The sequence below is a fragment of the Manis javanica genome, chromosome X (assembly GCF_040802235.1).
Source record: "Manis javanica isolate MJ-LG chromosome X, MJ_LKY, whole genome shotgun sequence".
NCBI classification, from domain to species: Eukaryota; Metazoa; Chordata; class Mammalia; order Pholidota; family Manidae; genus Manis; species Manis javanica.
The window spans coordinates 97,244,581-97,388,759 of NC_133174.1; the positions used below are offsets into that span (position 1 = coordinate 97,244,581).

General features: G+C 37.4%; 1 pseudogene; it reads left to right on the forward strand.

The window, feature by feature from the left end:
• Window positions 1-9,143: 9,143 nt before the first annotated feature.
• Window positions 9,144-67,227, forward strand: LOC118970568 (kelch-like protein 4; annotated as a pseudogene).
• Window positions 67,228-144,179: the final 76,952 nt, after the last annotated feature.

Here is a 144,179-nt window from a genome sequence, read left to right on the forward strand (position 1 = left end):
TGCTGGGACAGTTTTGCCCACCTATTCCTTCTTCTGAGCAGTAAGCTCTTGTGTAATCCTTGTCCCTTAGCAGTCCTCTCACTGTTGGGAAGTCTCTCAAAGTGCCTGTCTTTCTTTTATCCAGAGCAGCTGGTTGTGGGAACCTGTTCTCCACTAGCAGCTGGAATCTCAGTCTCTCTGAGTATTCCTCCTGTCTTTGTTTTCCAACTCCTCTAATCTCCAGAGCACCATGCAATGTGGGTTTGTACTGCCACAGTAGATCTCCAGGTCTAAGTATTTAGCAGTCCTGGGCTTCTACTCTCTCCCAGTTCTGTTTCTCTTCCTATCACCAGTGAGCTGGGGGGAGGGCTCGGGTTCTTCTGGATTGCAGCTTTGTTACTTTACCCTTTCCCATGAGATTTCTTTTCCCAAATGGAGGCTGGCTGCTGCCATCTTCTTTCTGGTCACTCTTGTAGCGTTGGTTGTATTTGCTGTATTTTCATATTATATGTGTTTTTGGGAGGAGATGTTTGCCTCACTTCTCATGCTGCCAACTTTTCTCCTCTATGCTTAACTTTTATATAACTTTATTACTCTTTAATTTCTTCTCCATACTCAAAAAGTTAATTTAACTGAAATTTAGTGAAGTAAAGAAATTATGGCAAGTTTGAGGCATACAGAATACATCTGGAGGGGGTAGAGGAGTGTTTACTTAAGGCAACAGTATTCTCTTTTTTTCATAATTTGTTGTAATATATCTAGAAACAAAGGACTAGAGGAGACTGTGAACATTTCTTGAGAATCTGACCATATGACCTATAGAAGGTGATACTTATTTCATATATTATATGAATGATACACCAGCACAGTGCCTTGTATATAACAGGTTCTTAATAAATATTTGCTGGTTCAAATGAATCAGCATTTAGTATGTCACTTTCTATAAATGCTGCGTAAGTGTCATTTTCCCATCATTTGGTATTTGGTGTACAGGAATCATTCCATAGATCAGAACATTAACTTTATAATGTTTTTCCTGTGTGGAAAAGCCTGTTCATTCAAATTTGATTCCTTTTCCTTAAATAGTTTTAGATGATAGGATGTTATTATAGTAATGGGATTTGGATTCCTAATTAAGTGTTTAGGAAAAAAATAAAATCATGAAAATTCATATGGCCCAGTAAGAATATGAATTCAATGTCTAATCAAGAATTATTTATAATGAGTATATGTAAACTAAAGTGCTCTTCTCTGTGCAAACTAGGGTAAAATTTTTGGATTATAAATAAATTTTTCTAATATACTTTAAAATTGTATCTTCTATTTAATTGTTATTTACCTTTGTTTCTGATTTTCTTGCTAAATTCTTTTAAACAGTATAATTCTACCCTTTATTTAAAGTAGTACAAATTCTAAATTAGTGAAGTACAAATTAATGAAGTTTGATGGACAATTATAATAGTTAATGTGAATTAAAATATACTGATGTTTTGGCATTCCATTTAGTAAAAGAAAAAGTAATAGGTCCATGAATTAACAATGAATAGGTTAAGTAAGAAAAGCTAGCCAATAATTTAATGGAAAGAAGATAATAGTTTTCTCATCTACTTTTTCAAATGTCCCCTCCTTTGATTTTTGCAAAATAATTAGAGAGGGGATAATGTACCAATCCAGGGAAGAGATAAAAGTGAATAAAATCACTAAGCTTACTAGGAAAAAAAAGCATGTTATTTTGATAATTGTTTAAACTCTTAGCTTAGCTTTTAACCCAATCAGATGAGGGAGGACAAAATTAAAATTCCCACTGTTATAGGAATATTAAAAAAATATATGATCCTAACATAATAGGTTCTGATACTTTAAGTTTGATACTTTCTCCATCTGAAGACCAGTAAAATGCTAGATCCTTAATAGTTCCTTGTTGACCAGTAGTGGGTCCTGAAATACTTGATGCATGGTAAAAATGGAAAAGTAAAATTTCCAAGAGATCCATGTACAGTGAAATATTTTATAACTTTCTTTGGGAACTGGAAATAACAACCATCTTATCGCTAGACTATGGGAAGTAAGACACACATATTTTGTTGTTTTGTTCTAGATGCTTCATTTGCTCTATGGATTATTGAAATTAATGTAATTTTAAATATGAAATGAAATAATATATAATGGTTTTATTGTGACATTCTTCCTTTCCATTGGTTCCTCCTTAGTTCATGTTCAGGCTTATGACTCCATGCCTTGTTGTTTCATAAATCTCTTCCCACTTCCTCCTCATCTCTCTGCCTGTGTTGCTGGCTCTTTGCTTTCTGAGACTCATTTCATTTGCTCTTCTGAAGTTCCTACTGACTGACTGGATCCTGACACGTTGCCTTACCTAGATACCTAGGTGCCAAATTCATAAGGACTATGAAAGGGAAAAAAATTGCAGAAACATTCAATTCAGTCTAAAAAATATAGTTCTTTTAGATTCCAATTAATCCAGCTTTGAGAACTACAATAATCTACTATTATGTTGTTTCAAAAAGTTATATGCCATGTATGAATTAAATTTATCTTTCAATTCTTTCATATAATAACCTTCTGAAAAATACCACTTGTGATCCTATTCTGCAATCACAGGCTCTGAATATTTTAAACATCAGAAGTACACATGTAATCAGTTTCACTTGATGCTCTATAAATGGCTTACAAATGTGAAAAATGTAAGTAGCAAACAAAACAGTGATATTATGTTCAGAGAGTGCCAAACATGGGATTGTTATCACCTGTGCAACTTTGAACAGAGCATTCTCAGGTCACGTCACTGAGTGGGTGAAGTCACTTCAGTGTTTCTACTTCTGCCATTAGATCAGCAGCAGCTCTACTTTGGGTTTGGCGATTGCATAACTTTCTGAAAAAAGGACCAAGGACACTGCACATGGCTTCAGTATTCAAATAAAGCATATATACAAATAGCAATAAAGCCATCCAACTTAATTAGATTAAGAGGAAATGCATTATTCAGCTTTTGTTTCTTCTTGTATTTCCTGTTTTACTGCAAATCAATGATTTGGCACAGGAGTCCAAAAGATAGAAATCAAAATCAAAACACTTCATCATAAAGCTGAAAGTTGTGCTTCAAAGAAAAACGTCATTCCGTCCTTACATGCGTCTCCTCTGAGACCTGGTGGTGAAGAACATTGTTTTTTCTTTAAAAATATCTATAGGTGATATAATTATTTAGATAACAGTAAAGGGCATTGCCTCAAGAGTCCTCTCTTCCTGAAACAAGTTCTTTAGTAGAGGATCTAAAATGCTAAAATTAGTAGGTTAACCTAGGAAACTAATGCACTTCTCAAATGACTTCTAAGCCAAGCAATCCCTGAATACCCTGTCTTTCTTTCCTTAAAACATCTTGAGCTAAAAACATGATTTCCAGGTCAATAATTTGTAATCATTACATTTTACCACCACTATAAATGATCTATGAAGCTTTCAGAAGTTAATTTCTGATATTATACTTCATAAATTATAGAACTGCTTTCTCAAATTTATCTTTCCTAAGAATTTATTTAGAATAAATATATACTTTGTACCAGCCTAGATTACATCTGTTTAGAAGACAATACAAACATTCTAATATCCTACGAGTTAAATGTCAGATGCAGTATTAAGTTCTTAAGTGGTACTGTGGAATACTAGAAAGAAATCAGCCTTAGCATCAGACAGATCTTGGTTTGAAATCCAACTCTTCATTTACTAGCTATGTGATATTGGCAATTTTAAAATCTTTTTGGGTCTGTTTGCATATCTGAGAAATGGGGATATAAAAGCTCACAGACTATGCATATTAAATTGGTCAATATATATGAAAATATCAAATATATTGCCTGGCTCATAACTGACACATAATAAATAGTTTATTGTTATTCTTCACATTACTATATTAGTAATGTATGAGGATAAGTCTTTCTTTTCCTATAAGCGTAGATGAAAGGAAACACTTTCATTTGCATGGGAGCTTTCGCCATAGTTGACATTATGAAGTATATAGTTCATTATAAACTGAATTTAGATATACTGCTGTTCAAATAGTGTCTTCTAATACATAGCATCCTTGAAGAGAACTAGACTCAGAACAGGTACCCAACGAAACAAGTGTCAGTTCTTTCAGCCCCAACTCCACCCTCAGGAAGGAATTTTCATTTTGTTATTTTGACAAAAGCTCTTTAGGATGTAAAAAAGCTGTAAGTCCGGGGAAAGGAAATCCTGGGGCAAAATACCTCTAAAAACTGAAATCAGTCAAAGGGAAAAATAAAATTTAAAATCTGTTTATTCCTCACAAACTGCAGTCCAGTCCCCTCTCTCTTTCCTGCTCTACCAGAAGCAAAATCAGCCCTCCCCCTCACCTCTCAGGTATAGATAAGCCCTCCTTGTCCAAGTAATTACCCATTGATATGGAGAGTTACTTCTCTCTTCCCCTGAGGAATGATGCAGATGCACTAAAGCCATACTTCTTTCCACCACTGAACACCTATTGATACGCAGGTGAGATATTCTGGAAATGTTACAATTTTACCCACAGGCCACCCTTCCAGATATCTCACCTTGCAATTTACTCGTTCCCCCTCTTCTGACCTATCTAATAATGTACAATAAGAACAGCAATAACATTTTGATAATCCTCAAGCCAGAGGATTCAGCCTATGTAGATTGAGTAAATGTACTTTACAGCACAATCTCTCACTTAGCACTAAATATGTTTCTACACTTGTTTACTCATTCCTAACAACCATGCTAGATTGCTCACAAAACTTTTACCAAACAGTAGACATAGTCAGGCCTCTCTTTAAGCATTTTTTTCTTGACAAGAGCAACACAATCATGATAATTCTCAAGCCAGAGGATTCAGCTAGGTTCAAAGTCCCACGCAGATTAAGTCAAAGCTTGTCCATTCCAGCTATCACACAGCAACTGCAGCCAAGGAGAGCATCCAGGATACAAGGACTATAGAAGCAAATAACCGTGATTGTGGGGGGCCAATTTGCTCTTATTCCAGGAATATGAAGGAGGCCAGCTTCCAGAGCTTTTCCCCAAAGTGCCAGAAGAGCTAGCCATCACTGGTCCATGTGTTGAAATGTCCAAGGCCACATCCATTTTATTCCTAATTGCTGCACTCATCCTTGCAATGCATGTGCAATAAAGTGGGTGCCTTGATTGATCTCAATCAGCAGCGACCAGCCATAGGCTATAAAGAGAAGTTCTAGGACCCTCTTGGTGGTTTGCTCATCTGCACAATGTGCAGGGCACTCCTTTCAGGCTTGGCTGACTTCTTCAAAGGTCAATGGCAAGCCCCACCAACAGGCTACAGCCCACATTGTCTTTTGCTCCATGTGCAACAAACCCTGATGTAGCCATTGGGCCACATCAGAGGCAGGCTTTCCTTCTAGCCAGCATTCCTGGGCCAAAGTGTCCAGTTCATTATTCCCTGGGGTTGCCAAAGGCAAATGGCCAGTCACATGATATACTGTAGGTGTCTGTGCCATGCCACTCCACGGCCTTTGGGTCCAGTTGCTCATCCACCCCACAATGGGATAGATGGTTATTACCTTAGTTGGAGCTTTTCCAGGAGTGGGCTCTGTAGCTAGCAAGGTGTGGTACACAGCAGCCAGTTGCTTCTCTATCAAGGTGACCTGGACATCTCCTTTCCATAGTTGTGACCAGGCTCCAGCCAGCAGCAGAAGCAGCAGCAGTGGCAGAAGCAGTAGCCTTAGGCTCGGGCAACAGTCTGGGGTTGGTGCGGCCAGCAGTGGTGGTGGTGCCACACGAGTGTAGACACATGTCCCTCAGTGCGAGCGCCACTTCTCCCCATTATTTCTTGGGGTGGCCCACCCAAAGGTCAAACCCATTATAACAGATTTTGGTTTTAGAGAAATCCTCCCAACTATACCAGGTCTAAGTCTGGGAAGAGGAAATCCTGGGGTAAAATACCTATAAAAACCAAAATCAGTCAAAGGTAGAAATAAATTTTAAAATCCATTTATTGCTCACAAACTGTAGTCCAGGCCATTCTCTTTCCTGCTCTAGCAGAAGCAAAACTGGGCCTCCGCCTCACCTCTCAGGTACAGATAAGTCCTCCTTGCCCAGGTAGTTACCCATTGATATGGAGATGAACTTCTCTCCATCCCTGAGGAACAATGAAAATGCACTAAAGCCATACTTCTTTCCACCACTGAATGCATACTAATATGCAAATGTTCTAAAGCAAGGCGAGATATTCTGGAAATGTTACAACTTTACCCACAAAAGCATAATCTATTTTTATCAAGAAATTTCTTCACTTAGCTTGCAGGTATTTATTTTTGCTTAAAGAACGCATATTTGGAAGACGTTTGAACATTACCCACATTTAAGTTTATTAGCATGACACACAACCCGTTACTATTACAAATTGATCATAGTTCCTTTAGAAGTATAAAGTGGGTAGAAAATCTTTAACTGTATTTTACAATGCAGAGAGTACAGGCACAAGTACTACTTCAAAAGCAATTATTTAATAACTAACATTTTTGTGTAACAATTGTCAGTAAAATTCACTATCCATAGTTGTGCTTGCTTTGTACTGTGGCTCAGTCTCTTTCATTCTATTTTTATTTCAAAACTAAAAAGGGACAGTAAAACCAAAAACTATTTAGAATGCAGGGTACTCTAGGTAGCCACACTTCAGTTTCCAGATCTCTCCTGAGAAGAATTTAAAAAACATATTTGTAAGTCAGGGGAGAGGAAATCCTGGGGCAAAATACCCCTAAAAACCAAACTCAGTCAAAGGGAGAAATAAAGTTTAAAACCCGTTTATTGCTCACAAACTGCAGTGCCAGACCATCTTTCTTCTCTGCTCAAGCAGAACAACACCAACCATCCCCCTCACCTCTCAGGTACAGGTGTAAGCCCTCTGTTGCCAGGTAATTACCCATTGATATGGAGATGAACTCCTCCACCCCAGAGGAAAGATGCAAATTCACTAAAGCCATACTTCTTTCCACCTCTGAATGACTATTGATATGTAGATATACTAAAGCCAGGAGAGATATTCTGGAAATGTTTCAATTTTACCCACAATATTATTTTGTCTTTATTTGACGATATGTAAAGTTTAATTTTGTATCTCCCAATATATATATCATTTTTACAGTCTCTAATTTTCATTTGAGGCATAAATGAGAATGTGTGTTTTCCTTTCTAATCTTTAGATATACATCTAGGTCTCGGACTTGATCCTGATATTGACTTAAAATACAGGGTAGCATGCTTACACTAAGATGAGCAGAACCTCATCTTAGTTTTTTTTAATACAACATTAAGAATATACCAAGTAAGCTTGAGAAAGGGGGATGCTAATGAGTCATTTTACACATAACAAATAGACTTCTGTGATACCAAAAAGGAAAAAAAATGCATGCATTCCTGGGTGATTTACAAACATATTGGAAACAAGTATAGCTCTCTTCACATTTGAAACACTTCAATTGTAAAGGAGTGCAGAGAGCATTAAGAGTCAGGAAAAAGAACTAATAAAACTTAGCTAAACCTTAACAGCAGACCATTCGGAATAGTAAGAGATTCAATGTCTAAACTTAGAGAGAGGCCAGGTCAAAGGAAGATAGAGCGAGAGGCCAGCCAAGGGCTATTTGAATCCTAGTTTACTAAATCCCCATGGTTTACAACCCTGATATCCACCCTGGCAGGGCCCTTGCTTATTTTTATACTGCTTCTCACTTTAGGTCCCTGTATCTTAAACAGGCTAATAGCCTTTGTTAGGGAAAGAGTGAGTGCTGTTCAGGTGCTAATGCTGAGACCGCAGTATCATTCACTCACCCAGCAGGAAGAAACAAACATTCCATGATTGAAATGGTCAAAGGAAAGTGGGGAAATGTAAAATCTAAGCATTAGTAAGATTAGTAAATTAGCATAAGCATAGCCATCTTAGAAACCTAGAAACCATTTTCTGAGAGTGTGACTCAGAGAAAAAAAAAAAAAAAAAAAAAAAACCCTGGGCCTGGGTAAGGCCTTGAAAAACAAGTTAATCATGAGCACCGGGTGGTGGGCAGCTGTGACCCTTGGTCAGCTAACCTTGGTCAGTTAATCTTACATACCAAGCTTATTGTGCAGAACCTCCCTAACCATTGAGGAGTAGTCTTACCCTGCCCTTGCTTAACCCCAGGATATATGTCTTGCAAGAATAATGTATAGTTATAGAAAATTACTATGAGTTAAGTGCTTTGAAAATGCTATATAAACCCTTGGCTCTGAGTGCTCGGGGTCCTTGTTGAGACCCGCTGCGTTGGGCTGACTTGGACCCCAGCTAGCTGGCTGAATAAAGACTTTGCTTGAATTTACATCTCTATGCCTGTGTAGTTTGTTCTCTGGAGAAGCCTCGGAAGCCTGGACCCTAACACAATGTGTTTTATTTTAAGCCTTAATAACTTTTCTGCTTATGTTAAATGAAATACTTTACATCGCAGATTCGGTATATTATGGGAAACGTGGAAAGTGCACCTTAATCATGATAATCTGTCCTGAAGGAATCTTGTAGCGGCATGTACCAGTTCTCAAGGAGTGTTACTTTACCCACTGAAAACTGCAAAGCCTTAGCGGTCACTGCCTAATAACGTTTTCACCAGCTTCAAACCAACTTAGCATAATCAATCTTCACATCTTCCTGTCTCATTATTAAGTATTTATTAACCTCTTTTCAGATACTTTTTGCCTAGCATGATGTAACAAAAACAACAAAGCATGAGGTTCCCTTTAGTTAAATAACTTCCCCCAAATAAACACAACAAACAAAAAAGATCACCAAATTCTTTTGATCCTGCTTGTGTTCAAAATACAATTCCATATTTCTCTTTCTAGTCTTAACTGTATCTCACTAAATCTCACATGCGGTTGCTACTTGTTGCTTTCACTTTTGTTTCCTGTGTAATCTCTATATGCCAGTCAAGTTAGTCAAATACTGGTGCGGAACATGCTGTGCACTTTTCTGCTGCCAGGCCTCTGTCTCAGAATTGCCATTCTTTTACCCAGGCAAGACCTTCATAAGGGGCCACTCCGCAGCCAGATGCTAACTACTTTCGCTCTCCCTGTTTCTTTGTCAAGTCACTGTGAGCTATAATCTAGAACCGACCATGAAACTAACACATTACGAGCAACTTCTTCTTATTGACTCAGTTCCTGACACCAGATATCCTTTTTCTCGGTTTTCCTTGCATATATCAGATTTGGTAAATGGCCTTTGCTTTTCCTGGTGTTTAACCTCTGTTCATAGTCTACTTTTGGTTTGGCTCTTCCTGTGTTCCTTCTAACATCCGAGGGAAATCTAGCTGGGGCAAGTAACACCAGCTAAAACATTTATAAGCTTTTGTTCACCTTGTTCTCCATTCCTTAAATGTCTTTCTCACTGTTTTCTACTCATCCAGCTCATGTCTATACTTCAAGGTTAATAAGCTCGCCTATATTCATTCTGTATCCTTCTAAGGCTACCTTGGTTTTTGTTTTTTGCCCCTGTTGCTTTCACTGTGGCTACGACAGTGATGTTGACAGTGGTCGTGGGGTTGCTTCTGCTGGTGGTGATTAGGACATCTAATCTTTAATGAGTATTTCCTATTGCATTTAAAAATACCTGTTTGGATTTGGCACTATTTTACAGATGGAAAGAGTTAAGCAGTAGGGAAGTTTATTAAGTGACTGTCAAGAAATTAAGTGTTGTGAAAGAAACTGAGCATTGATCTGAGCAAAAAGCCTAAGTTCTTAATGACTACATCATGCTGACTCCTCTCAAATTTTATTTTTACAATACAATTAATATAATATGTAATGATACTTTTTAAACATCTGTTATAACTTTTCATTTATTATTATCAGTACATACAGTTTCTTTCAGCAAATTTTCATAATGTCATGCAAAAAATTATCTGACCTTAACATATATGATTTTATATATAGTTTGCATTAGTTTGCTAGGACTGCCACAATAAAATACCACAGACCTTGTGACTTAAAAAACATAAATTTATTTTCTAAGAATTCTGGAAGCTGTAAATCCAAGATCAAATACATTTTAGAGTCCTTAATATAGAATGTATAGTGTATAAATATATAATGTATAGAGTCCTAAAAGTATACTATCCTAAATATTAATAACAAATATGCCTTTGATGCTGGGGTTCTTGTTTGTGAAGTTGAAGAATGAACTTAGCAAACACCCAAGGTAGGAGAGCCAGGGTAGAGGCTTTTATTTAGAGATAAAGTAGATAAAGTGAGACGACATAACTCCTGGGTCACATCAGGAGGGGCCAAGAGAGTCCATGGTTGGCTCATTGTCTAGGGGTTTTATGCATGATTGAGGATTTTCAGGAATGGGGGTAAAGGGCTAGGGGTGCAGACTGGTCCCAGAATGCTCATCATTTTTGATGAGAAACAGAAGAAATTTACTGCTCTGATTCTTTCTCAGGATATCAGTTTTCCTCTGGGAGCATGTCAATTAAGACTGCCTGCCCTACACCAAAGGTGGGCTGGGTTTTTGCCTGTTTGCTAAAGTGTGTTAAGAATCTTACTTAACTTCTTGGGCTCTTTATAGTTGGGCTTGCTTACTAAATTCATGTTTTTACTAGGTTGCAGATTACTTGATTAGGATCAGAGAAGGAAATACAGCACATATACACAGATAAAATGAGCTAGGCCTTTTAGCAGGCTAAGGTAAATTTTACAGTGTCATGATCTAAATTGATACAGTGAAGTCACAGGGTATGCTGAGACATTTCTCTTTATCTGCAGAACACTCAAGCATTCCAGGCCAAGTTGCTCCTGGCCTTTTGTGCTTAAACTGATCCCACTGAAGATGTCTATATTTCTAGTCTGGTATCTTTACCCTAGAGAATGAGTGTGACTCTCGTCTTTGCATAATGCTTAACACACTTTCAATAGGGACTTCTTGGCATATTGTTACATTGTTCTGATTGTAACTGTCTTGCTCTGCTTTTTCTGTGGAGTCCCTCACCCTACTCTGCCTAAACCCATGGTCCCTATCTTACCTTCATAGATGGCCATAAGCTTTGGATTTAGTGGAATCCTTGTAGACTCTTGCTTTATATTATCCATATATAACATTTCTTTTCAAATAAGAATTTCAGTCATTTAAAACAGCATATCTTAAAATATGATAACCTGTGATTTATTAAAATATTTATTTTACACAAAATGAAAGATACCTCATTTCTTAAGAGAAAATTCTCTATCTACTGTAGATTTAGAATGTTGGCTTAATCTATGCCACCCAGAATCAAAATATCTGCATAATAGCAAACCTCTCAATATGTACCATAGTTATGTTAGCAAGAGAAAAATTAAGTTTCTGATTTGTTTCTTTGGTTCATTTTGTCCATTTCCATGACGACACATGTAGTAAAGTTCAAGCTGCAGTAGCATTAAAATGTACATAAATTAATACATTCATCAGTCATTTACTGGGTGCCTTCTATTTTCCAGGTAAAGCACATAGATAAAGCTTTAATAGCTCTCCAAGAAAGAGTCAGTACAAAAATTTTATTTAAGCAATAAGGTTGTCCCCTGGATTTCAGAAAGCAATGTTTCTGTGATGGTCAAGTATCACTAAGTATGAAAAACAAAACAGAAATTAATTTTTTGGGTGGAGCTTTGTATTCCCTCAGTAAGAACATCATCCTTTCTATAATGAGTTTTGAAAATGTATTATATTCTTCTAATGGAGCAACCTTAGAAGGCTGAGTTTCCATTTAACCTCCATGGCTCACTTGAGAAAAAACATAAACTTTTGACAAAAAAAATTAAAAAGGGTTATGAAGCTCTTAGAGAACAGAAATGCATAAATATTAAGTTATACACTGTTAGCACGACGTCGCTCTGTACTTTTACAACATTTATACTATGTAAAAGGCACACTCTCTAATATAATTGCATTCAGATATTCAGCTATGAACTCGGAGGCTTCTCTGAGGCTCCCCAAGAATTCTAACAGAATATGTATGTTTTAATTTTTTAAATTTATATTGCCGAGTATCCTTCTAAATAGGGTGCCAAAATTGACACTCACACTGATTTCTTGAAGATAAAGCCTTCCACTGTTTCTCAAAATAAAATAGTTACAAAATAGTTTTACAGCAAATGGAATCTCAAAGATTTATTTTTCAGATGTCTGTTTTAAAAAGTGCTACTCAGAAAAACACAGAAGCCTCAAATATTTTACAATTAAATAAAATCAGACAACCGAAGCTCCTGTTATGACAGCACAATGGTTGAATAAGGAGCTCCAAACTCTTCCTCCCCACTGGAAACATCAAGTAAATAATTACAGACTGATTGAAATAGCTTTATGGGAGCTCTGGAAACAAGGCAAAGATATGCAGCAACCAAACAAAAGCCCAATCAAGGAAAAGTCACTTTCAAGTCAGTAGGAAGTTTCATGGCCTTGATGCTTGCTCTTGTACCACCCCCTTCCCAGGGTGGCATGGCATAGTTGGAAGAATGCAACTTATTTTTTTAATTTCCCCCTCAGTATACAAGGACAAGAGTTGAACTTGTTTGAAATATTCTGGCCTGTCTCTAGGCTACCTAAGAAACTGATTTCAGAATTGCCTATATCATAACTCAGATGAGAATGGCAGCATAGTTTGGATCTGAGGTTGGAAAATACAGAAGAGAGTGACAAACACCATAGCACATGAAAACTGCAGGGGGACTGGAGACCTACAGACACCTGGGGGTAACAGATTATGAAGAAAGGAATAAATAGAATATCTAAGGCCTCAAGAAGCAGGGGTGAGACTTAGACAAATTAAGACATATATAAGCAGCCATGTTCATGAGAGATGGGGGTAAAAGAAACACGTGCAAGCCCACAAAAATTGCATACCCAGAAAAGGCCTGAAAAGTTCTTAAACCTTCATGTTGGGCTGATTAGTGAAAGACATCTCTCACACAAAGCCATTATGCAAAGATTAGGAAAGGTGCCTGTTTTCCAAATCCCAATTTTAACAAGACATCACCAGGGAGACAAAGAAATGTGGAAGCAGGACTCATTAAGAAGGAGCCAAATAAACATCCAAAAACTGACTCTAAAGAACCACAGGTTCCAGACTTCTTAGATGAAGAATTTAAACAACTTTCTTAAATATCCTCAAAGAGCTGAAGGAAGAAACATAGCAAAAGAACTAAAGGAAATCAAGGAAACAATATATAAACAAAATAAGAATATCAACAAAGAGATAGAAATTATAAAAAAGGGCAAAGAAGAATTCTGAAGCTGAAAAATATAATTCTGAATTGAAAAGTTCACTAGAGGGCTTCAACAACAGACTTGACCTAGCAAAAGAAAGAATCTGTGAACAAATTATATGAAATTATCAAATCTGAGACATGCAAAGAAAAAATAACGAAAAACAATGAATATTTCCTTAGAGACTTGTGGGGCATCATCAAACAGAACAATATATGCATAACTGAAATCCCAGATGGAGAAGAGAGAGTACAAGGATCAGAGAGTTTCTTTGAAGAAATAATGGCAGAGAATTACCCAAAGTTGAGGAAAGATATAGATTGAAAATACAAGTAGCTAAATGACTCCAAGTAAGATAAACCTAGAGTCTCAGATAAGACACATTGTAGTCAAACCATCAAAAGTAAAAGACAGAGCATCTTGAAAGCAACAAAAAAGAAGTAACTCATCAATACAAGGAATCATCAATCAGTTGTTCCCTCAGCAGAAACTTTGCAGGGCGGAAAGCACTGGGATGATAACATTTTTTCCTTTCAGCAGTTTAAATATATCAGCTAAACATTCTGTATATGGCAAAACTGTCCTTCAAAAGTGGGGGATAAATTAAGATATTTCCAGATAAACAAATACTGAGACACTTTATTACCACTAGATTTGTCCAATGAGAAATGTTAAATGGAGTCCTTCAAGTTGAAATGAAAGGATGCTGGACAGTAGCTCGAAGCCAAACAAAATTACAATGTCCTCAGATAAAGGAAGATGCATGACAAATATAAAAACCAGTATTATTGTAATATTGCTTCATAACTCTACCTTTTATTCTTCTACAGTATTTGAAAGTCAAAACCATAAACACAATTATAAATCTATGAGTATATGATATATTAAAATGTAATTTGTGGTGTCTGTAACAGAAAGAGAGGAGCACAACAGTTTCTCTGTGACTGAAGTTAAGATGATATCAGATTCCAAGATTGTTATGACTTTACAATGTCATATGTAATCTCCATGGTAACCACAAAGAAAACACCTATAAAATACCACAAATGGAAATGGGGAAAGAATCAAAACATTTTACTATAAAAAAATCAAATAAACAAGCAAGAAAGGCAGTGATGGAGTAAATGAGGAACAAAAGTTATTATAACACATATAGAAAACAAAACATAATGGCAATTTTAAGACCTCTATCTGTAATTACTATAAATATCAATGGATTAAGCTTCCCTATCAAAAGACATGGATTGGCAGAACAGATATTTTTAAAAGACTTTTCAATAGATTCTTTTATGCTATCTGAAAGAAATTCACTTCTGATTAAGAACAGTCAAGTATGCAATATGTATTTCATGTAAATAGCAACCAAAAAAGAGCAGGAGTAGCTACATTATATCAAACAAAATAGAATGTCAAAAACTATTACAAAAGGCAGAGGAGATTATACTCATAAAAGGGTTATTTATCAGTAAGATATAATAATTATAAAGATAGAAACAACAAACACCAGATCTCCTAAATAAATGAAACAAACACTGATGGAATTGAAGGGAGAATAAGATGGAGCTACAAAGATATTAGATGGAATTACAACAATATTGATACCCCAATATAAAAAATCCAAAGAACAATCAGATGTAACTTCAATAAGGAAACAGAGGACTTCAGCAGTACTATAGATTAATTGACCTATCAGACCTACAGAGAACAATCCACCAAATAATAGAAAAATATAGATTTTTCTCAAGTGCATGTGGGATGTTCTCAAGATTAGATCATACTTTGACTGCAAAATTTAATACATTAAAGACTTAAATGATGCAAAGTACCTTTTCTGATAACAATGGCATGAAAACAAAAGTTAATAGAAGGAAAATTAGAAAATCCCCAAATATGTGGAAATTACAAGACACGCTTAAACCATTAATAGGGCAAAGATGAAATTACAGGTGTAATTAGAAAATATCTTGAGTCAATGGAAATGAAGCCTCAGCATACTAAAACATACAGGATACAGCAAAAGCAGTGCTAAGAAGATAATTTGTAGTTATAAATGCTTACATTAAAAAAGAAAAAGAATGTCAAATAAAAATATAACTTCATTCCTTATGTAACAAGATTAAATTAAAGATAATTTTATATCCTTAACCAAATTAGGCTGCAGAACTTTCACAGAATAAAATTTTTCCTGGCCAGAACTTTCCAAAACTTAGCATGCAGACCCAGCTGTAGACGGCATAGTAAAAGGCAAGAAGAACTCCATCTTAAAGATAAGATTGCATTTTAACACCCAGGAAGTTCAAGAGGCAAGATTCTTTAGCAAGTAGACAATACCTCAGCCCACCTTGGGGGCTGGGCATGCAGCTTTTTGATATGCTCCCAGACCAAGGCGCCGGTGTCCCAGAGAGAAATCAAGGCAGGAAATTTCTTACAGTTAAGTCAATTTTTAATACTCAAGGACCACTTAACAAGTCCCCACCCCTAAGATTTTTCATGTTCTCGAAAAATCCTCAGCTACCTATAAAACCACCTAGACAACGCACCACCCAGGACTCTTGTCCCCTCCTGGCGTGAGCCCGGAGCTCTGTCCTTTCACTTTATCTCCAAATAAAAGCCTGTACCTTGCTCTCCTACCTTGACTGTTTGTGAAGCTCATGCACCTTTTCCTGTACCTACTGGATCATTTGCATGTCTTCTTTGGAAAATGTCCATTCAGGTCCTTTGTCCATTTTTTATTCAAATATTTTCTTTTCTGTTATTGAGTTGTATTAGTCCTTAATACATTTTGAATATTAACCAGTTATCAGATATATACTTTGGAAAATTTTCTCTCATTCTATAGGTCATCTTTTCAATTTATTTTTATTTCCTGTGGTGTTAAAAAGCTCTTTAGTTTAATGTTGTCTCACTTGTTTATTTTAGTTTTGGATGTCTGTATTTTGGTGGTTTATTCAAGAAATCATTCCAAGATTAAGGAGCTTTTTTTTTTTTTTTTTTTGCTGTTTAATTATAGGAGTTTTTGTGGTTTCATTCATTAAGCAATAATATTCTTAACAACCAGGCCAAGTTTCAATGTCTATAGCAGGTGGATCTTTAGATCTGAATCTAAGAATAGTTCATACTTCTATGAGTCTCATGAGATATGGGCAGAGCTCTCCCTTCAAAATCCAAGACAAGAAAGACACAGAAAAGTGTGCTTATGGACAGGATTTGTTTACAACATATTTTAGAGGTTGAACCAAATACAGATCAACTCGCAGTATGCATTACTCTTTTTTTATAGTTAGGTAACCATACAGAATCTATATGAAGGTATTTTAAGAGACAAACTTACAAAGGAAGAGTTTACAATTTATATAATCCAAATGAAATATCATACTTTATAACTTACCTATATTGCTTGGCCAAAACAAACAGGAATAAGACTTACCAAATAACATAACATTTGCAATAATTCATCAAAATTCTTGTTCCAAAAATAATACAGCATATCAATACACAGGAAATACCTTAAAAAGCTATTTATTATATAATTAAGTATGTGTTTATTGCAGCATATCAGTACACAGGAAATAGCTTACATAGCTCTCATCTCCTTTTTAAAGTTCTTTACAGATAGTCTTTACGTATATTATTAAACAGAAACCCTTTTCATACCTTCAAATGTAACCATATAAGCAATTGTTTATTGGTAGACTCTGGGCAAAGTTTTCTTTCTTTTGAGACAGTCCAGGTGTCAATTATGGGCAAAATATTTAGGAAATGTCTCCTTATCAGCTAATAAATGGAGACTTTAAAAAACGGACATATAACATCAATGCTCTTATTTACCAAGATGTTTTTCCACATGAATGACAGCTACCTCTTTGGCCAATTGTATGATCCTTATATAATATTATATAATGCTCCTTGAGTCATGATATAGAAATGTGTTTAAATAATGTGTAGTGCAGTTTTAAGATGGTAAAGAAATAACAATTTTCTCTTTGTAATGATAGTATTCACTGTTCATTTGTTACAGTTGTTTTTGATAATCTAGACTGGCTCCCTTTGTCCATCTTATTAATGTTTATACAGATTCCCTTGCACATGGTGGCTTAAAAAGTTATTTCCTGAGTGGTTGTTGTACATTACAAAAGACAGCACTGCTAATGAGAGAATTGAAAAATTTCTAGTTAGCATATTTGTGCCTTATTTCATAGGACACATAATCATTATTTTTTCAAAACATCTAGGTGTTCTGCAATTGAAAGAAGATACTAATGAAAATTTGCTAGGTGCAGCTTGTTTTCTGCAGCTGACTGAAGTCATTGAAGTCTGCTCCAATTTTCTTTTTTTTTTTTTTGAGAGGGCATCTCTCATATTTATTGATCAAATGGTTGTTAACAACAATAAAATTCCGTATAGGGGGGTCAATGCACAATGCACAATCACTACTCCATCTCAAGCCTAAATCTCGTCAGTCTCCAATCTTCTGATGCATAACGAACAAGTTCTTACATGGTGAACGAATTCTTACATAGTGAATAAGTTCTTACATGGTGAACAGTACAAGGGCATTCATCACAGAAACTTTCGGTTTTGATCACACATTATGAACTATAAACAATCAGGTCAAATATGAATACTCATTTGATTTTTATACTTGATTTATATGTGGATTCCACATTTCTCCCTTTATTATTATTATTATTTTTATTTTTAATAAAATGTTAAAGTGGTAGGTAGATGCAAGATAAAGGTAGAAAACATAGTTTAGTGTTGTAAGAGAGCAATTGTAGATGATCATGTGTGTGCTTGTAGACTATGTGCTAATCCGAGCTAGACAAGGGCAATAAAACATCCACGGATGCAGAAGCTTTCTCTTAAAACAGGAGGGGTGGTGGTGAGGTTCTAAGCTTCACCACTGTTGTTCCCCAATTTCTCACCTGATGGCCCCCCTGCGACTGTGCCTGTCTTAGGTTTCCTTACCTGTCTCTGGCTAACCAGTCATCTTCCGGGGCCATACAGGGAAATGTAAAGTTGGTAAGTGAGAGAGAAGCCATATTGTTTGAAAAGGTTAGCTTTTTACTTCTTTGCAGATTTATGCCCTGTGGCATCAATGCCCAGCACTTGTCTCGAGGTATCTTTACCACCTGGAGGAATTATGATACTCGGTAAATTCGATATAAGGCACGAATTCTATTTAAGGGTTGTAATTAGGAAGGAAGAAAAAAAGCTATAGAGGTAGCATTTGGAAGAAAATATGGGAGGATTGATTATTCTTTGACATATCTTCTTGTAGAGTACCTTAAGTATGTATAGGTATTAAACTACTAACTTGCGCACATATATTAACATAATAGGAATACGGTGACATAAACAAAGCAAATCTATAATTACCAGCCATCTCCAGTGAAGCCAAGAAAACCAGTTAGGCACCCTAGGCATTTGTGAGAATTTGTCTATGATATGGTGGATATTGTCCAACTGTACTTGAACAGTCTGAGAGAAATCAGACAAATTAAAGCAACCCATTTCTGGGGTCTGTTCACATTCCCATATGTTCTTGTAACCATAGATAGTCTATAGTCGTAAGATTTTGGAGCGCTACAACTTGCACCCCTCCCAACTCCTGGTTGAGTTCCAACAGTACAGATCTGGTCAAATTTGTTGTCTCACTGTATGCACATGCCAGCCTAGACATCTCTCTCCTCATTCCAATGGCAAATCCAGGAAACGGTGAGATGGACGCAGCCACAACCGCAGCATCGCCCAGATCCCTGTAGAGGCTTTTTGATGATCATCCCCCGGCACGAGTCCTCCAGAGAGTGCTGATGCCGGAAACTCCTCCTCATATCGTATCTTAGTTCATTTCCTGGGTAGCCAAGCTAGGCCTTGATCTTCTGCATAAAAACAAACAGACCCTTTGCCCACACTTTGACATGCCCTCTATACCACTGTGTAGAACTCACTGGAGGTCACCAGACAGGAACTGCTTTTTTGTTTATTTTATTTTATTTTATTTTTATTTTTCTTAAGAGAAAAGAATATTATCAGAAAAGAGTACCTCTATAGCTGATCATCTGACACCCTTTAAGTGATCAACATTAAGGATATTTAAAGCATGCATTAATCTTTGATTTACCAATAGTTTTATCCTATCAAGGTGTAATATCCCTTTTCTTTCTTTCTTCTTTTTTTTGTCTTTAATCTACACTTACATGAAGAATACTATGTTTACTATGCTCTCCCCTTTACCAAGTCCCCCCTAAAAACCACATTACAGTCACTGTCCATCAGCATAGCAAAATGTTGTTGAATCACTACTTGTCCTCTCTGTGATGTACAGCCCTCCCTCCCCTTTCTCCCTCCCCCCCATGCATGCTAATCTTAATACCCCCTTTATTCTTCCCCCCCCTTATCCCTCCCTGCCCACCCATCCTCCCCAGTTCCTTTCCCTTTGGTACCTGTTAGTCCATTTTTGGGTTCTGTAATTCTGCTGCTGTTTTGTTCCTTCAGTTTTTCCTTTGTTCTTATACTCCTCAGATGAGTGAAATCATTTGGTATTTCTCTTTCTCCACTTGGCTTATTTCACTGAGCATAATACTCTCCAGCTCCATCCATGTTGCTGCAAATGGTAGGACTTTTCCTCTTCTTATGGCTGAGTAGTATTCCATTGTGTATATGTACCACATCTTCTTTATCCATTCATCTACCGATGGACATGTAGGTTGCTTCCAATTCTTGGCTATTGTAAATAGCGCTGCGATAAACATAGGGGTGCATCTGTCTTTCTCAAACTTGATTGCTGCGTTCTTAGGGTAAATTCCTAGGAGTGGAATTCCTGCGTCAAATGATAAGTCTGTTTTCAGCATTTTGATGAACCTCTATACTGCTTTCCACAATGGTTGAACTAATTTATATTCCCACTAGCAGTGTAGGAGGGCTCCCCTTTCTCCACAGCCTCACTGACATTTGTTGTTGTTGTTCTTTTGGATGGCAGCCATCCTTACTGGTGTGAGGTGATACCTCATTGTAGTTTTAATTTGCATTTCTCTGATAATTAGCAATGTGGAGCATCTTTTCATGTGTCTGTTTGCCATCTGAATTTCTTTTTTGGAGAATAGTCTGTTCAGTTCCTCTGCCCATTTTTTAATTGGGTTATTTGTTTTTTGTTTGTTGAGGCGTGTGAGCTCTTTATATATTCTGGATGTCAAGCCTTTATCAGATCTGTCATTTTCAAATATATTCTCCCATACTGTAGGGTTCCTTTTTGTTCTATTGATGGTGTCTTTTGCTGTACAGAAGCTTTTCAGCTTAATATAGTCCCACTTGCTCATTTTTGCTATTGTTTTCCTTGCCTGGGGAGATATGTTCAAGAAGAGGTCACTCATGTTTATGTCTAAGAGGTTTTTGCCTATGTTTTTTTCCAAGAGTTTAATGGTTTCATGACTTACATTCAGGTCTTTGATCCATTTTGAGTTTACTTTTGTATATGGGGTTAGACAATGGTCCAGTTTCATTCTCCTACATGTAGCTGTCCAGTTTTGCCAGCACCATCTGTTGAAGAGACTGTCATTTCGCCATTGTATGTCCATGGCTCCTTTATCAAATATTAATTGACCATATACGTCTGGGTTAATGTCTGGATTCTCTAGTCTTTTCCATTTGTCTGTGGCTCTGTTTTTGTGCCAGTACCAAATTGTCTTGAATACTATGGCTTTGTAGTAGAGCTTGTAGTTGGGGAATGAGATCCCCCCTACTTTATTCTTCTTTCTCAGGATTGCTTTGGCTATTCGGGGTCTTTGGTGTTTCCATATGAATTTTTGAATTATTTGTACCAGTTCATTGAAGAATGTTGCTGGTAATTTGAGGGGGATTGCATCAAATCTGTATATTGCTTTGGGCACGATGGCCATTTTGACGATATTAATTCTTCCTAGCCACGAGCATGGCATGAGTTTCCATTTGTTAGTGTCCCCTTTAATTATTCTTAAGAGTGACTTGTAGTTTTCAGGATATAGGTCTTTCACTTCTTTGGTTAGGTTTCTTCCTAGGTATTTTATTATTTTTGATGCAATTGTGAATGGAATTGTTTTCCTGATTTCTCTTTCTATTGGTTCATTGTTAGTGTATAGGAAAGACACAGATTTCTGTACATTAATTTTGTATCCTGCAACTTTGCTGTATTCTGATATCAGTTCTAGTAGTTTTGGAGTGGAGTCTTTAGGGTTTTTATGTACAGTATCATATCATCTGCAAATAGTGACAGTTTAATTTCTTCTTTACCATTCTGTATACCTTGTATTTCTTTGTTTTGTCTGATTGCCGTGGCTAGGACCTCCAGTACTATGTTAAATAACAGTGGGGACAGTGGGCATCCCTGTCCCCAGAGGAAATGCTTTCAGCTTCTTGCTGTTCAGTATAATGTTGGCTGTGGGTTTATCATAAATGGACTTTATTATGTTGAGGTACTTGCCCTCTAGTCCCATTTTGCTAAGAGTTTTTATCATGAATAGATGTTGAATTTTGTCAAATGCTTCTCCAGCATCTATGGAGATGATCATGTGGTTTTTGTCTTTCTTTTTGTTGATGTGGTGGATGATTTTGATGGATTTTAGAATGTTGTACCATCCTTGCATCCCTGGGATGAACCCCACTTGGTCATGGTGTATGATCCTTTTGATATACTGTTGAATTCTGTTTGCTAATATTTTATTGAGTATTTTTGCATCTACATTCATCAGGGATATTGGTCTGTAATTTTCTTTTTTGGTGGGGTCTTTGCTTGGTTTTGGTATTATGGTGATGTTGGCTTCATAGAATGAGTTTGGGAGTATTACCCCCTCTTCTATTTTTTGGAACACTTCAAGGAGAATAGGTATTATGTCTTCTCTGTGTGTCTGATAAAATTCCGAGGTAAATCCATCTGGCCCTGGGGTTTTGTTCTTGGGTAGTTATTTGATTAACATTTCAATTTGTTTGCTCATAATTGGTTTGTTTAGCTTTTGTGTTTCTTCCTTGGTCAGTCTTTGGACGTTGTATTTTTCTAGGAAGTTGTCCATTTCTTCTAGGTTTTCCACTTTGTTGGCATATAGGTTGTTATAGTAGTCTTTAATAATTCTTTGTATTTCTATGGAGTCTGTCGTGATTATTCTGTTCTCATTTCTGATGCTGTTGATTTGTGTTGATTCTCTTTTTCTCTTAGTAAGTTTGGCTAGAGGCTTATCTATTTAACCTATTTTCTCAAAGAACCAGCTCTTGGTTTCGTTGATTTTTGCTATTGTTTTATTCTTCTCAATTTTGTTTATTTCTTCTCTGATCTTTATTATGTCCCTCTTTCTGCTGACTTTAGGCCTCATTTGTTATTCTTTTTCCAGTTTCGATAATTGTGATGTTAGACTATTCATTTGGGATTGTTCTTCCTTCTTCAAGTGTGCCTGGATCTCCATATACTTTCCTCTTAAGACTGCTTTCGCTGCGTCCCACAGAAATTGGGGCTTTGTGTTGTTGTTGTCATTTGTTTCTATATATTCCTTGATCTCTATTTTGATTTGTTCATTGATCCATTGATTATTTAGAAGCATGTTGTTAAGCCTCCATGTGTTTGTGAGCCTTTTGGTTTTCTTTGTAGGATTTATTTCTAGTTTTATACCTTTGTAGTCTGAAGACTTGGTTGGTAGAATTTCAATATTTCAGAATTTACTGAAGCTCTTTTTGTGAGCTAGTATGTGGTCTATTCTGGAGAATGTTCCATGTGCACTTGAGAAGAATGTATATCCTGCTGCTATTGGATGTAGAGTTCTATAGATGTCGATTAGGTCCATCTGTTCTAGTGTGTTATTCAGTGCCTGTGTGTCCTTACTTATTTTCTGCCCGGTGGGTCTGTCCTTTGGGGTGAGTGATGTGTTGAAGTCTCCTAAAATGAATGCATTGCAGTCTATTTCCCTCTTTAGTACTGTTAGTATTTGTTTCACAAATGCTGGTGCTCTTGTGTTGGGTGCATATATATTTAGAATCGTTATATCCTCTTGTTGGACTGAGACCTTTATCATTATGTAGTGTCCTTCTTTATCTCTTGTTACTCTCTTTGTTTTGAAGTCTATTTTGTCTGATATTAGTACTGCAACCCCTGCTTTCTTCTCACTGTTGGTTGCCTGAAATATGTTTTTCCAGCCCTTGACTTTTAGTGTGTGCATGTCTTTGGGTTTGAGGTGAGTTTCTTTTAGGCAGCATATAGATGGGTCTTGCTTTTTTATCCATTCTATTACTTTGTGTCTTTTGATTGGTGCATTAAATCCATTTACATTTAGGGTGACTATTGAGAGATATGTACTTATTTCCATTGCAGGCTTTACATTCGTGGTTACCATAGGTTCAAGGTTAGCTTCTTTAGTATCTTACTGCCTAACTTAGCTCGCTTATTGAGCTGTGATATACACTGTCTGGAGATTCTTTTCTTCTCTCCCTTCTTATTCCTCCTCCTCCATTCTTCATATGTTGTGTGTTTTGTTCTGTGCTCTTTTTAGGAGTGCTCCCATCTAGAGCAGTGCCTGTAAGATGCCCTGTAGAGGTAGTTTGTGGGAAGCAAATTCCCTCAGCTTTTGCTTGTCTGGAAATTGTTTAATCCTGCCATCATATTTAAATGATAGTCGTGCTGGATACAGTATCCTTGGTTCAAGGCCCCTCTGTTTCATTGCATTAAATATATCATGCCATTCTCTTCTGGCCTGTAGGGTTTCTGTTGAGAAGTCTGATGTTAGCCTGATGGGTTTTCCTTTATAGGTGACCTTTTTTTTCTCTCTAGCTGCCTTTAAAACTGTTTCTTTGTCCTTGATCCTTGCCATTTTAATTATTATGTGTCTTGTTGTTGTCCTCCTTGGATCCTTTCTGTTGGGGGTTCTGTGTATTTCCGTGGTCTGTGTGATTATTTCCTCCCCAGTTTCAGGAAGTTTTTAGCAATTATTTCTTCAAAGAGACTTTCTATCCCTTTTCCTCTTTCTTCTTCTTCTGGTACCCCTATAATACGAATATTATTCCTTTTGGATTGGTCACATAGTTCTCTTAGTGTTGTTTCATTCCTGGAGATCCTTTTATCTCTCTCTATGTCAGCTTCTATACGTTCCTGTTTTCTGGTTTCTATTCCTTCAATGGCCTCTTGCATCTTTTCCATTCTGCTTATAAATCCTTCCAGGGATTGTTTCACTTCTATGATCTCCTTCCTGACATCTGTGATCTCCCTCCGGACTTCATCCCATTGCTCTTGCATTTTTCTCTGCATCTCATCCCATTGCTCTTGCATTTTTCTCTGCATCTCTGTCAGCATGTTCATGATTTTTATTTTGAATTCTTTTTCAGTAGGACTGGTTAGGTCTGTATCCTTCTCAGGTGTTGTCTCTCTGATCTTTGTCTGCCTGTTGTTTTGCCTTTTCATGGTGATAGAGATAGTTTGCAGAGCTGGTATGAGTGACAGCTGGGAGAGCTTTCCTTCTTGTTGGTTTGTGGCCTTCCTCTCCTGGGAGAATAGCGACCTCTAGTGGCTTATGCTTGGAAGCTGTGCGCAGACAGGGCTTTAGCCACCTGTCTGGTTAGTTTGGAGTTCATCTCAGCTGTTGCTGTTGGCGTGGCCTGGCTGGGGTTGCTCCTCCAAAATTGTGGAGCCCCATTGGAGTGGGAGCCGTCGGGATGCTATTTATCTCCATAAGGGGCCTCTGTGCTCCCTGTTTCCCAGGGGGTTAGAATGCCCAGAGATCCCCAGATTCACTGCCTCTGGGCTATGTGTCCTGTCCTGCCCCTTTAAGACTTCCAAAAAGCACTCTCCAAACCAAAACAACAACAGCAACAATGAAAGAGAAAAAAAAAAAGAGAGAAAAACGTGCGATTTTCTTTGTCCTCAGGCGCTGATCTCAGTCACCCGCTCACCGGACTTGCTGCCCTGTTTCCCTAGTATTGGGGTCCCTGTCCCTTTAAGGCTTCCAAAATGCACTTGCCAAAAAAAAAAGGGAAAAACGCTTGATTTTCTTTGTCCTCAGGCACCAGTCTCAGGCACCCGCTCACCGGTCTTGCTGCCCTGTTCCCTAGTATTGGTGTCCCTGTCCCTTTACGGCTTCCAAAAAGCACTCACAAAAAAAAAAACCGCTCCAATTTCTTTCTTCTCCAGCATCAGCCTCAGGCACCTGCTCACCGGTCCTGCCACCCTGTTTCCCTAGTACCCAGGGCCCCACGCATGCACTGTATCTGTGCTCTGATCTGGAATCCTGGGGCTGGGTGTTCAACAGTCCTGGGCTCTCTTTCCCTCCCTGTTACCTCCACTCCACCCACCAGGGGCCGGGGGTAGGGGTGGTCGGTTCCCGCCGGGCCGGGGCTTGTTTCTTACCCCCTTTGTGAGGCGCTGGGTTCTCGCAGGTGTGGATGTGGTCTGGATGTTGTCCTGTGTCCTCTGGTCTCTTTTTTAGGAAGAGTTGTCTTTGTTGTATTTTCGTATATTTACATGGTTTTGGGAGGAAATTTCCGCTGCTCTACTCACGCTGCCATCCTGACTCCGCCTCCTCCAATTTTCTTATAAAGCAGCTCCATCCTTCAAACTGCTTAGGGATTCTGTCATTTGGAGATGCCCAGGGCTGCACAGAGCTCCTGAGATTGGCACATAAGTACACAATGGTAAAACTAACTGCTTCAAATTAATTTACATTAACACAATACCTAACTTATTGATTTGTTTACTGGTATACATATATGTGTGTATATATGTTCATATATTTATGTGTGTGTGTACTTGCACATCTATGAATATATATGTGTGTATATATAAAAGCTTTCCAAAGTAAAGATTATACTGTTGGGATAAAATAAAAAGCAGCATGAACATATAATTTGAAAATGACTTGCACCTAATGGATAGCATATAAAAGTATTTGTATGGCTGAGCTATACTCAAACAAGTTTCTCATTTTTGAAATTAAAAAGTTTTAATTAAATATCACAGCGTGGAGAAATGGAAATTCTGCCAAAAATTCTACCAAACAAGTACATATTTCAAATAGAATCCAGTGTTAGGAAAATAAAGTTTCCCTGATATTTTTACACTATTAGGACTTTAGTGTATAAAATCACCCAAATTATGATTTCTAATGAAAGTTAAATGTTCAATAAGGAAAAACAAATATTAATGGGCCAATATTAACTGGAAGACCTTGAGAACTTATCAACATTAGTAAACCAACCAATTCTTTTGAATGGACTTCTTATGTCCTAGTGAAAACATGTATTTTGGTTAAAAACAATTTTCAGTTCAAACGTTAAACTAACTTAAGATCTCTTTCAATTCTATTACTAGAATTGTAGTAAATGAACATGTTTGTATATGTTAATTCTTTGAAAGTTGTATGGAACAAGGCTACATTTATTCAGTCAGATGGAAGTGACATAAAATACAGATTTTTGTAGGGAGGCAAGAAAAAGTAGAAAGAAGATATTAAATTACCAGTAATGTTAACTCCCTGATTCAAAGAAGAAAATGAATGTTTTAACTTCTGAAGGAGGAAACAACACAAGACATGCATCTTTCTGTGAAATCCAGTCAAAAGATAAATATTTCAAGCTAAGAAAATTGCTAGTTATTTAAAATTCAAAAATAAAATGCAAGTATATAAAAGAAAACAATAGAAAATTACACATAAACAGAAATAAATAAAATTAACATTACAGGTTTAGGTTTGAGGTACATTTAAATAAAGAGTATTTTCTAGAGTTTTTATGAGACATTAAAATGTTTAAATTTCTAGTACTTGAGGTCTCAAAAAATTTCTTCTAAACTTTCTTCTTTCTTCTTCCCAGCCCTGGTTATTGTTCAGAATTTGAAGTTTCAAACATATTCCTGAAATGTGGAGAGCCATATTAGAGTGGATTGGAATTTTAAACATGTCTTTTAATTATGTTATTTATATTCCTATATCCTAAATACAGATGCCATATAATCTATAGGAACACCAATTATATAATTCAAAGGTTAATCCTACACAAAAACTGAACATGAAAACTTCCCTGTTAAATTACCTAAATTCTTGAACTAAGTATTAACAGTTTCGTGTCTGGTATTTTACTCTTGCAGACAAAATATATTCTGATAAACAGCCTGAATTATTTCTGTTGCTCAAAATGAACTTGTCTTCCTTTTCGTATTATGTGACTGAAACTGAGTGTTAGTGCAGGATGTGCATCAAAACACAATACTGTGGTCTCCTTAAATACTCCTTCTTCAGTTATTTTAGTAAAATAGTTAAAGTTCTTCCTGTAATAATGCTTTTGTAATATGCTATTGATGGTATAATATGCAAATAAGTTTAATGTCTTAGAATAATGTTAAACTCCAAGAATTATTTACAGTCCCTTGATTTGTAAAGTGAGTAAACATATTGCCCTCCCTAATGTGAGAGAGTTTCATCCAGAAACACCCTCACAGACACACTTAAAATAATACTTTGACAGGAGTCTGGCCAGTCCACAGCTCAAGGTGAGACATAAAATTAAGCATCATAATCATAAAACCAGTACCCGGCATCAGTGAAACCTTGAGCAAGTGTGCTATATTCATTTAATAAGTTTTACAACAGTGTCTAAGTGTGGACAAAAAAATGAATATGAAACAAAGGAACAAATGAAGACTCTTAGGGAGGTGCACAGAGGAGAGCGTTTCTATCAAAAAATGTAATTTCTGGTTATATCTTAATATGACGCTCATGTAAAGCATTTTAATCATTTGTTAGCTTTCTCTAATGCATGGCAACATCTGACAGACTGTACTACGGTCCATATTGGCCACCTCCCTTCCTTTCTCCTTCTCTCCCTACCTCCTGCCATCGCATGTATTTTCTCTTTTCCTTTTCTTTCATTCGAGAGTGGACAGAAAGTGAAAGGAGGTATGGAGTCTTCTGTAGTATTATTAACACTATACTATTCAGAGTGTACATATAGTACCAGTAATAGACAAGCACAAATTTTGGAGTGCTTTACCTTTTTCTTAACCCTTTTACAAAAATAATGTCACTTATGAAAAGCAGTTTCAGTATCAGACAAAATGAAGTAGACCTGAAGGCTTAGGTCTAAATCCATACTTGCCATTTATTGCACAAAAGATCAAACAGTTCACATAGCCTGTTTTCTCCTCAGAAAAATTCCACCTTCCTCAAGATCCCACTGCTGACGACAATGTTCATGACAGAAACCAGTAAAGTGTGAAATACTCTACACATGTGATGTACTATGAGTTGTAGGAACATTTCTAGTTCTACTCTTTTGCTATAGGTGAGAGGGTTTTCCTCTGGGGACATCTGCTACAGTAAGATCATCAGATCTTTCTCAGTCATTCGCTTCAGTCACAAAAGGGCTCTTGGTCTAAACAAGCAAGTTAACTCAGGTTTTATGGTATCAGTGCTTACTGACGCGTATATCAAACGATGTATTTTTCTATTTGGTTAACTCAGTTGCACATGACTAAACTCAGAGTGGAGCTGAGGGAGTATTTTGATTTATCCAGCTCCTCCAGATATTCAGAGGCTGTCTTTAGCTTCTTCCAGAATATCTATTTAGTGGGCAACACAAATTGCCAACTAGACATGTTTATCTCTACTTCAGAAGTATAGTTCATTGCATTGAAAAGGAGACCCTTACTGAGGAAAACATTGGAAATGATAATCATGTTGTCACAGAAAATGTATGGCCTTATAATCTCAGGAAAAAATAGGGTTGTGTTTTGAGAGGTAAAAAGTGAAACATAGTTGCCTGAAATTTGGACTTTACAAAATGCAAGATAATACCATAACAGAAGGAAGAATAGAGATATAATATATAAAAATGGAGAGGGTCCACTGTCCCCCAAAAATAATTCCACAGGAGTCCCTTTTAGATTATCCTGAATCTGGAGATTGTTGTCCATTATAAAAGAAATCTTTGCCTTAGTTAATAGGAGATCATATTTTGCCATAAGAGAAAAGAGTTTTTCATCAATTTCTTCCTCTCATCTCAGAGGAATTCAGCATGTTCTCCCCTCAAATGCACAGCCAGAGATACCCCTCCCAGCCCTTCAACATAGTACCCACCTTGAAATTTTTCAGCCTTTCTCTTACAGATTTTGACTACAGAACAACTCAACATCAGTTCTGGAGTCATAAGCTGTTGTCATCCACAACAGCTGGGAAAGAAAATCAACTCATCAACTCGGCTACTCCCTGCGTGGCCTGTGAAACAGTTAAGGTCTTTCCTTGTATAGTGTAAATATCACTAGTGGAAGCATTTGGCTCTTCAGCCTCACAAGCACCCCCCCGCCCATGCATCCTGTCCCAGGCAGTATAAATGCATATGTCTGTTTCTCGAGCTTTTTCTGAAATTTATCAAAGAGAAATGTTTTGATATTTTCATTGTGTTAAGAAGTTTCCAAAGTACGAGGTTTCAGTAGAAGACCTTTCTTTTCTAGGAACACTTCATCGAGGTAATAAAGAATGAAGAATTCCCCTGCTTCCAGCTAATGGGATTTCCAAGCTTCTAGGCAGTGATGACGTTAATGTGCCTGATGAAGAAACCATTTTCAATGCTGTCATGCAGTGGGTGGGTTACGATGTGCAGGCGAGGAAGCAAGACCTGCCAGTGCTGCTCTCTTACATCAGACTGCCCTTACTTCCACCACAGGTAGGGACATCTACCCAGGCAGAGCAAACTCTCCTTCTCAACAACCACTACGCATTAATCCATTCCCTAGCTGCCTAGTTTTATTTTATTCAGAGGATTTCTGATGATTGGAGTGTACAGGATTTTTGAAGGACATATGCAGCCTTCTATTAGTATATTTATGATGAACACAGAGAAAAGCAATTTTTTTGAAACCCTGCCGGTAATCCCTGAACGTCAGCTTACACATTAGTTTCCGTTTCCTCTCTCACCAAAGGGCGCTTGTAACAACCAGGGAAAATGACTACCTTAACTCTGTCTTTTTCTGCCACCTTCTAGGCAAGGCGATGATAATTGGTACAGTAGCATGTCAGAGGAGACTCTAGGAAGGAGTTAGATTCTGGATAATCACTACTGACATGGGTAATTAGCTGCTGTGGTTGAAAGCATACTATAATAGTCAGATGCACTAGGCCATCATTATAATAGCATATTCATCATGCCTGCTGAAGGATTATCCTAAAAATGATTCTAAAAACAAACACCCATCTAATATTGAATTTTAGTATGTGATTTTTAGAGAGGGCAGAATACAGTCCCACTACATAATTCTATCATTAGTGAAAACCACACTTTTTTCTCTGTAGCAAATTGATCAATAGTAAATATCCTTTACGTACCATATATATGACTATATTTCACAGTTCATATAGAGCCTCTAGCTAAAGTCCTGAAACATCATCCACATTGGGAGGAGGGACCTAGTGGATCAGTGGTGTCATAGACACTAAAAAATTCATTGATTTTCAACAAATTTACTAATTAAATGTTAATATTGAAAAACAGAATGCTAATTTGCTGATGATTTCTCTACATTATTAAAAATATTTTAGCTGTAAGATAAATTCCATGGAACTCTAGTAAGCTTGAGAATCTATTCATATGCAATGAAAAACATTGACCACTCTCCTTGGTTAGCCAAATTATAAAGGGCAAGGCAATAGTCACACCAAAAAAAGAAACATTAAAATATACATGCAATCTTAGACCCAAGGTTCAGCATTTACAGAAATTTTATGTTGATGTTATGTGTGTTACTCTCATGAGAGGGTCTATACAATGTAATAGATTTTCTAAAGCAGTGCTACTCAAAATGTCCCTGGACCAGCTGCATGCCATTTTCTGGAAGCTTCTCAGAAACTCAGTTTCTGATCCCCCCACATGCATAATGAAACAATTTCTGGGGACAGCGAGAAGGAATTTGTGTTTTAACAAGTTCTCCAGATGATTCTTAGGTATGTAAGCACTTGAGATGCACTGGTGTAAAGGATCAGACCCATTGGACTCTATACTGCTCTAAGTCAATATGACATTATTTCAGCAAAGTGCTTAGTTTGGACTTCTCTTATTTTATTAGAGGGTGGGTACATTTCCAGCCCATACAACCAGTGGTACCTTGGCCTCCCACCCCTGAGCCGGCCTTAGAGCCTGCAATGTGGACTCCTGTGGACTTTTGTTGATGATGGCAGTGGTGGGTAATGGCATACAGAATACAGACTTCCCAAAACAATTTTGAAAGTGAGCTTAAGCAAATATTCTAGAAATGAAACATATGAAGAAAATGGTACTAAACCTTTGAAGAATATTTTTGGAGGAAAAGCATTTCACAGCCCAATTTTCAAACCTATTTCAGCAGTGTATGCATTAGGAAATGCCTAGGGTCTCACCAGCCAAGTAAAAATAGTTATTCATCAAAAATTATAGGTAAAGTGAGATCAGAGGTGAGATTAACCAGTGCAGAACAGGAAACTTCAGGGAAGTTTTAGGAAGTGAAATAAGCACCTTCATTACAACAGCCTGATACTCTTCTCAAGGTCCTTGTGATACTGTGGACCCCAAACTCCAAGGACAGTCCAAGAATCTAAATGATGCTTGATAAATGCTGAAACAAACTTAATTTCTCAGTTCATCTCAGGAAAAATACTATACCTAATGTTTATCCCATTCAGTTAGGGTCTTATTGTCTGTCAGGCAGTAATGGTTTGGCCAGAAAGGACTGGCCATCTACTCTTGCTGAGGTGTTGCCTTCTTGCTAACACATGCACTTCAGTGATGTACACATGAACATGCATACAGATAAAAAGCACCTGCTTTCAGAATACCTTACAGAAGTGATTTGATGATAAAGATGTGACACCCTGCAGGCAATGCTGTTTTATTTTCACTGGGCATGTTTGTATTCCCTCCTCTAAATCCAGCATAAATGTGGCTGCTTGTCCAGCTACATGCAGTAGACTGGGAGGGAGATGCTTGCTTTGTGTACATACACACTGTCCTTTGCTTTGACTGCTTTAAGAAACACATTTCATGAGTGTTTTTCCACCTTCACCCCTTGAGAGTGAATGTGTATGTATTCCAAAGATGAATAATATGTCAAATCTGCAGAGATCTTTAGCTACTACATTGAGGCCTTTAGTCACTTCAAATCATCAGTGAACACAAAGTATGTCAGTAAGCAACTCAAAATATTAAATGACAGCATTCCTACATTTCAATTAGCTCGAGTTTTCTCCACAGTTCTCTAAATGAATCTGTTCTTTCTAATGGTGGGATCCTCATTTCATACACCATGAATTACTACTTTTCAGTTATTGGTGGATCTTGAAGAAAGCCCCGTGTTTAGTGCTGATCTACAGTGCCAGAAACTCCTGATAGAAGCTATGAAGTATCATCTCTTACCTGAGAGAAAACACATGCTGCAAAGCCCTCGGACCAAGCCTAGAAAATCGACTGTGGGGGTGCTTTATGCTTTGGGATGCAAGGACGCTATGAAAGGTAGCAGGAACAAGCTAATTAATTGAAAATATCATTTTAAAGAGAGGATATATTCTCAACACCCTCAGAATTATGAGGGTGGTATTAAAGCCGTATTTAAATAGTGGCATCTAAGGTTAATTTTAGGCTTATTTATATGTAATTTTGCGACTTTTTCCTTATCTTATGGGATAGAACCCTTTTCTTAGTGTTGGCTAAACTCGGAACAGGTACTTTTGTGGCAGCACTTTTTAAATACGAGCATTTTCCCTGCAGTATAATATTTCTTCAAAGAAAACTTATTTAAGGCTTATCATAAATGGAAGGGACAAGGTCCTCCAAATTTGCTTTTTGTCAGAAATAGAAGAGTGGCCTCTAACTCCTTGATGTCAGTTTCCTGTTAGGTACTCAAAGGCCAGGTACAAAGAATCTTGAAGTAAGGATAATAAGATCAACAGTTAAAACCTGGAATAAACTAATGATTTTACATAAGAATTTTATCAAAGAGAATAAGGAAATGTTTCTGAAGCCATCATCTTTACTTTGAACTCTTCTTAGAACCTATTTCTCTGTAGTTCTGCCCTTTTTACACATAAGTCAGTAGACCCATGTTTGCCAAAACAGTGGGATGAGGATTTTGTAATTAAGAGTTGACTGTTTAGGAAATAAAATCAAACTACTTAATACTTGCTAAGTCATATGTAGAAATTTCATTGTACACCTTGTAGAAAATGATACAAACTTCAAAGTTCTTTGCTACTAGAATCTGATCCTTTTTTTTTTGATATGTGTAGTTGCCATTTTAACATGGAAATTGAAAGTGATACAGGAAGTAATGCCGAGTAATCACAAATCTATAAAACAAGAGCTTGCAAATGTAATTATTTCCAAAGTAGTAGAGTAACCTCACAAAACTAGTATTCTTCAGAAAACAACAAATACAACGAAATCTTATAATTTATTTCAGGTCTGACAACTTGTTATTTTATTGCATTTTATTGAATAGAATGAATATTAACAGCATGTTGAAAGGTGTCTTGTTTGATATTTAAATTAAAGAGGTACTAAATACAAAATGCAAGTACAGTCATTCTTAGTTTCTTGTTTAAAAAAGGACCTAATTTGCAACGTGAGAAGTGGAAAATGTTGTATTTATTTTGTTTGGTTTTGTGTTTGTTTTCTTTTTTTATTGTTACAGAACATGGTATTAAGTATTTACAACTCATCAGTTTCTGAAAATGAGTCAAATGTGACCCTACAGTCCCTTGACTCTATTACCACAGTTTTATATGGGAGGAAGTAAGGCCATGATTCTGAGACTTTTTGTATACCTACAGCATGGAGACATAAAAGGCCCTGTGGGAAGTTGCAGCCAACTAAAATAGTAGTAAAGCTACTCTTTTTGAGTATCTGATCCTTGATTGGTGTTTTAAAAACGTCATTTCTAATCCTTACAATAAGGCTACAAGGTGTTTATTATCTAATTTGCAGATGAAGAAACTATAAGGTTCTGCAGTTTAGATAGCCAACCCAAGGACAAACACCTAGAAAGACTAGAAATGGAATTTTCACTCAAATTCTATGTTCCTTTTTGCTACATTGCCACTATTTAAAAGAGAGAGCAACAACAACAAAACTGATTCCCCTTTTTGAGGGTTTTAGAATCTGCTGAAGAACCAGCTTGAGCACTTAGGAACAAAAAGGAAAAAGGAAAAAGACCTAAGTATAGCAAAAATATTACCGAGGTAACATTTATTTACAGAAATCAGTATTACATTTTAGAATGTACCAATTTTCACTCCTTCATAAAACTTTAAAAAATAATTTCTGCAGATATGCCTGTGCTTAGTGTATTGTTTCAGTCACCTTTCTTTTTAAGATATTTTTTGAACTTACCCCTTTTGATGTTTAGGAAAAAGGCAGTGCCTCTTCAATCTTTAATTTCCTCTCTGACTCATGTAAGTAACTTGGAATTAGTTGCTAAATATAGATATCACATAAGTGGCTGGGGCTAACTATCACTCCTACCATTTAAAATAATCAGAAAACTGTTAGCATAATCACAGAGTAAAAATTTGTAAATGATCAAATGGTAAACTTTGGGCTTTTGTACATACAAAGTAATCAATAGTTTTCATTTATTAAAAACAATTAATCTCAGAGATGGTATGGCAAGGGACAAATTATTCATTTTTAGATCTTTTTAAAAATACAGGCTATCGCTAAGCTGTCTTAGGTAAACTTTATATTTGAATAATAATACTTACATTTTCCACCTTGGTTATTAGTCAGAAACATCTCTGTTGTACAAAACCAACTTTTAGTAAAATTTAGCAGCCATTGTGAATGAGTGGCAGAAAGTACTGCCTACAGAAGTGACAACTTATTATGAAGTAATGACAATTTTTATGGCAGTGGTCACAATATACTATGGTAGTAAACTTGGAATTTCAGTAATTGAATAGAAAATGAAATATTACCACATAAAGGAGGTAATAACTCAATGTCATATTTTAATACTAATGCTAATAATTAATTTTACTCTTAATTCTGATCCTTTGAGTGGCCATCTATGAATCAACACGAAAGACCCATTTAAAAGAAATTTTCATTCCTGCACCTTAAGTCATATGCATTTTAAATTAGCATACACACACCCCAAGCTGAATTTTAAAAGGGCACATATTAATACATTGAATGGTATAATTATACTATGATATATTGAATGAATAAGTAATTAAAACCATAGTGGATGTGTAAATAAGTCAGTGATAGATTCTAAGATAATTTTTTGTGTTTGCCACCTGTGTTAGTACTACCAGTATCATAGTGTAGCCAAAGAAGCCATTAGGAGTATGTAAGCCATATATGTGGAAATAAACTATTTCATTCTGAATCATATTTGGATCCAGGAGTGCTAAAATATTCTTCTTGTCTTGCCTGCCAGGTTGGAGAATCATCTGGTCTACTTACTTTATTTTGAGTTGCAATTACTGATTCTTTGCTATAAATTATCATACATAAATAAAATGTGAATGCTGCCAATTCAACATTTTTATCCATGTGTTTTTTAACTTTGCCCAATATCCCCTTTAACAGGTACCCATACAATTGAAAAATATGAACTCAGGACCAACAGCTGGCAACATAGTAGCACCATGAGTAGCCTTAGGCTTCAGTTTGGGGTTGCAGTTATTGATAATAAGCTCTATGTTCTCAGAGGAGTAGAGAATTTTAAAACTTTAAATACTGTGGAATGTTTTGGTCCAGCTAGCAAAATCTGGACTGTGATGCCTCCCATGTCAACACCGAGGCATGGCTTAAGTAAGAGCTTCATGTTACATAGTTTCTAAATAATGGGCAGTTGTTAATAGAGCTTTTTAAAAATTAGTTTCTAAAGAATGTATAGTTAGTAGGGATTTTTAAAAATTAAATTCAGCAGCACATAATTGGGATTTAGCCAAACCCTTAGTCAAAATGTCTCCAACGTGCTGAAAAGTAAAGCAAATGGTAAAACCCTGTCAAACTCTTCTCTTGTTTCAGATGTCAGACTTGTCAATTTTATCTCCCTTTTACTGGTATTTTAACAAGGCCTGCTTAAAAAGAGATAACTTTTGGAAGGAATACATTGTTGAGGAATATAAAACTCCACCAGGAATTTTTTTCTAAGCTCAGTTTAGAGGAAAGTGCACATGATGATGGAGAGACATTGCATTTCTAGATGGATGAATCATGACCCTTACCAGAACATCAAATTGGTATTTCAGCAAAAGCCTTAGGATGCAGATCCAAGCAGGGATATTTAGGAAATTCAGAGCAGTTCTAGGTTATACTTAAGCCAGAAGTTGCCAAGAAGTTGAAGAAAGATGTAGTAAAAACGACTGAATAGTGAGGAACGTTGATTCTCCTGAATATTGGCAGAGTACATCTTTTTGCATGCTAGACTCCTTTGTTTAAAAAGAATACTTACCTTAGTAAGGCAATTAAGAACTGACTTATATACAGCTAAGAAGTGGAGACAAGGTCTGGTATTGTTTACCCCAAATTATCTAATAGATAGTCTATGCCAAATGATAGACTATATAATTATGCAGCTCAGTTGTGTCAGTGTGATTCATTGACATAGCTTAGAAAACATAACTTGTGGAGACATCAGAGCAAGTTTAAAAAATCTCATTGATATCACTTGAGAGGTAAGAGAGGTGATGAGGGTATACCACTGAGAGACTGACTGAGATGGTGAAGAAGGTGGGGGAGAAAACCAATTATGTGAATTCCCAGAGCAGACAAGCAGCAGTTAGAAAGGGGTTATTCATAGTATCTAAAGGAACACACTTCTGACTAAACCTCAAAAAGCCTTGTTTATTTAGTTATCCCATTGGAATCTCTTTTTTTAAATCCTTGTAATATAATAGAGCAGGGTTTAAAAAGACCTACCACAGATAGCCTAAAATTCTAAAACTTAGATCGAAGATTTAGTATCATTTTTCATCTACCCTATACATTCAAAACCTAACCTTGAAATTATGCCAGAAAAAAATCAGCTTGCCTTTTCTATGATATCCCTACTAGAGTGGGTCTCACTACCTCCTTTGATTTTAGTGTTACAATAGTGATACCCTTTCATGATACAGTAACGACAGCCTGAAAGTTTCCTAGGATTAAAAAACCATATTTAGTTTCATATTAAGATAAGTAAATTATTCGTGTGTACACAAAACCATTTAAGAAACAAAAACTAATTTTTAGCCCATCAGTTGTTTGCAGAATGAAACAGTATCCCTTATCTGTGGTGTACCATGGTGAGCCCTCATGCTATTTTTATCCTTTGAGGTGTAGCAACACTTGAAGGACCAATGTATGCTGTTGGTGGTCATGATGGGTCGAATTATCTATATACTGTTGAAAGATGGGATCCTGAGGGATGTCAGTGGACTTATGTGGCCAGTATGTCAATTCCTAGAAGCTCAGCTGGCATTTCATTAAATGGCAAGTGAGTAAAACCAAACCTGTATGCGCTTTGCTCCCAGGTCATGTGATACAGCACTTCCTTGATGTGCTCCATCAGTGAGTAAGCATTCCCAGTGACCAGGACATCCTAGTTATCAGTCATAAAAGACCTGTGTTGGAACCCTCCCTTCACTATGACAGAAAACACTTCTCCAAATGAGCATTTAAATTAAATATTCTGTAGTCCCTTGCCACTCAAGTGTTGTTCTGGGACCAGCAGCATTACCATTACCTGAGATCTATTTAGATATGCTGGTTTAATATCTTGCTCTGGGTGATGGTTATGTGAGCGTATACACGTGTCAAAGTTCATCAAGCTATACACGAAGATTTGCGCATTTCATTGTATGTCCCTCTATAAAAATTCATGAAAAAAAAGAAATACTGAATCCTAGTCCCACCCTAAATACAACTCCTGAAACAGAATCAGTATTTTACCAATATCCTCAAGTGATTTGTGTGCGCAGTAAACTTGAAAAGCACTTTTGTAGGTAAACCAGTTTCAATTTTGCCCTCAAGAAGCTACCACTTTTTACATTATGACTTATTTTTTAGTATCAAAACTTTGGTCTCTGTAATATGGAAGTCTTTTTGTTCTTTACTACTCACTCTCTCCTGAGAGTCCAGGATTCCCAACTCTAGAATTACATCTAGTACCGTCTTTCTGAATCTTTCCCTCTTGTGATCATTTGCCTATAAGAGAAAGCTAATATATTAAAGTCCTATGGTATTAGAGGTTACAAAGAACCTGAATGGTTACTTCTTACAAGTAATTATGTGCTTTCTGACAAGGGACCTTTGGAAACAATGACTAGTTTATGGGAAGCACTTGAATGATAAGAATTTCAGACACCACGATATATCAGTGGCATTAGATAGTCTTCTGTGTCCATATTTACTATGTATAAAGCCAATACTTTGTCATATAACTGATCTCAGTAGAAATTTCAACACAGATGTTTTTTAGCACATGTGTATGAAGTAAGAAATGTCTATAGTTAAGAGAAAACCCAGGCTTACCATGTCTTCGAGGTTAATAGACTCCTAACTGTCATTATCTCTGGCCTGACCTGAGTGATATCAGGGGACTCAGTGGCCATCTCCTAACTCTTGCAGAATATGCTGAAAGCATTAAATTTCACTAATTTAAGTTTGTTTTGCTGTCTCACAAAACAAATGGGCTCATAACTAAGCATGAAGTGTAGTTACGGATGTATGGCTTAGTAAATGTTTATCTTCTTTGTTGATGCAGGATTCAATTTAAGTTATATTTAAAATGCTGGTCATCAAAATCATTGGCACTGTAAAGTTTATTAGCGAACTGTCATTGACAATGTATCTCCCTAGGATTAATTCCAGTTTCTTGGTTCTATTCTATTTCCTTAGTTGTTTGTTACTCTTTTGTTAGTGACAATTTTTTTATATTAAATAAAGCAGTTCATAAAGACAATAGGGGCATTAAATATTGCGCTGTGAGAGGTGGGACAGAGGCTTCCTCCTAAAACTGCATATAATAGGAAAGTATAATTAAGACAACTAATCCTGAAAGTGCAACAGGAAAGAAGTCTGAGCTAGACTGCATACACCTGGAGAAAGAACAGATATCACAGAACAGGGTAAAGATCCAAATCCATTACCTGGCAGGACCCAAGCCCTTCCCCAACTCCAGCTCACTGGCACATGGAAGAGAAATGAGATGGGGAGGAAGTGGAGGCATGGGACTGCTGAACACCTAGTTCTGAGATCTGTTCTGGAAGCACAAACCTACACTGCATGGTGCACTGGTGATTAGGGGGATTGGAAAGCTAAGACAGGCAGAATACCCGGAGAGATGGAGATTTCAGCTGCTTGTGAAAAATGGATATATATCCAGCTGCTCAGGGACAAAAACAAGGAGAGACAGCCTAATGGTGAGAAGGCTGCTAAAGGGGCAATGATTGCACAGAGATTACTCCTCAGGAGAAAGGATAGGTAGACAGAATTGTCCAGGCGCAGTCTGCCTAGCACAGAGGGAACTTCCACGATCTTCAGGTGCTCCAGCCCCCTGTCTGGATATGCAGCTCCAAGGCCCCCTCCATGACACAAAGCCTCCTGCACCTTCCTCTGGCCAGCCCTCACCTGGCTCACAAACCGACAAACCCTGCCCTAGCATCAGGTGAGCCAGAGGGAAGCCTTGCCTACAACAGGTACAAACGCAAAGCACAGAGGCTTATACCTGTGTGCTCAGCCCACTGGTTCTGGCAGTGGAGACAGTAATAGTAGCTCGGAAGCAAGAAGCCACTCTTTCCACCCACCAGGCACTAACACTGCTCCCCTGTGACTCCTGATGTTATTTCAGGGACTGAGCAGCTCCACAGAAAAGAGCACTAGAGAGAGCAACATACAAATATGAAATGCCAAAGGAACCTGGTTCACAGCAAAATCCTACATACACCAGAGAAACAGTCAAATGAAACTGATCTCATCAATATTCCTGAAAGAGATTTCAAAATAAAAATCAGAAACATGCTGATGGAGATACAGAAAAGTATTCACGAACTCAGGAATGAATTCTGGTCAGAGATCCAATCATTACCAAACACAGTATCATAAATGAAACATACAGTGGAAGGTTTTAAAAGCAGATTAGATATGGTGAGGAGACAATAAATGAAATTGAAATTAGAGAAGATGAATACAGAGAAGCTGAGGCACAGGAAGGAAAAAGGATCTCTAAGAATGAAAGAATATTGAGACAACTGTGTGACCAATCCAAGTGGAACAGTATTCGTATTATAGTGGTACTAGAAGAAGAAGAAGAGAGAGAAAGTGATAGAAAGTGTCTTTGAGGAGGTAATTGCTGAAAACTTGCACCATCTGGGGAAGGAGATACTCTCAAGTCATGGAGGTGCACAGATCTCCAAACACAAGGGACCCAAGAAAGACAACAACAAGAAATATAATTTAAAAAATTACAAAGATCAAGGATAAGGACAGACTATTAAAAGCAGCCAGAGAGAGAAATAATATAAGATCCCATATAAGGGAAAGCCCATCAAGCTATCATCAGACTTCTCAGCAGAAAATATACAGTCCAGAAGGGAGTGGCATGATATATTTAATGCAATGAAGGAGAAGGACCTCATGCCAAGAATACATTATCTGGCAAGATTATCATTTAAATTTTTTTTGTAGATAATTATTTTTTATTGAGGGGTGTTGACACACAGTATTACATTAGTTTCAGGTGTACAACACAGTGATTCAACATTTATATACATGATAATTCTAGCTACCAGCTATCACCATACAAAGTTGTTACAATATTTTGACTGTATTCCTTATGCTATACATTACATCCCAGTTACTTATTTATTTTACAATTGGAAGTCTATACTTTTTTTTTTGAGAGGGCATCTCTCATATTTATTGATGAAATGGTTGTTAACAACAATAAAATTCTGTATAGGGGAGTCAATGGTCAATGAACAATCATTAATCCACCCCAAGCCTAATTTCCATCAGTCTCCAATCTTCTAAAGCATAACGAACAAGTTCTTACATGGAGAACAAATTCTTACATAGTGAATAAGTTACATGGTGAACAGTACAAGGGCAGTCATCACAGAAACTTTCAGTTTTGATCACACATTATGAACTATAAATGATCAGTTCAAATATGAATATTTGTTTGATTTTATACTTGATTTACATGTGGATACCACATTTCTCTCTTTATTATTATTATTTTTAATAAAATGCCGCAGTGGTAGGTAGATGCAAGATAAAGGTAGAAAACATAGTTTAGTGTTGAAAGAGAGCAAATGTAGATGATCAGGTGTGTGCCTGTAGACTATGTGTTAATCCAAGCTAGACAAGGGCATTAAAACATCCACGGATGCAGAAGATTTCTCTCAGAACGGGGGGGGGGGGTGAGGTTCTAAGCCTCACCTCTGTTGATCCCCAATTTCTCACCTGATGGCCCCCCTGTGACTGTGCCTGTCTTAGGTTGTTCCTCCCTTGAGGAATCTTACCCATCTCTGTCTAACCAGTCATCTTCTGGGGCCAAACAGGGAAATGTAAAGTTGGTAAGTGAGAGAGAAGCAATATTGTTTGAAAAGGTTAGCTTTTTACTTCATCGCAGATTTATGCCCTGTGGCTTCTATGCCCAGCATTTGTCTTGAGGTATCTTTACCACTTGGAAGAATTATGATACTCAGTAAATTCAATATGAGGCACGAATTCTATTTAAGGGTTGTAATTAGGAAGGAAGAAGAAAAGCTATAGAAGTAGCAGGTGGAAGAAAACATGGGAAGATTGTTTATTTCTTTGACATATCTTCTTGTAGAGTAACTTCAGCATGTATAGGTTTTAACCTACTAATTAAATTGTGCACACACATCAACATAATAGGAGTACAGTTACATAACCAAAGTAGACCTATAATTACCAGCCATCTCCAGTGAAACCAAGAAAACCAGTTAAGCACCTTAGGCATTTGTGAAAACTTATCTATGATATGGTGGATATTGTCCAACTGAACTTGAACAGTCTAAGAGAAACCAGACAAATTAAAACAACCCATTCCTGGGGACTGTTCACATCCCATATGTTCTTTTAACAGTAGATAGTCTGTAGTTGTAAGATTTTGGAGTGCTACAACTTGCACTTCTCCTAATTCATGGTTGAGTTCCAACAGTATAGATCCAGTCAAATTTGTTGTTTTACTGTATGCACAGGCCGGCTTAGATATCTCCTTCTTCATTCCCATGGCAAGGCCAGGAACCAGTGGGATGAATTCAGCTATAGCTGTAGCAGTGCCTGGATCTTTGTTGAGGCTTTTTGATGATCATCCTCTGGTATGAGTCTTCCAGAGAGTGCTGATGTTGGAAGTTCTTCTTCATATCATATCTTAGTTCATTTTCTGGTTGGCCAAATTGGGCTTTGATCCTCTGTATAAACACAAACAGACCCTTTGCCTACACTTTGATATGACCTTTATACCATTCTGTAGAACTCATTGGAGGTCACCACACAGGAAATGCTTTTTTTTTTTAGGAGAAACGAGTATTTTCAGAAAAATGTACCTCCATAGCCGATCATCTGACACCCTTTAAGTGATCAAAATTAAGGATATTTAAAGCATGCATTAATCGTTGATTTACAGTTAGTTTTATCCTATCAGGGAGTAATCCCCCTTTCTTTCTTTCTTTTTTTTTTGTTATCATTAATCTACACGTACATGACGAATATTATGTTTACTAGGCTCTCCCCTATACCAGGTCCCCCCTATAAACCCCTTTACAGTCACTGTCCATCAGCACAGCAAAATGTCGTAGAATCACTACTTGTCCTGACTGTGTTGTACAGCCTTCCCCTTTCTCCCATCCCCCAATGCATGCTAATCTTAATACCTCCCTTCTTCTCCCCCCACCTTATCCCTCCCTACCCACTCATCCACCCCAGTCCCTTTCCCTTTGGTACCTGTTAGTCCATTCTTGGGTTCTGTAATTCTGCTGCTGTTTTGTTCCTTCAGTTTTTCCTTTGTTCTTATACTCCTCAGATGAGTGAAATCATTTGGTATTTCTCTTTCTCCGCTTGGCTGATTTCACTGAGCATAATATCCTCCAGGTCCATCCATGTTGCTGCAGATGGTAGTATTTGCCCTCTTCTTATGGCTGAGTAATATTCCATTGTGTATATGTACCACATCTTCTTTATCCACTCATCTACCAATGGACATTTAGGTTGCTTCCAATTCTTGGCTATTGTAAATAGTGCTGCAATAAACATAGGGGTGCATCTGTCTTTCTCAAACATGATTGCTACTTTCTTAGGGTAAATTCCTAGGAGTGGAATTCCTGGGTCAAATGGTAAGTCTGTTTTGAGCATTTTGATGAACCTCCATACTGCTTTCCACAATGGTTGAACTAATTTACATTCCCACCAGCAGCATAGGAGGGTTCCCCTTTCTCCACAGCCTCACTGACATTTGTTGTTGTTTGTCTTTTGGATGGCAGCCATCCTTACTGGTGTGAGGTGATACCTCATTGTAGTTTTAATTTGCATTTCTCTGATAATTAACGATGTGGAGCATGTTTTCATGTGTCTGTTGGCCATCTGAATTTCTTTTTTGGAGTACAGTCTGTTCAGTTCCTCTGCCCATTTTTTAATTGGGTTATTTGTTTTTTGTTTGTTGAGGCATGTGTGCTCTTTATATATTCTGGACGTCAAGCCTTTATCAGATCTGTCATTTTCAAATATATTCTCCCATACTGTAGGGTTCCTTTTTGTTCTATTGATGGTGTCTTTTGCTGTACAGAAGCTTTTCAGCTTAATATAGTCCCACTTGCTCATTTTTGCTATTGTTTTCCTTGCCTGGGGAGATATGTTCAAAAAGAGGTCACTCATGTTTATGTCTAAGAGGTTTTTGCCTATGTTTTTTTCCAAGAGTTTAATGGTTTCATGACTTACATTCAGGTCTTTGATCCATTTTGAGTTTACCTTTGTATATGGGGTTAGACAATGGTCCAGTTTCATTCTCTTACATGTAGCTGTTCAGTTTTGCCAGCACCATCTGTTGAAGAGACTGTCATTTTGCCATTGTATGTCCATGGCTCCTTTATCAAATATTAATTGACCATATACGTCTGGGTTAATGTCTGGATTCTCTAGTCTTTTCCATTTGTCTGTGGCTCTGTTTTTGTGCCAGTACCAAATTGTCTTGAATACTATGGCTTTGTAGTAGAGCTTCAAGTTGGGGAGTGAGATCCCCCCTACTTTATTCTTCTTTCTCAGGATTGCTTTGGCTATTAGGGGTCTTTGGTGTTTCCATATTAATTTGTGAATTATTTGTTCCAGTTCATAGAGGAATGTTGATGGTAGTTCCATAGGGATTGCATCACATCTGCATATTGCTTTGGGCAGGATGGCCATTTTGATGATATTAATTCTTCCTAGCCACGAGCACGGGATGAGTTTCCATTTGCTAGTGTCCCCTTTAATTTCTCTTAAGAGTGACTTGTAGTTTTCAGAGTATAAGTCTTTCACTTCTTTGGTTAGGTTTATTCCTAGGTATTTTATTCTTTTTGATGCAATTGTGAATGGAGTTGTTTTCCTGATTTCTCTTTCTGTTGGTTCATTGTTAACGTATAGGAAAGCCACAGATTTCTTTGTGTTAATTTTGTATCCTGCAACTTTGCTGTATTCCAATATCAGTTCTAGTAGTTTTGGGGTGGAGTCTTAAGGGTTTTTTATGTACAGTATCATGTCATCTGCAAATAGTGACAGTTTAACGTCTTCTTTACCAATCTGGATTCCTTATATTTTTTTGTTTTGTGTGATTGCCATGGCTAGGACTTCCAGTACTATGTTAAATCACAGTGGGGAGAGTGGGCATCCTTGTCTAGTTCCCGATCTCAGAGGAAAAGCTTTCAGCTTCTTGCTGTTCAATATAATGTTGGCTGCGGGTTTATCATAAATGGCCTTTATTATGTTGAGGTACTTGCCCTCTATTTCCATTTTGCTGAGAGTTTTTATCATGAATGGATGTTGAACTTTGTCAAATGCTTTTTCAGCATCTATGGAGATGATCATGTGGATTTTGTCTTTCTTTTTGTTGATGTGGTGGATGACATTGATGGACTTTCGAATGTTATACCATCCTTGCATTCCTGGGATGAATCCCACTTGGTCATGGTGTGCGATCCTTTTGATGTATTTTTGAATTCGGTTTGCTAATATTTTGTTGAGTATTTTTGCATCTATGTTCATCAGGCATATTGGTCTGTAGTTTTCTTTTTTGGTAGGGTCTTTGCCTGGTTTTGGTATGAGGGTGATGTTGGCTTCATAGAATGAGTTTGGGAGTATCCTCTCCTCATCTATTTTTTGGAAAACTTTAAGGAGAATGGATATTATGTCTTCCCTGTATGTCTGATAAAATTCCGAGGTGAATCCATCTAGCCTGGGGGTTTTGTTCTTTGGTAGTTTTTTGATTACCGCTTCAATTTTGTTGCTAGTAGTTGGTCTGTTTAGATTTTCTGTTTCATTCTGGGTCAGTCTTGGAAGGTTGTATTTTTCTAGGAAGTTGTCCATTTCTCCTAGTTTTCCCAGCTTGTTTGCATATAGATTTTCATAGTACTCTCTAATAATTCTTTGTATTTCTGTGGAGTCCGTCATGATTTTTCCTTTCTCGTTTCTGATTCTGTTGATTTGTGTTGACTCTCTTTTTCTCTTAATAAATCTGGCTAGAGGCCTATCTATTTTGTTTATTTTCTCGACGAACCAATTCTTGGTTTCATTTATTTTTTCTATTGTTTTATTCTTCTCAATTTTGTTTATTTCTTCTCTGATCTTTATTATGTCCCTCCTTCTGCTGACCTTAGGCTTCAATTGTTCTTCTTTTTCCAATTTCGATAATTGTGACATTAGACCATTCATTTGGGATTGTTCTTCCTTTTTAAATATGCCTGGATTGCTATATAGTTTCCTCTTAAGACTGCTGTTGCTGTATCCTACAGTAGTTGGGGCTTTGTGTTGTTGTTGTTGTTTGTTTCCATATATTGCTGTATCTCCATTTTGATTTGGTCATTGATCCATTGATTATTTAGGAGTGTGTTGTTAAGCCTCCATGTGTTTGTGAGCACTCGCTTTTCTTTGTCACAGGGGCATCAACTTCAAAACCCGCTCAGAGGTCTTGCTGCCCTGTTTCCCTAGTTTCCAGCCCTCCATGCATGCACTGTATCTGCACTCTGGTGCGGGTGGCTGGGGCTGGGTGTTTAGCAGTCCTGGGCTCCCTCTCCCTCTTTGCTCTGACACCTCTCCTCCTGCCGGGAGGTGGGGGTAGGGGTGCTCAGGTCCCGCCGGGCCGGGGGTTGTATCTTACCCCCTTCACCAGGCGCTGGGCTCTTGCACATGTAGATGTAGTCTGGCTTTTGTCCTGTGTCTTCTGGTCTGTCTTTTAGGATCAGTTGTATTTGTTGTATTTTCAAAAATATATATGTTTTTGGGTGGAGATTCCCACTGTCCTACTCACGCCGCCATGTTGGCTCTGCTTCCAATTATCATTTAAATTTAAAGGAGGGATTAAACAATTTCCATGGAAGCAAAAGCTGAGAGAATTTACCTCCCACAAACCACCTATACAGTGTATTTTGGAGGGTCTTCTATAGATGGAAGTGTTCCTAAGGTTTAATAGCTGTCACCAGAGGTAATAAAACCACAGTAAAGAAAGAAGAACTGTTAATTACTAAGCAAATGGAAAATTAAATCAACTACTCCCAAAGTCAGTCAAGGAGTAGACAAAGAGTACAGAATATGATACCTAACATATAAAGAATGTAGGAGGAATAAAAAGGAGGAGAAAGAAAAGAACCTTTAGGTTGTGTTGTAATACCATACTAATTGAGTTACGTTAGACTCATAGATAGTGAGAAAGTTAACCTTGAACCTTTGGTTACCACGAATTTAAAGTCTGCAATAGCAATAAGAACATACCTATCAATAATCACCCTAAATATCAAAGGTCTGAATGCATCAATCAAAAGACATAGAGTCACTGAATGGATAAAAATACATGACCCATGTATATGCTGCCTACAAGAGACTTACTTTAAACCCAAAGACATACACAGACTAAAAGTGAAGGGATGGAAAAAGATACTTCATGCCACTAATAGGGAGAAAAAGGAAGGAGTTGCAGTACTTGTATCAGAGAAAATAGACTTCAAAACAAAGAAAGTCACAAGAGACAAAGAATGACATTACAAATTGATAAAGGGGTCAATCCAACAAGAAGATATAACCATTATAAATATCTATACAACCAACACAGAAGCACCTACATATGCGAAACTAATACTAACAGAATTAAAAGGGGAAGTAGAATGCAATGCATTCATTCTAGGAGGCTTCAACACTCCACTCACTCCAAAGGAAAGATCAACCAGACAGAAAATAAGTAAGGACACAGAGGCACTGAACAACACATTAGAACAGATGGACCTAATAGACATCTAGAACTCTGCACCCAAAAGCAGCAGAATACACATTATTCCCATATCCACAGGGAATATTTTCAAGAATACATCATATATTAGGCCACAAAAAGAGCCTTGGTAAATTCAGAAAGACTGAAATTGTACAACCCAGTTTCTCAGACCACACACATAAACAGAATCAAAAATGAGAAAGGAAAAATCACTATGGATACCACAAAAGTATAAATAATCATTAGAGATTACTATGAAAAATTATATGCAAATAAATAGAATATCCTAGAAGAAATGGCCAAATTTCTAGAAAAACACAAGCTTCCAAGGCTGACCCAGGAAGAAACAGTAAATCTAAACAGACCAGCAATGAAATTGAATTGGCAAGCAAAAAATTACCTAAGAACAAAACTTGTAGACAAGATGGCTTCACCACTGAGCTTTATCAAACATTTAGTGAAGACCTAATATACATCCTCTTTAATGTTTTCCATAAAGTAGAACAAGATGGAATACTTTCAAGCTCATTCTATGAGGCCAGCATCACTCTAATACCTAAACCAGGCAAAGACACCACAAAAAAAGAAAATGACAGACCAATATCCCTGATGAACATAGATGCAAAAATACTCAACAAAATATTAGCAAACTGAATTCAAAAATACATCAAAAAGATCATCCACCATTACCAACTAGGATTTATTTCAGGGATGCAAGGATGGTACAATATAAGAAAATCCACCAACATCATCCACCACATCAACAAAAACAAGGACAAAAACCACATGATCATCTCCATAGATGCCAAAGAAGCATTTGACAAAATTAAAAATCGATTCATGATAAAAACTCTCAACAAAATGGGTATAGAGGGCAAGTACATCAACATAATAAAGGCCATACATGAGAAAGCCACAGCCAACATCATACTTAATAATGAGAATCTGAATCCTTTCCTTTATGATCGGGAAAAAGACAAAGATGTTCACTCTGTCCACTTTTATTCAACATAATTTTGGAGGTCTTTAAGACAGCAATTAGACAACACAAAGAAATAAGGGCATCCAGATTGGAAAGGAAGACGTTAAACTGTCATTGTTTGCAGATGAATTGCACATAGAAACCCTAAAGAATCCAGTCCAAAACTATCAGATCTAATATTTGAATTCAGCAAAGCAGCAGGACACAAAATTAATACACAGACATCTGTGACATTCCTATACACTAATGATGAACTAGCAGAGAGAGAAATTGGGAAAACAATTTTATTCACAATTGCATCAAAAAGAATAAAATACCTGGGAATAAACCTAACCAAGGAAGTGAAAGACTTATACTCTTAATACTACAAGACACTCATAAGAGAAATTAAAGAAGATACCAATAAATTTAAACACTTCCCGTGCTCATGGATAGGAAGAATTAATATTGTTAAAATGGACATCCTGCCTGAAGCCATCTACAGATTCAATGTAATTCCTGTCAAAATTCTAACAGCATTCTTCAAGGAACTAGAGCAGATCATTCTAAAATAAATATCAAACCACTAAAGACTCCAAATAGCCAAAGCAATTCTGAGAAGGAAGAATAAATTGGTAGAGATTATGCTTCCCAACTTCAAACTCTCCTACGAAGCCAAAGTAAGCAAGACAATTTGGTACTGGCACAAGAACAGAAGAATAGACCAATGGAACAGACTAGAGAGCCCAGATATAAACGTAAGCATATATAGTCAATTCATGTATCATAAAGGAGCTATGGACATACAATGGGGAAATGACAGCCTCTTTAACAACTGGTGTTAGTAAAACTGGACAGCTACATGTAAGAGAATGAAACTGGATTATTGTTTAACCCCATACATAAAAATAAACTCAAAATTGATCAAAGACCTGAATGTAAGTCATGAAACCATAAAACTCTTAGAAGGCAACATAGGCAAAAATTTCCTGAATATAAACATTAGCAACTTTTTCCTGAATGCATCTCCTCGAGCAAGGGAAACAAGCAAAAATGAACATATGGGACTACATCAAACTAAAAGGCTGTGGTACGGCAAAGGAAACCATCAACAGAACAAAAAGGCATCCTCCAGTATGGGAGAATATATTTGTAAATGACATATCCAACAAGGGGTTAACATTCAAACTATATAAAGAACTTACATGCCTCAACAACCAAAAAACAAATAACCCATTAAAAAATGGGCAGAGGATATGAGGAGACAATTTTCCAAAGAAGAAATTCAGATGGCCAACACACACATGAAAAGATGCCCCACATCACTAATCACCAGGGAAATACAAATTAAAACCACAGTGAGATATCTCCTCACACCAGTAAGGATGGCCAGTATCGAAAAAACTAAGAACAAGAAATGCTGGCAAAGATGCAGAGAAAGGGCAACCCTCCTACACTGCTGGTGGGAATGTAAGCTAGTTCAACCATTATGGAAAGCAATATGTATCCTCAAAAAACTAAAAATAGAAATACCATTTGACCCGGGAATCCCACTCCTTGGAATTTACCCAAAGAATATAAGTTCTCAGGCCAAAAAGCATATGCAACCCTATGTGTATCACAGCACTATTAACAATAGCTAAGATATGGAAGCAACTTTAGTGTCCATCAGTAGATGAATGGAAAAAGAAGATGTAGTACATATACACAAGGAATCCTATTCAGCCATAAGAAAGAAACAAACCCTACCATTTGCAACAACATGTAAGGAGCTGGAAGATATTATGCTCAGTGAAATAAGCCAGGTGGAGAAAGACAAGTACCAAGTGATTTCCCTCATTTATGGAGTATAACAATGAAGTAAAACTGAAAGAACAAAACAGCAGCAGACTTCCAGACTCCCAGAAGGACTAGGGGTTACCAATGGGGAGGGGTGTGGGAGGGTGGGCGGGGAGGGAGGGAAAAGGGGACTGAGGGGTATTATGTTTAGTACATTTGGTGTGGGGGGTTTCATGGAGAAGACAGTGTAGCACAGAGAAGGCAAATAATGAATCTGTGATATCTTACTACACTGATGGACAATGACTGCAATGGTGTATGGGTGGACACTTGATAATACGGGTGAATGTACTAACCACACTGTTTTCCATGTGAAACATTCATAAGAGTGTATATCAATAATACCTTAATAACAAAAAAATTTAAATACGACGATAGGGATTCCAGTGCGAGGCAGTTGAATCTAGCTAAAATTATAAGGTTGCTAGAGTTGGTCTTTGGCAAGAGTTAACTTTTTAAAATTTATAGCTTTATTAAACTGTAATTGACAAACGCTGCCAATGCTTTTGCTTATCTACCTTCTTTCTCTGTATTTCATTTCCCATGGAATCCTTTAATCTACCAAGTCAAAGTAAATTTCACAAAAACTTTAAAGGAGAGAGGCTTGGATTAAGGTCAACCTTAGCATGTGCCTTCAAATAAGTATCCATTCACAGAGTCAGTCCATCTGCTACAAAATACTATCAGAGAAGAATATATATTCAGAAAGTTTAAATGCTTTGTGCAAGGTTCTTTCACTTTCATTCTATGCACAAATTGGAAATACAATCTCTCTCCCTCTCTGTATGTGTATACACATACAGACACTTGTGTCTTTTTTCTAGGATATACGCTATTGGTGGACGTGATGGACGTTTCTGCCTTAAATCAATGAAATACTTTGACCCACACACAACAAATGGAGTCTGTGTGCTTCAATGTCTAAAAGGCATTGACATGTGGGAGCTGCAACATATAATGGATTCTTATATGTTGTTGGGGGTCATGATTCTTCTGCTTCTAGCCAATGCACCAGCTTTTCTAACCGTGTGGAACTGTAAAATCTTTTTATTTACTTCTGCACGTATTTATTTGTTGTTTTTCTTTTTTTCAGAAATGATAAAGATTTTCAGGCTACCAGAAAGATTTTTAGGCTTCCAAATAAGTGATAATCCTCTCAGGGGACTAAACCTTTATAAAATTGCACACTTACTCTTAGACTCAAAATATTTTGAAGAAATCCTCCTTAAGCCTTTCAGATCCATCATTAAGAAATATATTAAAAGAATATACTGTTTTGTTTGACAGTCAACTTTCAAAATAATAAGACAGAAGGGATGTAGTAATAAAGAAATTTTACACCCAGCTGTATCACTCAAATCATTCACCAGCTCAATTAAAAATAACTTTATTGTTTCAAAAATCAAATCAATCTTCAAAAGATAAAAACTTACCACCACAAAATATACAGAAAGTATTCCCAAAGAGAGGTATTATGTTTTGAACTATGACTCTATTGTGTTAAGTATTTCATTTTCCAAGGGTAACTTTTTTGAATGGGAAACACATATTTGTGTGACATGTTTAAAGTAAGTCAATTCTATGATTTTGCAGTTATACCATTCATACTCCGTTTCAAGATAGAAAAAATAATGCAAATATAATAGTTAATTAATATTAACTAAGACCAAATGAGAAATTTACAGTCACTAAGGTTGTCAAACTCAGAAGACAGAGATCACTGAGGGATGGTGTCCTCAAGGGAAATTCATGCAAGAGGTAAAATTTGTAATTTGTATGTATGCAAACAAACGGAGGGAATTTCAGGGAGAGGAAAAAGCACAATCAAAACTGTGGAAATAAAGGGGAAAGCTTTGTAGATAAGATCAGAGATTTTAGGTTGAAATGTCGTTTGGAACTTCAAGTAGGACAAACCTAGAGAGACACACACAGAGACAGTGTAAACAAACTGTTGAACATCAAAAACAAAGACACAGCCTTGAAAACAGCATGAGAAAAACAATTTGTGACTTTGAAGAAAGGGTTGGTGCAGTATGAAGAAAACCAACTGATAGAGCCTGGAGAAAAGCCAGTTCTTAAGAACACTAAGAGATTATTATTTTCAAATAATGAATTGCACCAATCAAGGGAAGTCTAAGTTCCAATCCTAGGACTTCTATTTACAAGTTATGTGAACTTGATCCTGTTACTTTATATCTCTAAACATCAGTTTCTTCAATGTGAAAAATGGGAATGATTGTAATATCAACCTCCTTGGGAACAAGATAATCAATGTTAGGGTACAAGATAATCAATGTTACTGTACTTAGTACATTTCCTGGCACCCATAAAGTACTCAGTAGAATTCAGTTCATGATAGTGTTTCTGTTTGTATTATTTTTGTGAACAATATTGTTGTTACTACTATCATTATCCCCTTATTAGCATTTTCCTTCAAGAAACCTTGAGAAAACGGCTAGTGCTAATGTATAATTTTCAGAAAGTTGTGACTTTCATACAAATATATAATTTATTTGTGTCAAGGATTTTATGTGATTAATTAATGAAGCAAGCCCATAAGATGCTAAAACCAGTTCAGTCTTTGAAGAAAAGGTATATAGATAATTTAGGAATGTTGAAAAAATTGTTAATAGAAGCCAATATAGTTAATATCCTACAGGGAATAAAATGTAATCTTTGGGCATCATCATTTCTACATGGTGGACATTAATTCTGTGTCAGGCAAAATTCATTTGTATTGTTATGGAGAAGAATCACAAGAAAACTCAGTTTTCTGCAAGTTAACCTCCACCTCTACAGAGTTGTAAAATACCTTTGTCAATAGAAAGTCAATCAAAGGTGCATATTCTGTGGAATCAGATAATCCTCACTTCTATGTCTTAGAGTATTTTTCTTTTCTTTTCATTTTTTTAAAATTAAGGTAGCATAGATAAACAATCTTCTTAAGGTTTCACATGAGCAACATCGTGGTTTCAACGTTCACCCATATTATCAAGTCCTCCACACACCCCACTACAATAGCTGTTAGATGATTTTTCTGAGATTATTTTTTACTAAAAAATTGCTGGCCTACCGAGTACCTTGGGAGTCTCATCCAATTATTTAAGATAATCATATAAATTAAATGTTTCTAAATCTATCACATAAACTTAGGTTCGTTGGCTCAGGGATTACTATTTCCGTAATGTTGATGAGAAAATTGAGGCAAAGAGGTCTAGCAAATTATCCCTAGTTATTCTTCCAAGTGGAAGAAAATGTCCAGGACTGATTCCCTTTGTGGCGGCCTCCATTTTCTTTCCACTAGAATACAGATATTTTTATCCAAAGTAAGGAGAGACAGAGAGGCAAAAAAGAAACAAAAAGGGAGAGGCGTAATGATATTTTAATTTGAAAGTGACATAGTGGCTAATTATTATTATTATTATTTTTTTGAGAGGGCATCTCTCATATTTATTGATCAAATGGTTGTTAACAACAATAAAATTTAGTATAGGGGGGTCAATGCTCAATGTACAATCATTAATCCATCTCAAGTCTAATTCTCGTCACTCTCCAATCTTCTGAAGCATAACGAACAAGTTCTTACATGGTGAACGAATTCTTACATAGTGAATAAATTCTTACATGGTGAACAGTACAAGGGCATTCAGCACAGAAACTTTCGGTTTTGATCACGCACTATGAACTATAAACAATCAGGTGAAATATGAATATTCGTTTGATTTTTATACTAGATTTATATATGGATCCCACATTTCTCCGTTTATTATTATTATTATTTTTATTTTTAATAAAATGCTGAAGTGGTAGGTAGATGCAAGATAAAGGTAGAAAACATAGTTTAGTGCTGTAAGAGGGCAAATGTAGATGATCAGATGATCAGGTGTGTGCCTATGGACTAAGTATTAATCCAAGCTAGACAAGGGCAGCAAAACATCCACGGATGCAGAAGATTTCTCTCAAAGCAGGGGGGGTGAGTTTCTGAGCCTCACCTCTGTTGATCCCCAAATTCTCACCTGATGGCCCCCTGCGACTGTGCCTGTCGTAGGTTGTTCCTCCCTTGAGGAATCTTACCTGTCTCTGGGACATGTAAAGTTGGTAAGTGAGAGAGAAGCCATATTGTTTGCAAAGGTTAGCTTTTTACTTCTTTGCAGATTTATGCCCTGTGGCTTCTATGCCCAGCACTTGTCTCGAGGTATCTTTACCACCTGGAGGAATTATGATACTCGGTAAATTCGATATGAGGCACGAATTCTATTTAAGGGTTATAATTAGGAAGAAAGAAGAAAAGCTACAGATGTAGCATATGGAAGGAAGCATGGGAGGATTGATTATTTCTTTGACATATCTTCTTGTTGAGTACCTTAAGTATGTATAGGTTTTAAACTACTAACTAATTTGCACACACATATTAACATAATAGGAATACGGTGACATAAACAAAGCAAATCTATAATTACCATCCATCTCCAGTGAAGCCAAGAAAACCATTTAGGCACCCTAGGCATTTGTGAAAATTTGTCTATGATATGATGGATATTGTTCAACTGTACTTGAACAGTCTGAGAGAAATCAGACAAATTAAAGCAACCCATTTCTGGGATCTGTTCACATCCCATATGTTCTTTTAACCGTAGATAGTCTATAGTCATAAGATTTTGGAGTGCTACACCTTGCACGCCTCCCAACTCCTGGTTGAGTTCCAACAGTACAGATCCGGTCAAATTCGTTGTCTCACTGTATGCACATGCCAGCCTAGACATCTCCCTCCTCATTCCAATGGCAAGTCCAGGAAACAGTGGGGTGGATGCAGCCACAACCGCAGCATCGCCCAGATCCCTGTGGAGGCTTTTTGATGATCATCCCCCGGCACAAGTCCCCCAGAGAGTGCTGATGCTGGAAGCTCCTCCTCATATCGTATCTTAGTTCATTTTCTGGGTATACAAGCTAGGCCTTGATCTTCTGCATAGAAACAAACAGACCCTTTGCCCACACTTTGACATGCCCTCTATACCATTGTGCAGAACTCATTGGAGGTCAGCACACAGTAACTGCTTTTTTTTTTTTTTATTAAGAGAAAGGAATATTATCAGAAAAGAGTACCTCCATAGCTGATAATCTGACACCCTTTAAGTGATCAACATTAAGGATATTTAAAGCATGCGTTGATCTTTGATTTACCAATAGTTTTATCCTATCAAGGAGTAATCCCCCTTTTCTTTCATTCTTTCTTTTTTTTTTTAATTTTTAATCTATACTTACATGAAGAATACTATGTTTACTATGCTCTCCCCTATATCAGGTTCCCCCTAACAACCACATTACGGTTACTGTCCATCAGGTTAGCAAAATGTTGTAGAGTCACTACTTGTCCTCTCTGTGTTGTGCAGCCCACCCTCCCCTTTCTCCCTTCCCCCCATGCATGCTATTCTTAATACCCCCTTCTTCTTCCCCACCCTTATCCCTCCCTGCCCACCAATCCTCCCCAGTTCCTTTCCCTTTGGTACCTGTTAGTCCATTTTTGGGTTCTGTAATTCCGCTGCTGTTTTGTTCCTTCAGTTTTTCCTTTGTTCCTATACTCCTCAGATGAGTGAAATCATTTGGTATTTCTCTTTCTCCGCTTGGCTTATTTCACTGAGCATAATACTCTCCAGCTCCATCCATGTTGCTGCAAATGGTTGGATTTTTCCACTGCTTATGGCTGAGTAGTATTCCATTGTGTATATGTACCACATCTTCTTTATCCACTCATCTACCGATGGACATTTAGGTTGCTTCCAATTCTTGGCTATATACTGCTGCGATAAACATAGGGGTGCATCTGTCTTTCTCAAACTTGATCGCTGAGTTCCTAGGGTAAATTCCTAGGAGTGGAATTCCTGGGTCAAATGGTAGGTCTGTTTTGAGCATTTTGATGAACCTTCATACTGCTTTCCACAATGGTTGAACTAATTTACATTCCCACCAGCAGTGTAGGAGGGTTCCCCTTTCTCCACAGCCTCGCCAACATTTCTTGTTGTTTGTCTTTTGGATGGCAGCTATCCTTACTGGTGTGAGGTGATACCTCATTGTAGTATTAATTTGCATTTCTCTGATAATTAGCGATGTGGAGCATCTTTTCATGTGTCTCTTGGCCATCTGTATTTCTTTTTTAGAGAACTGTCTGTTCAGTTCCTCTGCCCATTTTTTAATTGGGTTATTTGTTTTTGTTTGTTGAGGCGTGTGAGCTCTTTATATATTCTGGATGTCAAGGCTTTATCGGATGTGTCATTTTCAAATACATTCTCCATACTGTAGGGTTCCTTTTTGTTCTATTGATGGTGTCTTTCTCTGTACAGAAGCTTTTCAGCTTAATGTAGTCCCACTTGCTCACTTTTGCTGTTGTTTTCCTTGCCCGGGGAGATATGTTCTAGAAGAGGTCACTCATGTTTATGTCTAAGAGGTTTTTCCCTATGTTTTTTCCAAGAGTTTAATGGTTTCATGACTTACATTCAGGTCTTTGATCCATTTTGAGTTTACCTTTGTATATGGGGTTAGACAATGGTCCAGTTTCATTCTCCTACATGTAGCTGTCCAGTTTTGCCAGCACCATCTGTTGAAGAGACTGTCATTTTGCCATTGTATGTCCATGGCTCCTTTATCAAATATTAATTGACCATATATGTTTGGGTTAATTTCTGGGGTCTCTAATCTGTTCCACTGGTCTGTGGCTCTGTTCTTGTGCCACTACCAAATTGTCTTGATTACTATGGCTTTGTAGTAGAGCTTGAACTTGGGGAGTGAGATCCCCCTTACTTTATACTTCTTTTTCAGGATTGCTTTGGCTATTCGGGGTCTTTGGTGTTTCCATATGAATTTTTGAATTATTTGATCCAATTCATTGAAGAATGTTGCTGGTAATTTGAGGGGGATTGCATCAAATCTGTATATTGCTTTGGGCAGGATGGCCATTTTGACGATATTAATTCTTCCTAGCCATGAGCATGGGATGAGTTTCCATTTATTAGTGTCCCCTTTAATTTCTCTTAAGAGTGACTTGTAGTTTTCAGAGTATAAGTCTTTCACTTCTTTGGTTAGGTTTATTCCTAGGTATTTTATTCTTTTTGATGCAATCGTGAATGGAATTGTTTTCCTGATTTCTCTTTCTATTGATTCATTCTTAGTGTATAGGAAAGCTACAGATTTCTGTGTGTTAATTTTGTATCCTGCAACTTTGCTGTATTTCGATATCAGTTCTAGTAGTTTTGGAGCGGAGTCTTTAGGGTTTTTTATGTACAGTATCATATCATCTGCAAATAGTGACAGTTTAACTTCTTCTTTACCAATCTGGATTCCTTGTATTTCTTTGTTTTGTGTGATTGCCGTGGCTAGGACCGCCAGTACTATGTTAAATAACAGTGGGGAGAGTGGGTATCCCTGTCTGGTTCTCGATCTCAGAGGAAATGCTTTCAGCTTCTCGCTCTTCAGTATAATGCTGGCTGTGGGTTTATCATATATGGCCTTTATTATGTTGAGGTACGTGCCCTCTATTCCCATTTTGCTGAGAGTTTTTATCATGAATGGATGTTGAATTTTGTCTAATGCTTTTTCAGCATCTATGGAGATGATCATGTGGTTTTTGTCTTTCTTTTTGTTGATGCGGTGGATGATGTTGATGGATTTTCGAATGTCGTACCATCCTTGCATCCCTGGGATGAATCCCACTTGGTCATGGTGTATGATCCTTTTGATATACTGTTGAATTCTGTTTGCTAATATTTTATTGAGTATTTTTGCATCTACATTCATCAGGGATATTGGTCTGTACTTTTATTTTTGGTGGGGTCTTTGCCTGGTTTTGGTATTAGGGTGATGTTGGCTTCATAGAATGAGTTTGGGAGTATTCCTTCTTCTTCTATTTTTTGGAACACTTTAAGGAGAATGGGTATTATGTCTTCTCTGTGTGTCTGATAAAATTCCGAGGTAAATCCGTCCGGCCCCGGGGTTTTGTTCTTGGGTAGTTTTTTGATTACCGTTTCAATTTCTTTACTTGTAATTGGTTTGTTTAACTTTAGTGTTTCTTCCTTGGTCAGTCTTGGGAGGTTGTATTTTTCTAGGAAGTTGTCCATTTCTTCTAGGTTTTCCAGCTTGTTGGCATATAGGTTTTCATAGTAGTCTTTAATAATTCTTTGTATTTCTGTGCAGTCTGTCGTGATTTTTCCATTCTCATTTCCGATTCTGTTGATTTGTGTTGTTTCTCTTTTTCTCTTAATAAGTTGGGCTAGAGGCTTATCTATTTTGTTTATTCTCTCAAAGAACCAGCTCTTGGTTTCGTTGATTTTTGCTATTGTTTTATTCTTCTCAATTTTGTTTATTTCTTCTCTGATCTTTATTATGTCCCTCCTTCTGCTGACTTTAGGCCTCATTTGTTCTTCTTTTTCCAGTTTTGATAATTGTGATGTTAGAATATTCATTTGGGATTGTTCTTCCTTCTTCAAGTGTGCCTGGATCTCCATATACTTTCCTCTTAAGACTGCTTTCGCTGCGTCCCACAGAAATTGGGGCTTTGTGTTGTTGTTGTCATTTGTTTCTATATATTCCTTGATCTCTATTTTGATTTGTTCATTGATCCATTGATTATTTAGTAGCATGTTGTTAAGCCTCCATGTGTTTGTGAGCCTTTTTGTTTTCTTTGTAGAATTTATTTCTACTTTTATACCTTTGTGGTCTGAAAAATTGGTTTTTAGAATTTCAATATTTTGGAGTTTATTGAGGCTCTTTTTCGGAGCTAGTATGTGGTCTATTCTGGAGAATGTTCCATGTGCACTTGAGAAGAAAGTATATCCTGTTGCTTTTGGATGTAGAGTTCTATTCATGTCTATTAGGTCCATCTGTTCTAGTGTATTGTTCAGTGCCTCTGTGTCCTTACTTATTTTCTGCCTGGTGGATCTATCCTTCGGGGTGAGTGGTGTGTTGAAGTCTCCTAAAATGAATGCATTGCAGTCTATTTCCCTCTTTAGTTCTGTTAGTATTTGCTTCATATATGCTTGTACTCCTGTATTGGGTGCATATATATTTAGACTGGTTATATCCTCTTGTTGGACTGAGCCCTTTATCATTATGTAGTGTCCTTCTTTATCTCTTTTTACTTTCCTTGTTTTGAAGTCTATTTTGTCTGATATTAGTACTGCAACCCCTGCTTTCTTCTCACTGTTGTTTGCCTGAAATATGTTTTTCCATCCCTTGACTTTTAGTCTATGCTTATCTTTGGGTTTAAGGTGAGTTTCTTGTAAGCAGCATATAGATGGGTCTTGCTTTTTTATCCATTCTATTTCTCTGTGTCTTTTGATTGGTGCATTAAGTCCATTTACATTTAGGGTGACTATTGAGAGATATGTACTTATTGCCATTGCAGGCTTTAGATTCGTGGTTACCAAAGGTTCAAAGTTAGCTTCTTTAGTATCTTACTGCCTAACTTAGCTCACTTATTGAGCTGTTATATACACTGTCTGGAGATTCTTTTCTTCTCTCCCTTCTTATTCCTCCTCCTCCATTCTTCATATGTTGTGTGTTTTGTTCTGTGCTCTTTTTAGGGGTGCTCCCATTTAGAGCAGTCCCTGTAGGATGCCCTGTAGAGGTGGTTTGTGGGAAGCAAATTTCCTCAGCTTTTGCTTGTCTGGGAATTGTTTAATCCCGCCATCATATTTAAATGATAGTCGTGCTGGATACAGTATCCTTGGTTCAAGGCCCTTCTGGTTCATTGCATTAAGTATATCATGCCATTCTCTCTGTCGAGAAGTCTGATGTTAGCCTGATGGGTTTTCCTTTATAGGTGACCTTTTTCTCTCTAGCTGCCTTTAAAACTCTTTCCTTGTCCTTGATCCTTGCCATTTTAATTACTATGTGTCTTGGTGTTTTTCTCCTTGGATCCTTTCTGTTGGGGGTTCTGTGTAATTCCATGGTCTGTTCGATTATTTCCTCCCCCAGTTTGGGGACGTTTTCAGCAATTATTTCTTCAAAGAGACTTTCTATCCCTTTTCCTCTTTCTTCTTCTTCTGGTACCCCTATAATACGAATATTATTCCTTTTGGATTGGTCACATAGTTCTCTTAGTGTTGTTTCATTCCTGGAGATCCTTTTATCTCTCTCTATGTCAGCTTCTATACGTTCCTGTTTTCTGGTTTCTATTCCTTCAATGGCCTCTTGCATCTTTTCCATTCTGCTTATAAATCCTTCCAGGGATTGTTTCACTTCTATGATCTCCTTCCTGACATCTGTGATCTCCCTCCGGACTTCATCCCATTGCTCTTGCATTTTTCTCTGCATCTCATCCCATTACTCTTGCATTTTTCTCTGCATCTCTGTCAGCATGTTCATGATTTTTATTTTGAATTCTTTTTCAGGAGGACTGGTTAGGTCTGTCTCCTTCTCAGGTGTTGTCTCTGTGATCTTTGTCTGCCTGTAGTTTTGTCTTTTCATGGTGATAGAGATAGTGTGCAGAGCTGGTACAAGTGACCGCTGGAAGAGCTTCCCTTCTTGTTGGTTTGTGGCTTTCCTCACCTGGGACAATAGCGACCTCTAGTGGCTTGTGCTGGGCTGCTGTGTGCAGACAGGGCTTCTGCTTCCTGCCCGGTTGCTATGGGGTTTATCTCCGCTGTTGCTGTGGGCGTGGCCTGGCTGGGGCTGCTCCTCCAAAATGGTGGAGCCCCGTTGGAGGGGGAGTGGCTGCGATGCTATTTATCTCCGTAAGGGGCCTCTGTGCTCCCTGCTGCCCAGGGGGTTAGAGTGCCCAGAGATCCCCAGATTCCCTGCCTCTGGTCTAAGTGACCTGTCCTGCCCCTTTAAGACTTCCAAAAAGCACTCTCCAAACCAAAACAACAACAGCAACAATGAGAGAGGGAACAGAAAAAAAAAAAAAAAGAAAAGGAAAAAACACGTGATTTTTTTTTTGTCCTCAGGCGCCGGTCCCAGGCTCCCACTCACTGGTCCTGCTGCCCTGCCTCCCTAGCACCAGGGTCCCTTTCCCTTCAAGGCTTCCAAAAAGTACCCGCCCACTGGTCCCGCAGGGAAAAACACACGATATTCTTTGTCCTCAGGTGCCGGTCCCAGGCACCCGCTCACCAGTCCCGCCGCCCTGCCTCCCTAGCACCAGGGTCCCTGTCCCTTTAAGGTTTCCAAAAAGCACTTTCCAAAAAGAGAAAAAAAAGGGGAAAAACGCACGATTTCCTCCGTCCTCAGGTGCTGGTCTCAGGCACTCGCCCACTGGTCCCGCAGGGAAAAACGCGGGATATTCTTTGTCCTCAGGCACCAGTCCCAGGCACCCACTCACCAGTCCCGCCGCCCTGCCTCCCTAGCACCGGGGTCCCTGTCCCTTTAAGGCTTCCAAAAAGCACTCGCCAAAAAGAGGAAAAAAAAGGGGAAAAATGCGCAATTTCCTCTGTCCTCACGTGCCGGTCCCAGGCACCCGCTCACCTGTCCCGCCACCCTGCCTCCGTAGCAATGGGGTCCCTGTCCCTTTAAGGCTTCCAAAAAGCACTCGCCAAAAAAAAAAAAAAACCGCTCCAGTTTCTTTCCACCCGCCGGGAGCCGGGGGGAGGGGCGCTCGGGTCCTGCTGGGCCGGGGCTTGTATCTTACCCCCTTCGCAAGGCGCTGGGTTCTTGCAGGTGTGGATGTGGTCTGGATGTTGTCCTGTGTCCTGTGGTCTCTATTTTAGGAAGATTTTTCTTTGTTATATTTTCATAGCTCTATGTGTTTTTGGGAGGAGATTTCCACTGCTCTACTCACGCCGCCATCTTGGCTTCTGCTAATTATTTTTATATAACTGCTTCTGTGTGTCTTTACAGATGGTAACCATATTGCCAGTTCTTTCCCCAAAAGATTCAACATTCCCCAAAACACTTTTGTTAACCAAACACTGTCCAGATAGTATTAAGAGCCAGATGTTTTTAGCATTATTATGCACATGTAGAAAAGTCTTGGGTTTGGGCACCAGTCTTTAAGGAAATCCTGTGGTCCCTGGTTCACCATTCATATATGTGTGTACTGTGTTAGCTGAGTGGAGCATCAATTAATAGCAATTGTGCTGAACATTCAGCTTACTAAAGTATGCAGCTATGAGATTTTCCGTTTCTGGGTTTTATTGTAATATCAGAACTCCAGGTGATATGCTTTGTGACACTAAGAAGTATCTACTGGATATTGAGGTCATGTTAATTATTGCTGATTTTCAGATATTATTAAAAATATTCCTGGATGTGTGCAGCCAAGTTCAAATGGAAAGCTAGGATCAGATAATTTATAATATGATTAAAGTGATAATAATAGAAATAAGAGAGGTATTATAATTATAAGGAAATTTAGTAGAAGGTAATACACGAAAATCTCTTTCGTAAAATAAATCTTTTTCATTGGGTTTTCAAATAGGCCAAGAAAAAATAGGAGAGCATTTCCATGTATAATTATATGAGTTTTCTTTTAGTCACTTCTTTTAGATTTTAGAATTGCATATTTTGTGAATAGACTTCAAATTTTAGGAAATAATTCCTGGAGGAGATTTTAATTAATATCACTAACCAAACTGCCTTTTATTTGCTTACAGAAGAGGCTTGGGGATAAGGCGTTAACTTCAGGTAAAAATAAATGGAAAATAATCCTAGGCTCCTGTAAAGATAAATAGGAACTCCCAGAGGGGAAAAGACAGGATAAGACTATAATCATTCTAATGACAAATAGTATGAAAACCAGGATACTATATTATATATAGCAAAAAGGCCATTATATTCAGAATTACTTAAAATGTGAGCTCTTGTATATATAGGATTGTGTATAACTTTTGTAAATAATGAATAAGGTAATAGAAAAACAAAAGCTCTCCAATCAGTACACTAAGTGAGAGAAGGGGCATTTTTCATAGAATGTTAAGATGCTAATATGTGAGATTTGCTCACAGAGAATCTGAGTACAGATCAAAGAAATGCATAGTATTTTGCAAAGGAAATACATTTTTGATATGCTTCGCGTGAACTCTGGTGGCAGAAGAGAATTTCATCATGTATTGATCCTTAACATTTAGTAGACTACATTTGATATTTATAAGGTATTTTTAACTCCTTAGACAAAGACACATTTTATTAATGTCTATATTTAAAATTTTAACACTATGGGACTTTTCTCTGTTGTCTTCCTAAACCTCTTAAGGTATGATCCAAAAACTGATTCGTGATCAACTGTGGCACCTCTGGGTGTTCCTCGAGTTGCTGGTGTTGTATGACCCCTTGGAGACAGGCTCTATGTGGTTGGAGGATATGATGGACATACTTATTTGAATGCTGTTGAGTCATATGATGCCCAGAAAGATGAATGGAGGGAGGTACTCATTGAAAGTAATAAGATTGGTATGTTTCAGATTTTAATAAAAGATTATAAAACATATGTTTGGAATTAACTGGATTACCTTCTCTAGGGGTTATCCAGATTATCTTAGAAGATTTTGTAGTGCATGCTCTATGTGTGCCACAGAAAATTACTAATAGATCTAGTTGATCATTAGCAGGATACAAACGTGCTTATATGGAAGAGGGCAGAACATTCCTTTGACTTCATGGACTCATTCTCTTCAGAAGAAAGTGAATATATTCAATAATTTAAGAGCTTTACTCTCTGGCTGACTTTCTATGTATATATTATGATCTGTGAGTCAAAGAGCAATGTTCTCATCCACAAATGTCTGCTCCTAGTTTTGGCTTGTGCCCAAAAGTAAACAACAAAATGAAGGATGAGTATTATTAGCTGTAATTTCTCAAAGGAGAAAATTATCAGAGAGGTGAAACTTCTTCAATATCACCTGCTCCTCAAATTCAGGTCTGCATCACTCCAAAGATATGTACATTCTTTCCACCATCCTGGACTGTGATCTGGCCTGTATTTCCCCTTACTTTTATGCAAGATGAAGGATGGACCAGAAGAGCTAAGGACTTTTTCAGCATACCATATTATGTTAAAGACAGAGTTCTTTCAAACTGCATTTCTTTCCCTGTTTTTATTTTCTGTGTTAGGAAGCTCTTGTCAACATTGGAAGAGCGGGTGCATGTGTGGTGGTGATAAAGCTACCATAAAGCCATCTTTATCAAAGGGAAAGAAAATGGATACTTTCAGGAAATGGAGTAGGAAGAAGAGAAGAATGTTCTTTCCTTCAGATAGTAATCAATGATGAAAATTCTAGAGTCATTTTAATATGTAGTTATAATTGCTCTCATTTGTGAAGTCAGAACAAGTTTTCAAGAATAAATTACATATAGCTGTTAAGTGTGTTAAGTGTATATGTTGTCACACCTCATACTATAAATGGAAATCCAAGAGTCCAGGCTTAGCCTCATTACTTTAACATGTTAAAAGGTTTAAGGGAAACTGATAGTACCCAATGGATGAAATGTCATAAAATCATTGGTAATTTTTAAGTCAAGAGTCAGAAGTTAAAAAACATTTTCTATTTTAAGAAAAAAGGTCCTCTAATATCTGGAAAATAACAAATATAAAAGAGAACATCTAAAGCTGAAAATAGAAAGTCTCATTTTCAGTAAAATATCATTGTCTTACTCAAATATCATCCCAAATAGCTATATAATTCCTCACATTTAGCAAAAGGAAAGCCTTCACTGTGTTGAGGCTAAAAAACAAAAACAAAAAATAGCTCACTGACGAATTTGTTACGCCGATCACAGTATGCTAAAATGTTCAAACCAACTCTTGTACAGGACCATCTTCCAAAGGACACAGAGATTTGTTATTCCTTAACATTTTGTCTTGTCAGATGTTACTAGTAAAATATTATTGTAATTTCATATATACAATCTATACAAAAAAGAGCAAATATTTTTCACATTGATATAAACTGTGACCTCACCTTTAAGAGTGTCAGGGCCTCACTTGTATAGAAAGTAATATTCTCCTCGAACATTTCTGTGAACTCCGTGAACACCTACAATAAAGTTAAACAAGTTTTCAAAACCAGTTTTTAACGTACAGTAACATTGGCAAGATGTTCTGTAATATTAACACATGGAAACACCAAATGTCCAATATCCACACTTGGTTTTTATTTTTATGATTTTATAATTATATTTTATGTACCAATACATTCTTCCCTGTTTTTGTAGTTATACATAAGAAAACATTAATGATGTGTGCACTACAAAAAAGCTTTTTAAATTGAAAACAACATAAAAGGATAGTTGGTTAGCACTTTACCTTTAAATTTATGCTATTATAAAAATATTTAAAATGAAATGTTGAAAATACTTCAAGAAGTAACTTTTCAAATGTACTATTATTTTAGAATCTATGCAACATGTTCTTTTAAACAAGCTTTGTATTCTCATATGTGAAACCAGCAAATAAAATCCAGAGATGCTTATAAAATGTCCTGCTGACTTTTAAGTTTTAAAAAAGAACTACATAAATTGTGCAAAGATATGTACTTTGACAAATTGAATTTAAATAAAATCTATTTCTTATGGTTATAAAGAGTGTGGCTTTAAATTATATGAATTGATGCTTGTATTGATTTTTTCATATATATTTTCCTAACAGCTAAGATATTTATTTCCAAAAATAACTTCCCCCCTGTTTGCTTCTTATCCCTGCCATTATCTTTAAATAGAGGGCTACAGACATCTTCAGTCCTATGGGTAAAGATGGAGAAATAATGGCTGTAAAAAGATAAAAACAACACGTACACAGAACTCTGTTGGATCTTTAAATGCATACCATATCCGAATTAGTACAGAAGCAGAGTCATGTAAACCTTTACCCCAGAGCTCAGCTTGGCCACTCAAGTTGAACTGGAGTGTAAGCCAGTGGGAAAAAGAAAAAAAATCAAAGGATTTCTCATTCCCTGCTTGCCAATGCCCCAGTCACAACTGGATGATTCCACAGGAAGATTGTGTCCAGAGTTATGCCTAGTTAGGCAAGCAGAGATTGAATACTGTCTTCTTAATGGTCCAGTTGGGCTTGCTTCATTTTGATCAGGTCATGACTAGTAGGAGAGAGATGCTGCCCAGAGTTACTGCTGCACAGATGTACTTTAAAATCATGCTCGGACCTCTATGGCCTAGCTGAGTTTCCAAAATCTGAGCAAATCTGAGGGGTCAGAATGGACAGCTGCAGAGACTCAAGGCACTAAAACAAACCTGTGCTTGCCTCAGTCAAGCCTCATTGGGAAAAGAAGTTACAGAGGCAGGCACCTTGCTACCTTGGCATAGTGCAGATGAGCTATCAGGCAGGTTTTAACTAACAAGGATAAGAGAGTTATTAATTTCTTCCTTCAAAAAGTGGCACATTTAGACACTATGCTCTGATTGGAAAGAAAATGTTATTTCTTGATTTTTCTGTAATCACTATGACCTTGCTCAGGATCCCCCACTCTGCAGCCCTCAGTTTGTATCATGACTCTCCAGACAACATCATCAGCTACTTTCCCTGTATTTCCACAGGTCGTGCAGAGACTTGTAAATACCTTCTACACAACACTGAGCTGAAGAAGACTGTGGGGCACTACACTTGGGTCCTCTCTCTGCCTGACTATGCCACCCATCAATGTGACTCGGCTGTGGTTGCTGACAGACCTGTTTTGATATGGAGGGAACACTGAAAGAAAGTCTCCTCCAGGAGACCCAAATGGGGTACAGAACAAATACTTCTCTGATTTCAGATTTTCCCGTAAGCTCTCTAATAAGGCTCCTACCCTGAGATCTTAGCCCAGGAAAAGAGAAAAGATCATAAAACATGTTTCCTCAGCTGTCATCATTCTTTGCTCCTTCTCCAATCACAGTCATCTGAGACAGAGGCACAGGCATTCCAGTCACCTTTGCTCTTTGTAATGGAATTCCTTTAAATCATATTCCCCTTCCTGGGAACACTAAGCCCCAACCTGAATGATGGGAGGGGTATCTCCTCTCTAGTCTATGCAATATACCACATGAAATTCCTATTTCACCAACCTGGCTCTCCATATGTCAAAGAAAACTTGAAAAGTTTTTATGGCTCTTTTTTCTTGACAATATTTTCTTTTCAAGATTATTGCCTGTTATAGACCAGGAAAAAATCTTATTCCACATGCTGAAAATTTAATACTGACATCCTCTTCTTTTTTGTATTGCTGTTATAATTCTAATCCCCTTGCTTACGCACACACACAGCATACACAATAAGGAAAATAGGCACATCTAGAAAATTAGACTCTCCTACATGAATAAATGTTAAAAGGTTAAAAGGTAAATGTACATTAATAGTCTTCAAAAGTGTAGTATACCTGTATCATATACATTTATGAGGGATCTTCTATGTCTTAGGCCCTAATGATAAACACAAAAACAAGGGCTAAATTTATTAAATCTACCAAATCCACGTGTATGCATTTAGATTATATTCTAAGCGATGGAGAATCAATTTGATGTCCTCTCCTCTACAAAGGCCACCTGAATTTTCCAAGTTCACATTCCATCTAAGGTCATGTAGACCCTCATACAAAAAGCCCAGTTACATATGTATGCTCAATTTGGTATCTGAGTGGTTAAATAATCCTGTATGGATATAACTAATTAGACCTTACCTGAATTGGTACACACAGAAGTACTGGCAATCAGAGCACAACCAGTCTTATTTAAAAATAGGCCTGAAAATACGAAATCAGGAGATCTTTAAGGAAAGAGATGGCAGCAAAATGGCAGCATAGGAGTTTCTATCACCCCAACCTCCATCAAATTGAACAACTATCCATGCATGAAAACACCCTCCTAAAAGCAGATTGCAGGTGATGGATGACAGCACCTGGGTGAAGCACAGAAGTAAGAAGGGAGGGAGAAAAGATCGGTTCACACTTACTGTCCCCGCAAGCCCATGCAGTCCAGTGTGGGGAGACACCTTCCTGCTGAGGCAAGGAGAATATAGTGAGCACCCAGTGATACCTATACAGAGGACCCAGCCCTGCACCAGGCTGACTCCGGCTGACTCCTGTGGCTCTAGATGGATCCCTATGTGATCCTGTGAACCCAGGCCTCTCACCCAGCACTTGGGGGCTCCAAAACCACAAGCAGCTCAGCAGCCCCAAATGGCATTCTTAGCACCAGGTGCCCAGTGAGTTACTATAAGCCTAGACCCTGGTTTACCCTAGCGCCTGCCTACTCAGTGGCCTCAGGCAGCTCACAAAGCTCCGAGAAGCTTACAAGGAAGCACTTCTGGTGGCTGATCACAAACCAATGTCCTGTTCACTTTCTCCCGTTGTCAATCCCAGCAGCCTCAGGTGGATCCCATGGAACCAGGATCCTGAGGGCTCCCAGGGACCCAAGAATACACATCATCCCATTGTCTACTGGCAACAATGGCCCAAAGTGGTGTCCCTGGCACAAAGTTCCAAGTGGCCTCCTGTGAACCCAGTCCCAGGCTCATTCTGATGTCTGCCTACTCCAGTGTCCCACACAGCTTCCAGGACAGGGCTCCCAGAAAACTACCACAAACCCAGGCCACGTGCTCCCTCTGGTACCTGCCTACTCCAGTGGCCCTGGACACCTCTCATAGTTCTACGTGGCTTCAACCACAGGGATCCCAGGCCTCTGACAGCTCTGTAGTCCCTGGTGGCACCAGGATCCCAGCTGGCTCCCAGGAACCCAACCATTCCCCCTCATCCTGGCACCTTCCAGCTCCAGTGATCCCAAGGTGGCTCCTGCTGCAACAGATGACTTCTCTGGCACCAGGCTCCCAGTAAGTGTGACTCCAGGCCCCCAGCTCATCACAGCACTTGCTGGCTCCAGTGGTCACAGGCAGCTCCCATGGACCCAGGCAGCTTCTGTAGCCCTAGACTTCCAGCAGGTCCATCCCACACTGGTGCCTGCTAGCCCCAGAAGCCTTAGGAAGGTCCTGCGGTTCCAGGCAACTGCCTCAAGTTCAGGTTCTCAGAGGGCCCCTGAAAACTCAGGCTTCCCACCCACCAGGGATTGGCCAGCTCCAGCAACCCCACATGGCTAGTGGCCACAGGTGATTTCACAGCTCTGGGAAGCTTCCTCAGTTCCAGGCTCTTAGAACACTTATGTGAACTGAGGTCCCCAGGCCACTGTGCTAGCTGCAAGCTCCCATAGTCCCAGGCTGCTATACTCACCCCTGGACCCAGCCCACCATGGCACCAGCTGACTTCCCTGGCACCATGTTCGTGACAGGCTCCCATGAATGCAGACTCCCAGCTCACCCCAGCACCCACCAGCTCCTTCTGTCCCAGAAGCTCCTGTGGCCTCAGGTCCCCAGACGATGCCTGTAATCCAGGCTCCAGCAAGGCACCTGTGAACACAGGCACCCAGAAGGACCCAGTCTCAGGCATTCAACCGACCCCAGCATGAGGGCACTCAAGGACTCCAGCAAGGAGGAGAGAACACCTGTTAATTAATCATATGAGGCCAGCATTACCCTGAATCCAAAGCCATAAAAGAACACTAAAGAAAAGAAAAATACAGGCCAACATGCCTGGTAAATATAGATGCAGAAAACATCAGAGGTCTAAAATGTTAGGCAAACATTGACAGGATTCAAGGGAGAAATACGCAAATCTATCAAAATAGTAGGTGACTTCAATACTTCCCTTTCATTAATGAATAGAACAACCAGACAGAAGATCAAAAAGTACGTAGAGGGTTTGTACAACATTACAGACCAATTGGACTTAACAGATATGTACAGAACATTCCATCAACAAAAACAGAAAACACATTTTTCTCAAGTGCTCATGGAATATTCTACAGAATAGACCAAATGTTAGACTATAAGACAAGTATTAATACATTTAATAAAGCTTAACATCATACAAAATATCTTTACCTAGCACAAGGAAATGAAATTAAAAATCAATGATTTAAAGAAAAGTGGAAGTTTCACAAATACATGGAAATTAAACAATATACTGTCAACTATTGATTGGTCAAAGAAGAAATCAAAAAGGGAATTAGAAAACATATTGGAATAAATGAAAACAAAAGCACAACATACCAAAACTTATAGGATGGAGAGAAAGTAGTGCTAAGAGAAAATCAATATGCCAATACTTTCATTAAGAGAGGGAAAGATCTCAAATAAACAACCCAAATTTATGCTAGGAAAAGAAGAACAAACTGAACCCAAAGCCAGCAAGAAGAAGGAAATGATACAGGTTCAAACAGAGATGTACAAAATAGAGCATTGTAAAACAATACAGAATATCAAGTAAACCAGGAATTCATTTCTCACAAAGATCAACAAAATCAATAAAGCTTTAGCAAGATTGATTAAGAAAAGAGAGAGATTCAAATTATTAAAATCAGAAATGAAAATTGAAAAATTACTACTGGTTTTAGAGAAAGAAAAAGGATTATAAGAAAATACTATGAATAATTATATACAACAAATTGTATCAACTAGATAAAATGAACAAATTACTGTAAATACACAACCTATAAATACTGAGCCATGAAAAAATAGAAACTATGTACAGGCCTATATTTAGCAAGGAGATTAAAAATCTACCAACAAGAAAAATCCAAGATCTGGTAGCTGAATTGGTACATTCTTCCAAACATTTAAAGAAAAACTACCATTTATCTTGAAACTTTTCCAAAAAATTAAAAAGCAAGTAACATTTTCAAACTTATAAGTTCAGAAATAAGACAAGGGTGTCCACTTCCCCATATATATTCAGCAATAAATTTCAGCTTTTAGAAAGCTCTACACAGAGCAATTACACATGAGAAAGTAACAAAAGAAAACCAAATTTCAGAGGAAGAGGTATAATGTTCTCTATTCACAGAGGATATAACATTATATGCAGAAAACCATAAAGATCACACACACAAATGCTAGAACTAATAAATTTAGCAAAGTTGCATAATACAAAATCAATGTACTTAATTCAGTTAGGTTGATATACACTATCAATTAATAATCCAAATTGGATGCTTTAACCCCATTTACAATAACATAATAAAATACTTGGGAATAATCAACAAAGGGGACAAAAATTAAACATTTAAAACTATAAAATGTTTGTGGAAATAAGGAAGTCATAAACAAATTGAAAGGCATCCCATATCCATGGGTTGCGAGATTTAGTATTGTGAAGAAACAATACTATGTAATGAATTATACAGATTCAATGAAATTCTCATCAAAATCACAATGACATTTTTTGCAGAAATAGAAAAACCCATCATGAAATTCATATGGAATCTCAACGGACCCAGAATATATAAAACAATTCAGCAATTCCATTTCAGGGTATTTATCCAAAGAAAATGAAAACTCCAATTCAAAGAGAAATATGCCACCCTATGTTCACTGCAACATTATTTAGAACAGGGAAGATATAGGAGCATCTTAAATCATCATCAATATATGAAGGGATAAAGAATTGGTTGCAGGGAGGGAGAAAAAGATGGTGGAGTAGAAAGGTAAGGTGGAAACCTCCTCCCAAATACACATAAAGGAAGAAAATACAGCAAATACAGTTAAACCTGAAAATGACCTGAGGACTGTAGAACAAACTACACCCGGGGAAGGAGACAAGACCACACAGAAAAGGGTATAGTGGCAGAGCCATGACTGAGCTGGACACAAGCCCTATCCCCAACCTATCCCACAGGCAAAAGGAAGAGGAACAGAGCAGGAAGGGGATAGGGACTCAGAAATGCTGCATACCTGGTCCTGGAGATCTGCCCTGGGAACATGAGTACACATTAGTTTGGGTTCTGGTGATTAGCAGGGCTGGACACCAGGGACAGCAAAAACACTCTGGGAGGCTGAGACTCCAGCCATTTGTGGAGGACAGGCACTCTCTGCAGGTCCTGAGACCCAAAGCAGAGGCAGCTGTTTGAAAGACTTGTCAACAGTGGGCATGGTGCCAGAGGGGTGAGGGTTGGATGGAATGCTCTCATCAGGAGAAAGGGCATATGGACAATACCTCCCCAGCCCTCCCTCTGACCAATAGGTAAGGAACTCTTGGGAGGCCAAGACACTCCATCCCCCTCACTGGCAACATGGCCCTGAGGTTCCTCCCAGAATGAACTATCAGTGATCCAACCCACTCAGCCCAGCAGCAGCACCAGAATTTACTGCCTGGCAGGCAGAGAGAGACTGTACCAGCTTCCTTTTCCCATTTCAGCCCAAACAGGGAGTTGCCCCAAGAGCTCCTTCCTCTGTGCAGGTGTCCCAGCCTGATGCTCCATGTCCTGCTCTTCCCCAGAGGCTCACATTGGCCTGACAACACCATTAACACTGAAGCTCTGCCATGGTGTCTGGGCAGGAAGAGGCCACACAACCCACAGCAATCCCAGTAGAGGCTTCTGCTTGGATCACAAAGGCAGCTGAGGAAAACTGCCAGTGCTCCAGAAAGAAAGGCACCTCCACCCACTGTGCACCAATATCAGTTGGGGCTCCAACAAAATAGAACCAGGCACTGGAGAGTAAAGAGTCTTGAGCCTCTGGGCACCATAGGATACCTCCTTCATAAAGCTATTACTCTATAGGCCAAGAAGCATAGAAGATCCATCTAATACAAAGGAAGAAACACAGAAACTCTGACTCAATGAGGAGGCAGAGGAATATGTTCCAAACAAAACTACAGGATAAGACACTCAAAAGAGGGCTAAGTGAAATGGAAATCACTACTCTTCTTGGTGAACATTTTAAAGTGAAATTCATAAACATTCTCACTGATTCACAAAAAAAATACAAGATCTCAGGGAGGACTTCTGCAAAGAGATAGAAGAGCTGAAGAAGAGCTACTCAGAGCTGAAGAATACAGTAACTGAAATGAAACATACAGTGGAGGGATTTAAGAGTAGATTACTACAAGCAGAGGAGACAATCAGTGAGAATGAAATTAGAGAACAGGAACACAACCAAACTGAGGAACAGAGAGGAGAAATTATCCCTAGGAATGAAAGAATAATACGAGATGTGTAACCAATGCAAATGAAACAATAGTCAGAAAATAAGGATATCAGAAGAAGAGAAAGACAAAGGAATAGGAAGTCTCTTTGAGGAAATAATTTTTGAAAAATTCCCCAATCTAGGGAAAGAAAAAGACAATCATATTATGGAAGTACAAAGAGTCCCTAACAAAAGGAATGTCAGCAAGACAACACCAAGACATATAATCATTAAAATGGCAAGACCAAGACTAAGAGGGAGAGTACTGAAAGCAGCCAGAGAGAGAGAAAAAGATTATTTACAAAGGAAACCCCAGGAGGCTATCGGCAGACTTGTCAACAAAAACTCTACATGCCAGAAGGGAGTGACATGAAATATTTAATGTACTGAAACAGAATAAGAGAGGAGCTATAAAAATGACCAGAAAACAATAAAGTGGCAAAAATAGATACTTATCAATAATTACCTTACATGTAAATGAACTGAATGTACCAATCAAAAGAAAGAGAGGCAGAATGGATAAAGAAACAAGACCCATCTATATGCTGCCAATAAGATGCTCATTTCAGACCCAAAGACTTACACTGACTACAAGTGAAGCGATAGAAAAGATACTCTACACAAATAAGATGTGTAAAAAAGGAGGAGTGGCAGTACTTAGAGAAAATAGATTTCAAAGAAAAAAAGTAACAAGAGACAAAGAGGACATTACATAATGATAAAGGTGTTAGTCCAATGTGAGGCTATAACTATCATAAAAATCTATGCAACCAGCATAGGAGCTCCTAAACATGTAAAACAAAACAGAATTAAATGGGGAAATAGACTGCAACACACTCATTTTAGGAGACTTTAACACACCACTCACATAAGTAGACAGATCAACCAGAGAGAAAATAAACAAGGGAACAGAGGCACTGAACAATAAACTGAATCAGATGGAATTAATGTGTATCTAAAAAAACACTCCACCCAAGAGCAGCAGGATACACATTTTTCTCAAGTGTACATGCAATGTTCTGCAGAATAAATCACATACTAGGCCACAAAAGAGTCTCCATAAACTCAAGAAGATTGAAGTAGTATCAAGCAGTTTCTAAAACAACAGTGGTGTGAAACAAGAAATAAATTACACAGTAAATAAAAAATCCTACAAACACATGGAGCTAAACAACATACCTCTAAATAATCACTGGATCAATGAACAGATTAAAAGAGAAATCAAGCAATACATGGAGATAAATGAAAACAAAGATTCAACAGGACTGAAATGTGTGGGATGCTGTGAAGGCAGTTCTAAGAAGGAAGTACAGAGCAATACAGGCTTACCTCCATAAACAAGAAAATTCCCAAATAAAGAGTCTAAACACACAATTAAAGGAACTAGAAAAAGAAGAACAAATGAAACCTACAGTTAGCAGAAGGGACAAAATAAGGTTAGGAGCAGAAATAAATAAAATAGAGAAGAATAAAACAATAGAAAAATTCACTGAAGGCTATATCAAACTAAAAACTTTCTGAACAGCAAAGAACAACATCAGTCAGACAAAAACGCATCCTACAGTATGGGAGAATATATTCATAAATGACATATCCAATAAGGGAATGACATCCATAATATATAAAGAGCACACATGCCTCAACAAACAAAAAGCAAGTAATCCAATTAACAAATGGGCAGAGGATCTAAACAGACACTTGTCCAAAGAAGAAATTCAGATGACCAAAAGTCACATGAAAAGATACTCCAGGAGAGAGAGGAGCCAAGATGGTGGTGTGAGTAGGGCAGCAGAAATCTCCTTGCAAAACCGTATATATTTTTGAATATACAACAAATACAACTATTCTTAAAAGAGAGACCAGAGGATACAGTACAAAAGCCAGGCTACATCTACATATGCAAGGGCTCAGCATCTCACGAGGGGGGTAAGATACAAGCTGTGGCCTGGCGGGACCTGAGCACTCCACCCACCCCAGCTCCCTCATGGGAAGAAAGGAGTAAGAGAAGGGAGGGAGTGGAAGCACAGGACTGCTAAATAACCAGCTCTAGTAGTCCGCACCAGGAGAGCAGACACACATTGCATGGTGTGCTGCATATTAGGGAAATGGAAAAGTAAAATCTGCAAGCAGGTCCCCGCAGCCAGCTCCCCGAAGCTGGCTTCCAGGACAAAAGAAAAGTGAGTGCTTTTTGAAAGTCTTGAAGGGACAGTGGCCTCACAGCTGGATGTAAGTGTCCTGGCACACTCAGCCCAGCAGCTGGGAATCCTGGAGAACTTCGGGTACACCAGCCCCCTGGGAGATAATGCAGCCTTGAGGCCCCTCACAGTGATAAACAGCCTGCCAATTGTTCAGCCTCTGGCACAGCCCAACTGCAGTGGCTGAGGAGCCAGAGAGGAGCCCCGCACTTGCACACAGAGGCGGAGAAGCAGCCGGGGAGAGGCTGTGCCCACAGCAACTGACCAGAATCTCCTCCCAGCATGCAGCCAACTAGGCCAGATCCAGAGGCCACCACTGATGCGCAACTGTCCAACACAGGCAGAGGTAACTGAGGCAAGGCGCAAAGGGGCGCTATTCTCACAGGAGAGCACACACAGCACACCTGCTGCTCCATGCAGGGCTCTGGGCTACATGACGGTGGCTCCGCCCATGGCAGCCAAGGGGATTAAACCTGAGGCTGTGCCAGGTGTGCAGGTAACAGACACAGGCACCGGAGAAGGGCAAGGCGACCAGCAAACAGGAAAGGACTTTGATCTCCCAGCTGACACATGCGCCACCTCCCTACAACTACCTCTATGGCCATGAAAAGGCAGAAGAATTTGATCCAGTCCAAAATTACCCAGACAACCTCCAAGAGAGGGCCTGGGGAGATAGATATAACCAATTTTCCTGAAAAAGAATTCAAAATAAAAGTCATAACCATGCTGATGGGCCTGCTGAGATATATGCAAGAGCTAAAGGATAAAGTTGGGAGGGATAAGAGAGAAATAAAACAATTTCTGGAAGGACATAAAAGCAGACTAGATGAGCTGTAAGAGGCCATTAATGTACTACAAATCAGAGAACAGGAACACAGACAAGCCGAGGCAGAGAGAGAGAACAGGATCTCCAGGAATGAAAGAGCATTAAGAGAATTGTGTGACCAATCCAAATGGAACAATATTTGCATTATAAGAGTACAAGAGAAGAGGGGGTGGAGCCAAGATGGCAGTGTGAGTAGAGCAGCGGAAATCTCCCAAAACCACATGTATTTATGAAAATATAACAAAGACAACTCTTCCTATAAGAGAGACCAGAAGACACAAGACAACATCCAGACCACATCCACACCTGTGAGAACCCAGCACCTCATGAAGGGGGGAAGATACAAACCCCAGCCAGGCAGGACCTGAGCACCCCTCGCCCCAGCTCTGGGCAGGAAGAGGACAGTAAGAGTGGGGAGGGAGAGGGAGCTCAGGACTGCTGAAAACCCAGCCCCAGCCATCCGTACCAGAGCGCAGACACAGTGCATGTGTGGGGTGCTGAAAACTAGGGAAACAGGACAGTAAGAACTGTGAGTGGGTTCCTGAAGCCGGTGCCCTGGAGACAAAGAAAAGCGAGTGCTTTTTAGAAGTCTAAAAGGGACAGGCACCCCACGGCCGGATGGAAGCATCCTGGGACACAGTCTAGCAGCAGGGAACCTGGGGAACTCTGGGCACTCTAAACCCCTGGGCATCAGGGAGCATGGAGGCACCTCACGGAGATAAATAGCCTCCAGGGCGCTTCCCCTCCAACGCAGCTCCACCATATCAGAGCAGAAGCCCAAGGCAGGCTATGCCCACAGCAACAGCTGAGATAAACACCATGGCAGCCAGGCAGGAAGCAGAAGCCCTGTCTGCACGCAGCTGCCCAGCACAAGCCACTAGAGGTTGCTGTTCTCCCAGGAGAGGAAGGCCACAAACCCACATGAAGGAAAGTTCTTCCAGCTGTCACTCATGCCAGCTCTGAAAACTATCTCTATAGCCATGAAAAGGAAAATTTCAGGCAGACCAAGATAACAGACTCAACACCTGAGAAGGAGAAAGACCTAACCAGTCTTCCTGAAAAAGAATTCAAAATAAAAGTCATAAACATGCTGATGGAGATGCAAAGAAATATACAAAAGCTAAGGGATGAAGTCGGAAGGGAGATTACAGATACCTAGAGGGAGATTACAGACATCTGGAAGGAGATTACAGAAGTGAAACAAACTCTGGAAGGATATATAAACAGCATGGATAAGATGCAAGAGGCCATTGAAGGAATAGAAACCAGAGAACAGGAACGCATAGAAGCTGACACAGAGAGAAATAAAAGGATCTCCAGGAATGAAACAATATTAAGAGAACTGTGTGACCAATCCAAAAGGAACAATATCTGTATTACAGGGGTACCAGAAGAAGAAGATGAGACAGAAAAAGGGACAGAAAGTGTCTTTGAAGAAATAATTGCTGAAAACTTCCCCAAAATGGGGGAGGAAATAATCGAACAGACCACGGAAATACACAGAACTCCCAACAGAAAGGACCCAAGGAGGACAACACCAAGACACATAATAATTAAAATGGCAAAGATCAAGGACAAGGAAAGAGTTTTAAAAGGCAGCTGGAGAGAAAAAGGTCACCTATAAAGGAAAACCCATCAGGCTATCATCAGACTTCTCAACAGAAAACTTACAGGCCAGAAGAGAATGGCATGATATATTTAATGCAATGAAACAGAAGGGCTTTGACCCAAGGATACTGTATCCAGCACGACTATCATTTAAATATGAAGGAGGGATTGAACAATTCCCAGATAAGCAAAAGTTGAGGGAATTTGCCACCCACAAACCACCTCTATAGGGAATTTTAGAGGGACTATTCTAGACGGGAGCACTCCTAAGAATAAACAGATGTCACCAGAGAAAATAAAATCACAGCAAAGAAAGCAGACCAACCAAATACTAACTAAAGGCAAAAAATAATATCAACTACCCACTAAAAGCAGTTAAAGGAAACACGAAAGAGCACAGAATAGAACAATCAATATACAAAGAATGGAGGAGGAGGAATAAGAAGGGAGAGAAAAAAAGAATTTCCAGACAGTGTATATAACAGCTCAATAAGTGAGATGTTAGGCAGTAAGATACTAAAGAGGCTAACCTTGAACCTTTGGTAACCACGAATCTAAAGCCTGCAATGGCAATAAGTACATATCTCTCAATAGTCACCCTAAATGTAAATGGACTGAATGCAACAATCAAAAGACAGAGTAATGGAATGGATAAAAAAGCAAGACCCATCTCTATTTGCTGCTTAAAAGAAACTCACCTCAAACACAAAGACATGCACAGACTAAAAGTCAAGGGATGGAAAAACATATTTAAGGCAAAGAACAGAGAGAAGAAAGCAGGGGTTGCAGTACTAATATCAGACAAAATAGACTTCAAAACAAAGAAAGTAACAAGAGATAAAGAAGGACATTACATAATGATAAAGGGCTCAGTTCAACAAGAAGATATAACCATTCTAAATATATATGCACCCAACACAGGAGCACCAGCATATGTGAAACAAATACTAACAGAACTAAAAGGGGAAATAGAATGCGATGCATTCGTTTTAGGAGACTTCAACAGGCCACTCACCCAAAGGATAGATCCACTGGGCAGAAAATAAGTAAGGACATGGAGGCACTGAACAACACACTAGAGCAGATGGACCTAATAGATATCTATAGAACTCTACATCCAAAAGCAACAGGATATACATTCTTCTCAAGTGCACATGGAACATTCTCCAGAATAGACCACATACTAGCTCACAAAAAGAGCCTCTATAAATTCCAAAAGGTTGAAATTCTACCAACCAACTCTTCAGACCACAAAGGTATAAAACTAGAAATAAATCGTACAAAGAAAACCAAAAGGCTCACAAACACATGGAGGCTTAACAACATGCTCCTAAATAATCAATGGATCAACGAACAAATTAAAATAGAGATCAAGGAATATATGGAAACAAATGACAACAACAACACAAAGCCCCAACTTCTGTGGGATGCAGCGAAAGCAGTCTTCAGAGGAAAGTATATAGTGATCCAGGCACACTTGAAGAAGGAAGAACAATCCCAAATGTATAGTTTAATATCACAATTATCAAAACTGGAAAAAGAAGAACAAATGAGGCCTAAAGTCAGCAGAATGAGGGACATAATAAAGATCAGAGAAGAAATAAACAAAACTGAGAAGAATAAAACAATAGAAACATCAATGAAACCAAGAGCTGGTTCTTTGAAAAAATAAACAAAATAGATAAGCCTCTACCCAAACTTATTAAGAGAAAAAGAGAATCAACACACATCAACAGAATCAGAAATGAGAAAGGAAACATCACGACGGACCCCACAGAAATACAAAGATTTATTAGAGACTACTATGAAAACCTGTATGCTAACAAGCTGGAACACCTAGAAGAAATGGACAACTTCCTAGAAAAATACAACCTTCCAAGACTGACCAAGGAAGAAACACAAAAGTTAAACAAACCAATTACGAGCAAAGAAATTGAAACGGTAATCAAAAACTACCCAGAACAAAACGCCTGGGCCAGACGGATTTACCTCGGAATTTTATGAGACACACAGAGAAGACATAATACCAATTCTTTTTAAAGTTTTACAAAAAATAGAAGAGGACGGAATACTCCCAAACTCATTGTATGAAGCCAACATCACCCTAATACCAAAACCAGGCAAAGACCCCATCAAAAAGGAAAATTACAGACCAATATCCCTGATGAATGTAGATGCAAAAATACTCAATAAAATGTTAGCAAACTGAATTGAAAAATATATCAAAGGGATCATAAACCATGACCAAGTGGGATTCATCCAAGGGATGCAAGGAAGGTACAACATTCGAAAATCCATCAACATCATCCACCACATCAACAAAAAGAAGGACAAAAACCACATGATCATCTCCATAGATGCTGGAAAAGCATTTGACAAAATTCAACATCCATTCATGATAAAAACTCTCAGCAAAATGGGTATAGAGGGCAAGTACCTCAACATAATAAAGGCCATATACGATAAACCCACAGCCAACATCATAATGAACAGCGAGAAGCTGAAAAATTTTCCTCTGAGATTGGAAACAAGACAGGGATGCCCACTCTTCCCACTGTTATTTAACATAGTACTGGAGGTCCTAGCCATGGAAATCAGACAAAACAAAGAAATACAAGGAATCCAGATTGGTAAAGAAGAAGCCAAACTGTCACTATTTGCAGATGACATGATATTGTACATAAAAAACCCTAAAGACTCCACTCCAAAACTACTAGAACTGGTATCAGAATACAGCAAAGTTGCAGGACTCAAAATTACCACAAAGAAATCTGTGGCTTTCCTATATACTAACAATGAACCAATAGAAAGAGAAATCAGGAAAACAATTCCATTCACAATTGCATCAAAAACCATAAAATACCTAGGAATAAACCTAACCAAAGAAATGAAAGACCTATACCCTGAAAACTACAAGTCATTCTTAAGAGAAATTAAAGGGGACACTAACAAATGAAAACTCATCCCATGCTCGTGGCTAGGAAGAATTAATATCGTCAAAATGGCCATCCTGCCCAAAGCAATATACAGATTTGATGCAATCCCTATGGAACTACCAGCAAGATTCTACAATGAACTGGAACAAATAGTTCAAAAATTCATGCAGAAACACCAAAGACCCTGAATAGCCAAAGCAATCCTGAGAAAGAAGAATAAAGTGGGGGGGGGGATCTAACTCCCCAACTTCAAGCTCTACTACAAAGCCATAGTAATCAAGACAATTTGATACTGGCACAAGAACAGAGCCACAGACCAGTGGAACAGATTGGAGACTCCAGACATTAACCCAAACATATATGGTCAATTAATATTTGATAAGGGAGCCATGAACATACAATGGGGAAATGACAGTCTCTTCAACAGATGGTGCTGGCAAAACTGGACAGCTACATGTAGGCGAATGAAACTGGATCACTGTCTAACCCCATACACAAAAGCAAATTCAAAATGGATCAAAGACCTGAATGGAAGTCATGAAACCATAAATCTATTAGAAAAAATCATAGGCAAAAATCTCTTAGACATAAACATGAGTGACCTCTTCTTGAACATATCTTCCAGGCAAGGATAACAATAGCAAAAATGAACAAGTGGGACTATATTAAGCTGAAAAGCTTCTCTACAGCAAAAGACACCATCAATTGAACAAAAAGGTACCCTGCAGTATGGGAGAATATATTTGTAAATGACAGATCTGATAAAGGCTTGACGTCCAAAATATATAAAGAGTTCACCCACCTCAACAAACAAAAAACAAATAATCCAATTAAAAAAGGGGCAGAGGAACTGAACAGACAGTTCTCCATAACAGAAATTCAGATCGCCAACAGACACATGAAAAGATGATCCACATCGCTAAATATCAGAGAAATGCAAACTAAAACCACAATGAGGTATCACCTCACACCAGTAATGATGGCTATGATCCAATAGACAAACAACAACAAATATTGGCGAGGTTTTGGAGAAAGGGGAAGCATCCTACACTGCTGGTCGGAATGTCAATTAGTTCAACCATTGTGGAAAGCAGTATGGAGGTTCCTCAAAATGCCCAAAATAGACTTACCATTTGACCCAGGGATTCCACTCCTAGGAATTTACCCTAAGAATGCAGCACTAAAGTTTGAAAAAGACAGATGCACCCCTATGTTTGTCACAGCACTGTTTACAATAGCCACGAATTGGAAGCAACCTACGTGTCCATCAGTAGATGAATGGATAGAGAAGATGGGTACATATACACAACGGAATATTATTCAGCCATAAGAAGTAAATAAATCCTACCATTTGCAACAACATGGTTGGAGCTAGAGGGTACTATGCTCATTGAAATAAGCCAAGCGGAGAAAGAGAAATACCAAATGATTTTGCTCATCTGTGGAGTATAAGAACAAAGGAAAAACTGAAGGAACAAAACAGCAGCAGAATCTAAACTAAACAGAATCTAAACTAGAACCCAAGAATGGACTAACAGTTCCTGTGTGGTGATCTCAAATTAGTTCTTCACAATGGTATAAATGTCACATCAAAGTGTGTGCAAAGGGTTTGTTTGTGTTTATACAGAGAATCAAAGCCTAATTTGGCTACCCAGAAAATTAATTAAGATATGATATGAAGAAGAACTTCCAACATCAACATCCTCTGGAATAGTCATTCCACAAGATGATCATCGAAAAACGTCAACAAAGATCCTGGCGCTGTTGCAGTTGTAGCTGCATTCATCCCACTGGTTCCTGGACTTGCCATTGGAATGAAGAAGGAGATATCTAAGCTGGCCTGTGCAGACAGTAAAACAACAAATTTGACTGGATCTATGCTGTTGGAACTCAACCATGAATTAGGAGAAGTGCAAGTTGCAGGGCTCCAAAATCATACAACTATAGACTCTCTACTGTTAAAAGAACATATGGGATGTGAACAGTTCCCAGGAGTGTGTTGTTTTAATTTGTCTGCTTTTTCTCAAACTATTCAAGTTCAGTTGGACAGTATCCATCATATCATTGATAAGTTTTCACAAATGCCTAAGGTGCCTAACTGGTTTACTTGGTTTCACTGGATAGGGCTGGTAATTGTAGGTCTGCTTTTGTTATGTAGCTGTATTCCTATTATGTTAATGTATGCGCACAATTTAATTAGTAGTTTAAAACCTATACATGCTTATGTTACTCTACAAGAAGATATGTCAAAGAAATAGTCTTCCCATGTTTTCTTCCATCTGCTACTTCTATATCTTTTCTTCTTCCTTCCTAATTACAACCCTTAAGTAGAATTCGTGCCTCATATCGAAATTACCGAGTATCACAATTCTTCCAAGTGGTAAAGATACCTCAAGACAAGTGCTGGGCATAGAAGCCACTGGGCATAAATATGCAAAGAAGTAAAAAGCTAACCTTTTCAAACAATATTGCTTCTCTCTCTCTTACCAACTTTACATTTCCCTGTATGGCCCCAGAAGATGACTGATTAGCCAGAGACGGGTAAGATTCCTCAAGGGAGGAACAATCTAAGACAGGCACAGCCACAGGGGGGCCATCAGGTGAGAAATTGGGGATCAACAGAGGTGAGGCTTAGAACCACACACCCCCTGTTCTGAGAGAAATCTTTTGCATCCATGAATGTTTTGTTGCCCTTGTCTAGCTTGAATTAATACTTAGTCTATAGGGACACACCTGATCATCTATATTTGCCCTCTTACAGCACTAAATTATGTTTTCTACCTTTATCTTGCATCTACCTACCATTTCAGCATTTTATTTCAAAAAATAATAATAATAACATTAAGGGGTATATGCGGGATTTACATATAAATCAAGTATAAAAATCAAAAGAATAATCATATTTGTCCTGATTGTTTATAGTTGATGATGCATGATCAAAACCGAAAGTTTCTGTGATATGACTGCCTTTGCACTGTTCACCATGTAAGAACTTATTCACTATGTAAGAACTTGTTCACCATGTAAGAACTTGTTCGTTATGCTTCGGAAGATTGGAGACTGTTGAGAATTAGGCTTGGGGTTGATTAATGATTGTGCATTGAGTCTGGTATACAGAATTTTATTATTGTTAACAACCATTTGATCAATAAGTATGAGAGATGCCCTCTCAAAAAAAAAAAATAAAAGTAAAAATAGAATTGCCATTGGACCAAGGAATCCCACTCCTTCGAATTTTCCCAAAGAATACAACTTTTCAGATTCAGAAAGATACATGCACCCTTATGTTTCTCGCAGAACTTTTTGCAATAGCCAGAATATGAAAACAACCTAAGTGTCCATCAGTAGATGAATGGATAAAGAAGATGTGGTACATATACACAATGGAATACTATTAGGACATAAGAAAGAAAAAAGTTCTATCATTTGTAACAACATGGATGGAGCTGGAGGACAAATATGCTCAGTGAAATAAGCCAGGTGGAGAAAGACAAATGCCAAATGATTTCCCTCATTTGTGGAGTATAACAATGACGCAAAACTGAAGGAACAAAATCGCAGCAGACTCATCTAAAAGCAACAGGATACACATTCTTCTCAAGTGCACATGGAACATTCTCCAGAACAGACAACATACTAAGCCATAAAAAGCCTCAGTAAATTCAAAAGATTGAAATTCTACCAACCAACTTTTCAGACAACAAAGGTTTTAAACTAGAAATAAATTGTACAAAGAAAGCAAAAAGGCTCACAAACACATGCAGGCTTAACAACACACTCCTAAATAGTCAATGGATCAACGACCAAATTAAAATGGAGATCCAGCAATATGTGGAAATAAATGACAACAACAACACAAAACTCCAACTTCTGTGGGACGCAGTGAAAGCAGTCTTAAGAGGAAAGCATATAGCAATCCAGGCATATTTAAAGAAGGAAGAACAAACACAAATGAATAGTCTAATGTCACAGTTATCAATATTGGAAAACAAAGAACAAATGAGGCCTAAAGTTAGAAGAAGGATGGACATAATAAAGATCAGAGAAGAAATAAACAAAATTGAGAAGAATAAAACAATAGAAAAAATAAATGAAACCAAGAGCTGGTTCTTTGAGAAAATAAAATAGATAAGCCTCTAGCCAGACTTATTAAGAGAAAAAGAGAATCAACACACATCAACAGAATCAGAAATGAGAAAGGAAACATCACGACGGACCCAACAGAAATACAAAGATTTATTAGAGACTACTATGAAAACCTATATGCTAAGAAGCTGGAAAACCTAGAAGAAATGGACAACTTCCTAGAAAAATACAAACTTCCAAGACTAACCAAGGAAGAAACACAAAAGTTAAATAAACCAATTACCAGGAAAGAAATTGAAGCAGAAATCATAAAATGACCCAAGAACAAAACCCCTGGGCCAGATTGATTTACCTCAGAATTTTATCAGACATACAGAGAAGATATAATACCCATTATCCTTAAAGTTTTCCAAAAAATAGAAGAGGAGGGAACACTCCCAAACTCATTCTATGAAGCCAACATCACCCTAATACCAAAACCAGGCAAAGACCCCATCAAAAAGGAAAATTACAGACCAAAATCCCTGATGAAGGTAGATGCAAAAATACTCAATAAAATATTAGCAAACCGAATTCAAAAATATATCAAAAGGATCATACACCACAACCAAGTGGGACTCATCCCAGGGATGCAAGGATGGTACAACATTCGAAAATCCATCAACATCATCCACCACATCAACAAAAAGGACAAAAACCACATGATCATCTCCATAGATGCTGGAAAAGCATTTGACAAAATTCAACATCCATTCATGATAAAAACTCTCAGCAAAATGGGTATAGAGGGCAAGTACCTCAACATAATAAAGCCCATATACGATAAACCCACAGCCAACATCATAATGAACAGCGAGAAGGTGAAAAATTTTCCTCTGAGATTGGAAACAAGACAGGGATGCCCACTCTCCCCACTGTTATTTAACATAGTACTGGAGGTCCTAGCCATGGAAATCAGACAAAACAAAGAAATACAAGGAATCCAGATTGGTAAAGAAGCCAAACTGTCACTATTTGCAGATGACATGATATTGTACATAAAAAACCCTAAAGACTCCACTCCAAAACTACTAGAACTGGTATCAGAATACAGCAAAGTTGCAGGATTCAAAATTACCACAAAGAAATCTGTGGCTTTCCTATATACTAACAATGAGCCAATAGAAAGAGAAATCAGGAAAACAATACCATTCACAACTGCATCAAAAAGAATAAAATACCTAGGAATAAACCTAACCAAAGAAGTGAAAGACCTATACCCTGAAAACTATAAGACACTCTTAAGAGAAGTTAAAGAGGACACTAACAAATGGAAACCCATCCAATGTTCTCTGTTAGGAAGAATTAATATCATCAAAATGGCCATCCTACCCAAAGCAATATACAGATTTGATGCAATCCCTATCAAATTACCAACAGCTTTCTTCAATGAACTGGAACAAATAGTTCAAAAATTCATATGGGAACACCAAAGACCCCGAATAGCTAAACTAATCCTGAGAAGGAAGAATAAAGTGGGGGGGGATCTCACTCCCCAACATCAAGCTCTACTACAAAGCCACAGTAATCAAGACAATTTGGTACTGGCACTGGAACAGAGCCACAGACCAATGGAACAGAATACAGACTCCAAACATTAACCCAAACACATATGGTCAACTAATATTCGATAAAGGGGCCATGGACATACAATGGGGAAATGACAGTCTCTTCAACAGATGGTGCTGACAAAACTGGACAGCTGCATGTAAGAGAATGAAACTGGATCACTGTCTAACCCCATACACAAAAGTAAATTTGAAATGGATCAAAGACCTTAATGTAAGTCATGAAACCTTAAAACTCTTAGAAAAAAACATAGGCAAAAATCTCTTAGACATAAACATGAGTGACTCTTCTTGAACATATCTCCCCAGGCAAGGGAAACAAAAGCAAAAATGAACAAATGGGACTATATCAAGCTGAAAAGCTTCTGTACAGTAAAGGACACCATCAATGGAATAAAAAGGTATCCTATAGTATGGGAGAATATATTCATAAATGACAGATCCGACAAAGGGTTGACATCCAAAATATATAAAGAACTCACACACCTCAACAAACAAAAAGCAAATAATCCAATTAAAAAATGTTCAGAGTAGCTGAATAGACAGTTCTCTAAAGAAGATATTCAGATGGCCAACAGACACATGAAAAGGTGCTCCACATCACTTGTCATCAGAGAAATGCAAATTAAAACCACAATGAGATATCATCTCACACCAGTAAGGATGGCTACCATCCACAAGACAAACAATAACAAATGTTGGCGAGGTTGTGGAGAAAGGGGAACCCTTCTACGCTGCTGGTGGGAATGTAAATTAGTTCAACCATTGTGGAAAGCAGTATGGAGGTTCCTCAGAATGCTTAAAATAGAAATACCAGTTGACCCAGGAATTCCACTTCTAGAAATTTATCCTAAGAATGCAGCACTCCAGTTTGAAAAAGACAGGTGAACCCCTATGTTTATCGCTGTACTATTTACAATAGCCAAGATATGGAAGCAACCTAAATGTCCATGAGTAGATGAATGGATGAAGAAGATGTGGTACATATACACAATGGAATATTACTCAGCTATAAGAAAAAAACAGATCCTACCATTTGCAACAACATGGATGGGTTGCAAATACATAGAGGGTATTATGCTCAGTGAAATAAGCCAGGTGGAGAAAGACAAGTACCAAATGATCTCACTCATATGTGGAGTATAAGAACAAAAGAAAACTGAAGGTACAAAACAGCAGCAGAAACACAGAACCCAAGAATGGACTAACAGTTACCAAAGGGATAGGGACTGGGGAGGATGGGTGGGAAGGGAGGGATAAGGGCGGGAATAAAGAAAGGGGGCATTATGATTAATATGTATAGTGTGCTGGGGGGCATGGGGAGGGCTGTGCAACACAGAGAAGACAAGTAGTGATTTTACAGCATCTTACTATGTTGATGGACAGTTACTGTGAATGGGTATGTGGGTGGGACTTGGTGAGGGGGGGAGCCTAGTGAACATAATGTCCTTCATGAAATTGTAGATTAATGATACAAAAATAAAATTTAAAAGAAATAGTAAAACCCTGTCAAACTCTTCTCTTGTTTCAGATGTCAGACTTGTCAAACCTATCTCCCTTCTACTGGTATATTAAGGTATGCTTTAAGAGAGATAAAAACTTTGGAAGGAATACATTGTTGAGGAATATAAAACTCCACCAGGAAATTTTTTTCTAAGCTTAGTTTAGAGGAAAGGGCACATGATGATGGAGAGACATTGCGTTTCTAGATGCATCAATCATGACACTTCCCAGAACATCAAATTGGTAATTCAGCAAAAGCCTTAGGTTGCAGATCCAAGGCAGGGATATTTAGGAAATTGCAGAGCAGCTCTAGGTTATACTGAAGCCAAAATTTGCCAAGAAGTTGAAGAAAGATGTAGTAAAAACCTCTGGAATAGTGAGGAACTTTGATTCTCCTGAATATTGGCAGAGTACATCTTTCTGCATGCTAGACTCCTTTGTTTAAAAAGAAGAATACTTACCTAAGTAAGTCAATTAAGAACTGACTTATACACAGCTAAAAAGTTGCAGATCAAGGTCTGGTATTGTTTACCCCAAATTCTCTAATACATAGTCTATGCCAAATGATAGACTTTATAATTATGCAGCTCAGTTGTGTCAGTGTGATTCATTGACATAGCTTAGAAAACATATCTTGTGGAGAAGTCAGAGCAAGTTTAAAATATCTCATTGATATCACTTGAGAAATAAGAGAGGTGATGAGGATACATCACTGAGAGACTGACTAAGATGAAGAAGGTGGTGAAGAAAACCAATTATGTGAATTCCCAGAGCAGACAAGCAGCAGTTAGAAAGGGGTTATTCATAGTATCTAAAGGAACACACTTCTGACTAAACCTCAAAAAGCCCTGTTTATTTAGTCATCCCATGGGAATCTCTTTTTTTAAATCCCTATAATAAAGAGCAGGGTTTAAAAAGACCTACCACAGATAGCCTAAACTTCTAAAACTTAGATAGAAGATTTAGTATCATTTCTCATCTACCCTATACATTCAAAACCTAGCCTTGAAATTATGCCAGAAAAAATCAGCTTGCCTTTTCTATGATATCCCTATTAGAGTGGGTCTCACTACCTCCTTTGATTTCAGTGTTACAATAGTGATACCCTTTCACTATACAGTAACTATAGCCTGAAAGTTTCTTAGGATTAGTAGACCATATTTAGTTTCATATTAAGATCAGTAAATTATTCATGTGTACACAAAACCATTTAAGAAACAAAAAACTAATTTTTAGCCCATCAGTTGTTTGCAGAATGAAACGGTATCCCCTTATCTGTGGTGTATCATGCTATTTTTATCCTTTAAGGTGTAGCCACACTTGAAGGACTAATGTATGCTGTTGGTGGTCATGATGGGTCGAATTATCTAAATACTGTTGAAAGATGGGACTCTGAGGGATGTCAGTGGACTTATGTGGCCAGTATGTCAACTCCTAGAAGCTCAGCTGGCGTTGTTGCATTAAATGGCAAGTGAGTAAAACCAAACCTGAATGGGCTTTGCTCCCAGGTCATGTGATACAGCACTTCCTTGATGTGCTCCATCAGTGAGTAAGCATTCCCAGTGACCAGGATTATCAGTCACAAAAGGTCTTTGTTGCAACCCTCCCTTCACTATGACAGAAAACACCTTTCTAAAATGAACATTTAAATTAAATATTCTGTAGTCCCTTGTCACTTAAGTGTGGTCCTGGGACCAGCCACATTAGCATTACCTGAGATCTATTTAGATATGCTGGTTTGATATCTTATTCTGGGTGATGCTTACATGAGTGTATATACAGGTCAAAATTCACCAAGCTGTACACTAAGATTTGTGCATTTCAGTGTACCTCAATAAAAATTCATGACAAAAAAGAAATGCTGAATCCTATCCCCACCCTACGTAAACCTCCTGAATCAGAATCAGTATTTGAACATCCTCAAGTGACTTGTGTGCGCAGTAAACTTTGAAAAGCACTTTTGTAGGCAAACTTGCTCCAATTATGCCCTCTAGAAATGACCACTTTTTACATTATGACTTATTTTTTACTTATCAGTACTTCGGTCTCTGTAATAGGGAAGTCTTTTTGTTCTTTACTACTTACTCTCTCCTGAGAGTCCAGGATTCCAACTCTAGAATGATATCTAGTACCATCTTTCTGAATCTTTCCCTCTTGTGATCACTTGCCTATAAGAGAAAGCTAATATATTAAAGTCCTGTGGTGTTAGAGGTTGTGAAGAGCCTGAATGGTTACTTCTTCCAAGTCATTATGTGCTTTCTGACAAGGCACCTTTGGAGACAATGACTAGCATATAAGAAGCACTTGAATGATAAGAATTTCAGACACAACCATATATCAGTGGCAGGAGATAGTCTTCTGTGTCCATATTTTCTATGTATAAAGCCAGGTCTTTGTCATGTAAATAGTCTCCGTAGAAATTTCAACATGGATGTTTTTTAGCACCTGTGTATGAAGTAGGAAATGTCTATAGTTAAGAGAAAACCCAGGCTTACCATGTCTTAGAGCTTTAAAAACTCAACTGTTATTATCTCTGCCCTGACCTGAATGATATCAGAAGACTCAGTGACCATCTCCTAACTCTTGCAGAATAGGCTGAAAGCAATAAATTTGACTAATTTAATTTTGTTTTGCCAACTCACAAAACAAATTGGCTCATAACTGAGCATGAAGTGTAGTTATAGACATATGGTTTAGTAAATGCAGGATTCAATTAAAGTTAGATTTAAAATGCTGCTCATCAAAATAATTGGCATTGTAAAGTTTATCAGAGAAATGTCATTGACAATGTATCTTCCTAGAAAAAATTCCAGTTTCTTGGTTCTACCCTATTTCCTTAGGTGTTTAAGTTACTATTTTGTCAGTGACATTTTTTTATATTAAGTAAAGCGATTCATAAAGAGGATAGGGATTCCAGTGCTAGGCAGTTGAATCTAGCTAAAATTATAAGTTTACTAGAGTTTGTCTTTGCCAACACCTACCTCTTTTTTTTAATTTCCAGCTTTATTAAACCATAGTTGAAAAATATTGCCATTGCTTTTGATATCTCCCTTCTTTCTCTGTATTTCATTTCCCATGAAATCCTTTAATCTACTACGTCAAAGTAACTTTCACAAAAATGATAAAAGTGAGAGGCTTGGATTAAGGTCGACCTTACCAAGTGCCTTCAAATAAGTTTCCATTCACAGTCAGACCATCTGCTACAAAATACTACAAGAGAAGAATATATATTCATAAACTTTAAATGCTTTGTGCAAGGTTTTCACTTTCATTCTATGCACAAATTGGAAATATAATCTCTCTCCCTCTCTGTATGTGTATACACATACACACACTTGTGTCTTTTTTTCTAGGCTATATGCTATTGGTGGATGTGATGGACATTCCTGCTTCAAATCAATGGAATACTTTGACCCACATACTGACAAATGGAGTATATGCGCTTCAATGTCTAAAAGACGTGGATGTGTGGGAGCTGCAACATACAATGGATTCTTATATGTTGTTGGGGGTCACAATGCCCCTGCTTCTAACCAATGCACCAGGCTTCCTAACCTTGTGGAATAGTAAAATGTTTCTATTTACTTTTGCATGTATTTATTTGTTGTTTTTCTTTTTTTCAGAAATGAGAAAAATTTTTAGATTTCCAGATAAGTGATAATCCTTTCGAGGGACTAAACCTTTATAAAATTCCACACGTACTCCTGGGCTCAAAATATTTTGAGGAAATCCTCCTTAAGTGTTTCAGATCCATCATTAAGAAATATATTAAAAGAATATGCTGTTTTGCAGAATCACAGAACTCAAGAATGGACTAATAGTTACCAAAGGGAAAGGGACTGGGGAGGATGGGAGGGAATGGAGGGATAAGGGTGGGGAAAAAGAAAGAGGGCATTACGATTAGCATGTATAGTGCGGGGGCGGGTACGGTGAGGGCTGTGCAACACAGAGAAGACAACTAGTGATTTTACAGCATCTTACTATGCAGATGGACATTGACTGGGAAGGGGTATGTGGGGGGGACTTGGTGAAAGGGGGAGCCTAGTAACCATAATGTTCTTCATGTAATTGTAGATGAATGATACCAAAAAAAAAAAGAATATGCTGCTTTGTTTGATAGTCAACTTTTACAATAATAAGACAGAAGGTAATAATGAAGAAATTTTATGGCCAGCTGTATCACTCAACCCATTCACCAGCTCAATTAAAAATACCTTTATTGTTTCAAAAATCAAATCGATCTTCAAAAGAAGAAGACTTACCACCACAAAATATACAGAAAGAATTCCCAAAGAGAGGCATTATGTTCTGAACAATGACTTTATTGTGTTAAGTATTTCATTTTCCATGGGTAACATTTTTGAATGGGGAACACTTATTTGTATGAATAAAGTGTGACATGTTTAAATTAAGTCAATCCAATGACTTTGCAGTTATACCATTCATACTCCTTTTCAAGATAGAAAAATATGCAAATATAATAATTAAATAATATTAACTAAGAACAAATGAGAAATTTACAGTCAGTAAGGTTGTCAAAATTCAAAAGACAGAGATCAGTGTGGGATGGTGTCCTCAAGGGAAATTCATGCAAGAGGTGAAATTTGTAATTTGTATGCACACAAACAAATGGAGGGAATTTCAGGGAGAGGAAAAAGCACAGTCAAAACTGTGGAAATAAAGGAGAAAGCTTTGTAGATAAGAGCAGAGCTTTTAGGTTGAAACGTCGCTTGGAAATTCAAGTAGGATAAACCTAGAGAGACCCACACTGAGACAGTGTAAGCAAACTGTGAACATCAAAACCAAAGAGACAGTCTTGAAAACAGCATGAGAAAAACAATTTGTGACTTAGAAGAAGGGGTTGGTGCAGTATGAAGAAAACCAACTGATAGAGCCTGGAGAAAAGCCAATTCTTAAGAACACTAAGAGATTATTCTTTTCAAATAATGAATTGCACCAATCAAGGGAAGTCTAAGTTCCAATCCCAAGACTACTATTTACAAGTTATGTGAACTTGATCCTGTTACTTTATATCTCTAAACATCAGTTTCTTTATGTGAAAAATGGGAATGATTGTAATATCAACCTCCTTGGGAACAAGATAATCAATGTTACTGTACTTAGTACATTTCCTGGCACCCATAAAGTACTCAGTAGAAGTTAGTTCATGATAGTGTTTCTGTTTGTATTATTTTTGTGAACAATATTGTTGTTACTACTATCATTATCCCCTTATTAGCATTTTCCTTCAAGAAACCTTGAGAAAATGGCTAGTGCTAAAGTTAATTTTCAGAAAGTTAGGACTTTCATACAAATATAAAATTTACACGTGTCAAGGATTTTATGTGATTATTAATGAAGCAAGCCCATAAGATGCTAAAACCAATTCAAAGAGTCTTTGAAGAAAAGGTATATAGATAATTTAGGAATGCTGAAAAAACTTGTTAATAGATGCAAATACAGTTAGTATCCTATAGGGAGTAAAATGTAGTCTTTGAGCATCATCATTTCTACATGGTGGAAATTAATTCTGTGTCAGGCAAAATTCATTTGTATTGTTACATACAAGAATCACAAGAAAATGCAGTTTTCTACACATCAACCTCTACATCTACAGAGTTGTAAAATACCTTTGTCCGTAGAAAGTCAATCAATGGTGCATCTTCTGTGGAATCAGATAATCCTCATTTCCATGTCTTAGAAAATTTTTATTTTCTTTTTCATTTTTTAAATTAAGGTATCTTTGATACACAATCTTCTGAAGGTTTCACATTAGCAACATTGTGGTTTCAACATTCACCTATATTATCAAGTCCCCCACACTCCCCATTGCAATTACTGTTAGACAATATTTCTAAGACCATTTTTAACTAAAAAATTGTTGGCCTCCTGAGTACCTTCAGAGTCTCATCCAATTATTTAAGATAATCATATAAATTAAAGGTTTCTAAATCTATCACATAAATTTATGTTGCTTGGCTCAAGATTCCTATTTCTATAATGTTGCTGAGAAAATTGAGGCAAATAAGTCTAGCAGATTATCCCTAATTATTTTTCTAAGTGAAAGAAAAAGTACAGGACTATTTCCCTTTGCTACAGCCTCCATTTTATTTCCACTAGAATTCAGATACTTTTATCCAAAGTAAGGAGAGACCGAAAGGCAAAAAAGAAACAAAAAGGGAGAGGCTTAATGCTATTTTAATTTGAAAGTGATATACTGGCTAATTTTTTTTAATAATTTATTTATTTATTTTTATTTTTTTGAAGAACATTATGTTTACTAGGCTCTCCCCTACCCCAAGTCTTCCCCACAAACCCCATTACAGTCACTGTCCATCAGCATAGTAAAATGTTGTAGAATCACTACTTGTCTTCTCTGTGTTGCAAAGCCCTCCCCTTTCTCCCACCCCCCATATTATACATGCTAATCATAATACCCCCTTTCTTCTTTCCCACCCTTATCCCTCCCTACCCTCCCATTCTCCCCAGTCTCTTTACCTTTGGTAACTGTTAGTCTATTCTTGGGTTCTGTGATTCTGCTGCTTTTTGTTCCTTCAGTTTTTCTTTTGTTCTTATACTCCACAGATGAGTGAAATCATTTGGTATTTGTTTTTCTCTGCTTGGCTTATTTCACTGAGCATAATACCCTCTAGCTCCTCAATTCATCATACAGTGAACAAACTAAAAGCTCAGCTCACAGTTTTTATCTGAGGAGGAAAGAAGTAAACTACACACACATCGCTCCAACTTTTCTGGGAGCTACCCAGAGGACTGGTTTAAATTTAGCCTGTATCACAGTGCTGAAGTGGTCCAGCATAACCCAGCTGACTGGGGGTTAATAAGAATGGAGAAAACAGTTTAACCAAGCACTCAATAAGTCACCATGGCCACTCTCTCAGCTAAGTGCAGAGCAAGCAGGCAAAAAACCCATAACCCAGCTTCTAGAAAAGGAAAAAGTTGGACAAAACACCCAACAATCCAACATTTCTGGGAGATGTCTGTGGAACTTCCTTTAGTCTCACTTGTCATGGAGTACTGATGGGATCTGGCATACTCCAGATGTCTGGAGGCTGCTAAGAACAAAGAGAGCAAGCTAATTGGTAAGGGTTCTCTCCTGTATGGGGCCAGTTCATGTAGAGTATGAAAGTTGGCTGTTTTGTCTAATGTGCAGGCAACAACAAACTCGAGGAAGATGAAGAAACAGGGAAATATGTTCCAAACAAAGGAACAAGACAAATCCTCAATCCCCATAGGCTTAACCTAATTAAATGAAGACATCTGATTTATCTGACAGGGTATTGAAAATAATAGTAAAAAAATGCTCACTAAAGTTAGAAGAACAATGCATGAACAGAGCAAGAATTTTAGCAAACAGACAGAAAAATTTTAAAGTGCCAAACAAATCACGAAGCTGAAGAATACAATAACTGTATTGAAAAATTCATTAGAGGGGTTCAACAACACAGTAGATAAAGCAGAAGAAAGGATGAGTGAATTGTTAGACAAGTAATTGGAAGTTACACAGAAGAGCAAAAAAAAAAAAAAGAATGAAAGAGTGAGGGAAGCTAAACAAATCAATAGGACTAATATAAACATTATGGCTATCTCAGAAAGAGAAAAGACAGAAAAAGGACTAGAAATAACATTCAAAGAAATAATGACAAGTGAGATTTATATGTTATTATGTTTGGCTGGATCAACATTTAAAAATCAGTGTAATCCAGTATATCAACAGAGTAAAAAAGAGAAATGACATGATTACATCAATAGATGTAGAAAAAGCATTTGACAAAATCTACCAACAATTCATGATAAAAATACTCAGTAAACTAAGTATATAGAGTGACTTCTTCAACTTCATAAAGAGTATCTACAGAATACCTACAGTTGGCATAATACTTACTGGTGAGAAACTTGAAGATTTTCTTCTAAGATCAGGAACAAGGCAGTATGACTCCTCACACTATTGTTTTCAACATCGCACAGGAAGATCTTGTCAATCAATAGGGAAAAAAAGGAAATAAAAATTATACATATTTGGAATGAAGAAATAAATCTTTGTTGGCAGGTGACTTGATAGTCTATCTAGAAAATTTTACAGAATTGTAAAAATGCACTGAAAATAATAAGTGATTACACCAAGAGTGCAGGAAACAAGATTAATATACAAAACATGTGTCTTGCCAATGGGTTTCAGCCCCGGGTAAGTTCACTATGGATTCAGTGTGACCAAAGAAATGACAGTAAAATGTTCTTGGGGTGAAAAGGTTATACCCAACTTTATTTCCACACTGGCAGGTCAATCACTAAAATCCTGTTTACTCAGAGCGAGTCTGCATGCAGCAAGCCAGTCTCTGCCTCTGGGCCTCTCTACCCACACAGCTGTCCTCTGGGCCTCTGTCTTCAGTGCTGCCACCACTCTAGCCTCTGCTCTTCTGCAGCCTTGCAGTCAAGCCACTGTGTCACCCAGACCACTGGGCGGAGCTCTTTGTATAGAGTCAATGGCAACATATTGTTCACACTTGTGTAGTGAGCTAGCCAACTAGGGCCAGATGAGAATCCTGGCTGCAGGAACTTTCATTTTATCCACAACATACAAGAACTATTGTGTTCAGAGGTTCACTAGGGAAGATTGCCCACTGGGGTGTCACTGGCTCTTTAGCACAATTCTAGTTTCACTTTTGTGAAAAGAAAGTACTTCTGGGAAAAGACATCTGTGGGTGACTAATCTCAACAATATACTTATATAACAGCAATTTTACAAGTAGAATTTGAAATTAAAACAAAAAAACATTTACATTAACACCCTTCAAAAATAATAGGTGTAAATCTAACAAAGCATGTACCAGACCTATACAAGGAGAGCTACAAATCTGAGGTAAGAGATCAAAGAAGTAACTAATTAACTCACCAAACAAATAAGATCCAATGGTATACTGTTTATAAGAGACCCACTTTATATTTAAGGACACACATAAGCTGAAGGTGAAGGAATAGAAAAGATATTCCACTCAAATGGAAAGTAAATGAGAATAAATGTGTATATATATATATATATATATATATATATATATATATATATATATATATATATAAGCAGAGACACATAAGCATAAATCATCAAAAAATCCAGTGCCTATATGTTTTGCTGATAGATTTCAGCCCCAGGCAAGTTCGCTATGGATTCAGTGTGACCAAAGAAATCAACAGCAAAACGTTCTTGGGGTGAAAGGGTTTATTACCTGGCTTGTTCTGTAAGAATAGAAATCAGTTAGCATAAGAGTAGCCATCTTAGGGTCTAGAAGCCATTTTATTTAGGAAGAAAAAAAACTGGGACTGGGTAAGGCTTTGAAAAACAAGCTAATCATGAACACCGGGTGGTGGGCAGCTGTGACCCTTGGTCAGCTAAATCATACATACCAAGCTTACCGTGCGGAACCGCCCTAACAATGGAGGAGTAGAGGAGTGGTCTTATCTTGCCCTTGCTTAACCCCAGGATGTATGTCTTGTAAGAATAACGTGTAGCTGTGGAAAATTACTATGAGTTAAGTGTTTTGAAAATGCTATATAAACCCTTGGCTTTGAGTGCTCGGGGTCCTTGTTGAAACCCGCTGTGTCAGGCAGACACTTGGACCCCAGCTAGCTGGAACAATAAACCTCTTGCTTGTTGCATCCATCTGCCATGGCCTTTGTCTCCTCACTGGGGGGGAAGCGCAGACTGGAATAAGGCCAGTAGGTCTTACAGTTTCAGGAAGAGAGGACTATTGAAGCAATGCCATTTACAGTTGTCTAAAGAAAGATCTAATCTATGAATATTTTTAAAGAGAAAACAATGTTCTTCACTAGAATATCTCAAAGGAGACGCATATAAGGTGGGAATGATGTTTCTCTTTGAAACACTACCTTTAGCTTTACAATGAGGTGTTTTGATTTTGATCTCTATCTTTTCGACTCCTGTTTCAAATCTTTGACTTGCAGTAAAACAGGAAATACAATAAACAAAAGCTGAATAATTAGTTTCCTATTAATCTAATTAAGTTGGATGGCTTTATTGCTATTTGTATATATGCTGTATGTGAATACTGAAGCCATACACAGTGTTCTGGGTCCTTTTTTCAGAAAGTGATGTTGTTACCAAACCCAACGTAGAGCTGCTGATGAGGTAATGGCAGAAGTAGAAACACTGAAGTGACTGCACCCACCAGTGACCTCAGAATGCTCTGTTTAAAGTTGCACATGTGTTAACAATCCTCTAGGCCCATGTTTGGCACTCTCTGAGCATAATGTCACTGTTTTGCTTGCTACTTATATTTTTCATATTTCTAAGTCATTTATATAGAATCACATGAATCTGATTACATGTTTACTTCAGATGTTTAAAATATTCAGGGCCTATCATTGTAGAATAGGAACACAAGCAGTGTTTTTCTGAAGGTTACTATATGAAAGAATTGAAAGATAAATTTAATTCATACATGGCATATAACATAATAATAGATTATTTTAGTTCTCAAAGCTGGATTAATTGGAACCTAAAAGAACAAACTATATTTTTTAGACTGAATTGAATGTTTCTGCGATTTTTTTTCCCTTTCATAGTCCTTATGAATTTGACACCTAGATATCTAGGTAAGGCAACGTGTCAGGATCCAGTCAGTCAGTAGGAACTTCAGAAGAGCAAATGAAATGAGCCTCAGAAAGCAAAGAGCCAGCAACACAGGCAGAGGGATGAGGAGGAAGCAGGAAGAGATTTATGAAACAACAAGGCATGGAGTCAAATGTCTGAACATGTACTGAGGAGGAACCAATGGAAAAGAATGTCACAATAAAACCATTATATATTATTTCATTTCATATTAAAAATTACATTAATTCCAATAACCCATAGAGCAAATGAAGCACCTAGAACACAGCAAAAAAACATGTGTGTCCTACTTCCCATAGTCTAGTGATAAGATGGTTATTGTTTCCAGTTCCCAAAGAAAGTTATAAAATATCTCACTGTACATGTATTTTTTGGAAATTTTACTTTTCCATTTTTTACCATGCATCAAATATTTCAGGACCCACAACTGGACAACAGGGAACTACGAAGGAGCTAGCATTTTACTGGTCTTCAGATGGGGAAAGTATCAAAATTAAAGTATCACTATCTATTATGTTAGGATCATATAGTTTTTTAATATTCCCATAAAAGTGGGAATTTTAATTTCATCCTCCCTCATTTGACTGGGTTAAAAGCTAAGAGTTTAAATAATTATCAAAATAACATGTATTTTTTTTCTAATAAGCTTAGTGATTTTATTCACTTCTATCTCTCCCCTGGATTGGTACATTATCCCCTTTCCAATTATTTTGCAAAAATCAAATGAGCTGACATTTAAAGAAGTAGACAAGAAAACTTTTATCTTCTTTCCATTAAATTATTGGCAAGCTTTACTTAATTAACCTATTCATTGTTAATTCATGGACCTATTACTATTTGTTTTTACTAAATGGAATGCCAAAATATCAGTATATTTTAATTCATATTAACTATTATAATTTTCCTGTCAAACTTCATTAATTTGTACTTTGCTAATTCAGAATTTGTAATACTTCAAACAGATAGTATACTGATACTGTTTAAAACAATTTAGCAAGCCAATCAATCAAAAACAAAGGTTAATACCAATTAAAGAGAAGATACAGTTTTAAAGTATACTAGAAACAGTCATCTGTAATCCAAAAGTATTACCCTAGTAAGCACAGAGAAGAACAGTTCAGTTTTCATATAATCATTATAAATAATTCTTGACTAGACATTGAATTTATATTCTTACTAGGCCATATACATTTTAAATGATTTTATTTTACTCCTAATCACTTAGGGAAAGAATCCAAATCCCATTACTATAATGTCCTATCATCTAAGACTAATTAGGGAAAAGAAATCAAATTTGAATGAACAAGCTTTTCTAATACAGGAAAAGCATTATGAAGTTAATGTTCTAATCTATGGAATGATTTCTGTACACCAAACACCAAATGATGGGAAGATGGCACATACTCAATATTTGTAGAAACTGATATACTAAATGCTGATTCATTTGAATCAGCAAATATTTATTAAGACCTTGTTATACACAAGGCATTGTGCTGGTATATCATGCACCATAACATGTGTATGACCTATCACCTTCTATAGGTCACATAGTCAGATTCTCAAGAAATGTTCTCAGTCTCTTCTTGTCCTTTGTTTCTACATATACCAAAACAAATTATGAACCAAAAGAGAACACTATGGCCTCAAGTAACCACTACCTTACTCCTCTACACATGTATTCTGTATGCCTCAAACTTGCCATAATTCGTTTTCATCACTGAATTTCACTTAAATTAACTTTTGAATATGGAGAAGAAATTCAAGAGGAATAAGATTATATAAATTTAAGCACAGAGGGAAAAAAGATGGTGGCATGAGAAGTGAGGCAGAAATCACCTCCCAAAACCACATATAATACAAAACTACAGCAAATACAACTAATCCTAAAAGTGTGACCAGAAAGAAGATGGCAGCAGCCAGCATCCACCTGGGAAAAGAGATGATCTCATGGAAAAAGGTAAAGTAACAAAGCCCGGATCTGGCGTAACCTGTGCCCATTCCCCACCCCAGCTCACTGGCGGGAGAAAAAGAAACAGAACAGGCAGAGAGTAGAAGCCCAGGACTGCTAAATACTCAGCCCTGGAGATCTACTCCATGATCAAAAACCCACATTGAATGGTACTCTGGAGATTAGAGGAGTTGGAAAGCAAAGACAGGAGGAATACTCAGAGAGACTGAAATTCCAGCTGCTAGTGGAGAACCATTTCCCATAACTGGCTGCTCTGGGATAAAAGAAAGGCAAGCACACTGACAGACTTTGCAACAGCAAGAGGGCTGCTAAGGAGCAAGAATTACACAAGAGCTTGCTGTTCAGAAGAAGGAGCAGGTGGACAATATTGTCCCAGCACACTCAGCCCAGCAGGTTAGGAACTTTTAGGAGCTTCAGGCGCTCCATTCCCCTGGCTGGCAACACAGCCCTGAGGCTCCCCATCATGATACACAGCCTGCCACTCCTTCTTCCCAGCCTGGCACCTGTGCACAAACCTGTTGCCTCTGCCATTGTGCCAGGCCATCCAGACGGTAGCCCCATCTATGGCAGTCACAGGCGTGTATCCCAGAGGCTGCTCCATGCACATGAGGCTCACTGGTGGTGACAGTAAAGACAGGCACTATGGTGGAGAAGCAGGAAAGAGCTCTCTCCTCCCAGGAGACATGGGTACCGATAGCCTGCAACCCACCCCATCACTCCAGGTTCTGGGCAGCTCCAAAGAATAAAGGTTTTGGGCACTAGAGGGTGTCACCTACATAAACCTAATATTCTGCATTATCCAGCAGAGTTATGAAAAGGCAGAAGAACCTTGTTCAATCCAAAATCCCTCAAACACCAGAAAGAGGACTCAGTGAAACTGAAATCACCAATCTTCCTCATAAAGATTTCAACATAAAAATTATCAACATGCTAATGGAGCTGCAGAAAAATATTCAAGATTTCAGGGTCAAATTCAAGAAAAAGAAACTTTGAAAAATATCATATCTGAAATGAAACATACAATGGAGGGATTAAAAAGCAGACTAGAAGAGGTAGAGGAGACAGTAAATGGAACAGAAATTAATGAACAGGAATACAAAAAAGCTGAGGCAGAGAGAGAAAAAAGGATTTCTAGGAATGAAAGAATAGTAAGATAACTCTGTGAACAATCCAAATGGAGCAATAATCATATTATAGGGGTACCAGAAGAAGTAGAGAGACAGAAAAGGATAGAAAGTGTTTTGAGGAAATAATTGGTGAAAACTTCCCCAATCTGCAGAAGGAAATAGTGTCTCAGGCCATCGAAGTGCACAGATCTCCCAACACAAGGGACCTAAGGAGGAAGACAACAACAAGGCATATGATAATTAAAATGGCAAAGATCAAGGACAATGACAGAGTATTAAAAGCATCCAGAGAGATAAAAAAGATTACCTAGAAAGGAAAGACCCATCCAGCTATGATCAGACTTCTCAGAAGAAACCTTATAGGCCAGAAGGGAGTGGCATGATATATTTAATGCAATGAAACAGAAGGACCTTGAACCAAGTATGTTCTCTAGCAAGATTATTATTGAAATTTGAAGGAGGGATTAAACAATTTCCAGATAAGCAAAAGTTGAGAGAATTTACCTCCAGCAAACCGTATCTCCAGTGTATTTTAAAGGGACTTCTGTAGATGGAACTGCTCCTAAGGCTAAATAGCTGTCACTGGAAACAATAAAATCACAGTAAAGAAAGTAGACCAATTCATTACTAACCAAATGCAAAATTAAATCAGCTACCCACAAAGTCAATCAAGGGGTACACAAAGAGTACAGAATATGACACCTAACATATAAGGAGTGGAGGAGAAAGAAAAAGAAGGGAGTAAAAAAGAGTCTTTAGATTGTGTTTATTATAACGTAAAAAGCAAGTTAAGTTAGACTGTTAGATAGGAAAGAAGCTGCCCTTGAACTTTTGGTAACCATGAATCCAAATCCTGCAATGTCATTAAGTAATATCTACTGATAATCACCCAAAATGTAAATGGATTGACTGCACTAATCAAAAGACACAGAGTTACAGAATGGATAAAAACAAGACCCATCTATATGCTGTCTACTAGAGACTCACTTCAAACCCAAAAACATACACAGACTTAAAGTGAAGGGATGGAAAAAGATATTTCATGCAAACAGTAGGGCAAAAAAATCAGGAGTTGCAGACTTTGAAACACAGAAAGTAATGATAAAAAGATGGAATTCATATAATGATAAAGGGGTCAGTCCAAAAAAGAGGATATAACCATTATAAATATCTATGCACCCAACATAGGAGCACCCAAATATGTGCAACCATTACTAACAGAATTAAAGGGGGACATAGAATGCAATCTTTTTAGGAGAATTCAACACACCACTCACTCCAAAGGACAGACCAACCAGTCAAAAGAAAAGTAAGGAGACAGAGGAACTGAAGAAAACATTAGAACACATGGACCTAACAGACATCTACAGAGCAGTCCACTGAAAAGGAAAAGGGTACACATTCTTCTCAAGTGCACATGGAACATATTTTAGAATAGATCACATACTATGCCACAAAAAGAGCCTCTGTAAATTAAAAGAGATTGAAATTGTACTAAACAATTTATCAGACCACAAAGGTATGAAACTAGAAATAAATTGTGTGAGGAAAACAAAAAGGCCGAGAAACATGGAGGCTTAACAACATGCTCCTAAATAATCAATGGATCAATGACCAAATAAAAACAGAGATCAAGCAATATATGGAGAAAAATGCAAACAAGTCAATGTCCCAACTTCTGTGGAACACAGTAAAGGCAGTTCTAAGAGTAAAATATATAGCAATAGAGGTCTATCTCAAGAAAGAAGAACAATCTTAAATGACCAGTCTATACTCACAATTAGTGGAACTAGAAAAAGAAGAACAAATGTGGTCCTAAGTCAATAGAAGGAGGGACATAATAAAGATCAGAGAAGAAATAAATAAAAATGAGAAGAATAAAACAATAGAATGAATTAATGAAACCAAGAGCTCATTCTTTGAGAAAATAAACAAAATAGATAGACCCCTATCCAGACATATCAACAAAAAAAGAGTCTACCTACACACATAAACAGAATCAGAAATGAGAATGGAAAAATCACTACAGACACCAAAGAAATACAAAGAATTATGAGACAATACTGTGAAAAATTATATGCTAACAAACTGGATGATGTAGAAGAAATGGACACCTTTCTAGAAAAATATAACCTTCCCAGACTGAACCAGAAGCAACAGAATATCTGCACAAACCAATTACCAGCAATTAAATTGAATTGGTAATCAAAAAACTAGCCAAGAACGAAAACCCCAGGCTAGATGGATTCACCGCTGAATTTTATCAGACATTTAGTGAAGACCTAATACCAATCTTCCTTAAAGTTTTCTAAAAAGTAGAAGAGGAGGGAATACTACTAGACTCATTCTATGAAGTCAGCATCACTCTAATAACCAAAACAAGGCAAACACACCACAAAATAAGAAAATTACAGACCAATATACTTGATCAACATAGATGCAAAAATGCTCAACAAAATATTAGTAATCCGAATTCAAAAATACATTAAAACCATCATCCATTATGATCAAATAGGATTTATTCCAGGTTTGCAAGGATGGTACAACATTCGAAAATCCACATCAACAAAAAGGACAAAAATCACGTGATCATCACCATAGATGCTGAAAAAGCATTTGACAAAATTCAACATTCATTCATGATAAAAATTCTCAACAAAATTGGTATAGAGGGCAACAACCTCAACATAATAAAGGCCATATATGACAAACCCACAGCCAACATCGAGGCTGTAGGGTATATGCTCCCTGACTTTAAGCTCTATTACAGAGCCACAGTAATCAAGACAATTGGTACTGACACAAGAATACCCGTAGATCAAAGGAATAGAAGAGAGAGTCCAGATATAATCCCACATATATATGGCCAATTAATATACGATAAAGTAGCCATGGATATACAATGGAGAAATGATAGCCTCTTCAACAACTGGTGTTGGCCAAACTGGACAGCTACATGTACGAGAATGAAACTGGAATACTGTCTAACTCCATACACAAAAGTAAACTCAAAATGGATAAAACACCTGAATGTAAGTCATGAAACCATAAAACTCTTAGAAGGAAACATAGGCAAAAATCTCCTGCATATAAACACAAGTAACTTTTTCATGAACACATCTCCTTGGGCAAAGGAAACAAAAGCAAAAATGAACAAGTGGAACTGTATCAAACTAAAAAGCTTCTTTACAGCAAAAGACACCATCAGCAGAACAAAAAGGCATCCTACAGTATGGGTGAACATATTCATAAATGACATATGCAATAAGGGGTTAACATCCAAAATATATAAAGAGCTCACACACCTCAACACCCAAAAAGCAAATAATCAGATTAAAAAATGGGCAGAGGATCTGAACAGACACTTCTCCAAAGAAGAAATAACGATGGCCAACAGGTACATAAAAAGATGCTCAACATCACTAATCATCTTGTAAATGTAGATTAAAATCAAAATGAGATATCCCCTCACACCAGTTAAGATGGACAACATCCAAAGGTAAGCAACAACAAATGCTGGTGAGGATGTGGGGAAAAAGGAACCTTCCTACACTGTTGGTGGGAAATTAAATTAGTTCAACCATTGTGGAAAGCAGTATGGAGGTTCCTCAAAAAACTAAAAATAGAAATATCATTTGACCCAGGAATTCCACTCCTAGGCATTTACCCTAAGAACGCAGCAGCACAGTTTGAAAAAGACATATGCACCCCTATGTTTATCGCAGCAGTATTTACATAGGCAAGAAATGGAAGCAACCTAAGTGTCCCTCAGTAGATGAATGAATAAAGAAGATGTGGTGCATATACATAATGGAATATTATTCAGCCATAGGAGGAAAACAAATCCTACCATTTGAAACAACATGTATGGAGCAAGAAGGTATTTTGCTCAGTGAAATAATCCAGGCAGAGAAAGACAAGCACCAAATGATATCACTCTTTGTGGCGTATAACAAAGCAAAAACTGAAGGAACAAAACAGCAGCATATTCACAGAACCTAAGAATGGACTACTGGTTATCAAAGGGAAAGGTAATGGGGAGCTAGAAGGGGATTATGGGGTATTACTATTAGCACATGTAATATTGGGGGGGCCACTGGGAAGGCAGTATAGCACATAGAAGACAAGTAGTGACTCTATAGCATCTTACTATGCTGATGGACAGTGACTGTAATGGGGTATGTGGTGGGGACTTGAAAATAGGGGTGAGTGTAGTAATCACAATGTTGCTCATGTGAAACCTTCATAACATTGCATATCAATGATACCTTAATTAAAAAAAAGATAAAAAAGACAATAAAACAAAAAAAAGTTAAGCCCAAAATTGTTATGGCAACCTTGAAGAGGTTTTATACCAGAAAGGTCTGTGTTAACACCAGTGCTACTTAGAAATATAATACACAGACTTGAGCAAATCTTGATTACATTATTGGACCTATTAATAGGTGAAAAGCAGGTATAGAATTTCAATTCCTTATGTTAAGACAAACTTTATGTTCTGGAATGAATTCTAGCTATCAATGAATTCAGCATCAATTATAATTATAGTTAACACTGAATCATCACTTATTTTGTGACAGGTACTTTTCAAAGTAGTCTAGGTACAGTAACTCATTTAATCCTCTCAAGAATTCTATTCTTATACTAATTTAATTAGTAAGGAAACAGGCTGTGCAGAGTTGTTAAGTAAACTGCTGATCATAAAAGCTGCTAAACAACACAATGAAAATTTGAATCCAGGCAGTCTTCCTCTAGAGAGGCAGAGTCTTAACCATTAAACGAAACGAAACCATTTCTCTTTCTAGAGTATCCAGTCTCATTTGTCACTTTCCTGATTAATTTTGGAGATTAAATGCAGACTAATAGTGACAACAATTACATTAAATTTTCTCAGGATCCGGATAACTATAACAGCTGGTATATGTCAAATTGTTTAGGCATCCCAGAAGTTGGAAGATTGCCCAAGAGACACTATGTGATTTAAATTTTCTTACATATAAATTGAAAGTGATAACTGCAGAAACCTAGAGGGAAGCAAATCTTCCAAAGTCCCAGTGGGCTCTGCTCTGCCTCCCCACAGCCACATTTTAACTCATACTCTGTGAAGGAACTGGTTGTATTTGTACTGAATTTGGAGGTAACTACTCCCTTAACTCTTGCATAATTTAATTTCTAAACATCTTTGAGACACATTAAAATAATTTCTTTATGGGAGGCTATTTAGTTTCTTGCTAACAACAATCTTCTATAAAGAGTATAGGAATTCATTCATCAATTTAACAAATATTTATTGAATGCCTACTCAAAAAGGAAGGAATACACAGTGGGTCTTCCCCCATCCATGCTTTCATTAAATGAATTGTCCTGTGTAACTAAAATGAGAAAATAAAGCAAAATCCATAATTTTATTACTAACCAGCAATTTTAGTTTCACCACATTACAGTTTATATAGCAATATTTTAAAAAGAAAACACTTTATATTTAATATAATAAGTTTGTATTATTATATTTCAATTAGGTATTATTCCCCAGCAATCTGATTGGTTATTATTTCCATCACTTTTTCTCATTTCCAATATAGCAAAAACAGAAGTGAGTATAAAATGACACTATATTAGCCAGTGCCACTCATTTTTCATTTGCAAATTATTACTCATATGCCCAAGACATGTAAGGGCTGAAGAATATGTCTGATCCACCCTCATGAAAAATGGAATATTCCTCTCCTGCAGTAAGTACCATCTAATGAGGAGGCCAAAGAGAGGAGATGAGGAAGGAAAATGAGTGATAGAATTTTACTGGCCCCCTAGAACAGAGACAGATCTAAAATGATGACAATGGGAGGTTAGTTCTCCTCTATTCCTCCTGAAGTATATGTGGTACATGTTTATGGTTAAAGAATAAAGGGCCAATATTGGGTTTAATTTCTGTACTGAAGATTGAGAGACTGATTTTATTCTTGTTTGGTGTAAGAACAATCACAATCTGTATGTAAATGAAGTATCATTAACTTACAATTACATGAGCAATATTATGTTTACTAGACTCCCCCCATCATACAGTAGCAACATTTCCCAAAGCAATCTACAGATTCAATACCATCCCTAACAAAATCACTACAGCTATTTTTTCATAGAAATGGAAAACCTGACATTAAAGTGCATACCTAATAGTTACAGCACTAACTAGCCAAAACAATCTTGTAAAAGAAAAATAAAGTTCACAGACTCATAATCGTGTTTTCAAATCTTACTACAAAGCTACAGAAATTATGGCAGTGTGGTACTTGCATAAGGAGAGACACATAAACCAGTAGAATAGAACTGAGAGTTGAAAAAAGAAATCTGGCAGAGCCAGGATGGCAACGTGAGTAGAGCAGTGGAAATCTCCTCCCAAAAACACATAGAGCTATGAAACTATAACAAAGAAAACTCTTCCTAAAATAGAGACCAGAGGACACAGGACAACATCCAGACCACATCCACACCTGCAAGAACCCAGCGCCTTGCGAAGGGGGTAAGATACCAGCCCCGGCCCGGCAGGATCTGAGCGCCCCTCCCCCCGGCTCCCGGTGGGTGGAAAGAAACTGGAGTGGTTTTTTTTTTGGCGAGTGCTTTTTGGAACCCTTAAAGGGACAGGGACCCCATTGCTAGGGAGGCAGGGCGGTGGGACCGATGAGCGGGTGCCTGGGACCAGCGCCTGAGGACAAAGAATATTGCACGTTTTTCCCTATGGGACCGGTGGGCAGGTGACTGAGACCGGCGCCTGAGGACGGAGGAAATCGGGCGTTTTTCCCCTTTTTTTTTCTCTTTTTGGCGAGCACTTTTTGGAAGCCTTAAAGGAACAGGGACCCCGGTGCTAGGGAGGCAGAGCAGCAGGACCGGTGAGCGGGTGCCTGGAACCGGAACCTGAGGACAAAGAATATCGCGCGTTTTTCCCTGCGGGACCGGTGGGAGGGTGCCTGAGACCAGCGCCTGAGGACGGAGGAAATCGCGTGTTTTTCCCCTTTTTTTTTCTCTTTTTGGTGAGTGCTTTTTGGAAGCCTTAAAGGGACAGGGACACCGGTGCTAGGAAGGCAGGGTGGCGGGACCGGTGACTGGGTGCCTGGGACCGGCGTCCGAGGACAAAGAATATCGCGCATTTTTCCCTGCGGGATTGGAGGGTGGGTGCCTGAGACTGGCGCATGAGGACGGAGGAAATGGCGCTTTTTTCCCCTTTTTTTTTCTCTTTTTGGTGAGTGCTTTTTGGAAGCCTTCAAGGGACAGGGACCCTGGTGCTAGGGAGGCAGGGCAGCAGGACCAGTGAGCGGGTGGCTGGGACTGGTGCCTGAGTACAAAAAAAATCGCATGTTTTTTCCTTTTTTTTTTTTTTTTCTGTTCCCTCTCTCATTGTTGCTGTTGTTGTATTGGTTTGGAGAGTGCTTTTTGGAAGTCTTAAAGGGGCAGGACAGGTCACTTAGACCAGAGGCAGGGAATCTGGGGATCTCTGGACACCCTAACCCCCTGGGCAACAGGGAGCACAGAGGCCCCTTACGGAGATAAATAGCCTCCCAGCCGCTCCCCCTCCAACGGGGGTCCACCACGTTGGAGGAGCAGCCCCAGCCAGGCCACGCCCACAGCAACAGTGGAGATAAACTCCATAGCAAACGGGCAGGTAGCAGAAGGCCTGTCTGCGCACATCTGACAAGCATAAGGAGCTAGAGGTCGCTATTCTCCCAGGAGAGGAAGGCCACAAACCAAAAAGAAGGGAAGCTCTTCCAGCGGTCACTCATACCAGCTCTGCAAACTATCTCTATCACCATGAAAAGGCAAAACTACAGGCAGACAAAGATCACAGAGACAACACCTGAGAAGGAGACAGACCTAACCAGTCCTACTGAAAAAATATTCAAAATAAAAGTCATGAACATGCTGACAGAGATGTAGAGAAAAATGCAAGAGCAATGGGATGAGATGCAGAGAAAAATGCAAGAGCAATGGGATGAAGTCCAGAGGGAGATCACAGATGTCAGGAAGGAGATCACAGAAGTGAAACAATTCCTGGAAGGGTTTATAAGCAGAATGGATAAGATGCAAGAGGCCATTGAAGGAATAGAAGCCAGAGAACAGGAACGTATAGAAGCTGATATAGAGAGAGATAAAAGGATCTCCAGGAATGAAACAACACTAAGAGAACTATGTGACCAAGCCAAAAGGAATAATATTCGTATTATAGGGATACCAGAAGAAGAAGAAAGAGGAAAAGGGATAGAAACTCTCTTTGAAGAAATAATTGCTGAAAACTTCCCCAACCTGGGGGAGGAAATAAACGAACAGACAATGGAATTACACAGAACCCCCAACAGAAAGGATCCAAGGAGGACAACACCAAGACACATAGTAATTAAAATGGCAAGGATCAAGGACAAGGAAAGAGTTTTAAAGGCAGCTAGAGAGAAAAAGGTCACCTATAAAGGAAAACCCATCAGGCTAACATCAGACGTCTCGACAGAAACACTACAGGCCAGAAGAGAATGGCATGATATACTTAATGCAATGAACCAGAAGGGCCTTGAACCAAGGATACTGTATCCAGCACGACTATCATTTAAATATGATGGTGGGATTAAACAATTCCCAGACAAGCAAAAGCTGAGGGAATTTGCTTCCCACAAACCACCTCTACAGGGCATCCTACAGGAACTGCTCTAGATGGGAGCAGTCCTAAAAATTGCACAGAACAAAACACACAACATATGAAGAACAGAGGAGGAGGAATAAGAAGGGAGAGAAGAAAAGAATCTCCAGACAGTGTATATAACAGCTCAATAAGTGAGCTAAGTTAGGCAGTAAGATACTAAAGAAGCTAACCTTGAACCTTTGGTAACCACGAGTCTAAAGCCTGCAATGGCAATAAGTACATATCTCTCAATAGTCACCCTAAATGTAAATGGACTTAATGCACCAATCAAAAGACACAGAGACAGAGAATGGATAAAAAAGCAAGACCCATCTATATGCTGCTTACAGGAAACTCATCTTAAACCCAAAGACAAGCACAGACTAAAAGTCAAGGGATGGAAAAACATATTTCAGGCAAACAACAGTGAAAAGAAAGCAGGGGTTGCAGTACTAATATCAGACAAAATAGACTTCAAAACAAAGAAAGTAACAAGAGATAAAGAAGGCCACAACATAATGATAAAGGGCTCAGTCCAACAAGAGGATATAACCATTCTAAATATATATGCACCCAACACAGGAGCACCAGCATATGTGAAGCAAATACTAACAGAAATAAAGAGAGAAATAGACTGCTATGCATTCATGGTAGGAGACTTCAACACACCACTCACCCCAAAGGATAGATCCACCGGGCAGAAAATAAGTAAGGACACACAGGCACTGAACAACACACTAGAACAGATGGACCTAATAGACATCTATAGAACTCTACATCCAAAAGCAACAGGATATACATTCTTCTCAAGTGCAAATGGAACATTCTCCAGAATAGACCACATACTAGCTCACAAAAAGAGCTTCAGTAAATTCCGAAATATTGAAATTCTACCAACCAACTCTTCAGACCACAAAGGTATAAAACTAGAAATAAATCCTACAAAGAAAACCAAAAGGCTCACAAACACATGGAGGCTTAACAACATGCTTCTAAATAATCAATGGATCAATGAACAAATCAAAATAGAGATCAAGGAATATATAGAAACAAATGACAACAACACTAAGCCCCAACTTCTGTGGGATGCAGTGAAAGCAGTCTTAAGAGGAAAGTATTTAGCAATCCAGGCACACTTGAAGAAGGAAGAACAATTCCAATTGAATAGTCTAACATCACAATTATCAAAACTTGAAAAAGAAGAACAAATGAGCCCTAAAGTCAGCATAAGGAGGGACATAATAAAGATCAGAGAAGAAATAAACAACATTGAGAAGAATAAAACAATAGCAAAAATCAACGAAACCAAGAGCTGGTTCTTTGAGAAAATATACAAAATAGATAAGCCTCTAGCCCAACTTATTAAGAGAAAAAGAGAATCAACACAAATCAGAAATGAGAATGGAAAAATCACGACAGACTCCACAGAAATACAAAGAATTATTAGAGAGTACAATGAAAACCTATATGCCAACAAGCTGGAACACCTAGAAGAAATGGACAACTTCCTAGAAAAATACAACCTCCCAAGACTGACCAAGGAAGAAACACAAAAGTCAAACAAACCAATTACGAGCAAAGAAATTGAAACGGTAATCAAAAAACTACCCAAGAACAAAACCCCGGGGCAAGATGGATTTACCTCGGAATTTTATCAGACACACAGAGAAGACATAATACCCATTCTCCTTAAAGTGTTCCAAAAAATAGAAGAAGAAGGAATACTCCCAAACTCATTCTATGAAGCCAACAGCACCCTAATACCAAAACCAGGCAAAGACCCCACCAAAAAAGAAAATTACAGACCAATATCCCTGATGAATGCAGATGCAAAAATACTCAATAAAATATTAGCAAACAGAATTCAACAGCATATCGAATGGATCATACACCATGACCAAGTGGGATTCATCCCAGGGATGCAAGGATGGTACAACATTCGAAAATCCATCAACATCATCCACCACATCAACAAAAAGAAAGACAAAAACCACATGATCATTTCCATAGATGCTGAAAAAGCATTTGACAAAATTCAAACCCACAGCCAGCATTATACTGAACAGCGAGAAGCTGAAAGCATTTCCTCTGAGATCGGGAACAAGACAGGGATGCCCACTCTCCCCACTGTTATTTAACACAGTACTGGAGGTCCTAGCCACGGCAATCAGACAAAACAAAGAAATACAAGGAATCCAGATTGGTAAAGAAGAAGTTAAACTGTCACTACTTGGAGATGATATGATACTGTACATAAAAAACCCAAAAGGCTCCACTCCAAAACTACTAGAACTGATATCGAAAACAGCAAAGTTGCAGGATACAAAATTAACACACAGAAATCTGTAGCTTTCCTATACACTAACAATGAATCAATAGAAAGAGAAATCAGGAAAATAATTCCATTCACCATTGCATCAAAAAGAATAAAATACCTAGGAATAAACCTAACCAAAGAAGTGAAAGAATTATACTCTGAAACTACAAGTCACTTTTAAGAGAAATTAAAGGGGACACTAATAAATGGAAACTCATCCCTGCTCATGACTAGGAAGAATTAATATCGTCAAAATGGCCATCCTGCCCAAAACAATATACAGATTTGATGCAATCCCTCTCCAATTACCAGCAACATTCTTCAATGAATTGGAACAAATAATTCAAAAATTCATATGGAAACACCAAAGACCCCGAATAGCCAAAGCAATCCTGAAAAAGAAGAATAAAGTAGGGGGGATCTCACTCCCCAACTTCAAGCTCTACTACAAAGCCATAGTAATCAAGACAATTTGGTACTGGCACAAGAACAGAGCCACAGACCAGTGGCACAGATTAGAGACTCCAGAAATTAACCCAAACATATATGGTCAATTAATATTTGATAAAGGAGCCATGGACATACAATGGCAAAATGACAGCCTCTTCAACAGATGGTGCTGGCAAAACTGGACAGCTACATGTAGGAGAATGAAACTGGACCATTGTCTAACCCCATATTCAAAGGTAAACTCAAAATGGATCAAAGACCTGAATGTAAGTCATGAAACCATTAAACTCTTGGAAAAAAACATAGGCAAAAACCTCTTAGACATAAACATGAGTGACCTCTTCTTGAACATATCTCCCCGGGCAAGGAAAACAACAGCAAAAATGAGCAAGTGGGACTACATTAAGCTGAAAAGCTTCTGTACAGCGAAAGACACCATCAATAGAACAAAAAGGAACCCTACAGTATGGGAGAATATATTTGAAAACGACAGATCCGATAAAGGCTTGACGTCCAGAATATATAAAGAGCTCACACGCCTCAACAAACAAAAACAAATAACCCAATTAAAAAATGGGCAGAGGAACTGAACAGACAGTTCTCTAAAAAAGAAATACAGATGGCCAACAGACACATGAAAAGATGCTCCACATCGCTAATTATCAGAGAAATGCAAATTAAAACTACAATGAGGTATCACCTCACACCAGTAAGGATAGCTGCCATCCAAAAGACAAACAACAACAAATGCTGGCGAGGCTGTGGAGAAAGGGGAACCCTCCTACACTGCTGGTGGGAATGTAAATTAGTTCAACCAGTGTGGATAGCAGTATGGAGGTTCATCAAAATGCTCAAAACAGACCTACCATTTGACCCAGGAATTCCACTCCTAGGAATTTACCCTAAGAATGCAGCAATCAAGTTTGAGAAAGACAGATGCACCCCTATGTTTATCACAGCACTATTTACAATAGCCAAGAATTGGAAGCAACCTAAATGTCCATCAGTAGATGAATGGATAAAGAAGATGTGGTACATATACACAATGGAATACTACTCAGCCATAAGAAGTGGAAAAATCCAACCATTTGCAGCAACATGGATGGAGCTGGAGAGTATTATGCTCAGTGAAATATGCCAAGTGGAGAAAGAGAAATACCAAATGATTTCACTCATCTGAGGAGTATAAGAACAAAGGAAAAACTGAAGGAACAAAACAGCAGCGGAATTACAGAACCCAAAAATGGACTAACAGGTACCAAAGGGAAAGGAACTGGGGATAATGGGTGGGCAGGGAGGGATAAGGGGAGGGGGAGAAAAAGGGGGGTATTAAGATTAGCATGCATGGGGGGAGGGAGAAAGGGGAGGGTGGGCTGCACAACACAGAGAGGACAAGTAGTGATTCTACAACATTTTGCTAAGCTGATGAACAGCAACTGTAATGTGGCTGTTAGGGGGGACCTGATATAGAGGAGAGCATAGTAAACATAGTATTCTTCATGTAAGTGTATATTAAAGATTAAAAAAAAAGAAAGAAAGAAAGAAAAGGGGGATTACTCCTTGATAGGATAAAACTATTGGTAAATCAAAGATCAACGCATGCTTTAAATATCCTTAATGTTGATCACTTAAAGGGTGTCAGATGATCAGCTATGGAGGTACTCTTTTCTGATAATATTCCTTTCTCTTAATAATAAAAAAAAAAAAGCAGTTACTGCGTGCTGACCTCCAATGAGTTCTGCACAGTGGTATAGAGGGCATGTCAAAGTGTGGGCAAAGGGTCTGTTTGTTTCTATGCAGAAGATCAAGGCCTAGCTTGGATACCCAGAAAATGAACTAAGATACGATATGAGGAGGAGCTTCCAGCATCAGCACTCTCTGGGGGACTTGTGCCAGGGGATGATCAGCAAACAGCCTCCACAGGGATCTGGGCGATGCTGCGGTTGTGGCTGCATCCACCCCACTGTTTCCTGGACTTGCCATTGGAATGAGGAGGGAGATGTCTAGGCTGGCATGTGCATACAGTGAGACAACGAATTTGACCGGATCTGTACTGTTGGAACTCAACCAGGAGTTGGGAGGGGTGCAAGTTGTAGCGCTCCAAAATCTTATGACTATAGACTATCTACGGTTAAAAGAACATATGGGATGTGAACAGATCCCAGAAATGGGCTGCTTTAATTTGTCTGATTTCTCTCAGACTGTTCAAGTACAGTTGGACAATATCCATCATATCATAGACAAATTTTCACAAATGCCTAGGGTGCCTAAATGGTTTTCTTGGCTTCACTGGAGATGGATGGTAATTATAGATTTGCTTTGTTTATGTCACCGTATTCTTATTATGTTAATATGTGTTTGCAAATTCGTTAGTAGTTTAAAACCTATACATACTTAAGGTACTCTACAAGAAGATATGTCAAAGAAATAATCAATCCTCCCATGTTTTCTTCCATATGCTACCTCTATAGCTTTTCTTCTTTCTTCCTAATTACAACCCTTAAATAGAATTCGTGCCCCATATCAAATTTACCGAGTATCATAATTCCTCCAGGTGGTAAAGATACCTCGAGACAAGTGCTGGGCATAGAAGCCACAGGGCATAAATCTGCAAAGAAATAAAAAGCTAACCTTTTCAAAGAATATGGCTTCTCTCTCACTTACCAACTTTACATTTCCCTGTATGGCCCCGGAAGATGACTGGTTAGCCAGAGACGGGTAAGATTCCTCAAGGGAGGAACAACCTAAGACAGGCACAGTCGCAGGGGGACCATCAGGTGAGAAATTGGGGATCAACAGAGGTGAGGCTCAGAACCTCACCCCCCCTGCTTTGAGAAAAATCTTCTGCATCCGTGGATGTTTTGCTGCCCTTGTCTAGCTTGGATTAATACTTAGTCCATAGGCACACACCTGATCATCTACATTTGCCCTCTTACAGCACTAAACTATGTTTTCTACTTTTATCTTGCATCTACCTACCACTTCAGCATTTTATTAAAAATAAAAAAAATAATAATAAAGGGAGAAATGTGGAATCAACATATAAATCAAGTATAAAAATCAAACGAATATTCATATTTGACCTGATTGTTTATAGTTCATAGTGCGTGATCAAAACCGAAAATTTCTGTGATGAATGCCCTTATACTGTTCACCATGTAAGAATTTATTCACTATGTAAGAATTCATTCACCATGTAAGAACTTGTTCGTTATGCTTCAGAAGATTGGAGACTGACGAGAATTAGGCTTGAGATGGATTAATGATTGTACATTGAGCATTGCCCCCCCTATACAGAATTTTATTGTTGTTAACAACCATTTGATCAATAAATATGAGAGATGCCCTCTCAAGAAAAAAAAAAAGAGATCTATATGGCTATAGTCAATTTATTTTTAAGAAAGGTGCCAAAACCAATGGGGGAAGAATAGTCTTGTCAACAAATGATGCTGGGAAAAATGAATATCTACATGCAAAAGAATGAATTAGGATTCTTACCTAAAACTATGTACAAAAAGAAAAAAGAAACCTCAAAATGAATCAAAGATTTTAAATGTAAGAGCTAAAACTATAAAACTCTTAGAAGAAAACATAGGGTAAATCTTCATTACCTTGGATTTCATAATAGTTTCTTAGATATGATACCAAAAGTAGAAGTAATGAAAGAAAAAATTAATAAATTGGACGTCCTCCAATTAATACATTGGACTAAACATTTTGTGTTCCAAAGGACAATATGAAGAAAATAAAAAGACAATCCATAAAATAGAATATTTCAAACTATGTACCTGATATGGGACTTGTATCTATAGCATATAAAGAACATTAACAATTAAACACCAAAGTACACACAACACAGTTCATACGAAGCAAAGGATCTGAACAGATAGTTGTCTAGTGAATACATACAAATGGAAAACAAGCACACAAAAAGATGGTCAACATCATTAGCCTTTAGGTAAATGCTGACCAAAAACACAGTTAGATACCATTTTGTGCCTATGACAGCTAGAGTTAAAAAAAAAAAAAAAAGTAAAAGGAATGTAAGCTGTCAATGAGGTAGAGAAATCGGAATCCTCACACACTTCTAGTATGAATGTGAAAATGGTGCAGGCACTGGAAAACTGAGAGCTCCTTGTGGCACATATTCTGCAACCTTAGAACTCATTTCTCTTGGAAATATATTCTACTTGCCATATATTACATTTCTGTGAGCTTCAAGGGCTAAGCTGTAGTTATTGAATAAATTTGTAATCAACTATTGTGCATTTTTATACTTTCATAATGTTTGGCTTAGAGACAGGGGGCAGGTAGGTGCACTAGCTAAAGAACAAAAGTTGCTAGTACTCACAGCAAAAAAAGACTATTAGCTAAGGAATAACTTAAATTTCTGTAATTCTGTTTCCAAGAATAACAGTTTTAAAGTGAAGATTTGTGGTTCTTGGTAAAGAAAAATGTACTTGAGTTACCTGTTTTGCATTGCATACCAGAGAGCCAGGTCCTGGAAAAGCTTTCACATAACACCCAGTTCAAAATAAGGCATAAAATATGAATCAAAGAGCCATTTAGAGCACATACAGAAATGAAATTCACAAATTGTCTACTTGTGCTTCCCCTTCTCAGGTATAAATTGCAATTTGATTATTAGACACACATAGTCACTCATTTAACAAAACAAGTACATAACATATTCAAGTCTCTATGGAAAATGTTTGAAGGCTATCTCTTTTTCTCCTACAATACAAGGTTGTTGCTTTTCAATAAGGTAATACACAGGCCCATGTATACATACAAATAGACATGAGAAAATATACCTTCAATGTTTCTATGTTAAAAGTTCTGTATTTCTCATTTTTATTCTAATTTTTTTCCAGAAAGGATTGTGGTGGTGGGAAATGTTAAAACATATACTAAAGAACCAGTGCAATCAGACTTAAAATCATAAAAGATCTCAAAACAGGCAATGAAACAACTGAACATAAGAGAGCAAAGTAGCCAGTAACTGATGTAAATGAGTTACTATTACTGTACACTAAAAGATATTCTGAGCTTGCTGAAGCCAAATCAAAGGAAAACGTGTTCTGTCATATAATTTTCTAAAAAAAATAGAGGCATACAAGTTCATTGAGAGAAACAGGCTTTTTCTTGGCATAAAGGTAGAAGAACCTGTTTGCTGACTCATTAAATGATGAACACTTCGTTACTCAACGTACAATATCTTGGACCAAGACACAGAAAGTTTCACAAACCAATTTTTCTCTTAACACCTTTTTATAAAAACAGAAGGCATTAAATTAAACTGTAAATTCAATAAAGGCATTTGAGTTACCACATCATAAAATTCAGGACTGCGGCTTTTGGATGAACTAACATAATACAGAGACAAAATTTACAAAACCCAGTGAATGAAAAATTAGCATGTACCCGGTACCAGTGGTTTTCAAACACCAATCAGATCTATTCAGTGGAGCTACTACATCAGTATCACTTGGTAAACTTTTCAAAAAATATCCATCCCTGGGCCACATCCCCGGAGATTCTGATTCAGTATGCCTAGTGCAAAGCCCAGGAATCCTTTTTTCTAAGAAAAAAAAAAAAAATGATCCTTGGGTAATTTTAACACACTACTCTATATTGTCTATCTCAAATATCACTGGTTTCAGTTAAACTTGTTAAATAGTAGATGATACTACATGATTGAATTCTCTGATAAAGTACAATTCAACAAATACTCACTGAGCACCTTCTATGTAACAAGCACTGGGATACGTAGGGGAACAAGACAGGCAGATTTCAGCACTCATACAGCTTGTATTCTGGAGTGAAGGAGGTTAGATACACAAGTAAACAAATCAATGAACAAGATAGTTTCAACAGTGACTAGTGCTGTGAAGAAAATAGATCAAGGTTAATGTCACATAGAGAATTAATGGACAGATGGGAACCGATTAGCTGATGGAGGGAAGATAAGTACCTGAATGAAGTATATGTAGTACATGTTTATGGTTAAAGAATAAAGACCCAGTATTGTGTTTAATTTCTGTAGTGAAGATTGAGAGACTGATTTTATTCTTCTTTGGTGTGAGAACAATCACAATCTGTATGTAAATGAAATACAGAAACAATTGTAAGTATTGTAAAAATGTTGGCTCAATGAAGAACCTTCAAAGTACCTGATAATTTTAAGACATACTTGGCTGAGACCCCACGGTACTAAGTCATAAAAACACTTAAGCCCTAAAAATTGTAAAGGAAAGTCCTAAAAAAAATCTCATTTCCTTATTCATGGATATAACATGGTAAGCTAAAAACCACCTATTTATAGTGTAGTTCAGTGTGTACATTTAAATTCACCTTAACCCTTTTATGGAATGAGGCAAGATATAAATATATTCATGAATAAATAAATTCAAATTTGTGGCAAGCACAAAACTAAGATTGAATAATGTGTGTGTGTGTGTGTGTGCGTGTGTGTGTGTGTGATGGATGGCATCAGCTGGAGAGGTTGATATAGAGGTGGGGGCAGAATATAGGTGAAAGCAGACCTATTGGACTCTCTATTGGTTAAGTTGCATTTGCTGTTTTAGGTCTAATTATAGGTACCATCCTCTAAATGAGGAATATTGAAATTGGAGTATATCTAGAAGAGAATGTCTAAGTCAGAAGTCTGGAAAAACCGGTGATATAAGAAGGAATGGTAGAAGGAAGTAAGACACATATAGTGTGTTCTATAACTTCAGAAAAGGAAGAGATCATTGTGGGCTGCACTAGTCAGGGAAAGGGAATGCGTTAGGTGAAAGGTAGAGTCTAATCTTGTACTGAGAATAGAATTTGAAAAAGAAGTGTGTATTGGGGAGAGCTAAAGATATAGAGTCAGCAAATTTTAGATTTTACTTCTACTAAACTGAACTTAAAGGGCTGAAAAGCAAATACAATAGCTGAGTCCGTATAAGCTACTGAAAACACTTGATCCAAGAAATACTGAAACGGAGACATTTCATCTTAACCAAGGACTATGGGTTAAATGGTGTTCCTTGATGCAGTATTTGGAATTTGAGGTAAAAAGTGAAAACTGAAATGGAACATCTGATGTGTACCTGTATTTTAAATTGCTAACTAACAAGGGACAAAGGGAAAAATGATTAATGCAGTTAATTTTAAATAAAATATATTTAAAGGAAAATAAACTATAATTGATTATATATGAGGAGTCTAACCCATTATAAAATTATTTTCTTAGATGTGTTTCTCAGGTAACCTAAAACTACAGCTCTTGTGACATGGCCATCATCTGTCATGAAATCATAGTTAATAGAGTCTCTTCTAGTTAATATAATATATAACATTGATCTATATTACATGGTGATAACATTCAGGACCTCTTAAGAAGCAAACCTTTCTGTGTGGAGTCTTTCTTTCTCTCTCCATATAAAATATATATATATATAATCTCCACACCAAATATGTTGACACAAATTAGTACAACACTACAGTGTGAAATGAAAACTCATATATTAAAAAATGTATGTTTTTGCTAAGAAAAAATCAAAATAGTGTAGTTCATGAGAAAACAATGATAATTGGTATTTAACTATGGTATTGATTGTGTCCTCATAGGAAATGAAAGCTTTTTAAACTTATCTCTTATTTAGGGCACTTGAGATTTTGAAATAATGTTATAAAGTTATACACGAGGCACTTTCAGCTATGATGCAATACAGATAGGTGAAGGCTAAAACGCTAAAACGAATGGCAGGGTGCTAAAACATCAAATATATTTAACATTTCTTTTTTTCAGCTTTACTGAGGTAGAACTGACCAAACAGTTGGATATATACAGTGCACATCATGATGATAGATGAGCACACACATTGTGAAAGGATTCTGCTATCTAATTAATTAACACATCCATGCCTCCCACATTAGTTAATTAATTAATTTTGGTGAGAACATTTAAGTTCTACTGTTAACAAATTCCAATTATACAATACAGTGTTATCAACTATAGTCCCAATGTTAAATTACATCTTTAGACCATATTTACCTTATAGCTGAAAGTTTGTACCCTTTCACCAGCCTCTCCCTGTTACCCCCACACCTTAGCCTTTGTCAACCACTTTTCTACCCTGTCTCTATTCCTTTATTTCAAACAGTATACTGAAACTTTAGCTATTTTCAGACAATAGCTTCATGCCTTACTCCATTTTATAACTGCCTTCCTCATTTAGGTAATATCTATATATTAACTCCTTTTTTACACCTTTTTTTCTAGCTATGTTGAGAAATAACTGACAAATGACATTGTGTAAGTTTAAGGTGTTCATTGTGACTTCATACATACATATACTGCAAAATAAATACACAATAGGGTTAGTTAACACATCCATCACCTCACATAATTAACACTCATTTTTGTGATAAGATCATTTAAGATCTACTTTCATATCAGCTTTCCAGTATATGATAGAATTATTAACCATAGCACCATGCTGTACATTAGATTCCCAGAAGTTAGTCATCTTATAACTTGAAATCCTCTGACCAACATCTAACCATTCCTCGACCCCAACCCCACCCCAGCCCCTGGTAACCACCAATTTACCAATCTACTCTTTATTTCTCTGAGTTTGGCTTTCTTAGATTCGACATTTGAGATCATACAGTATATGTCTTTCTCAGGCTGACTTATTCCACTTAGTTTAATGTTTTCAAGGTTCATTGATGATGTTACAAATAGCAGGTCTTCTTTTTCTATGATTGAATAATATTCAATTGTGTGTGTGCATATGTGTACATATATGTATACATATATACATTTAGACACTGTATAAACTATACATACATATATATACACACACACACATACACACATATACATATAACATTACCTTTATTCATTCATCAATGGACATTTTGGTTATTTCTGTGCATTGACAAATGTGAATAATGCTGCAGTGAGCATGGGAATGTGTATATCTCTTTGAGGTACTGATTTCATCTCCTCAGCATATATGCCAAAGAGGGATTGCTAAATCATATGATAGCTCTGCTTTTACTTTATTGAGGAAGCTCCAAACTGATTTCCATATGATCTGCACCATTTTACACTCCCATAAACAGTGCACAAGATTCCCTTTTCTGAATATTGTCAATAACACTTGACAGCTCTTATATTTTTTATAATAGGGATTCTGGCAAGCATGAGATGATAGCTCATTGGGGTTTTGATTAGCTTTTCCCTGATGATTAGTGATACTGAACATCTTTTCATGTACCTGCTGGCTATTAGTATGTCTTTGGAAAAATGTCTATACAATTACCCTGCTCATTTAAAAAATCAGATTATCATTATTATTTTGCCATTAAGAATTATGAGTTCTTTATACATTTTGGATATTAACCTCCTATCAGGTAAATGATCTGCAAATAGTGTCTCATATTCTGAAGGCCATCTTTTCATTTTGTTGATTGTTTACATTTGCTGTTTACTATATCTTTGTTTATGTAAATAGATATTTTTCAATTGAAGTACAGCTGATGCACAGTATTATATTAGTTTCAGGTGTACAACATAGTAGTTCAATATGCATACACATTATGAAATGTTCACCACAGTAAGTGTAGCTACCATATGTAACCACACAGTTATTACAATAATATTGACTATATTCCTTATGCTGTGACATTTATTTTATAACTGTAAGTTTATATCTCTTAACACCCTTCATCTATTTTGCCCATCCTTCCATCCCCCATCCCTCTTCCCTTTGACAGCCACCATTTTATTTTCTGTATTTATGAGTCTGTTTCTATTTTTACATTTTTCTTTTCTTTTTTGTTTTTTTTTTTTAGAATCCACATACAGGCGCAATCATATGGCATTTGTCTTTCTCTGTCTGACTTCACTTTGCGTAATATTTCCCTTAGCATAATACATTTTAGGTCCCTCCAAGTTGTCACAAATGGGAAAGTTTCATTCTTCCTTATGATTGAGTAATATTCCATTGTATCTATAAACCACATTTTCTTTATCTATTCACGTATCAATGGATACTTAGGTTGCTTCTTGACTATTACAAATAACGCTGCAGTAAACAGCAGGGGTGCATACATCTTTGTAAATTAGTGCTTTTCTTTTCTTCAGATAAATATCCAGATGTGTAATTACTGGATCATACAGTCTATTTTTAATTTTTAGGGAAACTTCCATAGTGATTTCCAAAATGGCTGCATTAATTTACATTCCTACTAATAGAACATGAGGGTTCTCTTTTCTCCAAATCCTCATGGACACTTGGTTGGTATTTTTTTGATACTAGCCATTTGACTGAAGTGAAGTGATATCTCATTATAGTTTTGATTTGCATTTCCATGATGATTAGTTATATTGAGCATATTTTCATGTCTGTTGGCCATCTGGATATCTGAAAAATTTCTGTTCAGATTTTCTGTCCATTTTTAATTCAATTATTTATTCTTTTGGTGTTGAGTTGTATGAGTTGCTTATATATCCTGGATATTAACCCCTTATTTGATATAACATTCACACGTATCTTCTCCCACTCAGTGGGTTGCCCTTTTGTTTTGTTAATGGTTCCTTCTCTGTGCAAAAGAGCATTTTAGTTTGATGTAGTCCCGATTGTTTATTTGTGCTTCTGTTGCCTTTGCTTGAGGAGACAGATAGAAGAAAGTATTGCCAAGACTGATGTCAAAGAATTTACTGCCCATTATTTTCTTTTAGGAATTTTATGATTTCATGCCTTACATATAGGTCTTTAATCCATTCTGAGTTTATTGTTTATGGTGTAAGAAAGTGGTCCCATTTCATTTTTTTACATGAAGCTGTCCAGTTTTCCTAACACCACTTATTGTACAGATAATCTTGCCCCTATTGTATATTCTTGCTTACTTGTCATTAATTAGCCATATAAGCGTGGGTTTATTTCTGGGCTTTCTGTTCTGTTCCCTTGATTTACATGTCTGTTTTTGTGCCAGTACCATATTATTTTGATTACTATTATTTTGTAGTATAGTTTGAAATCTGGGACTGTAATACCTCCAGCTTTGTTCTTTTTTTTCAAGATTGCTTTAGTTTTTCAGTCTTTTGTGGTTCTATACAAATTTAAAGGTTATTTGTTCTAGCTCTATGAAAAATACTATTGGTATTTTGATAGGGATTGCACTGAATACTTAGATTGCTTTGGGCAGTACAGACTTTCTAACAATATTAATTCTTCCAATTTATGAGCATGGAATATCTTTCCATTTATTTCTGTCATCTGCAGTTTCTTTTATCAGTGTCTTACAGGTTTCAATAACAGGTCTTTTGACTCCCCTTTGGTTAAATTTATTCCTAGGTGTTTCATTTGTTTTGATGCCATTGTAAATGGGATTATTTTCTTAATTTCTCTTTCTGGTAGTTTGTTATTAGTGCATAGAATTTTTCATAACCCTTTGTGTTTTTGTGGTGCTGGTGGTAATTTCACTTTAATTTCTGATTTCATTTGTGAACTCTTTTCTTCTTATGAGTCTGGCTAATGATTTATCATTTGTTTATCTTCAGAGAATTGGCTTTTAGTTTCACTCATCTTTTTAATATTTTTTACTCTCTGTTTCATTTATTTCTGCTCTTATCTTGAGTATTTCCTTCCCTTTACTATCTTTGAACTTGGTTTCCTCTTTTTCTAGTTCCTTTATGTGGAAGGTTAGATTGGATGATGTTTTCCTTGTTTCATAATGTAGGCTTGTATCATTATAAATATCCTTGTTAAAACTGCTTTTGCTACATCCTAAAAATTCCGAACCATGTGTTTCCATTTTCATTTGTCTCAAGGTGTTTTTTAATTTCCTCTTTGATTTCCTCATTGACCCATTGTTTTTTAGTAGCGTGATGTGTAGCCTCTCCATGCTGGTGGTTTTTTCAGTTTTTTGCTTGTAATTAATTTCTTGTTTCATAATTTCCCTATCAGGAAAGATACTTGATATTATTCCAATCTTTACTGAGACTTATTTAGTGGCTTATAATATGATCTGTCTTGGATAATGCTCCACGTACATTTGAAAAGAATGTGTATTCTGTTGTTTTGACATGGAATGTTCTGTGCATATCTATTAAGTCCTTTTGGCCTAATGTGTCATTGTAATGCTCCTGTTTCCTTATTGATTTTCTGTTTGGATTATCTACTCTTTGATGTAACTGGGGTATTAAAGTCCCCTACTAGTATTATATTATTGTCTATTTCTCCCTTTATATATGTCAGTTAGTATTTGCTTTATAAATTTAGGTGCTCCCATGCTGAATGTATAGATATTTACAATTGTTATATCCTCTTGTTGGATTGAATCTGTGTCTCTTGTTACAATCTTTGTTTTGAAGCCTATTTCATCTGATAGAAATATTGCTTTCCCAGCTTTTTTTCTTTTCATTACCACTTGCATGGAGTACCTTTTTCTATCCCTCCCCTTTCAGTCTGTATGGGATTTTTAGGTCTGAAGTGAATTTCTTTCAGGCAGCATATAGATAGGTCTTATTTTTTTTATCCATTCAGTCACCCTGTGTCTTTTGATTGAAGCACTTAATAATTTTATATTTAAGGTAATTATTGAAAGGTATGTACTTATTGTCATTTTGTTCACTGATTTCTGGCTGTTTTTGTACTGCTTCCCTGTTCCTTTCTTCTTTTGCACTCACCCCTTGTGATTTGATTACTGTCTTTAGTATTGTGCTTGGATTACTTTCTCTTTACATTCTGTCTCTCTATTACAAGTTTTGGCTTGTGGTTACCATGAGGATCATGTACAACATTTATGTATATAGCAGTCTATTTTAATTTCATGGTCTTAAGTTTGGACACATACTAAAAGTGTTACATTTTTACACACCCCTTCACATTTATATATATGATGTCATATTATACATCTCTTTATTTTGTATATCTCTTTACTAGTTATTATAAATATATTAATGAAGTTACATAACAATTACTAATGTATGATTATACTACTTTTTTCTTTTGACCTTCATATTGTAAGTGACCAATTTACTATCTATACTATATGTTTGTTTTTATCAGTGTAATTTTTCCCTTTTACTATTTTGTCACTTCTAGCTATGTATGGCCTTTTCTTTTCTGCTCAAAGAAGTCACTTTAACATTTCTTGTAAGGCCAGTTGAGTGGTGATGGACTTCTTTAACTTTTGGTTGCTTGGGAAACTCTAACTCTCCTTCAATTCTGAATGACAACCTTGCTGGGTAGAGTATTCTTGGTTGTAGGCTATTTTCATTTAGCACTGTGGATTATATCACGCTATTCCTTTCTTGCCTGAAAAGTTTCTATGGATAAAAACAGCTTATAGCCTATGGGGCTTCCCTTGTACATTGGTTTCTCTTGCTTCTGCTAATAATCTCTGTTTATCTTTAGTTTTTGATATTTTAATTATTTAGTGTCTTGGTGTAAACCCACTTGAAATCTTCTTGTTTGGAGCTCTCTGTGTTTACTGGACCTGGATGTCTGTTTCCTTCCCCAGGTTAAGGAAGTTTTCTGGTATTATTTCTTAAAACACATTTTCCACACTTTTCTTTCTCTTCCCTTTCTGGGACTCTTATAATGTGAATGTTCGGACTTCTGATGTACCAATCTATCCTGATCTTTAAGAATTCTTGTCTTTTTGTGCTGTTCAAGCTTTAATGATTTGAGTATCTTGTCTTACAGATTGCTGATCCACTCTTCTTATCCTCTAATCTGCTATTACTTCCAGTGTATTTTTCATTTCATTTATTGTATTTTTCATCTCTAATTGGTTCTTTTTAATATTTTCTATCTCCTTGTTAAAGTTCTCACTGAGTTCATCCACTCTTCTCTCAAGTCTGGTGAGGATATTTATGACCATTACTTTTAACTCTTTATGAAGTGGATTGCTTGTCTTCATTTAGTTTAGTTCTTTTCCTGACATTTATCTTTCTATTTTGTATGGAATATATTCTTCTGTCAATTCATTTTATCTGACTTTCTGTGTTTGTTTCTATGCATTAGGTAGGTCAGCTATAACTCATGGTCTTGAATACAGTGGCCTTGTGTAGAAAGCATTCTGCACAGCTCAGTAGTGTAAACCCTCCTCATCACTAGTACCAGGCCCTCCAGTGGTGTCCCCTGTGTGGGCTGCATGTGCTCTCCCCCATTGTGACTAGGTTGTGGCTGCTGCAGGCAAGCTGATGGGCATGGGTGGCCCCTAACCTGGCTGCCTGAAATGAGCAGCCTGACTACCATGGGCACACAGATGGGTAGGGCTTGTACTCATTGTGGCTGTCCGAGGCCCAGTGGCAGTTGCTGTGGGTGTGCTAGTGGGTGGGGTTAGCCCCAGGCACAGCTGGCTGAGTGGCCTGGCCACAACTGCCATGGGTGTTTTGGTAGGCAAGGCTGGCTACCCCTTGTCCCCTGGGCAGGATTTGCTTGGAGGGGTGCCAGTTCTGGCCAGAGCTGCGTGCCCGATGTGATGGGGCAGGAGTCGCTTTGAAGGGATGCCTGACCCAAAAGAGGCTGCCAGCAGGACTTGGTGGGATGGGGGCTGCTTTGCAGGGCACCTGCCATGGCCTGTAGGTTGGGTGGGGCAAGTCCACAGGGGAATGCCAAGGTGGAATGTGTGTGGAAATCAAGGTAGATAGTGTCCAGAACTGGCTTCTACCACTGTTGGGCCAGCTAGGCTGAAGGAGGGCAAGAAACATGGTGCTCAGCAGCACTTCCATTTCTACACAGATCTCTGTCACTCTGGCACATATCCTAAATTAGTTAATAAATCTCCTTCGTATATAACCCAGTTGCCTTTCAAACTGCTGCCTCTGTGCTGGGTCTCGGAGTGAGTGATATAGGACACTGGCCCTTTAAGAGCAGAGTCGCAGTTTCCTGCAGCCCTCTGGCTCTTCCTAAGTGCTGATTTTCAAAGCTCCCTGAGGTAAGCCCTGAGGATTTTCAAACCCCAGATGTTATGGGGTATAGGTCCCCAGGTGGGGAGGGGTGCCTAATGTAGCTTGATTCCTTTGCTTCTCAGCGAGTTCCACTGTGCCTGTGGTATCTCTCCCACTTGCAGGTTGTCATGCCAGAGGTTTGGTTCCCAACTGCATCTCTGTTCCTCCCCTTCCCTTCTTCAAATGTCTTTTTCGTTATATCTTTAGCATGGAAGAGTTGTTCTGGTAGTCTTCAGGTGGTTTTCAGAGTTGCACTAATGTAGTTGCAGCCTTGGTGTTTTCGTGGGAGGAGGTAAGCTCAGGATCCTACTCTGCCATCTTTCCAAGCTCCTCAGTAAAGGCTTTCTTTTAAACAAGTGAACACTGCATTAACAGTCTTGCATAAGATTTACATGGGTCTTGATCAAGAATCCAGTTGATCTTACTTTCATAATGTGACTATAAAAAATTATTTTAGAAAAATCCTACAAAAATATGTGTAGTCATGTCTCTGCAATTTGGTTATCAGTTCATTACAACTAAGTAACTTTGGTGAAATATCTATTTGCATTACCTGTGTTTTAATACTAGCACAATGTTATGTGTCTCAGTGCAGTTTTCTAATTTTCAAAATATGGTGGTAATTTCTAAAGTTTCTTTTAGATAAAGTTTCTTTCCTGTCTTTTGGATTATATTTCCAAATATATCCCTATCTCAGGCTTAAATCAAATTAAAGTATTCTTTCATTTGCTTAAGTAGATTTCTGGAATGGGACTACTTACAAAGTAACATATGCTAGTAACTTAAACAAAAGATGGAATATGAGAAATTTTAAGAATCCATCTCGATACATCATTGATTTATTTGAATTGTGGCAAAATTAACCTAACATATGGAAAGAGAACGAGAGACCTGCAAATAAACATGATCCTTATTGAAACCAGCAAAGAGGAGCAAGGGTTACTTATGGATTAACAGAGACAATGTGACTGCCTTGAAAAAGAGGAAGTAATCTCCAAAAATAAATGTGGAAATTAGCAAGATGGATAAGGTCGGCGTATTTGGGCCATGAGGTGTTTTTCTATTACTCCTCAAATTACACTCTGCCTCCTTAAGGGGCCACCATGAGGAGTCTAGAAGCAAGACTGAAGCATTAATTGTCATTGGGCTGAAAAAGCAAATGCTGGTCATCACCAGTCACTTTAGGTATCTGGACTTTACCTTAAACAAAGAGCCAGCTTTTTCTAGTGAGGCACCTAATTATCATCCAAAAGAATTACATGTCACAAATACACACAGACACCCTTCCCTCCACACACACACATAACACAATGCATCAGTAGTTAACATACTAGGAGTATGGGTGAAGTTTTTTTTATAGTAAGGTACAGTTCTTTAAACATTTTTTCTAATTAACAAATACATTATCTATGGCTTATTGGATATACTGCTACTACAGCACTTATTGCATTCTATCTTGCATTATACCTATTGCTATGCATATTTTATGTTCTTTATTAGATGGAAAGTGACTGTAAAGCAGTTATTCTATACATTATCCTCTCAGCCAAGGTGTTTTGGATATATTATGCATTCTAAATGCTTAACAAATGAATGGATTAAGTAGTAGAGTTAGGGGGCATTTTTACTTTTATGTGATTTTGGTTTTCCAGAGATGAGAGGAATTTACAATAATATACTTTTTGGGGCTCTCTTGTCCCCTTCTGGTGTGAGCCAGGAGCTCTGTCCTCTTGTTTCCTCTCTAAATAAAAGCCTCTGCCTTGCTCTCCTAAAAATACTAATACTAATAATAATAATATACTTTCTTGACTTTCATTTACTATTTCTATCAGTAAAAACTTGAATTGAGAATTATTTTTACTTCTTTAACAGCAGTAAGAGCATCTTGACATACAAAATTGAATCTAAATAAAGTGTCAAATCAAAGCACTTCTGAAAAATGAGCAACACTCATCTAGCAGGAAGATCCAAGGCCTAAAGTATCCCAATTAAGTCTGTCAGCATAACAGACTTTTCATAGTTGTCTGTTGTAGAAAAGATTCCCTTCATTTCTCCCAAAGCACTTCTAGAAAATGGGGTGGCAAGCTATGGTTTGTGGGCCAAATACAGCCAGCCATCAGTTTTGTATGGTTTGTGAGCTATAAATGGATTTCACATTTTTAAATGGTTAACAAAATCAAAAGGACACAGGACAATTATATGAAATTCCAAATTCAATGTCAATAAATACAGTCTTCTTACTGGAACACTGTTGTTCTCATTCATTTACATGTTATCTGTGGCTGCTTTCACGTACGGTCAGAGGAGAACAGCTGCACCAGAGACTGCATAGATTGTAGAGTCCAAAATATTTACTCTCTGTTCTTTACACAAAAAGTTTACCTGCCCCTGTTCTAAAACATTCATTGCATTCATGTTCCAAAATGTGCTTGTAGAACATCCAGAAAGGAATTAGAAATATTTACTATCTTATATACTATATTTTGATATTTTTTATTTTCCCACAATCCAAATAAAACAATGATATATTAAAATGGATCCTTAAATTTCTCATATTCCATCCAGGACTTGGACTACTAAAAAATGTTATCTGTTAAACATTACTACTCCAGATACCTACTTCTGCAAATGCTGGAAGGATGTTGACCGGATTATGAAATAATGTGGAAATCTCCTCAAGTGAGAAATCAAATGAAGGAAATGGTAAAACAATAAGGACTTATACCTATTATAAAATAATTAACTGAATGACTAAACAATGGCTAGATAATTGGGAGGCAGTTTTTATTTCCCATAAGAAACTTAAGTATGCTTAATAACCTGCATTACCACAGAAGATGAATGAGGTATGATGGAAATTATTAAAAAAATATAAAATGATAATGTTGACATTTATTGAACATTTATATGTGAGGTACTATTACAATAACTTTATATTTATTGCTTCAATCTACCACATATGAAATAAGTGGACATACTTTTCCCCTTTTAAAAATGAGAGAAACTTTGTCCCCAAAGAGGTTAAATAACTCAACTGAGGTTATAACACAAATAAGTGGTAGACCTGGCCTTTCAATTATGATACTCTGACTGCACAGTACACCCTAATGTGCCTTTTTTTGTGAGTGTGGTAGGAGCATGCCCCAGGACATATACACACATTACTTGGGTTGGCTGTGGGGTGGGCCATAAATAGCTTTTTTACAGAAAACAATGGGCATTTTAGGCTGCTTGAAGGCATGCCTTGAAGATAAAATTCTTTTCTCATTTCAATTAATTATTCTCTTCAGCATATTAACCATTTCATCAGTGTGTTTTTTCATTCCTATTAGTTTCTTTATAAAACAAATGATGCCTGATATTTTGAGCAAATGAAATGCAGACTGAGGTAACCACAAAACCATAGTCTACAATAAATACATACACAAAAATAAATAAATTTTAAAAAGAGAGAAAAATCTAATTACAACACTAAAGAAAACTGTTAATAACAAGCCAAGAATATAACATGGGAAGAAAGGAACAGAGAGGAGATATAAAAGAAAACCCAGAAAATAAAAAAATGGCAAGAAGTACATATCTATCAATAATCATCTTAAATGAAAATTGACTGAATGAATCAATCAAAAGACACTGAGTGGCAGATGGATGAAGAAACAAGACCCATGTATATGCTGCCTACAAGAGATTCATTTCAGATCCAAAGACTTACACAGACTAAAAGTGAAGGGATGGAAAAAGATATTCCATGTAAATAATAGGGAGAAAAAAGCAGGAATAGCAGTACTTATATCAGACAAAACTGATTTCAAAACAAAGAAAGTAAAAAGAGACAAAGAAGGACATTGCATAATGACAAAGGGATCAGTCCAACAAGAGGATATAACCATTATAAATATCTATGCATCCAACATAAAAGCACCTGTATATGTAAAACAAATAATAAAAGAATTAAAGGGGGAAATAGATTATAACACATTCTTTCTGGAGACTTTAACACACCACTCACATCAATAGACTGATCAACCAGACAGAAAACAAGAAAAAGAAGCACTGAACAATACATTAGATCAAATGGAGTAAACAGACACATACAGAACACTCCACCCAAAAGGAGAGGATACACATTTTTCTCAAGTGTACATGGAACATTCTCCATAATAGTTCACATACTAGGCCACAAGAAGACCTCAATAAATTCAAAACAATTGAAATTGAATAAAGAAGCTTCTCAGACCACAATGGTAAGAAACAAGAAATAAATTACACAAGGAAAACAAAAACACCTACAATCACATTGAGACGAAACAACATGCTTCTAAAGAATCAGTGGATCGATGAAGAAAATAAACAGAAATCAAGGAATATATGGAGACAAATGAAAACAAAAGCACAACACCCCAAAATCTGTGGGAGGCAGCAAAGGAAGTTGGAAGAGGAAAGTACATAGCAATACAAGTTAACCTCAAGAAACAAGAACAATCACAAATAAAAAGTCTAAAATTACAATGAAAGAAACTAGAGAAAGAACAACAAATGAAGCCCAAAGTCAGTAAAATGAGGGACATAATAAAGATTAGAGCAGAAATAAATAAAATGATGAAGAAAAAACAAACAAAAAATCAATGAAACCAGCAGCTGGTTATTTGAGAAAATAAACAAAACAATAAATCCCTAGCCAGACTTTCCAAAAAAAAAAAAAGAATGTACACACATAAACAGAATCATAAATGAAGAAGGAATAATCACAACGGATACCACAGAAATACAAAAAAATATTAGAAAAATACTATGAAAAATTACATGTTAATAAATTGGACAACCTAGAAGAAATGGACAAATTCCTAGAAAAATGCAACTTTCCAAGACTGACCCAGGAAGAAACAAAAATCTGAACAGAACAATTACCAGCAATGAAATCAAACTGGTAATCAAAAAGTTGGCCAAAACCAAAACGGCAGGTCCAGATGGCTTCACTACCAAACATTTAACAAAGAGTTGATACCCGTCCTGCTTAAAGTGTTCCAGAAAATGGAAAAATGGAAGAGTGAGTACTTGCAAACTCATTCCACGCAGCCAGCATCACTCTAATACCAAAACTAGGCAAAGCCACCACAAAGAAAGAAAATTATAGACCAGTATCACTGATGAACATATATGCAAAAATCTACAACAGAATATTAGCAAACTGAATCCAAAAATACATCAAAAGGTCATCCATCATGACTAAGGGGGATTGACTTCAGGGATGCAAGGATGGTACAATATTCATAAATTAATCAACATCATACACCACATAAACAAAAAAAGATAAAAGCCACATGGTTGTATAAATAGAAGCTGAAAATGCATTTGACAAAATTCAACATCCATTCATGATAAAAACTCTCAATAAAATGGGTAAGTACCTCAACATAATAAAGACATATATGACAAACCCATAGCCAACACCATACTCAGTCGCATAAAGCTGAAAGCTTTTCCTCTAAGATCAGGAACAAGAAAAGTTTGCCTACTTTCACCACTTCTATATAGCAATAGTACTAGAGATCTTAGCCATGACAATCAGACAACACAAAGAAATAAAAGGTATCCAAACTGGTAGGGAAGAAGTTAAACTTTCACTATTTGCAGATGACATGACATTGGACATAGAAAACCCTAAAGAATCCACCAAAAAAAAATGACTAAAACTGATAACTGAATTCAGAAAAGTTGCAGAATACAAAATTAATATACAGAAAATATGTTGCATTCCTATGCACTAACAACAAACCAGCAGATAGAGAAATCAGGAAAACAACTCCATTTGCAATTGCATCAAAAAGAATAAAATGCCTAGGAATAAACCTATTCAAGGAGGTGAAAGGTATGTACTCTAAAAACTACAAGATAACGCTCGTGACAGAAACTAAAGAAGACACAGATAAATGGAAATCTATTGCATGCTCATGGATAGTAGGAATTGATATTGTCAAAATGGCCATCCTGCTCAAGGCAATTTACAAATTCAGTGCAATCCCTGTCAAAATACCATGAGCATACTTCAACAAGCTAAAACGGATAGCTCTAAAATTCATATGGAACCACATAAAACCCTGAATAGCCAAAGCTGGGGAGATTACCTATTCCCTGACTTCAAGCTCTACTACAGAGCTATAGTAATCAAAACAATTTGGTGCTGGCACAAGAACAGACCCATAGCTCAATGGAACAGTATAGAGATCCCAGGTAAAAAGCCACGCATATATGGTCAATTATTGTATGATAAATGAGCCACTATTATACAATGGGGAAATGACAGCCTCTTTAGCAACTGGTGTTGAGAAAACTGGACAACTACATATAAAAGAATGAAACTAGATTATTCTCCAACTCCATACACAAAAGTCAACTCAAAATGGATCAAAGACCTGAATGTAAATTGTGAAACCATAAAACTCTTAGAAGAAAACATAGGTAAAAATCTCTTGAATATAAGCATGAGCAATTTTTATTGCCTGGACACATCTCCTTGGGCAAAGGAAACAAAATGCAATAAAAAATGAACAAAGGGGACTACATCAAACCAAAGAGCTTCTGAACAGCAAAGGAAAACATCAGCAGAACAAAAAAGGCATCCTACAGTATGGGAGAATACATTCATAAGTGATTTATCTGATAAGGGGCTAACATCAAAATATATAAAGAACTCATATGCCTCAAGACCCCCCAAAAAACAAATAACGCAATTAAAAAATGGGCAAAGGATGTGAACAGACACTTCTCCAAAGCAGAAATACAAATATCTGACAGGCACATAAAAGATGCTCCACATCACTAATCATCAGGGAAATGCAAATAAAAACCACAGTGAGGTATCACCTCACACCAGTTAGGATGGCCAGTATCCAAAAGACAAGAAAGAACAAATGCTGGTGGGGATGCAGAGAAATAAGAACCTTCCTACACTGTTGATGGGAACACAAATTGGTACAACAGCTGTGGAGAGCATTATGGAGGTACCTCAAAAATCTAAAGATACAAATAGCATTTGACCCAGCATCTCCACTCCTAGGAATTTACCCAAAGAAAACAAAATCCTGGATTCAAAAAGATATATGCACCCCTCTGTTTATTGTCACACTATTTGCAATAGCCAAGACAGGGAAGCAACCTAAGTGACCATCAGTAGATGAATGAATAAAGAAGGTGTGGTACGTATACACAATGGAATATTATTCAGCCATAAAAAGAAAAGAAATTCTGCCATTTGCAACAACATGAGTGGATCTAGAGGGTATTATGCTCAGTGAAATATGCCAGGTGGAGAAAGACAAATACCATATGATTTCACTTATTTTTGGAGTAAAAAAGCAAAGCAAAACAGAAAGAGACTCATAGACACTGAGAAGTGACTAGTGGTTGCCAAGGGGGAGTGGTTGGGATGGGTGTGAGGAGGAGGCGGAGGTGGATAAAAGGGCACAATAATCCACAATTACAATATAAACTGATCACAGGGACTCTGGAACCATTGTGATGTTCATCTGAAACTAACATAAGATTGTATGTTAACAATACTTGAATAAAGAAAAGAAAAGAGAAGAAAGGAAAAGAAAAGAAAGGCAAAGGAATGAGGGTGGAGTATACAGACCTAGGTGAAGCTCATACTCAAAACCTCATGAATGTTCTACTGTGTCAGAATTCGGGGATTTCTGTTATATTTCACCATGGTTCTCTATCAACTACCACAAAATAAACCTCTTCCTTAAAGAAATAAAATGAGTTCAAATTTTGATTTCTCAAGGTGATCAGTATGAGTAAAATATACCAAACAGAAACTTGTAAGAAATATTTTCTCTTAGATGTCCTAACTGTAGTAATAGTCCTCCAAAAATTGTCACTCTTTTTCAAGACAATTCCGCTACCCCAACATGTTTCGCTGTGGATAGGACTGTTGCTTTTCCTCATGCTGTCTCTGTCCCGAGAGTCGTTCTTCAACCGGCCCTGAACCGGGTCCTTCTATGCTCATATCCTTCCTGCTGAAGGCAATTTCCAGTGTTGGGCGAACCTTGAGAAGGAGGGCTAAACCACCTCCAGCACAGCCTCCGGATCTGTTTCACATCAGTCTCCTTCTTGCCAGACACTGACATCGTGGCAAGAGAAAAGACAGAAGCCTTCTCTCACAGAAAGGAAACGGAGCCTTTTGTTATCTCTGCTTCCCTGCCTCTTCTGTAGAACTAACAAAACACAAGTGCTGAGAGCAGTCTGTCTTGCTTCCTCCCCTCCCCCTCTGCCCGCGGTACAAGGTGAATTCTCCTAGCTTTCTAGCTGAAGCAGAAAAGGAAAGCAGCTACCACAACACACTCCAGCTGCTAGAGCATGATCGCAGCCCTCCCGCTCGAGACTTGCAAATATCTAACCCAGCTTTTTCCTTACGGAAGTACAGTAGCTGTAGCGTAAAGGCAAGTGAACAAAATCTAAGTGTTTAATCTCACTTCCTTCTGGATTCCCTCCACTCACTCCTCCCCCTGCCAGATTCGCTTTCTGGTAGCACACTTCTAAAAATGTGCCACTTTGTCCTAGGAGAATTTGTAACAGGGCGTTCATTACGATCTATTTTGGGGTTCCTGTTATCTGGGTAGGTGTCATTGCAAGGAAACTCCTTAGAGTCAACATCTGTTTTGGACCTGTGTATTCCTCACTGTGCCTAAAACACAATGTTGGACATAGAGTAAGCAAACTGGAAATACCAGGCAGAATGAATACCATGTTATATATAACAGAGGGGAAAAACTGTTTGTGTGTTCATTTGTCCTTTTTTTTTTAGTATATATATTCTACATATAAATGAAATTGAGACAGGGACCATGGAATTAGGCAGAGTAGGGTGAGGGACTCTGGAGAAAAAGCAGAGCAAGATAATTACAGTCAGAACAATGTAACAATATGCAAAGAAGTCCCTATCAAAACTGGGTTAAGCATTATGCAAAGTCAGAGTCACACTAATTCTCTAGGGCAAAGATTCGTATACATGACTAGGAATATAGACATTCTTCAGTGAAATTGCTTAAAGCTCAAAAGGCCAGGAGAACTTGGCCTGGAATGTTTGAGTGTTCTGCATATAAAGAAAAGTATCTCAGCATAAACCATCACTTTATTGTATCAATTACATCATGACAATGTAAAATTTACCTTATCCTGCTAAAAGGCCCACTTTATTTTAATTGTAACTATGTGCTATTTTCCCTTCTCTAATCGTAATCAAGTAATCTGAAACCTAGGCAAAAGACTACTTTGGTAAGCAATCTCAACTTAAACAACCCAAGCAAACAGACAACAACCCAACCCACCTTGGGGGCAGGGCAGGTGGTCTTTCAAGTCTGCACCCCTAACCCTTTACCCTCATTCCTGAAAATCCTCAACCACACATAAAACCCTTAGACAATGAGCCAACCACGGACTCTCTTGTCCTCTCCTGGCATGAGCCAGGAGCTCTGTCCTCTCACTTTATCTCTAAATAAAAGCCTGTACCTTGCTCTCCTACCTTGAGTGTTTGTGAAGCTCATTCTTCGGCTTTGTGAACAAGAACCCCGGCATCAAAATCATACGGTATCTGTCTTTCTCTGTCTGACTTATTTCACTTAGCATTAATACCCTCTAGACCCATCCACATTGTTACAGATGGCAGGATGTCTTTTCTTTTTATGGCTGAATAATATTCTACTGTGTACATGTCCCAACTCTCCTTTATCCATTCATCTATTGATGGACACTTAGGTTGCTTCCGTATCTTGGCTATTGTAAATAATGCTGCAATAGGCATAGGGGTGCATATATCTTTTCAAATTTGTGTTTTTTTCTTTGGATAAATACCCAGAAGTGGAATTACTGGGCCATATGGGTATTCCTATTTCTATGAAAAGATGTTCAACATCATTCATCATTAGAGAAGTGCAATTGAAATCCACAATGGTGTATCAGCTCACAGCAGTCAGAATGTCAAGATCAAAAAAACAAGAAATAACAAGTGTTGGCAAGGATGCGGAACCCTCATGCACTGTTGGTGTGAATGTAAAAAGGTGCAGCCACTGGAAAACAGTTTGGAGGTTCCTTATTTTTTTCTAGTTTAAACTAAAGTCTGTTTCCTAATTTCAGAATGAAAACTTAAAAAGAGGAACATAGCATACAATGGTGGAAGAGTTCATTTTGTTTGTGTTTTTTGCATGCATATGCATGTGCGTATGTACATGTGCATGTGGTGTGCTATTTTTGAGAGGGCCTTTTACTTTGAAGGGTGTTTTTGGTCTCTTAGAAGCCTGCTTTCAATACCAGATGCCTCATAAATAATAACGAAACAACATATAATACAAGTGCAGCAGGAAAAGGCTGAACTTGAATTATCTGTAATAGTTGACAGTTACAGATGAAAAGTCAAAATTTAAATTCCTTAAGAATTTTAATGATACTCATTTTCTAAATATTATAGAAAATGAGAAAAGAGATGCTGGGAAAAACTTGAAAGAGAATTTAGAAACTTCAACCTACCAAAAAAAATCCCCCAAGTTTCTAGGTACAGAACAGTATGGTATTTCATAAATACAAAGCCTGTGGTGCAGACTTCAGATGGTGTTTGTGTGTATTTGTAAAGACACAGAAGAATAGATGTATGTATAGCATACACCAAATCATGTCCCATAGATGTTAAAACCTTCAAGCACTAAACTCTATGGCAAATAGTCAATAAGATAATTTTTTCCTATACACTATGCAAGTACAAAGATAAGCACACAGACCTTGACAAAGACACACAGGCATATATATATGCTGATAAGCACATACATATGTGACCATGCATGCACACACACACACACACACACACACACACACACACACGCACTGACTTGACATACCTAGAAATTTTACAAAGTAAATAACCTTAGTCTCTACTGGAGTCTAACAATTGAATGAACATACAAGTCAGGCTTATAAAATCAGTTATCTGTTTAGTCACATACTTAGGCTTTAAGAAATTCATTCAAAACCATGCTTATACACATATGTACAAGCACTATGTACATTCCTGTAATCATCACATAGAGAAGAAAAGCTGAGAATCATGATTGATCAGAAAAATGCAAATGAAAACTAAAAGTGAAATATTTCCTATCCAACAAATTGGCACAAATTAAAAAGCTTTAAGGCACCAAGAATTGGCTAGGATGAAATGTTATGTAATAAGAGTTACATTTAAATGATTAGTAAAGTCATTTTGCTATTTAATAAAGTTGAGGATGCACACATCCAATAACCCAGGGATTCCACTCCCTGCTATGTGACTGAGAGACACTCTCACATACATGCATGAGGAAACATGTACCAGAAATGTTCATTGCAGAATTTCTTGTAATAAAATGAAACTGAAACATAAAACAAATGCTTGCCAATATGGTAAGAGAAAAATGTTTTTATATAGTCATACAATAAAATGCTAGACAAAATGGAAAATAAACTAGAGATAAATCAGTCATTATGGAGATAAATTTAAAAATCATACCACCAAGAAGAATAACTTGCTTATTCACAATAAAGTGTGTAAGGAAGTAATAACTGGGAGGAAATTTCCTTTTGACAGCAGTGTTTGTGGTACAGAAGGATATTTGAGAGTTTGAGAGAACAAGGCTATACAGTGAGATATGAAGGTAAAATGTTAAGACTCACTACATGACTACATTAAGCAGGAGAGGTTGATATGTGTGTATACATAGACATGTGCTTTATGTACATATACATATACATAAATATACATATATGTATATACCCACACCCACAGATTTGATGAAATTCTTATCAACTCCCACAAAGATTTTTGTGGACATGCACATACTTTTAAAATTTATAAAGAAAGGCACAGTTCCTATAATAACTATTATGGTCTGAATGTTTGCATCCCCCAAAATTCATTTGTTGACACCTTGAATGCCAGTGTGATGGTATTAGGAGATGGGGCCTTTAGGAGGTAATTAGGTTTAGATGAGTTCATGAGGGTGGATCCTGCATGATAGAATTAGTGCCCTTATAAGAAGAGGAAGAGATACCTGGGTACTCTCTTCCTCCACCATGTGAATGTACAGTGAGAAGGAAGCTGTCTATGTGCCAGAAAGAAGGCTGTGCCTAGAACTTGACCATGCTGGCAACCTAATTGAGGACTTCCTAGTCTCCTGAGCAGTGATACATAAATGTCTGTTACAGAAGCCACCAAGTCTGTGTTATTTTGTAATAGCAGCCCACACAGACTAAGACAATAGCTAAAATTGTCTTGAAAAAGAATCACACTACCCAGTACCCAATAGTAAGTCCTTCTACATGGCTGCAGCAGTCCAGATTGTGTGATATTGGCAGACAGAGCTATTATCAGTAGAGAATAGAAAACCCAGAAATAGACACATGAAAATATGCTCAACTGAGTTTTGACATTTGCAGAATTAAATGAGCAAGAGATAATCCTTTCAAAACATATTGTCAGAGAAACTGGATATCCGCAGTAAAAAAATGAATCTTGACCTAAATCTCACACTTCATACATAAAGTAACTCAAAATGCACCATGGACTTATATATAAAATGTAGAACCATATAAAAGTTTTAGTAAAAGAAAACATAGGAGAAAGTCTTTGAGATCTAGTGGTAGGTACACAAAGAGCTCATAGACTTGACGCCAAAAGCATGATCCATATAAGGAAACTCTGACAAACTGGACTAGGTCAAAGTGACAAACTTTTGCTCTATGAAAGAGCCTCCTAAAAAGTTCTTAAATGAAAAGAAAAGCTACAGAGAAAATATTTGAAACCACATACCCAACAAAGGATTATAACCTAGAATATATGAAGAATTCAACACTGGAAAAAACAATTCAATTTAAAAAAGGACAAAAAGCATGAACACATTTCACCAAAATGGATATAAATGTCAAATAAATATATGAAAAAGATGTTTAGCATCATCAGCCAGTGGGAAAATGCAAATTTAAATTATAATGAGATATGACTACATATTTATCAAAATTGCTGAAATAAGAAAAGTGACAATACCAAGTCTTGGTGAGGATATGGAGAAAGATCACTCTTATGTTGCTGGTGGGAATATAAAATGGTACAGCCATTCTGGAACATATTTTGACAGTTCCTTATAAAATTAAATATGTGACCACTATATTACCCAGCAGTTTGTACTCTTGGGTATTTTTCCCAGAGAACATAAAACTTACTTTCACACAAAAACTGTACATAGATATTTAGAGCAGCTTTGTTTGTAATAGCTAAAACCTAGGAACAACCTAGACATATTTCAACAGGTGAATGGTTAAACAGGACTCTGGTATATCCATAACATAGAATGCTATTCAGCAATAAAGGTAATGAGTTATTGATATACACAATCTGGATAAATCTCGAGAGAATCGTGGTGAGTGAAAAAAGACATTCCCAAGAGTTTAAATATTGTATGATTTTATTTATATATAAAACTGGGAAAATGCAAATTTCCTTTACTGAAAGGAAAAAATTATATAAATGGAGAACACAATAGTTCTTGCTAGGGACCAGCAACAAGAGTGGAGTGGATTTGGCTATAAAAGTGTTCCATGCAGTTAAGAACAGTTCTTTTTATCTCTTCTGTATCCATGACAACATCCAACATCCTGGTTGTTACACTGTACTATACTTTTGCAAGATGGTGCCACTGGGGAAAACTGAGTAAGGGTAGACAAAATGTCTGCATTAATTATAACAGGGGCATGAAAAGATGTATATAAAAAAAAGAGAAGAGTTTAAATTATAAAATTCACCATAATGTAGAATAACTATGGAGTCATGCATACTTAGGGAAACAGGAAACACTCAGAAGACACAACTCAATAAAATAGTCATATTCATGGACTCATAGAGTAGAATAATGGTTTCAGGGGCTGGGGAAGGGGGAAATGAGGAGTTCCTAATCAATGGACATGGAGTTTTACGCAAGCAAGATGAATAAGCTCTAGAGATCTGCTATTCAACATTGTACGCTTAAAATTTTGTTAAAAAGTAGGTCTTATGTTAAGTGATCTTATCACAAAAAGTTAAACTTCAAAAAGAAAACACAACGGCACTGCAGGAATCATCTCTTTTACAAAATATCTGACTATTAAAGTGAATTAAATATATTGCTGAATGTATTTAGCGTTTTACTAGTTTGGCTCAACTGTGATGAAAGAAAATCTTGAGAGAATATTCCTCAAGTTCTGTTTAATAAAAATCATTGTCGACCAGGTATAGTTTGTACTTTTTTGTTGCTGGACTATCACCTGTCATGTTGAAAGCACAACCTGTACACAAGAGCTAGGCAGACAGCATAATTACTGGATGATGTTGGCAGAACCTAGTTGATTTTCTATTTTAATTAATAACAATGTGTACATTCTTTGAGACTTAACTCTGTGCAAGACACTTTTCTAAAAACTGTCCAAGAATTTTAGCATTCAGTTTACTAGGTAGCCCACTAATAATGATGGTAGGATAGCTCTTACTGAAACAGCTTTCCTGCAGATAATAACTGTAACTGTGGACAAAGCATTAAAAAAAAGTACTTAAAGGCTACTAGAGAGTGGCAAAAAGCAAACAGAAACTGGAGAGGAGTTTACCCTCGGAAAAAGGGAACAGCATTGAGTAAGTTTTCCTTTTTTTATGCTTTTGAGCCTGAGGACAGGACACCTTACACATATGTAGGTTAGCCACACCTTAGATATAAACCTATAGTCTTACTGCTTTCAAGAACCAGGGAATATGGTTCAGAGTAAACACAAAAGATGGATGGGAAGGGAGAAGAGCCTAATGAGAGACAAAGATGGTCCCACAAATTCTGAGTATAAACACTGCCCAAATTTCTTGCTGAATTATGCATGTGTGGTGCTGATTCTAGAACCCAGCTAAGGCTAAAAGAGCTGCACAAAGAAATAAGCTGCTTCAACTGCAAGTATGACAGATTTTAAAGTTTGACTTCAGCTGAGATAAATGACTACTAACAAATAGGAAAAAAACTGGTACTCTGTGAAAGAATATGACAATCCAGCATCCATACAGATGTGTGCTCACAATGTCCAAGATAAATTCCAAAGTACCAGACATAAGAGCACAAGGAAATGACCCATACTCAAGAGCAAGACAACCAATGGAGGTCAACCCAGACATGAAGCAGATGATTGCATTTAGCAGATAAGAATTTTAAAGAAGCTGTTATAACTATGTTCAGGAATGTAAAGAAAAGTGGGAAATAGTAGATAAATAGAAGTCATTAAGTAGAACCAAATGGAAAGTTTGAAGCTGAAAGTAATAGAATATTTAAAATTCAAAATTCCCTGGATGGGCTTAACAACAGAAAAATATAACAGAAGAAAGAGAGAATGTGAAGGCAGAAATCTAGGAAGTAGCCAATCTGAAGGACAGAGAGTAAAATGAATTTAAAAGAGCTGCACTGATTTACATGACAATATTAAAACATCTAATGTATATACAATTGAAATCTCAAAGGATAGAAGAGAGTGAGTTGGGCAAAAAAGTATTTGAAGAAATAATAGCCAAATATTTCCTCAATTTGATGAAAAATGTTAAGTTACAGACTCAAGAAGACCCACAACCCCAAGAAGAATAAATACAAGGAAACCACATTTGGGCATATTATAAGTAAATTGTTGAAAAAAGAGAAAATGGAGAGAGGAAATCCTGACCAGTAAGTTCTTATCAAAAAAAAAAAAAAAAAATGGAGGCCCAAAGACAGTGGAACATCATATTTAAAATGCTGAAAGAAGAAAAAAGTCAACATAGAAGTCTATATTTGCAGGAAACATCCTACCAG